At 39.6% G+C, this 143,046-nt stretch overlaps 6 protein-coding genes across 15 annotated transcripts; 3 read left to right on the top strand and 3 right to left on the bottom strand.

Annotated features, from left to right (window-relative positions):
• The first annotated feature begins 10,665 nt into the window (after nt 1-10,665).
• GYG1 (glycogenin 1) lies at nt 10,666-26,244 on the top strand. 4 transcript variants are annotated; one of them, XM_049801805.1, is made up of 8 exons: nt 10,786-10,883; nt 14,432-14,567; nt 16,476-16,650; nt 17,075-17,237; nt 21,020-21,146; nt 24,343-24,562; nt 25,173-25,223; nt 25,443-26,244. In XM_049801805.1, exons 1-8 carry the CDS (start codon nt 10,877-10,879, stop codon nt 25,611-25,613), a joined length of 1,050 nt encoding a protein of 349 aa, XP_049657762.1. In that variant the 5' UTR covers nt 10,786-10,876; the 3' UTR covers nt 25,614-26,244. The 4 variants fall into 4 exon arrangements, with proteins under 4 accessions (XP_049657761.1, XP_049657762.1, XP_049657763.1 ...); XM_049801804.1 differs by lacking the exon at nt 14,432-14,567 and having other exon boundaries at nt 10,666-10,883; XM_049801806.1 differs by lacking the exon at nt 25,173-25,223.
• A 3,516-nt stretch (nt 26,245-29,760) lies between these two features.
• Nucleotides 29,761-56,081, bottom strand: HLTF (helicase like transcription factor). 2 transcript variants are annotated; one of them, XM_049801802.1, is made up of 24 exons: nt 55,967-56,081; nt 54,382-54,592; nt 53,664-53,830; nt 53,076-53,209; nt 51,959-52,059; nt 51,157-51,231; nt 50,756-50,947; nt 50,540-50,635; nt 49,486-49,534; nt 47,726-47,813; nt 46,925-47,004; nt 45,959-46,048; nt 45,645-45,742; nt 43,053-43,196; nt 42,111-42,249; nt 41,276-41,411; nt 40,796-40,975; nt 40,213-40,334; nt 39,059-39,237; nt 35,704-35,832; nt 34,256-34,368; nt 33,780-33,960; nt 30,748-30,828; nt 29,761-30,057 (listed from the first exon to the last, which is right to left on the bottom strand). In XM_049801802.1, the coding sequence occupies exons 1-24, from the start codon at nt 55,984-55,986 to the stop codon at nt 29,905-29,907; spliced, it is 2,958 nt and encodes a 985-aa protein (XP_049657759.1). In that variant the 5' UTR covers nt 55,987-56,081; the 3' UTR covers nt 29,761-29,904. The 2 variants fall into 2 exon arrangements, with proteins under 2 accessions (XP_049657759.1, XP_049657760.1); XM_049801803.1 differs by having other exon boundaries at nt 51,959-52,056.
• Nucleotides 56,082-66,715: 10,634 nt separating this feature from the next.
• On the top strand, nt 66,716-70,213 carry LOC126039651 (tubulin alpha-3 chain). The gene is made up of 4 exons (XM_049803112.1): nt 66,716-67,317; nt 67,832-67,980; nt 68,898-69,578; nt 69,813-70,213. The coding sequence occupies exons 1-4, from the start codon at nt 67,197-67,199 to the stop codon at nt 70,116-70,118; spliced, it is 1,257 nt and encodes a 418-aa protein (XP_049659069.1). The 5' UTR covers nt 66,716-67,196; the 3' UTR covers nt 70,119-70,213.
• A 1,018-nt stretch (nt 70,214-71,231) lies between these two features.
• On the top strand, nt 71,232-91,179 carry HPS3 (HPS3 biogenesis of lysosomal organelles complex 2 subunit 1). 2 transcript variants are annotated; one of them, XM_049803748.1, is made up of 17 exons: nt 71,232-71,518; nt 72,371-72,865; nt 74,195-74,384; nt 76,452-76,537; nt 77,771-77,963; nt 78,224-78,305; nt 80,214-80,368; nt 81,815-81,923; nt 82,134-82,315; nt 82,651-82,828; nt 83,465-83,695; nt 85,473-85,658; nt 86,842-87,030; nt 87,571-87,678; nt 88,035-88,241; nt 89,578-89,668; nt 90,808-91,179. In XM_049803748.1, the coding sequence occupies exons 1-17, from the start codon at nt 71,296-71,298 to the stop codon at nt 90,933-90,935; spliced, it is 3,033 nt and encodes a 1,010-aa protein (XP_049659705.1). In that variant the 5' UTR covers nt 71,232-71,295; the 3' UTR covers nt 90,936-91,179. The 2 variants fall into 2 exon arrangements, with proteins under 2 accessions (XP_049659705.1, XP_049659703.1); XM_049803746.1 differs by having other exon boundaries at nt 89,578-90,879.
• Nucleotides 72,908-112,644, bottom strand: CP (ceruloplasmin). 4 transcript variants are annotated; one of them, XM_049803745.1, is made up of 20 exons: nt 112,434-112,644; nt 109,333-109,577; nt 107,886-108,098; nt 107,192-107,365; nt 106,350-106,604; nt 104,944-105,109; nt 103,834-103,973; nt 103,112-103,252; nt 102,785-102,996; nt 102,068-102,218; nt 99,961-100,173; nt 99,374-99,581; nt 98,000-98,139; nt 97,392-97,520; nt 96,697-96,803; nt 95,736-95,952; nt 94,973-95,112; nt 94,335-94,497; nt 93,674-93,675; nt 93,192-93,260 (listed from the first exon to the last, which is right to left on the bottom strand). In XM_049803745.1, the coding sequence occupies exons 1-20, from the start codon at nt 112,586-112,588 to the stop codon at nt 93,192-93,194; spliced, it is 3,240 nt and encodes a 1,079-aa protein (XP_049659702.1). In that variant the 5' UTR covers nt 112,589-112,644. The 4 variants fall into 4 exon arrangements, with proteins under 4 accessions (XP_049659699.1, XP_049659701.1, XP_049659702.1 ...); XM_049803742.1 differs by lacking the exons at nt 93,192-93,260; nt 93,674-93,675 and adding an exon at nt 72,908-73,636; XM_049803744.1 differs by lacking the exons at nt 93,192-93,260; nt 93,674-93,675 and adding an exon at nt 88,955-89,661.
• Nucleotides 112,645-115,281: 2,637 nt separating this feature from the next.
• On the bottom strand, nt 115,282-133,181 carry LOC126039925 (transmembrane 4 L6 family member 18-like). 2 transcript variants are annotated; one of them, XM_049803749.1, is made up of 8 exons: nt 133,005-133,181; nt 131,154-131,243; nt 130,916-131,064; nt 129,349-129,529; nt 122,238-122,327; nt 121,397-121,539; nt 119,758-119,938; nt 115,282-118,540 (listed from the first exon to the last, which is right to left on the bottom strand). In XM_049803749.1, exons 1-8 carry the CDS (start codon nt 133,179-133,181, stop codon nt 118,526-118,528), a joined length of 1,026 nt encoding a protein of 341 aa, XP_049659706.1. In that variant the 3' UTR covers nt 115,282-118,525. The 2 variants fall into 2 exon arrangements, with proteins under 2 accessions (XP_049659706.1, XP_049659707.1); XM_049803750.1 differs by lacking the exons at nt 129,349-129,529; nt 130,916-131,064; nt 131,154-131,243; nt 133,005-133,181 and adding an exon at nt 123,935-124,111.
• Nucleotides 133,182-143,046: the final 9,865 nt, after the last annotated feature.

Raw genomic sequence — 143,046 nt, 5'->3', positions numbered from 1 at the left:
CCTTGGCCAGCAGCGGGTCTGTCTTGGAGCTGGCTGGCATTGGCTCTGTCAGACATGGGGGAAGTTTCTAGCAGCGTCTGACAGAAGCCACCCCTGTAGCCCCACCGCTACCAAAACCTTGCCATGCAAACCCAATACACATTCAAAGAGTGCAACGTAGCAACATAACAGATGCTGAGAGGGCAGAAAATATTCAAACACTTCTGTTTTGATCTTATAAAGGACACATTTATCATTAAGTGTTTGTCACTGAATGTATTCATAGCAAACTCAGCCATGTGAAACGTATTTTCAAAGAACTAGAAGTCCTGCAGTGGAGTCCCAACAGAAAGTTGTGAAAAGCAAACAGAGGAAAAACAACACTGGATATGTGCATGACTTATGCCCTTTAAAGATTCACCCCAAGCTGATGGGGTGTATCATTCTCTGGTTTGATCTGATACTAAAGGTCTGGCGACAAAGAAGGGCTGGGAACAACCTCAGTGGTGGCCCTCACATGAGCATGCATGTTTGCTTGTCCAGGTTTATTCAAAGTCTACTCAAGAACTGAACTAGGGTCACCTAGTGGTGCCAGGAGGTGGTACTAGATGATCTACACAAATACTGAGAGCCTGCCTGGTTGGATGGGATAACAGTTTGTTGTTTTACAGGAGGTTTACTCCTATAAATGGTGTGACTGAATAAACCGTACTTCACTTTGGAAAAGCTGGGATGGTCAATAACCTTCTTGTTGCAAAGGAGAGAAAGCAAAGCTATAGAAGTTGCATTCCTGCTATATCCCAGCACATTTCAGAAGACTGCATGCTGGAAGGCAACAAATAGAAGTTTCAGCCCCACTATGCTCACCAGCGTACAGCCAAAGGTCTAAGTACCAAAGAATATGCCTAAGGGGACAAGAAAAAGGTGAGAAATGCACTTAAACCAGAAACTGATATCAACATCTGTCACAAATGTTACATGACCCTGGAAATGTTTTTGCCTTCACAATGACACACCTATATTAGGGATTATGAAGATCAGCATTTCTGGACTGCTTCCTTATATGGTAACCAGTACAACTGCAAGGCTTGAAGACAAAGGTAAAATGTAATAGTTCTTAAATGACTAAAACTCCTGTCACTGCTGTTTTCAGTTTGGTGGGTCCAGTATGCGTTCAAAGTTTTCTTCATTCATTTTCTCACCCCTCAAAAATTCATCATTAGGTTTGCTGATGGAGGTATTATGCTGCATTAAACCAGTTGCTATGGATGTAAAAAAACAGACAAGCTTTTGAACACTCAGAGGCCTTCAACAGGTCCAAAATAGGTGTGGCAAACCTAAATAAAATTAGCTGAGCTAAATACAACTAGAAAGCAATTGCTCAGAGTTTAGCTAGGTGCGTATCAGTTAGATTGTCTCTGAAAGACAAGATAGCTGACAGCTTTGAAGTAAAAGAGAAGTTATTAAGGGGGTAAGAGAGGAGACAATGTTAGGGAAGAGAAACAAACAGTTTGTTGCCTATGGAACAGAGAGGTTAATGAGGAGGTATATTATGATATGCCGTAAAACCAGTAAGGCTATTGAGTCCATGGTTTTATTTGAGACTAAAGAAGGGCTCACGTGTCCAAAACCTTGCCTACTTTCTCCTACTAAATCAGCTGATCTAGTAAAAGACCTCTACCTACAAATTCTGTTTCTTCTGTCCTGCTCTATTGTCCATCATGATCATGTTTCACTATCACAGGTGTCATATAAGTTAGTGGAATTCCACAGCCCACTCCCCATTACACTGCAACCAGCACTAAAACTCTCTTCATACCATACATGATTATCTCTGAAGGTATATTTGGACACTGAGGTCTTTGAAAGATGTGATAAGCAGTTACAAGACAAGCATTATACAGATTTCCCTATCAGAGTTGTTTAATATGAGCAGCTTTTAAAAAGCCAAATTAAAAATTTAAAGCAGCCTACTGTAATTTACAGCTTCTGGTCCTGTCCATATCCATTTATCATCTTTATAGTTTAATGACTACATTCTCCAGCATGACTCTGCAGTGCGTAAGAGCTCTCCCACCAATTATCTGACATCTCCCAATCCTTTCTCCTATCACAGGTGCTCCAAATCGCTACTCCTGCTGCTGTCTCACTTCTTGATCTTTTTTCACTTCTTATCTGGACCAATGCACAGCTTTGATCTGTCTTAACTCTCCATTTAAGAAGCAACACAAAACTGAACAGAAAAACAGTGTATGAATAGTAATCATTAGGAAAATGCAGCGCTCTCTCCTTCATTTCTATTACTCCAGAACAAAAATCTGTCCTCTCTAATACAAATAATCACAAAAGGGTCTCATTAAAGATTTCCATATAATATTTGAAGCCTACCAGTGGCTCTAAATATAACTAAAATGCTAGAAGGAAAAAGCACATTAATTTAAGTGAAGCTATGGACATTAAATGTGCCAGCGCTGAAAGAGTCGCTGGAACCAAAATATTTTCTACTATGCTTTTCATAATTGTTATTGGCTTCATAAAGACAGGTTTACTCTTTGCTGTTCCTTTTCCTAAATGAAACACATTTCCTCAACATATATTCACATAAGTGATACTGTGCTTTATCCAAATGGGCCTCCTGAACATAAGCCATATCACTGTTAAGTGCTTAATAACTACAGGCTAAAACCTATGATCTCTTAGCTGGACCATTATACCCATTAAACATTTATATAAAACACTTTTCAACTTAGGTACAAGTGGGGTGTTTTTGTTTTTTTTTTTTTTAAGCAAGAATCATGTCACAAATAATTCTGTGCTATAGCTTTTATAAAAGCTATAAAATATACATTTAGATGAAAAAGAATGGCTGGGAATTCCTACCTACAAATTTTTTATGCCTCTTGTAGCAGAGAACACAGCAATAAAATCCAGAAACTTCGTTGCAGTCATCCCTATGCGATCTAAAATACTCAGAACATCCCTTGTAAATAATAATTATTAGAAGAACATATAGGACCCCTCAAATAACAAAAAAGGTGCTTTAAACCTTTCCTGAAACACTAAAACCATTGCTTTAAGCAGGGCTTCTCCAGAAGATAGTGGGGAGCACAGAATGGGAAAGATCTGTAGCCTATACTTAGCACCAACAAAATGTTAACCAGTGGAGTTCACTTCCTAAAATGTTACAGTCAGAATCATTGCAGGGCTTCTAAATGTTTTACATATTTATGGAAAATAAAAATATGGCCACAAACATAGTACTGAAAAACTCTAAGGTTCAAAACCCACTCAAACCCACCTGCTGCAGATCTCAAGTGCCAGCCACAACAGCTATATCAGTGTAAACTGCTATAGCAAACTGACTATAGGCAATAGGCTGCATCAAAACATAAACAGTCACTAAAAAGCATCAGAAAGAAGCAAATGGAGCTCAGGCCTTCTTATTATGTCAATTGTGGCTTTTAAAACAAACAACCAAGTGTCCGTCCATCCCCAATTAGTACCAGCTATAATTAAATTTGTCTTCCTATGAACAACTAATGTAAAGAATGCAGGGCATGGGTAACGTGATTGCTGTTGCCCAGCCCAGTGAACAGAACTGCTGTATCTGCATTGTGAACAATCTGGAAGCTGTGGGGAAACATTGATGAAAATCCTGATAAAAGACAATGAAAAAATAACCAGACTGTACAGTGAGAAAAGCATGAGATGTTTCAATGTTTGCACAGGATAAATAATGCTATGGTCTGTGCGAACTATGCAGCTAGAAAATCATCATTGAGTCATGCCTGATATACAGGGACCAATTCATATGAGAAGACATTGTCAAACTAATTATGCCCAGCTTCCTAATATAGCCCCAAAAGAAACCCACTTCATACGGCATATACTGCAAGGTAGCTACATTTGGCAGCTACTGTAACTATGATGGAGAGTAAACTTAGGGATCAACCTTCTAAAATGGGGATATTTACATGGAATGATACACCTGATACAGCAAATATACCCAGCACAGTCAACACGGATGCTGTAAATATGACACAGCAATAAGTTTTCTGCAGACTTTCAACAGAAAAACAATCATCCATCTCTTAGGTGGAATATACTGCACTACAGCACACAATCAGTGTAAGGAATTCGTAAGGCTGACGAGTTAGCCCCCCTTTAACTGTTCACCAGATGCATTTCTGCTTATGTCCAGCCTAACTATTTTTCAGCACTGTGACAAGACCTCTGTCCTTCAGCATGTATGACACCAATTTTAGCAAAGATGGGGTTTAACACCTACAGACCATTTTGCACTGCAATGGTTTTGATAACAAGGACTTCTGATCAACATCCTGTAACCTTGAATAATGACCTTTTTCTTGTGCAAACCTGAACATCCTAAGATAAAACTCCACTGAAAGAAGACCTTACTAATTAGCCCTCGAGCACACTGGCACTCTTAGGTCAAGAACCCAGGAATGTGTACCTCTAGGCTCACATCACTCTGCTCTGATGAGTACAAGACCTCCGTCAGTGAGGTCGGGCGTGGAAGCCGGGCGTGGAAGCCGTTACACCACAGATTTGTACTGCTGAAGTTCTGTGCAGTCCTAAGGAAGTTGTGTAAGAAGGACCAGTGTTGCCTGAACTGATGGTGTCATGCTGAAAGAATTCCTTCAAGGTCAATTAAAATAACCTCCCAAGCAACACTGCTGTTGCTTTATGCTAACATAAATTGCAAAGTATCTTCCTGTTTAATCTAAATGAGCCCTTCAGTAAAAATGAATGTGGTGATAGTTAACTGCTCAGAGATGTGGGATTAATGCTTACATAGGTTTTTGACAACTATGCTGACCATTATTGTTAATATACCACTTCTGTAGTAACATTCTAGTCCTAGACGAGGACTCTGGGTTTGTCTGGAGAGAAGGAGGCTGAGGGGGGCGACCTCATGGCTCTCTGCAGCTTCCTGAGGAGGGGACGTGGAGAGGGAGGTGCTGAGCTCTTTTCCTTGGGATCCAGGAACAGGACGCCTGGGAATGGCTCAAAGCTGCACTCGTCAGGACAGGAAACTTTTCTTTACCAAGAGGGTGGTCAAACCCTGGAACAGGCTTCCTAGACAGGTGGTCAATGCCCCATGCCTATCAGTGTTTAAGAGGCATTTGGGCAATGCCCTTCATAATATGCTTTAACATTGGGTCAGCCCTGAAGTGGTCAGACAGTTGGACCAGATGATTGTTGTAGGTCCCTTCCAACTGAACTATTTTCTATTCTTTTCTATTCTAAATATTGCTGCTATTATACTTCAGGTATGAGAGGGCTTGAAGCATCTGAACTTAGTGATACTAAGGTTTTCCAAAAGGAAGTAACTGAATTCACTTAATATTAATCAGAAATGTCATTCCCAGTATAACATCCTAATTTATTTTTTTTTGTTTTCACATGAGACTAAAGTTGATAACATGGCCTAAACTGGAGGAAGCACTAGCTTGAAATTCAGCAAAACTCTAGCATGGAACTAGAGCATTGTTGCAAGTCTGAGTAACTTGGTGGAAGTATGGCCACTGCTTCTTCCCAATCCCTGCTAGAATCTCTGCATCTTGTGAACTTTGCATCTCCAGGAATTTTATCATCTGCTAGTTTGTTTGTTTTAAGTATTAAGAGTTTTAGTGCTTCCTGTAGTATGGAATTAAATGCATTTTAAGATGAGGTATTAAAAGTCTTCTATTTTGGGAGAGTTTAAGATTCTGGTCAGCACACCTGTGCAAGTAAGAAACTTTAAGATTGACTGTTACCTACTGAGGCAGTAGCACCTACAGCTTGGACACACAACTGGGACTCCCCTGTGCAAATACCAAGCAAGAGATGGACTTACTGTTTTTAGTCAAATGGCAAAGAGAGAAAAAAGGGGAAACAAATATGTAGCTGCGTTGTCTGCCCTTATCGTTACGGCAAATGAGGAGTGGAAATGGTGACAAACCCCTGCTTTCGGCTTCCAGACACATGTCCTAATCAGTAGGTCTTGTGGCCTCCCATACCAGAAGAATCACTAGCAAAGGGGAGCAGAGAGAGATGGAGCAGAGGGCAGGTTAGGAGAAAAACACATATACACATGCCTTGTTCAGCCTATTTGCTGAAGAAGAAGAGTGAAATCATTTGTGAAATCATTTGTACGTGGTTCTGTGTTCTCCAATAACATTTAAACCCTTTCACTAAGTTTAAGAAAGCGGAGAGAGGTCTCGGCATGACTACTTTTTAACAGTTTTGTACAGACTGATGAGAGAGGTAACTATTTCTCCAGTGAGAAAAAAGGCTCAGCATCAATTTAGTTCTCAAGGGATGCCAGGTTATTCATGCAACCAGGAGAAAAGCTTCTGTTGCAGCTTGCATTATAGACCACTGAGAATCAAACCAAAAGATTATATAAATCAAAAGAAACTGAGGCCTACTTGCTTCACTGCTTATAAGAGTGTTTATCATGCTAGCTAGAAAAAATTGTAATTCCTTAATCCACTAAACATGTGCTCAAGGCCACGTGTTAAGTAACACGCACCAAGCAAATGCAAGATTACAAGATAGAGCCCAGATTTTCAGAAGACTATCACATTTATGTCATAGGTGAATTTTTTTGAAGGAAATGAGGCCAAAACTATAACTGGCTCTGGGACAGGCAAAGAGAATGCCCATTAGGAAAGGAGAATGTGAAAGGTTGAAATAAGCTGGAGTGACAGCATAATATTTTGATTATTCAAATAGAAACAAAAAAGCCTTTCTAGTCCTATTGGACTAAGCTACACTATATTGAAATCCTAGTACTAGGAAAAATTTGTGTGAAATTTTAAAATTCTATGCAGACTATTATTCTAAGTTCTCAAAAAATAAATGTCCAGTCTAGCTTCACAGTATGGTCAAGGTGAGAAGGGCTTCAAGAAGCAGAGGGGATGACCCAGGACAGCTTTTGTTATCAGGGAAGTTTATGACAGGGCAAGAAAGAGATGGCAGAACAAAAATGGAATCTGACCTCTCAGTACAGTCTTGAATCGGGCTGTATTCTTTTTATATATCCAGCTATGCACTTCACACCGTGGAAGTCTTTTTCCTAACCAGATCATCATTTCAGTTGCAGTGTTGTAAAAACTGAATTCCAGTACTTTAAACTTGGACTGAATGCATGGAGTTGCCCATTTTTCTTTTTTGTTCCAGATTTTGCAGAGGCAGAAATGTTTTATTCTGAAGCTTTCCCTACAAGTTTTATTAATGTAATGGTTGGACTCACTGTGCACATTTGCAAAATTATTATATAGCTTAAGTGTAAGTAGCTAATTAAGTGCTTTAAGTTTACACTTAACACAGTCCAGTTACAGGGGTAGCAGTTTCTGTTACGGCTATCTAAATCCTAACTATATTTCAAAGCTCCTTCTTAGTATTTGGTGTTTTGAAATGTCTTTCTACTTAAGTTATAGACAAGCTCTTACTGAAATAGCACTAATACTCAGTCATTAAAAGTAAGAAATTCTATAATGTGCAATGGTAATTTGACTTCTGTGACATGCATTGTGATGTAGTTTTTTAATTGCGTGATCACAGGCTCATTTTCCATAGGACTCGCACATCACTCAGTGTGCCAGTATTCACCTAGTGAGCTGCTATGCAGCACTTTGTCCATTCTTTCTGAACGCTGTCTCTTTATCCAGAAAAATCTATTCCTTCTTCCTCCTCACCAGATTTTTATCAAGTCCTATGGGGTGCTGACAAGTAACACAGTTTCCCTGGCTAGTTCCCATCCTCATATACTTATCTTTCACCTAGTCTTAAATTTGCCCTCTCCCATCAAAACTGAGGCCAAGCTTTTTCTTTTTTTTTTGCTCAGCTTTTCCTAGGTTTAGATGCTTTACCATCTCAGCCCTCATCTCATGACAGCTTGCCCCAAGCATTCCTCTCTTTTCTTCCAGCTTTTTTCCTTCTATCCTCATGTCACCTGATCTTTTCTTCCATTTGATCTGGAAGACAATGGCACACCTGATTATCTCTCAGGTTCTTCCTGTGACTTTTCCCCTCCAGGCTGTGGGGAAAGGAGTGTAACCAGTCAGTACAGGGGCACGGATGTATGTGCAATCCAGTCACACAAGGGAACCATAGAATTTACAGCCTGTTCAACCATGAACATCTGAAAAATCTCAAGCAAGCATGTGCAAACAGGTGTGTGCATAGGAACGAGCAGAGCATTTCTCTGTCACACTTTCAAGCTTAACGCTGACAAACCTCAGTTTTTTTGTTTTGATTGTTTGTTTGTTTGTTTTTAACACGGAAGCCAGAAGGAATGATTCTCTTTTGCTCCACTCTAACATAATACAAAGGAGCCGGGAGGGGGGAGGGGGGGGGCGGGGGGGGGGGGGAGGCAGGGCAATCACCAGCAGTGGCTATTCTATTGTTTTCTCTCAAAAACTTGGCAAAGCAACAAGCTAGACGCAGCTGAAATGTGCTGGCTAAAAATTTCTCAAAACCTTCATCTGAGACAGACACAAACCATGCCCAACACCATCACAGAGAAAGTTTGTCAAAGCCATGGATACCTGAAAAAGGTCCACATACCAGAAAATATTAGTAATACCTACTCACAACATTACCAGCGTTGTCTGCAATTACGATTCATGCATTTTTATGCATGTGACGTTTTGTAAATTACTGGTATGCTCTAAAAGATTTTTTTTTTTGGTGGTGGTCAAGGAGCACTTTCCTGATTTTGGTATTTTTAAAAGTAAGCAATTTGATTTTAAAACAGGTCTACAAAAGTTGTCTCAGCTCAAACATCATTTCCCATATCGGGGAAATTTGGAGGTCGAACGCTCTTTGTTAATCGGTTTGCATTTGAGGGTTTGTTTATTTTTTAAATCCTTTCATGACAAAACCCATTTGCCATTTCAGGTTAGAAAGGAATTCCTTTCCTAGAATACTTTCCTCAGCTTACTCTGGTGAAAAAGCAGGTATAGGTCATTATCTTGAGGAAGGTAATGGATTGCAGGAAAGGACCTGAGGGGTACTGCTGGACACCAAGTTGAACATCAGCCAGCAACGTGCCCTTACTGCAAATAAGGTGAATGATATCCTGGGCTGCATTTTAGGCAAAGCATTGCCAGCAGGTCGAGGGAGGTTATCCTTCCCCTCTGCTCAGCACTGGTGAGGCCGCACCTGGAGTGCTGTGTCCAGTGCTGGCCTCCCCAGTACAAGCGAGACATGGGCATACTGGAGGGAGTCAACAAAGGGCCACAAGGATGACGAAGGGACAAGCAAGCCTCTCTCCTACGAGGAGAGGCTGAGAGAGCTGGGGCTGTTCAGCCTGGGGAAGAAAAGGCTCAGGGGGATCTCATCAATGGATATAAACACCTGCCAGGAGGGTGCAAAGAACACAGAGCCAGGCTCTTCCCAGTGGTGCCCAGCGACAGGACCAGAGGCGATGGGCACACGCTGGCGCACAGGAGGTTCCCTCTGAACATCAGGAAACACTTTTTCACTGTGACGGGGACTGAGCCCTGGCACAGGCTGCCTGGGGAGGTGGTGGAGTCTCCATCCTTGGAGGTATTCAAAAGCCACCTGGACATGGTCCTGGGCAACCAGCTCTGGGTGACCCTGCTTGAACAGGGGGGGTTGGACCCGATGACCTCCAGAGATCCCTTCCAGCCTCAACCAGTCTGTGATTCTGTGATTCTTTGGACCAACTCATCTCTTCAGTTAGGGTATCTTGTATATCTATACCCTTCACTATTTGTCATCATCTTTAATTGCTTAGTTTTGACTAGTATGTAGAGAGTCATGTGCGTAACAAAGGAACAGTACTAGAGTCTTAATACTCATAATGCTTGCAAGGGTGATAGAGAAGAGCACAAGAAACTTATCAGCACCCTTCCTATATTCCTGAAAAGGTACAGCTTAAATTTTTTCAAGGCCTGAAATCACGCCTTAAAGAAAATATACCTAAATATGGGCATATCTCCTCATCTCACCGGCTAACACACACTCCCCAGAAGTGCCAAGCATGGCCAACAGTACTAGTTACACTATCTTGACAGAGGCACGAACGGCGTAAGCCTTCGAACAACAGCACTTGCCTCACACCTCTTCTAGGGCTCCTCCTGCCACCCCGCAGCCCCCTGTGGTGACCACCACCAAACCACCCGTGACGCTGCATGCGCCAACAGCTGCGTTTCAAAGCCCGACAGCGATCCCAACCGCGTGTGCAGCTGCCTGCATCCGGCCCAAGGCGCGCCTCGTGGGAACGCCGTCCTCAGCTGCCATTTTGCGGCAGCATCGCGGACGGCTCACCGGCGGCCACGCAACCCTAGCGCGGCCGCGGGACCGGGGCTGTCTGGCACGTGCGCGTACTGTAAACGTGCTCCCCGCAGCTGCTTTGGGCCAGGCGCAGTTTTGCTCCTTCTTCCCGCGGAGCTCGGCGGCCACAGGAGGAACGCGCTCTCCTGTGCCACCGGCGCTGCCAGCCGGAGCCACGGCGTCCCGAAGAGGGCTCCTACCCTCGCTCCCCGCGGTGGAGCATCCCCAGGCTCAGCGTGGCCGAGGCGGCGCCGGCGGGGAGTAGGAGGCCCTCACGGCGCGGCCCCGGCCCCGGCCCCGGCCCCCGCCTCCGCGCCCCGGCCCGGCCCGGCGGCCGCCACCACCCGGCCCCGCGCCCCCTGCACGGGCCCACCCATGGCCGAAGGAGGGATGACGTGCCACCGCCGCCGGGGACCATGGCGGAGACCCCGCCCCGCGGCGACGCGGGGATTCCTCAGGGCGGGGCCTCCGCCCCCGGCCAAAGACGTGCGCCGCGTGGCCCCGCCCCTATATAAGGGGCGGCCTTCGCGCAGCCCCCGGAGCGCGGCCGCCGCCTCTGCTTCAGCCGTTCCGCGGAGTTGGCACCATGGCAGGTCAGTGCGCGCGGCCGCACCTCCCCGCGGGGGCCCAGCGCGCGCGCCGCGGCTCGCCAGGGCTGCGGGCGGCGCGGGCCGCGCCGGCGGAGCCGCCGGGCGCGTTCTGGGAGCGGCGCGGGGCGGGCCGCGGCCGCGCCTATTTTTAGGCGGCGGTCCCTGCCAGCCGCGCGCTCCGGGGGGCGGGCCGCCGCCGCGGCCGGTGGGGGCTGGGGCTGCCCGCGGGGGGGGGAGGGGGGAGCGGCTCGGCGAGGCTCGGCGGCGTCCGGCCGGGCGAGAGGACCCCGGCCGTTCAGCCGTGCTGCCCGGCCGCCTGCCCCGTACCTGGCCCGGGGCCGTGCCCCCTAATGGGAGGGATGTGGCCAGCGCGGCGGAGGGCAGGGGGGTCCGCGGAGGCCCCTGTAGGGCCGCAGCGGATCGCGGGAGAAAAGCCAGCCCTCTCCTGGCACGCTACGGAGAGCCTGTAACTCCTGTGCGTTTTGATGCTTTACAACGGGCAGTTCCTTACCACCTCTCCGAGCGTGCCTGGCTCTTTTCGTCCGGATCCCCCCCCCCCCCCGATTCTTGCCTTACCTGAAGCTGTCAGCGGAGTCGGTTTCACTTTCAGATCTGGAAGGTTGCAGGAAGTCTGGTGCTCTGCCTCCAGATGCACGTCTTGATTAGATGCTGCTGCCTCTTTAGGACTCCTGTACCCCCCCCCCCCCCCCCCCCCAAAAAAAATGCACGTCTTGATTAGATGCTGCTGCCTCTTTAGGACTCCTGTACCCCCCCAAAAACGATGCACGTCTTGATTAGTTGCTGCTGCCTCTTTAGGACTCCTGTACCCCCCCCAAAAAAAAATGCACGTCTTGATTAGATGCTGCTGCCTCTTTAGGACTCCCGTACCCCCCCAAAAAACGATGCACGTCTTGATTGGATGCTGCTGCCTCTTTCGGACTCCTGTACTCCCCCCCCCCCCCCCCCCCCCCCCCCCCAAATCGGATGTACCTAACTTGGAGAACAGGGGAACTGGCAGACACCTGTGAACTCTGGCTATGCCTATGAAAATGCTTCCAGAAGATGTTTTAAAATATCTGGGGCGAGCACTCTAGCCCCCTCCTGCATGCTGTCAGGTGAAAGATTGCTCCTAGCTCAGACTTCCAGGATGCTCCTGGCTGGCTGTGTAAGGACTAGTGCAAAGACTTGCATACAGATACTATAGCCTATGAACTGGGCAGCCAAAGATGTCTCTGAAGGAGCTTGGTTTTGCCTGGATAAATCAGTTATGAAGACGTGCAACTGTCTCGCATTCTCTGTGTTTTTGCAGCCACACTATTACTAATAGTTCAGTATGTTTCAGGCATAACAGTGACTGCTGTGTGAACATAACCTACTGTGGAGGAAATGTTTACAGAGAATGGAGAAGGGGGAGAGGATGGGAAAGGAGACCCACACAACTGAAATACTGGTGGTTTAGGTAAAATGGACTGGTCTCTTGAAGATGTAACTTCTATATTAAGCAGCAGCTGGTCTTGCCCAAACTGTAGTATGGACTCATGCATAATGTGTCTGAACGTACTTGTGAATGTACTTTAGAGAAGGTATGAAACAGAACAAAGTTTAAGCAAAACTTTAGAAAGCTGTACTGACTTGGATGCTCTCTCTGCAAGTTGCCCGTATCCTCCACCTGTCAAGCAGGCATAAAGTTTCCTACTGCAGTTGGGATGTAATAGGGGCCTTCTTAGCCTTTGCTCCATCATTAAATTGACTCTATTTCTCCAAGACCTTTGTGTGTGAATAATCAGTTTCATTAAGATGAGGAGACATGGTAGGAGTATACCTGCTAACAAGTCAATGAAAAAGACTAGTCTTTCAATGGCAAGGTCACTTCAAGAATTAAGTCTTATACTGCTGGAACACCCCCCACCCCCCCGCCCCCCAACATTCAGATGAATGTTGGGGACAATCCCACTTTGTCTACACTTGATTTTTAGTGAGCTGTCTGTCAGCGTAAGAGTGGCAGACTCCTATATTGAGTAGTTGAGGAGTAACATGCAAATTAAGTAATGAAAAAAGCTGCCCTATTAGGAGGGTGTTCTTACCACTTAAAATGCTACACACTTGCCATTTGTAAAGCTTCAAAGAAACAGAAAATTGTCCTGTAGATTTGCTGAATTATATGAACTATTACAAATTGGTAGCTAAAGTGAACTGAAAAAAACCCCAACTTTATTCCTGGCATTGTAGAAGCTTTTTTGAACTTTGTAATTGACCACTATAATGTAAATCCCTTGGGACTAGTTGGTTTTGCTGCTAAGCAGAATAGAAGGTTTTGTAGCTGGTCTGTACAGCTTGCAAACCAGGTTTGCAGAGCTTATAGACAATTACGGTACATGACTTTCTGTCATCAACTGTTAAGATGGTATTAAGTTAAAAAGATATTGATGATGACTGTCTCATGGGCTGAGGAGTTAGACCAAACAACAACCTCTCTGAAAGTAGAGCAGTCAGTATTTTAATCTTAGGACTACACTTGGTGGTAAGCCTTTAAGTGTCCAGAACACTCACTCTCAATCCTCATCTAACCTAGTTAACTTGTATAAAGAAAAGAAATCATAGTTGCTAAAATAAATTTGAACGTGAAAATCTACTCCTGAAATTCTTAGGAAGAAACTATTTTGTTGATGATATCAAAAATGGTTTGTATAAAAGAGCACACTTCTTTATAAAGAAAGCACTGTATCTTGGAAAGGAGTACTACGTGATGATAATTAACAGTTGTCTACATGACGATAGTTAACAGTGAACTGAAGAAGTTGAAAGTTACTTGTTTGCTTTTGTCAGTCCTACCCTGGCAGTTTAAAACAACATGACAATTGAAAGAATGCAAAGCTTGTATTATATGGCCTCAATAAGCAAAAACTGTTGCTTCAAGTCTTAAACTGCTTCTCATGTTACTTCTCATGTTATCTTGCATTCTTCTGATAAAGCTGAAACCATGGGTTGCAGAACAACTCATCTGAAAAATCCTGAGCTAGCAAAACTTAATACTGTTGTCCAAGATCTAATTCAATGCTTACTTTAATTTGAAAATGAAATGTAAGTTTTATACTGCCCTAGCTTCAGGGTTGAGAGCTGAACCTAGAGTAACTGCAAAACTACCAACTTTAGACCAAATGTAAGCCCACTGACTCCCAATACTTCTAGCTTTAAAATAGTATATTAATGGCCAAAATAAGGCTCTTTAGACCTTTGGGATTATCTCTAACATTTGGCATGACTTATTTAACCTGTGGGCAAACTGGAACTGGTTTACTCTTGCAACAGTCTTGATTTTGTTGTTTTTCTTTTTACTGCATTTTGCCATGTGTCAAGTTACTAATAGCAAGTATAGCTATGCAAGTATAATCTGCTTCATTCAGCCATGTAGGTAGGCCCAATATGCAGAGTTAAAGGGCACATCTTGGAGTTCTCACAGCATGATTACCTAACGATCCTAGGTTTCTAGTATATCTGTCTCAGAGTAAAGTAGTGGATCATGCTAACTTGACCAAGTTCATTTCTTCCAGACCAGTCTTTTGTGACTCTAGCCACAAATGACTCCTATGTGAAAGGAGCACTGGTACTTGGTTCATCCTTGCAACAGTACAGAACAACAAGGAAGCTGACTGCACTCATAACTCCTCAGGTCTCAGATCTTATGAGGTAAGGTCACTTATGTACTTCAAACTGCCACAGTTCCTGCTGATGTGAAGGTTGAAAAATGGAAGTTAAATTCCTTAATAGTAACCTTCCAAAACTCTGGAAGCTTAACAGCTAAGCTTAGCAGAATTCAACTTATACTGTCTGGAATTCTGTAAGTTCTTCAAACATGGAACTGGTTTGGTTTTTTTTTCCTTTCTTCCATATGACAAGTTAACAAATACTCTGTAGTTAGAGCACTAAACTGTGACTTGATACTGATATTTCAACTGGATCTTTGCTCTTTCATAGTCCTGCTTAGAACTGTCCAACAATACGATAGTGCCTGTGTGTTCATTAGTGCTGTGTGTATGCATGTGGAGGTGGGAGTAGGGGATTGGTATTTATTTGTTTTGCAGAAGCATTCCCAATTGAGATAATGTAATAGAAGCTCTCTTGAAATCTAGCAGACACTTCAAATAAAATTTTGTCATGAGAGAAGAAAATGAGCAGAACTAAAGTAGCACCAAGTATGTCAAATCAGCAGATCAACAGAGGCATCTAATGAGGCCACTGCAGTACAACAAATGAAATTAACAGGCAACTGCTTCCTACAGCCTCTCTAGAATAGTCTCAGTATGGAGTGGACTGGGTACTCTTTCTGCCTGTAAGAGGAGGGTAAAAAAACAAGTAACTTAATAGCCACATGAACTACAGATGATAGGTCAAGGTTCTTTGCATGGGGAAGTTCTTCTGAAAAGATGTCTCAATTTATAGAGGCAGTAGAGAAGTGGCTCAATAATAGAGTGACTTTCCTTGGAGTCTCTTGGCAGCTAAATGGCCTTATCAACATAAAGATATTACATATAGGAACATCCATTCTAGCCTATTAGGTTAGTGTGCTCTTTTAAGATGAATCATAAATGTGCTTATATGCTAGTGTAAGTCAGCTAGTACTATACCCTTAGACCAGTGATACCTGCCTACCTAGTGGTGTAACTGGAGCTTGCATTTCTCACTCTGTATCCACTAACAAGGTATGCCTTAAGTTCAGAAGCAACTGTCCATACCAAACTGTCAATATAAAGACAGCCTTGCAAGGCAGAGTTCTAAAACTCATTTACAAACTCTATGACTCAAATTGTAGTGATAACTGGCGAGCATTCAAGATACACTGTAGAATAGTGAGGCTTCACATATGCTTCATATTTTAAGCAGCATGAACTCCTTAACCTCTCTTGAACTAATGGTAGTGCTTTACTGATGGTAAAGCAAAGGTTGGATATCTGCCACAAAATTTCACTACACTGTCTGAAAGTAAGTCTCTCACCCTTAGGTGAACATGATTCTGGGTCAAAACACTGCTGTACCCACAGCTATGATTAAGTGAGTCTTTAAAAATTCAAGGGATAGAGAAAGTTTTAGCAAGTGGGTCTAGTCAGATGGCTTTAATAGTCACAAATCCAGAACAGTGTTGTCATAACTATTGCATAAACTTCTGTTTCAGCTGTTTAGGATTCAGCTACTGTCCTGCTCAAGCTACTCTAACAGCTTCCCATTTCTTAAGTGCCTGCTCAAAGTAGACTTAACTTGCCAAAAATCAGAGTCTGGCTGGAAAAAAAGCTGTGTGGAAAGGTTGTACTACGTAACCATGACCTACTGGACTTGGTAGCAATGCCAACTAAAGCCCTGTTTGTGGAAGAAAAACCCAAGCAAACTTCTTTGTTCCACAAAATGATGCCCATTACAAACTAGAAACCTTGAGGCAGACAGGTGTGCTTGTGCATTCCAACACATGCAGTCAACTCTTACTGATGGCATAAGAAATACTGCCAGGTTTGCTGTTATTCCATTTCCTTTTATGGAATCTGTCAGTGGTCTGGTGCTGGAATAACAATAGAACTAAATCTTGGTAATTGAATCTTTCTCCAGGAAAGTGCTGGAAAAAGTCTTTGATGAAGTCATATTGGTAGACGTCTTGGATAGTGGGGATTCAGCACACTTGGCATTGATGAAAAGACCTGAGCTGGGTGTCACACTAACAAAGCTTCACTGCTGGGAACTGACGCAGTTCTCAAAATGCGTTTTCATGGATGCAGACACAATGGTAAGTGGTTATGTCCCATGGTACTTAATTACATGGTATGGGAGTTGTTGGATTTTTTTTCTGTGGGTTGTTCTTGGTTTTTTGGGGGGTGGGGGAGAGGGGTTGGTGTTGTGGGTTGTTTGTGTGGTTTTGGTGTTTTGTTTTGATGTTGTTTGTTTGTTTGTTTTTTTAGAGGAGGGGTAATAGAGGCCTTGTTACTGCTTGGACTAGCAACTCTAAAAACGTGTGCTTTTTTTATCTGAATCAATTGTAACGTAGTCTGTGGGGACTATCTCCATAAAGTATTGTCTTCCATAAGACAAGAGCACTGATATGAGAACTTTCTTTCATGTCTTAAGGTGGATGTCAAAATCTGTTATAACATGGTACCCCAATTCCTAACCTAAAAACCAGAAAACAATTTTTTTACCCCCGTTACAACTAGGTTTTGTCAAATATCGATGAGCTTTTTGAGAGAGAAGAGCTGTCTGCAGCACCAGACCCAGGCTGGCCTGACTGTTTTAATTCTGGAGTTTTTGTTTACCGACCTTCCATTGAAACATACAATCAGCTGTTACAGTTTGCCACAGAGAAAGGCAGCTTTGATGGTATGTATTAATTTGTATTTCAATATAAGTTAGATGAAAATAGTAATAGTGGTTGGGATGGTGCAGTAATTACTTATGTGTCACGGGGACTCTGTGTGATAGAATTCTGAACTCACTGTAACTACACAAAAATTAGAACCTTCTCACAACAGAGGCTATCATTACAATATGTAGTAAATCTACTTTTTTCAGACTTCGTGAAATAGAAAACCTAAGAGTTTGGCCTCCAAACTTGCAGCTGTAAGCATTAGCAATGTAAAAATCATGTAACAAGAAATCTTAAGATGCAGCAAGCACAGTGCATGCATTAGCAAATGAAACTGCAGTACTATGCTTCATGCAGTCCTAACACTCAAGGCTTGAATGTTCTATGCCAACTCAAGTTGCTGTGGAAAAAACAGTACTGATCAACTTGAGTGCAGATTCAGAGAAACAAACATTTAAAGATGCAACTGTCTCTTCATATGCTTTGTGATAGCTTCCTGTCATTATAGGGTGGTGACTGTCTTTTCCCAATATCAAGTGCATGTAGCCTTGGCTGCTTCCCACTATAGGTCACTTGGGATTGGCCACTGTGCCAGATTTAAGCTTGAGAAGCCAAGTTCTGCTGTCCTGTAAGTCTTCTACATCTATTACTATTGCAGTAAATGCACATGTTGCTTGAAGACTGCTATAGTTAAAGGCTTCTGAACGACTATTTTCTCCTGTCACTAAATTTTGTTATGTAACTACTGTGGTACAAAACCAAAGTCTAACTGAAAAAGCTACAGAAAACTACATAAATAAGACCATAAAATGGAAGTCTTAATAGAAGGCAATTAGCCAGCCTGTTGACTTACCTTTCAGTACTTTGTAAAAAGTAAAAATTCTAGATGTTACTCCTAGTCTGCAGAATCATCCCTGTTACTGTGTGGACTCCTATGTGTGGCCTCCTAAAGAACATTAGTTGCAGTTGGATGCTTAATGCTACCATATGAATAAACTCTAGTGAAAATGAGTACTGCAATGTAATGAAGGGTCTGTCTGTACCTCGCTACTGACAAGGCAGCAGTTGGTAGCTCTGGGAGTGCTCTCAAATATTGGTTGTAAATTGATCACCAGCTATGGCAAAAGCTGTAGCACTGTACTAAATTGTTGCATTAAAAAAAACCCCCAACAAACACACCAAAACCAAACAAAAACCCCCTAAACAAACCCACATCTTTGTGCAAACTGACTGTTGAGTAGCTCCAGGAACATATGAGACTTGCCAATTGTATCCTCTGAGCTTTGTGCTCAACTGCTAGCAGACCTCATGTTCTAGGTCTAAGGCCCCTGTCCTTTAAAAGAATAGAACTGCTTCCACAATATACTTTCTGACTTCCTCAGGGTCCTAAATATGAAGCAATTGTTGCAGCTCTTAACAGCAAAAATGGTGTGTTAATGGTTTAAAATTTATTCAGTTTTTACTAAATGGTAGCACTGATCTGAGTAATGAGACCATGGAGACTTACACTACCTGCGTAAGCTGCTGCTGAGCTTGTGAACTCAGTGGAGAGAAAGGGGATTTAAACTTAAATTGATCTAGACAGTAATAAAAGTTCATAGGAAATTTTATAAGAGAAACACCTGTGAAGGGTCACTGCCCTTAATAGGACACAGGGATGCAAACTCAACAAGCTACCAAGCTATGCATAATTGAAGTCAAGCTCTAAAGCACCCCATCTGCAGTAGTAGTAACTAGGCAATGCAAGACTTTGCAGAGTATTTCATATTTATAACAACAGACAGATGCCTCCTCCTATGTAATGCTATTGTGCAGAAATGGGAAAGTGATGTCTACTTATGCAGACAACTACTTTGTCTATTTGAACTTCACCTTTCTAGATAATGAGGAATATGTCATGCAATAATTCTAGATAACAACTAAAAGTAGTGGAGGGGGAAAAAAAAAGTTTGGTTTTAAAAAAAACCCAAACCTGGTAGTGCTGATACCTTAAGAATGTTGCTATTGCTTCAACAATCCTCTGGCTCTTTAGCCTGGGTTCTAAAATCTTTGCTTTTACATATAAAGATATAATGCAGCAAGACTGTATCTGTGGATATGTTGCTAATATAACTACTGCCTGATTCTTTCACCTTATGTCTAAGGTCCAGTTTATACAAGGCTACTGTTGAAGTCTGAACTAGGACAGCTAAATGCCACTTTCAGTGGCTGCTTTGGCACAAATGCATGCAATCTGAAAAAAAGCCAAGTATGTGAAAAAATCTGAGTGTCCTATAGAATAAGTTAAATACACTGTTGCTTCCCCTTCAGTGATGAGCTATCTGTTCTGAGGGCATCCCAGACTTCCTTCTCTTTTAGATGATCTTATTGTTAACATACAAATTCTTAATACAACGTTAAGTTAGAGGTTAAAATGAAACATAGCCGAGTAAAGACCAGGAGACTTGGCTGGCTTCTTTGACTCTGTTCTCTTGAACAGTTGATGGGCACAACTTCTTAAAAAGTGCTTTCCTTCCTTTATGGAATGAGAGGCAAGTCAGGGGTTTGAAATTACTGGACTTGAGTCTCTAGGCAATTCCTCACTCTGCAATCTGTATGTATGCTGTAACAGGATACTTAGAATTGGTATTTGTCAGTGTATTGTCTGTACATCTAAGTTTATGCTCAGTGTCTAGATAATGCAGTTGCAAAAAGCATATTCTGCTTAAACAGCAGTGAGGGTGTAAACCTTAGTACTGCCCTAAATCTAATCATAGGCCAATAAAAAGACCTTTCCTGAGTCAGCAGAGACTGAATGCTTTAGAAAATTAAAGACTAAAATAAAACATTGTCTCTCTTCTAAGCTATCCATTTACCTACTCTTTAGCAATGCTACTTGTGAATGCAGTTACAGGTGAAGGGAAGATGGCAAAGTTAAGGGACTCCCTTCAATCTCCTTCATAAGAGGAACTATTAGCACTTAAAGACTAAGTGTATTCACTGCAATAAAGAATGAATACATAAGTAGTTTTTACTTCTCAGTAGCTGCTTATAAACTAGTCTGCTTCGGGCCAGAGGGTTGTTGGTTGTTTTGTTTGGGTTTTTTTTAGTTATTCTACTACTGACATACCAAACAACTTCAGACTCATTTGACCTCCTTACAACCTCTACTTGCAAACTTAAGAGGTGATCCCTCCCAACACAGTAGGTCTGGCCATAGCTTAGATTGTTATCCTCACTTAGGGCTTAGTCAGCAGCTTTTTAGTACACAACTAGGAATGCCTACTGCCTGTTAAGGGATTTGATGGTTGTCACCAAGACTGAATGTGCTTTCCTTATCAGATCACAGTGTAGGTAGGTGCATCCAGGACTGCAGGTCTAAGACAATATTGATACCCTAACTCTGTTGTTCAGATGTTGGTCATGCATCTGTAAACATAAGTAATAAAACTAATAGTTGGCACTTGATCTTCTGAGCTACAGCTTTCCTGAAGCTGAACAGTGCTTAATTGTCAAGTCCTGTTTTTTGCTGCCTTATACAGCTTGAGCTTAAGCTGTAAAAAAAAAAAAGAATGGCAGGGTTTGAGAGCAGCTTGCTATTTTTTTTAGCAAAAGTAACCCCACACATACTATCTCTTTCATTCTGGACACTTTTTGGATTTTCAAAGGGTTGTTCACAAATAGAACTCTAGTGCTCTGTGCCAAACTCCTACTGGACATGACAACTGCATTACCAGCTCTTAATTAGTGAAGTGATTGAAAAAGATCCTAAAACAGCTACCTGATGCTTGTAGCCTATTAATGCTTTCTCTTTCAGGTGCAGATCAGGGGTTATTAAACACCTTCTTCAGCAGCTGGGCAACAACAGACATGAGCAAACATCTACCATTTATTTATAATTTGAGCAGCACTTCTGTATATTCCTACCTTCCAGCATTTAAAGCGTAAGTTCAAAATTCTAAGAAGACTTTCAGAGCTTATGTAAACTAATCTATTGAAACAGAATGAACAGGCAGAATGTGAACTTACAGTTTTTCTAAAGGGAGACCTAAAGAAAAATATAATAGTTTCTTCTCTCAAAAAAAAAAAGTTGAATTAATACTAGTTAAATGAATCATCTCATGATAAATGCAAAAAGCTGTATCTGTAGCTTAAACCACTCATCCCTGGTGCTAACACTGAAGCTGATTTAGAGTAAGCACATTTGACAGGTCACTTGCAAAAGGGAGAACCACTCCTCCAGTATGGGATACTGTCTATTACAGCTCTAACCAAAGGCAGTAGTTCTTGAATCAGCTCTTGAATGGGCTGGCACTGAACACCAGCATGTCACTGGTGGTATTGTTCCCACCTAGATAACTTGCCCTCTCCTCACTCAAATTACTTAGGTTATTTAACAAACAGTAGTTACAGTTCATCTAATCAACCTGTACCATTCAAATAAACATGGTGAACAAAGGCTTGTATAAAACTAGAATTCTCTCCCAACAGTCTTTCTAGATCTCAGACAGTTCCTTAAGTAATACTGAGATGGATCAAAGACTACAGCCAACCACCATACCATTGTGTGTTTCCTGTGTAAGGAAAACAACTGTATCCTCCCTAGCTAGCAGTATTAGATTTGGCATGAGTAAACCATATGTCAGTGGCAGGGTCACTCAAAGTGTTATAATAAACACAGGAGGAAGCGAGGGAAGCTGAAATGTTACACAGAAACTCTTATTCATTAAGAGTGGCAAAAGCTGGTGGTGGGGGAGGGAAAGTACCAATTGCATAAAAAAAAATCTGATCTGTGAATGACATCAGGTTACTAGTGTCTAAAGCAGCAGCTAGCATAAGCAGGACTGTTGCTGGCTCAAGATCAAACTATGTTGTCTTGTGATCAGAATACCATTTGAAATCCTGTCATGCTAAAAGTGGAACACTTATTTAAAGAAATATATGCAAGCCTAAGAATGACTAAGTAGTTAGATAGCATTTGATAAGCTAGCATCTATTGTAAAGTATGTCCTCTTTCCATGGCTGGCTGGTTGTTAGTCACATGACCTTAAATTTACTAATCACCTTGTTGCCACAAAAGACTAATTGCATCTGGGGGCTCCTGACAAAAATTCCATTTAACTGATTGAATCAATTGCCTAACTGAATTCAGCAGACCTTTAAAAGTAGAATGGTGGAAGTGCAGACCTTTTAAGTAGAATACCCAGCTCAATAGGTGGAACAATTTCGCTTGGTTAGATTAGCAGCTATGCTCCTAATAATCAGCAGTTGGAATAAAGTGAAATTTAAACCTACTGACATCAATAGCTAAGTTTTTTGCAGCTTTGTACAGCGAGACTAGATTTCACAGCAGTCTCAGTAATCCTTTTTCCAAAGGAAAATGCCAATTCATGACAAATGCTCTCTAACTTCAAAACATTGATGAAGGACTTTTCTGGGAAATGGGGAAAGACAGATTAGTTGCTGAGGCCAGTGTGGACATAAAGCTTCCTAACAGTTGAGCTTAAATGTCAAAAGAAAGTATTGCAGATCTAGAAAACAGATACTGAAAACATTGTAGAAGCTTGGCATCTGTCAACTGTTGTACAGGTCTTAAGTGGACAGAATACTAAGAATACACTTCTCCACTTGCAGCAAGTGTAACATAACACTTCTTAGGCATTCTCTAGCTTAAATAGCCTTGATTTTTAAACAATGACAAGTTTCCTCAGAACAGCAGCAGCCTGAGATGAAGAAAACTCAGGCTGTTAAGTAGTGCTGTGACAGCTAATTAAACGAAGGTAGTCCTCTTATGCCAAATCTTGACATATGGAGTTTAAAGTTAAAGCCCAGGAACTGACCTCTTAAGGATAGAAATTTTTTTTCTTGCAATTAGTGCAAATGCTTGACCTTGTTTCACACATGCATAGTTTTTTTTTCATTCTGCAGTAAGATTGGTTGTGTCTGAAACACTGAATGTGAATATTGAAATACAGTCAAGGGTCTTACAGTAGTACAACCCCACCACCACCCCCTCCCCCTGCCCCCCAATGCATGCTGCCTTGTTTTGAATATTCTAAAGTTTTTGAAACATACCTGCATTGTCTCCATATGTGAAAATTAAACATCTGAGTCCTGGTCAAAATGGCCAGGGTGTGCTCAACAAATTAGAGAAACTAGTTTGGCATTATTATCCATTTTAATCATATTATGTTGAGAAGAAATCCTAATGTGATACAAACTGAACTAGGTGAGACAGTCCCTGTTACTAGAGAGACTGGTATTGCTTGTTCACAAAATTGACTCAAGCTGAACTCTAGTTCTAGAACCATAAAAGAATAGAATGAATGCTGTCTCTTTTAGTGTTCTTTACATCAAAAGGGGTGCATCTCATCTACACTCTTAATGCAAAAGAACATACTGGTAGCATTTGGGACAAAGCTAGAAACCCATACTGAAAATGGGGTTAAAATAGTTTTTAAAAGAAACAAAAAAACCCCACCACCACCACAAAACCCACCCATGGGTAAACTGAGGTTATTTAGAAAATAATGGTTGGTTGTCTAGCAAGACCCTGCTGCACCAAGATCAAAGTCCTCTGAAATTGCATAGGCTATACAAAGCTGTTATTTTGCAGGGACACAGTCTTCCTGCAGCAGGGCCTTCCAATGATCCTTTTCTATAGGGCTGTAAACTGAAAGGGTAACTCTTAACACTGACCCTTCTCTACATAATGCTTGTAATGCCTAACTATCTGGATCACTGACTTTGGAGTAGAATCTTTTTCACTTTTAAAACCAGTTCCGATTGCAACGGCTGCTTGAGACTGCTCTCTCCTGAGCTATGGACATCACTCTACCTAAAGACTTGAGTTGGCTGTAAGTACTTAAATAGCCCAGACCATTAGGTTTTGGCTGTATTCTGACTAGTGTAATGTAGAATGCAGTTTGCATTTTTTCTGTTGTATAAGTGATGCTTTCAGTCCCAGTAGGCAATGGCAATTTGATCATTTAGTGTTTAGCCTCCTAAATATATTCATATTTCTGTTTTCTGGACACCTACAGAAACTGCAGGTTAAAAAAAAAGTTATGCCTGCCAGTCAAAACTCTTTTTTCTAGACACCTGCACAAACTGTGGGTTCTAACTTTTTCTGTCCAACAGGTTTGGTGCAAATACTAAAGTGGTGCATTTCCTGGGAAGCACAAAGCCATGGAACTATACCTATGACTCCAGAACAAAAAGCATAAAAGGCAACATGGATGACCCTAAAATAGTTCACCCAGAATTCCTCAAGATGTGGTGGGATACCTATACAGCTAATGTTTTACCATTACTAGAACAGCATGGAATTGTTAAAGAAATTACTACAGGTGTAAACATGGTATGTGCTTTAATATTCTTGTACAAATTACCTAAGTATGGATGACAGGTTCTTTACAATTCCACCGATTTCCTTTCCCTCTGTCCAACTCACAGCATGGATGTGGTTTAGTTTGTGGGATGCAAGGTTTTTTGGTTTTGTTCTTTTAAGCTTGGAACAAATAATACTACAGCAGGGAAGCATGCTATAGTGGTCTTGAAGGTAGCTGTCTGCTTGCCTAAACCAAACTATGTAAGTAGCTAATGATGCACCAGAAATTACACTGTAGCAACTTCTTTAATATATACAGGGAAGGGCCCCAACTCTTAATGTGTTGCAGCTAATTCGGTTCTCAGGCAGAAGAACCCCAGTTCAGCATGCAATATGTACATACAGATCTTGCATGGTGAAACAAATCTAGGTAAGCCTAGGATAAGTAGAGAATGCATGCTTATGTAGACTGGCAGTAATAAAATCTCAATACGTATCAAAGCCAAAGTAATACTTCTGACTCTAGTTCTCTTAGTGCATGGGCCAGTTTAAGTTCTCAACCTTTCTAAGACCAAAGTTACTGATCTCTTAAGATATGCTTTCTCTTGTTAATCTTATCTTTCTAACGAACTATTTGCAGCTATCGGGCTTGGTCTATACTCTGGCTTTCTCTTGTGGCTTCTGTAGAGAGGTATGAAGAACTTAAACTTTACCTTTTTTTTTTTTTCTTTTCTCCGTGCTAACTTCTGTAACTCTGCTTTGTTACTTTGCTAGGAAAGCTGCACAACCCCTGCCCACTGGCAATGCTTGCTGCTGTGCATGAGACTATCCCATTATCCCATTCTGTAGCCTGTTGCTCACTTCAGCTATGCAAAGTATTTCTGTATTTTTACTCTGCTTTTCCTTTTAGGCAGAGATTACAGAGGGAATGTCCCACATATCAATATCAGCACCATCACCAGCATTACCAACTGTATCTTCAGAAGAACGCAAGGAACGGTGGGAACAGGGCCAAGCTGACTATATGGGAGTGGATTCCTTTGACAACATCAAGAAGAAACTTGATACCTACCTTCAGTAGAAATGCCTGTCTCAAACAGTGGTGATGCAAGGACTTGTTCCAGAACTAACAGCTAGAAAGGTGTAGATGGTGGTCAGTTACACTTGCTAGTAGCTTGATGAAAAACTTCTTGGCTGAAGGCCGCTGCAGTGCTACAGATGAAGAATGAGCAAAAGCTAGGAAGCAGAATTCCTTGGGCCACCTATAACTGCCCAATTTCCAATTCTCCCTACTAGATAAAACCAGGTATTTTCAGCTTAAATTTTCTTCTGTTGTGATCAATTGGCTCAACATATTCCTTGAAACTGGGTTTGTTACCTCACCTCATTAAGGTGATTAGCATTGATTCCTTTGCTTGCTGTTTTAGATGTAAAATCTAATTCATGGGATTGCTCATACACTAGAGTGGTAGCCATTCTGCTTTACCATAAATGTTTTAATGACACTGGGATACATACAGATGTAACAGTAATAGCACTGCTTTGCTCTTCCAGTCACAATTGCACTGAAGTTTTGACCAGGTTCTTACGCACAGTGCCTACAGCATGGCAGAATGCATTTTTCAGTTCTGTATACTATGGGACTAGTAAACTGAGTTTTATCTGTTACTTGCAATGTTGCACTTGATACAAAAATAAAAAGTTGTCATGCATTTCTGGCTTCCCTAAACTCTTGAGCAATTAAAAAAAAGGGAGCTCTGAAGCAGTCTAACTAAAATATTCAACAGGTATAACCCTTATGCTTTGCTAATGCTACTCTAGTTGTCATTAGCAAATGTCCAGCTTTTAGTTCTGTAATTATTTACAGAGTATATAGTCATTTGCCAGGGAGCTGTTTAGGGCCAATCCCCTTATTAGCTTGCCCTAAGTATAGGACAGGGCAGTGGAGGAAGTACCTGCTGAAGCTACTCACATAAGCAACATGGAGCTTGGGAAGGAGTCTTTCTTTTGGTGACTAAAGAAACATCATCCCTAATGTAAAATAAACAATCAACAAGCTCACCATTTGCTGGTAAAGCAGAAGATGTAATCTGGGTATGAGAGTTTGTTTTAAGTTGTTTTCACTGTTTAATTGCTCTAAGATTCTTTGGTCACTATTTAGCAAAAATGCTAAAGATGAGGTCCAAAACAAAGTAGCTTGTAGCTATTTAAAAGCACCTAACATCTGAACTCTGTTGTAACTAGCCCTTTCCTGTGTGGGTTTTTCTTTTGCTGTGTTGGGTTTTTTTAACAGATAAATTTGAAGTTGTGTGAAAGCAGGAGGGATTACTAGTTACAATGTATAGTGACAAAAGTATACTTTATCCAACAAGTACAAATATTGGAGTTTGCATACTCATAAAATACTCTATGAAAAATGGTAAAATACTCTTGAAGACAGCTAAACAGTCTTAGTTTTGCTCCCCTTGTCTGTATTTGTACTAGAGAATAAGTACATTACTTCTTTTTAAGCTTAGCTGGAAAGAACTGAAAGTGTAAAAGCATAAGACTATACCAGCCTGAAGTTTTGGTTTAGTATGTAAGTTTTGTTACAAGAAGATAAGGAAAGATGCTGAATAAGATGAAAACCTGCATGTTTTGGGTTAACAAATATAGTTAGTAAAGAAAGAACACCTATAAAACCATTCTGTCCTAGCCTCTGTGACTCATACTATGGTCAAGTGTTTACCCACAGCCTCAGGAAAGTGAAAGGTATGATATCTCTACCAAACTCTATGCAGCTTATTTTCAATAAAATGACCTTTATGTCATTATCTGCCACCATTTCCTTCATGAATACTGCAGGCAGCATTTGCAGAAAAAGAGCTCCCTTTATCCCATGTAATATTATCACTCGATACATCAAATAATTTTCTGCTCTAAACTGTAGGTATTCAAACCAGTAACTGAATTAAAGCACTATACTCAAAACATCCTTATTCAAAAGTCATAGCCCTGCTTAGATTGCAGCTCAAGTATTGGAACTAATTTGCCTTTAAAAAGCATGTAATCAAAGGTGTTCCTTAGACAGTGACAACTCAGAGCAAGTCTTAAACTCTTTTTTTTCCATTTATATCATTATGTAGGGGGGTAAAAAAAACCCACAATGGTAGACTACTAGCTCAGTCTTTGGAATTAAACATGTTACATTCTTAACTCAAAAGCTCATTTCTAGAACGTGCTATAGAACATACTGTTAGAACTCCCAAGGAAGAGAATACCAAGAGCCAAACACTACTTACAGATCATGAAAAGCAGAAAGAAACCCCAAGCAACCAGAACACAGTGGCTTTTAACTGAACAGCTCCATCAAATCAGACAGGACTTTTCTGCTCTCAGCTTTAACCTTTAACTGTTCTGTCAGATACATTAATGGTTTTCTTGTGAAAGACCTTAACTAGCCATACAGCTTAGTACTAACTCCAGTAAGTTTTTATTTGGCTTTGGAACATGGAAACCATCATCTAGTAGAGGAAAAATGATACTAGTAATTGTTTTCATAATCATAACTCAGCCACTCTGCAAAATATCAGTGTATTTTAACACAAGTAATGATGTAGCTTGACTAGCCCTTGAAACAGGTCTCTTCCTCATGGAATTTTAACTTGGAAAATGGAAAGAATGATACAAAGCCAAATCTACCATTCATAATCAAAAATTACTTCTCCAGCTTATCTCTAAACATCAGAACTTGAACCACAAAAACCCAAAGAAAGTCTAATTTACATAAAGTCTATAAAAAAAAATTCTATCAGGCATAGCTCTGTTTTCTTGTTCTTTTGTCAACTTACCAATGACAGCCAGTTACTGGGGTTCACACTGTCTTCAGTCATTCATGTCTTTTAAATTCTTTCTCTAACAGACCTAAAGCACTTTTCTCTATAGCTAAGATGCTGGCTTCCCAAAAACTGCATCAGCTTGTTAGGTTACATATTTTGAATTCCTTTCTCACTCTTTCCATTGGCTCACTGTTTCTCCAAATATCAGACATCTTGCCTTTATTTGTCAGTCCTTTTCCATTTCCTATGTTTGCAATTCATCTTATAATCAGCTAGCTGGTGTTCTAAGACAGAAGAAAAGTTGAAAGGCATTAGAAGCAAATCAGATTCCATTTCTCTGCTGCCAAATACACTTCCTGAATCTAAACGCAGAATCTAAACAGGACCTAAACATAGCAATCTCTGCCTCCAATCTGAAGTTTGAGCGTTACAGGGAAGGCAGCATCACTGATGACCAGAATCAAATGGAAAGAGATAGAAGGAACAGAATATTCAACTAATATTCAACTGAGATTCTTCAGTGCTATTTATCACTTTGCAGTACATGAACACGAGTAGTTTACCAAATTCTTCCCCTACAAAACAAGGTGCATGAAGATCAGCATTCCATTAAGACATATGCATGGGACTGGAAAACCACTTAGTGGAAGAAAACTGTTAGAAAGGTGGCAGCTATTAAAATAATATGTTTTGTTTATTTTGCAAGGGCTGGTTCACTGACAAGTGAGTGGGTCATTCTACTTTGCATGTAGCACAGCTGTATTGTTCAAAGTGTGTAGAGAAATTAGAAAGCACATTATCAATACAAGCCTACGATTCTAGCATTTTATCCAAATCACAAAACCTTTACTTCTTAAAAAAAATAAATCAATCAGTGGAATTCTGTTTAAGGGAAGTAAAATATTAAAAGAAAGCGTTTTACAAATTTAAGTACTTCATTTTTACTAGCTCCTGGGAAGTAATCAACAGAGGAACTCCCTGGTACACCTGTGTATTATTCAGAAATAGTAAAAAAATGTTTTAGAATTTTGAATTAAATACCATCTTTGAACATAGTCTGCAAAAGTAAGAATTCCTTATGAAGTGATCACTGATGACCTATTCTGAAACAGCCCAGATCTGTTTGGTTATCAGGAAATGTTGAGATTGAAACATAAAGCTAATTAATTTCTTAGGGGTTTTGTCTGAAGGACAAAACACACATTACTTACCTTTTGTTACCTTTTCATCTCTAAGAGATGAAATTCTTGTTAGTTAGAATGCATGAAAACACATTTCTGTTTTGAGGGATTTTTATGTATTCTTAAGCGTTGTCCATAATAAGCAACATTTCAAAGAAATGAACACTGGCAAGATTTCAGGAGTGCAGAAAAAGTTTTGTGCATTTCTAAATTAACATTTAGGAGCAAATCAGTTTTTATATTTTATTTGAAGCATTTATGCTTTGACAGCAAAGACAGCAAAACCAGAAGTTAGCACGAGACATGTAACTTGAACAGCAGTATTAACTAAAATATTAAATATATTATTTACTCAAAATACCACAGTTTCAAGCTATAAGTCAATTAGAGCCTTAATTTCATTAATTTTGGTTTGTTTTACTTCACTTGCTGAAGGCTTTTTGGTAGCAAAGGCTCCTGCTGCAAGTTCTCTCTTCTTGTTCTGAATTTTTAGCATATTTTCCTCCACTGAATCCTTCACTATGAACTGAAATAGAAAAAAGGCCCAATGAAATGAAGGTTTTGTTGTTTGTTTTTTTTTAATTAAAAGTTTAGGATGAGAAATTTAGATACTTTGGATGAAAAGTTAAAAAGCTGAGTAGCCTAAAGCACAGTTACATTATTTCATTATTACTTTGTAAAGAAAACACAAGAGGGAAGGGTTATAAAGCAGCTGAAGGAGAAAGTTTGGCATTTTAATTTTTTTGCCTTTTTTTAAAAAAAGGCTTATTGACAGAATATCTATCTCTTCTTTGCTACTTATATTAGAAGAGAACCTGTCTTCAGTTTCCCAAGTAATGTTTTTGTCAGTGGGTATTAATGAGGCAGACCAGCTGCTCTTCTGCAGCTAAACAAGCTGCTATGACAAGAGCAAAAGCATTCTACATACCTTCAAGACAATAAACTGTAATAGCCAGGCTAGACAACAGCCCCATCTTAGTCCAAATAGCTCAACAGGGACATCTAATTTTTAAAATTAGTATTTCACAGGGAATAGGTTACATTTTATTGAATCTTACAATCCAAAGCCCACACCTTCAAAATCATACCACAATTTAAGTTTACTGGTGAGACATATGATGTCACAATTCTTTTAAAAATGCAGTAAAGTGTTTTGGAAAATAATTTATTTATTCATAACGAGAAAAATGTTCAAACAGATCACCTCTCAACTCACCTTAGTAATAACAACATTATGCTTCTGACCCAGCCTGTGACACCTGTCAAAACACTGGTCTTCTGCAGCAGGATTCCAAGCCTGTCAGTAGCAGCAATGAACAAGCTAAATAACTTACTTCAAAATACATAGCGAGATGTACATGCAATCACAAAGAAGTTACTGTACCATCACCTTTTGAACAAATATCGCTTGCAGATTAATTACTCCCAATCTTAATACTCACTCCTTAAGTATCCCACTATAAAGAAAGCTTTGAGAACTTCTGGTTATATATTCATCACAAGCAGGAAAATGCTTTAAAAACTAACTCTGTCAGGAGTCTGGGAGACATCAAAACAATCTCGTTATTTTAATTCTGAAATAAATGCTGCATATACTAACTGCCTCAGTACCCTTTTCCTGATAGCAAAATCTAAACCAGCTGAACACAGACGGTTATTTTTCAGTGGACTAAGTCCCCTGACTGTTAAGAAAGCCCATGTATACTTACATTGGTATATGCAATCATCACCAAGTTAGGTAAACAAGAAATTTGCTGAACACAAAATGGTAGCATAGCTGTTCCTACTTAGGCTTAGGATATAACACTAAACACAAGGATTTGTGAAATGCCAAGTCTGTGCTCTGCATTCTTCCAGCATGTTTTTTCTATGTAAAGGTATAGCACTACTGGTTCTCACAGAATAGATATTTAAATCTACCTAAAATATTATAATGTTCTGTCTGTGATAAGCAAGCCTCATCCAATGGGCTCACCTTGCCATGTCACCCACATACTCTAAGTTATTTAGGAACTCTTAATGACTCCTTTCTATAGAAGGGGGGAAAAAACAGCACTAGGCTAGCACAAAAAATTCACTAGATTTTAAGAACCTCTGATGCCTAAAGACACTTGAGACATCAAGCTGCAAGATAAAAGCAAAACAAGTCTTCTTTCTCCAGTCTAAGGTAGCGAGCAGAAGTGCAACAAATGATACATCTGCCACTGCAAGATGAACATTCCTGGCAAGCTACGTATGCATGGCAAATGGTTCTAATACTAATCTGACTGTACAAACAAGAAGTAGTCTTGAGGGAAGACCTAGCCCAAACATGCACAAGCATGTTTCATTCTATCTTTGCTGTAGTTGAGGAGGACCAAAGTGTACTACTCTCACGCTTGTTCTCTCATGAGTCCAGCAGAGGAAAACTGAATTGCAATACCTCTATGCCTTTCTGCAATATCTCATACAAAGGGTACTGTATTTTACATGGGAAAATATGAAGAAACTTCAGCCTCAGAGAAGTGTCTGTATACTTGTGATACTCTCACATTAAAGGTTCGGATTTCTTCCTAAAGGTGAGAATTCAGCAGATATAGTTGTATTTAAAAAAATAAACAATTTAAAAAATAAAAAGAAGAAAGGAAGAAAGTCGTCTATGGTTGGATAAATGTTCCTCCTTTGCACTGTGGTGTAATACCTCTCAGAGAAGAACGCAGACCTCTGAGCTACAGTACTACAACAAATCCACAGAATCTGAGTTGAAAAACTGGTTACTCCATTGGCTCCAGAGGGAATGCTAATGCATGACCGAAACTCATTTGGCACTGAACATTCAAAACTGAGATCATAAAGGATGACATGGTCCCCCTGCCCCTTCATCAAATACAAGTAGTCAACCACTGCCACTTGGGACAGTTACCATCACAGAATGGTCACCAGCAGGATGAGGAGAAGTTGTTCAATGGTGTATGAAGGCTGCAATTGTATTTGGCTCTGGTTTATGAGGTATAACTATATATTGTAAATGACTCAGTGTTAACAATGCTTAGCTTATTTTCTTAAAACTGCTTGCCACAGGACAGTGTATGCATTATACCTCATTATCTTCACAGAAAATGAAAATTCTTTTGGACTTTCCACAAGTTTTCTTATTCAGAGAATTGGTTGGGTTTTTTTTAAAAAAAAAAAAAAAAAAAAAAGGCAGTTGGACTAGATGGTGTTGTAGGTCCTCTTCCAACTGAACTATTCAATGTAACACATACAGAAACAATACTTGTGAAGATGTATCGCAATTAATGAAAAACCTTTTTCCAAGGCAACTTCTCCACACTCTCACTTGTATTTAATTCCTTTAGTTTATTAAGTAAATAGCTTTTGTCTTCATGCTGTTGTTATCACTAACCTGATGCCCAAGCTAGTAGTTTTTCTTTAGTATTGTTGTTACCAGATACCCAAGTCCAAAGCTACTCTATTTTAATTTACTTTGGTTTTGTTTTCAAGGGCACAAACTGCAGAATTTGTCTCAGTTTGCAACTGCCCAAAATCTAGGACATCAGAGCAGAGGAGTAAATAGTGGAGAAGGGAGGAAGTGAACAGAAAAACTTCCATTTTGTACAATGACACAAGACACGAACCAATTCTGTTAATACCACAATTTGCTATCAATAAATGTAATTTACATTTTTATTCCTTCCAAAAAATTTTGCATCCCTGAGTGCTTTAATGAAAGAAAAAACTTCCTAAATTTAGATATCACCATCTTTCTCAGTCTCCTACAACCACAAAAAGTAACCTCAGATTAATGTCTTCATAAATAAATAAATTCACAAGAATAACAGGAAAGACTAGAGCAGAGAAGCACTGCATTATAACACAGAAAAAAAGATACTGTTCCTGAAATTCCACTTCACAGCTTTTGAAGTTATTAACTACAACAAACAAAATAACTTTCAAAAGTATCAGAAAGAAAGAGAAAGAAATAAAGAAGGAACAGATATCAAAAGCTACACTGTAAGGTGGCACACCACTTTGTTAACAGTACTACTAGCATTCTGTCCATTCACAGTAAATAAATGGACAGCACAAAAATATTGTGTTAAAACACAAACATGCCAGGGAAATAAACAAAAACTCCTCTTTGCCCTTTAACATATACTCATCAGTGTCATTCATTCCCAGAGGGGCTTTCCTTCTACCTCTTGGGGAAAACACCAAAGGAGCTTCACCTAGATTAAGTTAGATAATTATGAACGACTCATTACTCACAGGATCCATTAAAAACACTCGGGAAGCTGCTGTCAGATTTAATCCAACTCCACCTGCTTTCAGAGACAAAAGCATTACAGTTGGGGATCCTGCTTGGCTGCTTTGGAAACAATGAATTGCTTCTACTCTTTTCTTCTGTGCCATTGAGCCATCCAAACGAGTGAAGGCAAACCCTGATTCTCTGAAGAGAAAGTAAAAATGTTCAATTTAACAATCCATTTTCTGTGACAACAGGAAATAAATACATTAAAAACCTGACCTCTACTTTGAAAAGCGTATTTAAAATTCTGCATTTAACAGGTGATACATTAAAAATAACAAGAATGAGATTCATGTCTTTATTCCACAAAACTAATTAAGTAATTTGTTCCTCTTCTGAAGTTCTAAAGATCAAAAGGATACTATATCCTTTGAGAGATCTTTCTGAAACACCATAAAAGCACATGTTTATTAAAAATGTCAGTAGTTCTACTTACTTCAAGGGATTTTCTATCAGCGACAGGAGAGTTGTGAACTGAGAAACAACCAGACATTTAGCAGTTGGATTATCCCTCCGTAGTTCTACCAAAGCATGCATGAGAGCATTTATCTGAAATCAAATGAAGACTTATGCAGCTTATTCTGACTTCGTTAGATGCCACTCCTACACATACTTTGATAAAGTTCACATCAATTGAGAAATCACTGTTCAGTAATACCTTATAAATGAACTAATCTTAAATTCTGTGGGTAGGGTTTATTTTCCAAAGGAAGCTAAGGGTTGAGCACTTTTAATGGTCACAAACTACAGGGTGATTGATGGTGCTTTGCGGAAGAGGAGTCAGAAACCAGGTCCCCTACTACCTAGGGCATACAGGGAAAAAGAGAACAGCCACAGGGCAAGTGCTCTACTGTAGCAATACTCAAGAAGCAAGAAAGGCATCCCCTAGGAACATTCAGGCAAATAAGCTATGCAAGACCTTGGGCTAGGTATGACAGAGGATAAGGAGGCACCAGAAACAGTCTTGGGACCAACATGAGAACAAAAGGAGCAAGGAATTGGATCTGAGGCAGAAGAACATTGCCAGTTTTCTCACGTAAAGTTAAGCTACGATGAGGTAAAGAACCACTAACTAGAGAATGCAAGTAACTGCACCAGGTAAAAAATTGAAACAAACAAACTTAATTTGTATTTATCCTGGAGCACAATGTCCTAAATTAGTTCTTAGGTCTCCACAGAAAGATTTTTAGAGAATAAGTTTATAACCAACTTCTGAAAGAACAACAACTTCATTACAAATTAAAATAAAAAAGTTTCAGAAAAGCAATCTCAAAACAAAAAGGTCAAGCTACCAGCAGGAAGATTTAATTTCTGGCAGCAAATGCACAATGAAGGTAAGGCAAAAAATGATGTGACAGACCTTGAGAAACAGGTCTGCAAAGTAAAATAAGAATATCTCACTACTTTATCTGACAAGTGTTATATTGAATATATGATGCCCACTTAGTTTTCCCCTTTAGAGCAGAATATATAGACAGTTCTAAGAAAGAAGGATATACTTAGATTTTTAGTTTCCAAAAGTAAATTAAGACCTGAATAGTTTCAGTGGTTATAGAACTCCTCTATCTTCAGAAACAGAAACAAAAGACAAAGCAACAGCTCTTTTACCGCAAGTTTCATTTAATTAATACACATTTATGTCCTGCAGAATCACCAGCATCAAATTACAACTGGTGCTCCTTTTGTCTTGCTTCCCTGCTACAAACTTTGTGATGAGATTTTATTATGCACTTTATCCTGTGCTGGCTAGACACGCTGTGCAGACTTTTAAATAATAAAGTATGTTATGCATAGGTAAAGTAGGTTCAGCATATTTACATAAAAATTCTAGAGTGCGCTCTACAAAACCATAATGAAAGCAAAGTAAAACACAATGGAATATACCTTTGAACTGGATATCCACTCCCCATCAGACTTCTTTCCATTACTGGAGTCTATTTCCTCTTCTAGGGGACATTCCACCAAGTGCTCTACTCTAAGCTCATTCCTACAGAGAGGGCATTTGGCATTTGGCTACAAAAACAGTCCAAATAACATTAGAAGAAACATATTAAATCAAATTATTTATAGTGAGTACTAAAGATCACCTTTACAAAGCACCTTTTATGAAATTATTATATTGGTGTTCATACAAAAAATCCTCAAGGACTACATTTGTTCTTATAACACACTGCTTTGTCATTTCTGACATAACGATCAAAATATTTGTGAGAACATTAAGGTGACATAAATGCTACATGTTTTAAAACCACTCAGCCTTCCTTAAAAGCGGTCATCTTTCCGAGCATATTTATACTTGAACTAAGCAGCTCAAGATTTGAAAGCAAGCAAATACCTGGACTATGGGGAGAAGACTATTTAAAATACCAGAAAAATAAACTATCTTTCAAAGACAAGATCTTTCTTAGTTACAAACAAAGAATGACCTTTTACCCTTTTTCTTCAAAGCCTGCACAGAAATAATAGCAGTCTGACGAAATATGCTTTGTCAGGGCCAGACACAGGGTATCTTCTCTTTTTCCACAACAGACATGAGAAACGAGACATAATTTAACACCAAAAGCTTTTTTTTCTCTGAAGCATACTCTAGATAAGTCAAAGTTTAGAGTTTATACAATAGCACTTACATAGGACTACTCACAAAATTTAACAAAAGACTGCATTCACTATACAAATACACAACTTTGCACAGCAAAAACAACAGACATGAAAAACTTTTGCCTAACAGAGGAACCCTTTAAAATTGGCTACCTCAGTTTATATAGCAATCTGGCCACAGAACCAAGGCATCTTTAGACTGGCTGCAAAGCAGACCTCAGAAAGCAGATGATTACTGGGGGCTGCTAATCTGGAATGAACCTCTAGCCAATTAGAGGCTCGCAGTCATAGTCCGCATACATGAATTAATTGCAGCAATAAAGATATCCTTTCAAGAGACAGAATCTTAACACAAATGAATCCGAAATAAGTCTCCAAAACATAGTTACAAACAAACCATTCCTGATTTGGCAGCAATCCAAAAATCCTCCAATGATGAGACAAAATAAATGAATTCCAATAAATATGAAAGTTTTCAGGGAAAAAAAAAAATCATGAAGACTTCTCCCCCCCTCCCCCAATAAAAGGCTCCCATCTTTCTCCAATTTAGTACTGTAATTAAGAACAACAGAAAACCCAAAACACAGCTGAACAATGCCAATACAGATACCGAAGACCTGCAGTGAAAGCATATGAAAGTGACAAAAAGTGTCTTGCAATCAACAACTAGAAGAAAAAAGAGCATGTTTTAATGCATATCTGGCAAGCTTTTACAAGAATGCAGTTAATACACAAAGACATTAGATGACTGTAGAGATTTTACAGCTTTATTGGGACTTCGGCATAGGACATTTACTTACTTGCACAACTCTGAAGCTAGCCTCAAGGAAAGACTGAAATGAAGGTGTTAATTCTCAAGCTGTTAAGTACTAAAAAGTTTTTCCAATTTTGGTAAATAGTTTTAGGTTAACATTTAGAAAGATAAAATGGTCTCCAAGTTTGTAATACAATGAAAGGCCAAACTTTTCACTCAGCAGTTTTGCGTTGGCAGCTTCACATCCCATTCCTCACTGATGGCTTAATGCTCTCATTTGTATTAATAATGGAAAGCACAGGCATCTTGCCTGGAAGAATCCTGTTTGAACCCAAACTGTTTTTGAGGGAGGGGGTATGTGTTTGTTGGTTTGCTTTGTTTTTAAGGTGGGAAGTAAAGTACTTTCCTCGGCTATTTACTAGGAGAGAGTTGCATTGTAACCATTCAGGCACAGGAAGTACCCAACTAAGATGCAGCACTAGGACAAATACCTATTACGTGGAAACAGTTAATTCCCCAATTCTGAAATAGTGTTTTGGGTGGAAACAGCAAAAACTTCCTCGGGAATTGATTTAAATCAGGAATCATTTGAACTTAAGAAAGGCTTACTCGCTGCTTTATGAACTCACAGTAGTTCAACTTCAAGAGAGCAGAATCTACACCAACCTCTGTTCAGACTTCACTACTATGAAATCAATCTATGGAACAATGTGGAATTGGACAAAGGCCCTAGCTTCTGCAGATTCCAAGGTCTTTTCTAGGCAAAGCATGGCAAATAACTTGACAGCACAGTCAAGTAATATGGGTTCCATCACATCATAACCCAATTTATTTCTCTGCATGCCTAAATAAGCCTGAAGGTTGAGCAGGGGCACCAACTCTGCTACAGACACATCAAGAACCTCTGCACAGGAAAAAGGCCTCTGCAAGTGCCCTTTCCTTAGAGGGTAATTTCACATCACTAGTTTCCCTCAAAATTGTCAGAACTCTCAACTGGGTTATCTGCATCAGAACAGAACCTTGTGTGTCTGGCAATGAAACAAAGGCAATCTAAGTGCCAGACAGACAACACTTCCTACCTTTGTCTTGTTAGGTTGACTGATTATGCACAAGCAGGGACTAATTTGTCCCCTGCTGCCCCCTATGAAGAACACCACCTAGATTTAGCCTGGCACTTGCAGCTGTACTGTGGCTGAGTAGGAGGCAGAACAATTCCAGAGGGGAAGTGCAGCAGCACTGGATACAGATGGTGAGACTACCACACTATCAGACTGCCCTAGAAAGGAAAGGGCAAACAAGAAGGAAAAGTACAGCTTAGAAGCACACGTGAAAAATAAACACTGTGTTTTTCAAAAAAGCAGAAGACATTCATCCACAAGCTTATTCTGGACAGAGTCCAGAGAAGGACCATGAAGATGACCCTCTAGCAAGGCAGCTATTTCACCATAGAAGTTTATCAGCTTGCAATAAGGAGAGTAGACATGATTTTAGTTCAATAGTCAACTTCCAATACACAGCTTTGGTCTTTTTTAAGCACAGCAATATATACATGCATCACATCACATACAAGCAGTGAAGAGGCATCCAGCTACATGGAGGTATACAATGCTGCACTAGATGCCATCATTTTTACCCTAGGGAAAAAGTAAGGTCAGAACTAGGGAAAAGGTCTTTGAAAATGATAGACCTTAACACTGTTCAGTCTGACAGTTACTCTCTCCATAGCTTGATTTCAGGCCAATAGTTTTTATAACCCAGCTGATAACTAGGTTTACACTGTTCACCATTTACGATTCAAAAGAACGATAGCTAGGTGGCCTTCTGGTGATACCAATTCATTGCTTTTTAATAGCTATTACTTACTAACTGTAACCATAGATCACCAACCTGTTCACTTCTGATGACTTCAAAAATACATGGCTTACAAAAGACATGCGCACAGCGTGTTATCACAGGAAGAGTCAGTGATTCCAAGCAAACTGCACATTCTTCATCTGAACCAGAGCTCAGAACCAACTTCATTTTACTCACTAATGTCTCAGGCAGTTCTTCAGGGGTTTTATTATCTGCAAATACAGAAAGATACTTAAACCCAGAGATTTCCATACAGAAAACACTGAGGTAGCACACATCAACACAGTTCCATTAATCAAAATCAAATTGATCAAACTGATTAAGACAGTTTATACACAATGAGGATATAGCCTTACTCACTAGTTAATTGTTCAATAATTATTTAGAAATTATCCAATCATTTCTCCATCTTGTATTTTTCAGAAGATAAATGACAGCCTTCTACAAAAAGGTTCTTGCCATATCTCATTGGTCTTTTGGTTTTCTGAAAAAAAATCACACCTATACCAATGGCATCTCAAAATAGGATTTTTCAAAACATTAAATTTGAGAACTCTCAAATTTAGAGTATTTCAAACAGACTATACTTTATGCAGCTGTACAGTTCTGGCTTGTCAAAATAAAAATTTCACTCTCCTTTCAGTCCTCTGTGTTCACCCTTCCTTGCAGCCGTAACAAAGTCAACAGTTTCCTATTCTGCTGAAGAGGCAATGGTTCTGCTGACATGGCTACCAATCTACAAGCTATTCCCCAAAGCCCTTCTACATCTTCTCTCCTAAGGCAAAGAAAAAATTTGCTGTAAAAGCACTTCTGTAAATTATTACAACAGATACACTGCTTTTTAACAAGCCTTCTGCATTTGGCTCTGCAGAGGTCCTCTTCAGTCCTTTATGGGTTGTCAAAGCTTATTAACTCCTGTTTCTAGTCTTTGTAACTACTCATACTTCATTACTTTCATTCATATTTGAGTATATGCTCAAGTACCCACTTCTCAAACATAATCAAACATATTATGGTATGAAAAAAATAAAGGTAACAAAGCTACAAGTAGGTAAAAGCTAAAAACCAAGCTGAAAAGAGGAAGGCTGAAGCTAGAAAGCTTGGAAGCACACAAACGTGTTTCTGTTCTTGAATACAAAGTGCAAGTCCTGTGTTTAGAAACACAGGAACCAAAAGCATTCACTCACCAGCTGAAAAACTAGAAGATGCATTTACACAGAGATGAGGATGACAACAAAGCTGCCTCAATCTGAGCAGGACACCAAGGATGTCAGCATAGTGAGCTAGTACAGTCCCTTCACTGAAAAATCTGAACAAGAGTTTTATCATTAGTGTGAAATGCTACAGCCTGAAGTAACAGATGACATCAAGTGATCAAGTTAGCAGTTAAAATATATTCGAACAGGAAAGTGAAAAATCAGAACATAATTCTATCAAATCCTCTTCTGAAACAAGGTACAAAATGCTGCCAGCAGCATGTTGTACTAAAAGAAATGCTAACACGTGGTGGCAAAAATTTTAAGGCCATTCTTTATGTATCTGCTATCCCTTTCTGCTTCTCTCAAGACAGAATTTCTAATATATAGTTCTGCAACAGTCTCTGCTTCACTCTGCAGAACTGAACAGAGGCTATGCTAATTTGCAATTATTCGCTTAAGGCATACACAATGACACACTCGGCTACTAAAGCTCACATAATCAAAACTTCCGAAACACAAGTTTATGATATCAAACTTAAGCCTTCAGGATTAAAGAAAGCCATCTGCTTACCTGCTAATAGCAGCTTTGCCCTCTTTCTTCACAGATTGATAGATTTGTCTCTCTTCCTCTGTCAACGTAACATGCTGAATAAGTACTTTACGTTCTGGTAACTCCAGAATGGGTTTTCCTTTAACTTTACTTGTTTTAGTTCTTCTAAGGGTAATGCTCCTAATCAGAGACTGTAAACGCCTAAAAATAAATATATAGACAATATACTACCCAGCTGGAGTTGGTGTGTTGGGATTTTTTTCCAGTTTATTGCATAAATACACATTCTGTACAAAATCCAAGCCCAGTAGTATGATGTAATTCATTAACCCAAAATATTAAATTATTTGGATTATTTAATATCTATTAATTTGAACTAAAAAATTCGAATAAGAACTGATGACACATGCATTCCAATTTTAAATGTGAAACACTAATTTGTACATTGCCCAGGCACTACTAGTCATACTCATTCACAAACCCTTTGGGAACACTTCATACCCAAGTCCTCCTGGAGTTCCCATTGTGACTGGACGTTGAATTGTTCTGTGCCACCACTCTCGATCAGTAAAAGGTTTCAGTTTTAAGAAGGAAATAAGAGACCACAAATCCTTTACAGAATTCTGAATAGGAGTGCCTGAACACAAAACAAACAAAGATTGTAAAACCCCAAAGAAACTAAAGAATACCTATTATTTTTTAAATTAAAATATTACAAAACACTTAAATAGCTAACAGTGAGAAAACCACAGCTCTCAGTGCTAGGAAGACTTGGACGTTAATATTTCCATTTCAGCTTCACCAGTAGTGGTTACACCATAATCTTCTTTAAATTACATTTATCATATTATTTATCATATGCTTGCACGGTTCCTGGCAGTTTTTAGGATGACCGTTACATTTCAAAAAGCTGAGGTTTGGTTAAGTACATTAAGACTGTGAGCTTCTAACCAGACATAACATGCCAGTTTATAAATAGGTCCCTTTTTACTTGCACTTCCACCAAACCTGTGTAGTGAAAGTTATTTTAAAATTTGTGTCTACAAACTGAGTAAAAACAAAAATTAAAAAAAAACAAAACAAAAAACCAACCAAACAAAAAGACACCCCAAAAAGCCAAACCACAAAACCAAGCAGACAAAATAAAAAACTAAAAGACAACACACATAAATCCCTGCTCAAAGACAAGTTTAAAAACATTCCAAATGAATCTGACACAGACAGACATTAACCATCTCCCAGAAAAAGCAAAAGTAGAAACACCAAGTGGGAAACACAAGACAGTATTACACTAAGATAATCTGCACTGCATTTACTCTGGTGTCAAATATTTTACCTGTAAGTATCCATCTTCTGTGTCCCTCCAGATTTAAAGCAGCTTTAGTTTGCTGAGCATTTGGATTTCGTATAGTGTGCCCCTCATCCAACACAATTCTCAGCCACTTGACTTTATGTAAAGGGCTGTCACCTCTGATCTGAAACACAGTATTTTAATCTTTCACTCAAATTAAAATACTTTTTTGCAATTTGAATTAAGCAATCTATTTAAATAATAATTCCACAATTAAAAATGGATAGTATTTATTCACATCTTGTTTATTTATCAGCATGGAAAAGCAGAACTAATAATGAAGCGTTCCTTCTTTTAGATTTAATGATTCCTGGAAAATGTTACCAGTCTTCTCATACTCCAGTATGAGGAATGCACTACAGCAAAAACAAGCTAAGCCTGAAAAGAAGAAAGGCATCAAAGACACAGAGATATAGAAAATGGATCAGAGAGAAAATCAGAAGTTTATATTATATTTGAAGATGCAATCTTCAGGGTTTTAAAATTGCTGGAATTTCTATGAAATCATCACTTTACAAGTACATCCCATGCAATGAGTTACTTGGTTGTAGCCCATGTGCAACAAGAACTAAGGAATTATGTTTTTATATGCTCCATATTCTTTGAATTTGACATGGGAAGGCAGAAATGGGATGCCACTGATATTTGAGGAGGTTTACATACTTGCCATCCTTTTCTATCCTTAAGAAGTCTCTTCCTTAAGCTGTCACAATTGCAGCTAAATAATTATCTCTACAGGAGCAATCGATAAAAAACTCCCTTCGTTACCACAGCAAACCCATAAGAAAGTACATAAAGCAGAACTACAGCTATAACCTTTTATTGTCTACCAGAATAGCACTCGAATATACTGCCATCATTAGCCCAAACACCAGGAGTCTTGAACAGTAAGGGATCTTCAAAAAACACTTTTTCTCATTTACTTACTCCGTAATCCGTAGCTAAGATGTTGTATGTTGTCAGTACGATGTCTTGTTCTGAAAGAACTGATGGGTCTTTGCTACGGTCAGAACCGTAATAAACATAAATATTTACATGAAAATCTTGGTGGATATGTTGTTCAAACTGGTCCTGAAAGAAAAGTTGTCAAGTCACCCAAAAGATACTGTGTTACTACATGACTGTTAGAATAATATCCTTCTAAGTTGCCTTAACTAAAACCCACTTCCCCTAGCTCTGTGACATGCTACATCCACTTACATAACAAAAGCAATTTGAATTTGGGCTTCTTTTTACCTCTCCACCTAGGTGAGAAGAGGGACCAGAAGTAGTCACCTCAGTCATTAGTAACAGACACAGTATCACATTCTGGTAACTCTAGCTCTACCTCTTGCACAAGTATCAATTCACGTCCTGATGGTATATTGGTGGTGCGTTGACCCTGGCTGGGCGCCAGGTGCCCACCAAAGCAGCTCTATCACTCCCCCTCCTCAGCTGGACAGGGGGGAGATAATATAACAAAAGGCTCATGGGTCAAGATAAGGACAGTTTAATAAAGTGAAAGCAAAGGTCACGTGCGAAAGCAAAGAAAAACAAATGATGTTATTCTCTACTTCCCATCAGCAGGCGATGTCTAGCCACCTCCTGGGAAGCAGGGCTTCATTACATGTAGTGGTTGCTCCAGAAGACAAAAATGCCCCCCTTCCGTCTCTCTTTACTTAGCTTTTATATCTAAGCTGACATCATATGGTATGGAATATCTGTTCAATTCGTTTAGGTCAGCTGTCCTGGTTACGTCCTCTCCCAAGATCTTGCCCAGCCCCAGCCTGCTGTTGGGGGTGGGGGTGGTGCAAAATGTTGGGAGAGACAGCCTTGATGCTGTGCCAGCACTGCTCAGCAGTAGCCAAAACACTGGTAAGTTAACACCTTTCTAGCTACTGATGCAGAGCACATCACTAGGAGGGCTGCTATGGGGAGAATTAACTCCATCTCAGCCAGACCCAATACATATATGCACTTCAAAATCTACTGTTCCTTCCAAACTGTAACAGAAGAACTTTTGTTTTTCACTTTCTACCTTCATCTTCCTTTTGTTTATCCTTTCACTGTTAATTCACAGCTTCTTCCCCTTACTGGGTTAACCCCCCAAGTTTTAACATAAATGACAGCACAACTGTCAAAGTATTAATTTTAAAACCAGTGTTTATATTCCCTACATTTGTTCTGTGAAGAACTCAGCATACAGTAATCCTGACAGCCAATAAAAGTCAACAATTTGATTTCTGAAGCACCAGACTCACAAGTTTTCTTTTTAATACTTAATTCAGTTTTGAATTGAAGGTACTTTTTTTTTTTTTTTTTTTACACTATTCAATGTTACTCAATTATAAGATTTTAATTTTTACCTACAGTCTAAATTTGCTACCTTTTTGTCCTGGTTTCAGCTGGGATAGAGTTAACCGTCTTCCTAGTAGCTGGTGTAGTGCTTGCTACGTTTTGAGTTCAGTATGCGAAGAATGTTGATAACGCTGATGTTTTCAGTTGTTGCTAAGCAGTGTTTAGACTGAAGTCAAGGATTTTTCAGCTTCTCATGCCCAGCCAGTGAGAAAGCTGGAGGGGCACAAGAAGTTGGCACAGAACAGAGCCAGGGCACCTGACACCAAACTGGCCAACAGTGTATTCCATACCATGGGACGTCCCATCTAGTTTAGGAACTGGGAGATGGGGGGCAGGGAATCGCCGCTCGGGGACTATCTGGGTGTCGGTTGGTGAGCAATTGCACTGCGCATCATTTGTACATTCCAATCCTTTTATTACTACTGTTGTCATTTTATTAGTGTTATCATTTATCATTATTAGTTTCTTCTTTTCTGTTCTATTAAACCATTCTTATCACAACCCACGAGTTTTACTTCTTCTTCCCGATTTTTTCCCCCATCCCACTGGATGGGGGGAAGCAAGTGAGTGGCTGCACGGTGCTTAGTTGCTGGCTGGGGTTAAACCACGACACTTTTCTTATTAATGTTCTAATATTTGTATTCAAAATGTCATGGAAACAAAAAAATTAAACTGACACAGAGAGCACTAGAAGGGTCCATCAGCCTGTTCACCCTAGCAGACCTACTCCCACAAATCACCAACAGGATCGCCAAATTACTGAACACCTCTAGTAAATGAAACGTCACATGCATTATCAATAAAGCACAATAATATTTTATTCTGAGCACGCAAGAAGAAGGACCTGTCTCCTCCACCTTCTGCATATGGTTTAAAGGAGTTAAATCACACAAGTTTCAGAAGTGCCAAAGTGAATCTGACTAGTCAAAAGCGGGGAATGGAAAGTGAGCTTGTTCTTTCTGACGGTGGTGAGATCGCTATTATGGAACTGCACTCTCATTACAATACTACTCCAGTCTTTACATTTCTATCAAATAAACCTCCCTTGTGAAAGCAGCTCCGTTTCATAAAAAAGGAAAACCACGACCTTTTACTAGCATGAGAGACTACAGGCAGTACTATTTCTACAGCATCATAATTAACATATATCACATTTACACATTACAACAGCTTAGCACTTACAATCCAATTGCTCAGGACAGAGAGTGGACATACAATCAGTGTTGCTCTGGGGCCATCATCAGAATATTTCTTCTCAACACACTGAACGCCAGCGGTACCTGAGTAAACAGAAATCATATTTAGTGGCATAACAGTTCACTTTAAAGCAAAGTAGTTAAAGAAACTTATGTTTCCCTGAAGTCTTTTCTAAATTTCTTCACCTGAACAGCATCAAAGCAATTTACAAAGATATAACCTTCATTAAGTCAAATATGTATGATATTTCAGCTTCAAAGACTCAGAAATTAATACTAATCTGTTTATTCCTTCATTACCTTTTCTTTTTGTTTGTCTTTTTAAACAAGTAGATGAAGGTAGAAGAACAGATGCAAAGCCTGTATCTTCTTGGACAAGACAGGAAGTTGCTGCAAAAAGCCAAACAAACATAGATTTTTCACACCATGCAGAGCATAGGCATGCATTTATTTTTATGACACATCTCATAAGTCAAACCTGTTAACCAAATTTCTTCTCCTCTCCACTACAATAATGTAGAATATCTCGAGTTGGAAGGGACCCATAAGGATCATCGAGTCCAACTCACTGCTCCTCGCAGGACTACCTAAAACTAAACCATATGGCTAAGAGCATAGTCCAGACGCTCCTTGAACCCTGACAGGCATGTGTGCAGAAATATAGTATCTTATACCTCTATTTCAAGTTATGAATCTTCAGAGGAATGCAGTTTACCAGTCACTTAAAAAAAATAGATAAAAATAGTTTAGCATAAGTTTCGCTCCAAGTACTTCAAATGTAAACTTAACTGCTTACTCCAGAGTACCTGTAGCCCTTAATTTTTTTTTTCCATGCAAGATACTTAGTTCAACAAATGACGCGTTCTTACCTCTTCATGATCATGTTTTGGGTATTTACCACAAAAGATGGACTTAATTTCTAAATTTTTTTTTCCAACCCTAGTGCACTGACAACAGAACTCTCAAAATCTTCGCAATTCTGTATTGCACCATCCATTTGATGCTCATAGCTTGTTACACCACCATTAGTTCAAGCAGGAAACAAACTACAACACTTAGTCCTAAAACATTGCTTTCCCATTCAGCAATTTCTAAAATTTTCTGCTTAAAGCTTTGGTTGAATAAAAACAAAACAAAACAAAAAATCCAAGTAGTTTAGTCAAGTCCTTTTTCAGTTAGTTAGAAAGCCTTTTCAGTTTGGCTTCAGAAAGGAAGACACCACATGTCACAGTAAGCAATTAAAAAAAATAATTCCTTGCAACTTACTTCCTGTTTGTTGCAGTAGCCATTCGTCAGACTCTCCCAAGTCACTGCTTCCTGAATATCTGGGTTTCTTGGCTTTCTCTCTAAGATATTGTCATTAAGAAAGAAAAAACAACAACCACAAACCAAACCAAAAAAAACCCCACAACTCTACTACTGCTTGAATTTACATATTAAATCTCAAGAGCATAAAGCAAATGAACTTGATATTGCAAATAAGATACCACTGTGGTTTGAAAATTTTCTCTTTTGAAGGGTTAGAAAACGGAAAGCACAGAACACAGAGCTGCAAGGTGAATGATGCTCATAAAACTTGGTACAGATTATCACTTTAGTTCACACCAATTATAAGACAACGCTGATGTGGTGGGAAGCTTAAAACACGTTAGTAAGCTTCACAACTTCCATCAGCTCAAAGCTGTCTGTCAGAACCATGCCTGCAAAGTATTTCTTAACCACTTAAAAAACCAAACTGATCCTAAAAGAAAGATTATTTCACACCCAGTTTTTTAGATGCCACACACTGATGTTATCAGACATCTTAACTACTGAAGCAGACATCCAAGCATGCATTCATGCAAGCCACATAGAATGAGATAATGCTTTTTTAATATATTCCAAAGTGCAACACAGATACAGAATGCTTATGATAAATGTAAGCAGATGTATAGCACACTGAAAGGTGAAGGGTGCGCAGGAATGCATTTTAGGCTCAGGTTAATCATAACAAAGTACCACTTTATTTTTACTCAAAATCTATGTAGCAAAGCAACAAAAAAAAAAATTATTATTCCAGCTATCTACCTTTTTGGAAGACAACTTGAGTATTTCAACGGAGTAGTTTCAAACTTTTTTATGTTAGAAACACCAGGCTCCATCACGTTGCTAGAGTCTTCATAAAGAAGAAATTGGTATTTAAGAAAAATATACATAGTCTTCAGCTTGGTTATCAAACCAACTTTAGCGTAACTTGATAAGAACAAGTACGAACGTCCTTTAAAACAACCTTTGTTCTGCATGGGACAAGTACTACTGATACTGAGATCACAAGTGAAAAATAAAAAATACTCTTAAAACAGTCTTAAATATTTACAAAGTCATCAAACATGTACTGAGTTTGCAGGTGGTCAAAAACCGTCAAGAAGACGAAATACCAAATGTAAGCACTGTACTGTCAACAGCAAAGGTAAAGGTCTATAAAGAAGCTTTAAATAATGCTAACCGTGAGGGGTTTTTCTATACGAGTCAAACCTTACTAATTAATGATTTCTATATTGCCTAAAGCTAAATGGGTAAAAGCAACATTAACAGAAAAAACTGTGGTAGCTTCACAGATACACATGTGGGGGTTTTTGGGGGGCAGGAATAATACCAAATCAGAAGCAAATGCAAAAAAGAAAACGCATTAGGACAGAGTTGATATCAAAACTGAAAGCAACAGTGCTTGCAGAAGAGTTTTACTATAACTCAGGTAAGTAAATTCATGCGTGAATTCCTGATTTAAACTTCAGGAAAGACTTCTTTTTTTTAGTATTAAAAAAAATGTTTAATACTATCCTGAAGATGGCAAAACTTGCAAAGACTCAAGAAGTAGGTATCAATTTAATATAGAATAAAATGAGAAATAGGGCTGGGGTGAGGTGTAAGGGTCTGAAAGACATTATCATCACTTTTTCAGATTAAGCAATAGTAGAAACAGGCTCTCCCCTCACTTGTTAAAATGCTTGATGCTCTGGAAAATAAATAAATAAATATCTTGGCTGCTGCTAGGCATTTCAGCTTTGGTAAAGGTTCTGATTTTCTGGTGACAGTCATATTGATCCCCATGAAAGTCTGCATTTTCTCCCTTCCAGAGTACTGATAAAAATAACTTTCACCAGAGGCAGTTCATACTAATGTGTTCTCTACTTATCAGTCCCTTTCATTTATCTTGTGCTATCAGTTAGGCCATCTGTATTAAAATTCCTTGCATGAGAGAACAGTGAGGGAAAGTTACTCAAGAAAACTTCAAGCCCCATACGTTTCTTCAGTCATTTTCAAGAGCACGACGAGTTACAAAACATACTAACAGCAAGTATAATTTTTCATATACATCTGTAAATTCTCCTGATACAACCTAAAAACTACAGGTGTGATAAAATCCTTCTAAATACTTGTCATTTGTTCATTACTTAAAAATATATATTTAAAAAAAAGGCAACTTAATACAGAACCTAATTACAATTTAACTATTAACATTTACTATTTAAACAAACATGATTCTAGCAGATGCATACAGTGCTCCTGTTTTGTCTACAAGGAAGAAAAAAGGAATGCAAAAGAAAACCAGGATCCATTTTCTGGATGTGGTAACTTTCCTGGCAGGGTGCAACTTTCTCACAAGGCACTTCATCTTTTCACGTGTCAACTGAAACATCTGTAAATTTATGTTTTAAATACTTCTCTGAGATAACTTAGTTTGTCAAGAGTTTGCAAAGACGTACTAACCACAGACTAAGAGTACCCTAGGTAGTAACATTAATTATCATGCAAACGGTACTGGACTTTTCATAGTTTGCTGTCACCTTTACATAGTCTGCGTCCAACGCTGTTCATGCTGTTAGTACCAGATTCCTATTGAGGAATGGAAACTTTTATTCTTTAATGTAGCAACAGGAAAAAATGCCAATAACATCATTATGCTAATCTGACCAGTGATTAATTACTGCTCTGAAACATGAAAAAGACTTGCTCAGTGGCAAATCAGACAGTCATTTAAAGATGCTGAAAAAGCTATACTTTTTTTAATAGCCACATACAGAGTTCAAACGAAACTGTAGAGGCAGAGGAGAGAGTCTACACAGCTACCCTAGAAAGAAAACATGCTAATGATTTCCCAGTTAACATTCTGAGGTCAAACGCAAAGCATTATTTTGTTAAATTTAGACAAGTATGGCAAAACAAAACAAAACAAAACCCCCAACCTTAATATTGTCAGGGATAATAAATCACCTAATCCTGGCATTTAGTTGATTTCATCGTCTTGAAAATCACATCATAACAAAAGCTAAAATCACTTAACTGCAACACCTAAGAAGAGTTTGCACATTGGTGTTCGTTCACTAACTGTAGTTTCCCCTCCCCTCTCCATTGTAAGCATCTGGCAAAAATATAAACTAAGATTCATTTATTTACTTTATACCAAGACCCTCTGCTCGCTATTTTGGTTGTATCAGGCACTTCCTCCAAACCACAGAGGAACGACACATGCACACCCCCAGAAAAAACGCCAGTTCTATTTGTGCAGTCACAATTTGCCTACAGGAGAAATTCATAATAAATTTAAGAATTTACAAAACTTAACATTGAAAATGTTTAACCCTTCATAAATTCTTCCTTGGAATACGCTTAAGCATACCATTCTAAGATAACACAGTCTATAGCTCAGTTATACATTCCAAGTAACACAGTCCACCTACCTTCAACTAGGCTACCCTATCCTTCCTCTTATTTGATGTACTTGAATAACTTTTTCTACAAGATTTATACAAAGTTTACCATACAGAAAGTTACTAGGCACAGGTTTTTTATTAAGTGCTACATTAACTGTGTTAAAACAACCTTTTCCTTTCATCTCACCTCATAAAACTTATCACTTGTGATCTTTTCAACAGGAAGAGGCTTGCTATCTTGAAAATTTGTGAGAATCAATGCAATAGTAGTAAGCGTTTTACCCTGCATAACAGAAAAGAATATTATATTTTCCACAGATTAAAACGAACCAAATGACCAACCAATCAAGAAACACACACACGTTTTGTACAAAAAAAATTCAAGCTTGCTAAGTATTATTACCAGTCCCATATCATCAGCCAGTATTCCTCCAAGAACATTTTTAGGTCGCTTCTTTTCTGCAAAGTTTGTAAGTATATTGTAGTAGGAGTTACTTCTCTCTTCCCAAAAGGGTGGCAAATCATTACTGTTCTCACGTGAAACCATCCAAGCTAAAGCCTGCTTCTGATGGGGAAGCAAAGGCGTGCCAACAGCCTGTAAATTGAACAGATACGTTATGCACCATTTGCCTATTAAATATGACATTCCATTTTTGGAAGAAAAATCTTTTTTATAGAGTCCTTTGTATCTACTATTTTTTTTTCTGATTCAAGCATCTCCTATGTCCAGAAAAAGCTAAATATGCTTCTAGATGCTTAAGTATTTATATTTTTATAGAAAACAGTTTCTAGCTTAAGAAATACCTCTGCTCCTTCCATTTCACAAGTTTTATCATCTTCCTTCAGATCCTCAAACAACTTGTCAAATTCACTTTTAAGCTGCATAAATGAACACAAAAATTGCAATTAAAATTATTGCAATTAAAAATAACCTCACTAAATAATCAATAACTATTAAATTACAATTACCTGTCATATGATGATCAGTATAGATAGGTCTACCACTTTAGGACTCATTTGCTGGAATACATTCATTAGCTACTGCTATACAAACTACGTTCAGTTTTCCCAAGACAAACACATGCCAATACAAGCAAGGGCTTGAGAAGGGATGGCTAAATATATTCACATCCTTGTACAACACTCAGTAAAGTAATTACTTCACTCTAAAGAGCAGACAAAAAGCAACATAAAAAAAAACCCACCACCCAACCCTTCAGGTATCACCTTGGGTCAAATCTGAAGATTAAGTCTGGAAGTCAGATTTTATTTGCATTTGAGAACTTAACATACTTGTTATCTGGTAAAGCATTAGGACAGAGAAAAGAAAACACACCACCACAACAACATAAAATTATTGAACAACCAAAACCTCCCAAAGTTACATGGGACTCAAGGCTGTCACAGCTAAAATGTTTCCTTGCATTATAAAAATGAAAAAGTTCAAAAGTTCAAGATGACTTCAAAGCAAATCTGCGGTTCAGAAAAGGAAAAAAAATAAGTGACAGACTTCCACTTCACAAGCAGTGTTTTATTAGTCAAAAAAGTTAAAAGGCCCCCACTGTTAAAATTCCGACTTCCTGGTGTTTAAGTATGAAATGCAAACCTGTTCAGTTGTCAACTGCACAGCAGCATGAACCGGAGCACTGTAACTTGGACCAGCTCTCCCAGAAATCCACTTTGATCCAAAACCACATTCTGAACCTACTCGCCATTAAAAAGATAGTATTTTGAAACTCAACGGTACGATGACTTCCCAATCTCAGCCTTCACTGGCTCACCAGTAACAATACTGATCAGATTATGGGCTATAAGACAGTATCTTTCACTATTTGTATTTTAGCCTCAATTTATCCTTTACTTTCAATGGGCCACAAAGGCTTTCCACAAAGCTTCATGGCACTCACAGGCAATGAGCCTGAGGTTGGGATCCTTTGAGATGGTAACCATGTTTCTTAGAAATTGTTGTCTTACATGAAATTTGCCTTGGTGACAGTATGATGACCGATAACGCAGAAGGCTTTTTTACTCCAAACTCTTTTTCTGTTAACTATGCACAATAGAACCTGTAAGCTAAAAACTGAAATCCTGCTATATGTAAAACAGATCCGTCCCTCACCAGGTGTTAATTTCTGCACGCATCCTTATTCCTGACTACCACTGCTTCAACAACGCCTAGTTTCAGGAGCTCAAGTGCTTTTTGTGCGAGGCTAGCTCTGCAAAGCATCAGGTCTGGTAAGCTTTTATGTTCAGAGAGATACCTCATCTCTATTTGCTCACACCTCACTAGTAGGATACATGTCCTAGCACCCTGCTAAAAAGCAGCACTGTCCCTGAAACCCTCATCCTATAAAATGGTCTAACCTGTTTCTTAATAAAAAAAAAAAAAAAAAAAAAAAAAATCAGTTTAGAGAAATGCAGGGTATCATTACAGATTTTTAAGAAACATACGGAATTGAGCAACAGAACCTCAGAAAGACGTTGCTCAAATGCCTCTGCAATTGCTGGCAGGTAACATAAAAGGCAGGACACTAAAGTATACTTCCTATGAAGTTTAAAATTAATAGCTGTGGGCTCTGCATTATTCCACAACTAAGTGAAAAAATCATTTTGTGATTAACAAGACTATGACAAGGTTAAAGCCCTAAAACATTAATTCCAACCAGTGGCAAATTCAATCTGAATATTTTAAAAAGGGAAAAAACCCAAACTTCACAACTTACCTTTCAGAGGAGGAGCCAATTTAAATCCATGCCTTTTTAGCCGATCTAGCACTGCTTCCTTGTTTTCTTCTCTTCCCCAAAAGCTCATTTGTACGGGCATGGTAAAGGCATTTTTTGCTCCATAAGGGACAACCCTGATAAAAAGCAAGGAAAAAACCCACAGCACTAATCTTTTGTTTATTTTTTTTATATTGTAAACCTTGTTATTTCTTCAGCAAGAGGTACGCCAAAGTGCTTATTTTCATCAAAGTACAGAATGTTCCAGATAAGTGTTAAGTACTCACAGTGTGTAAATCTTTTATAACAAACCACCACAGACAGTTAATTTAAGAGTTCCACAAGAATCTTTAAGGAATTTGCTTTCACTAGTGTCTCTACATTTTATCATATATGGGAAAGACTAAACTGTGTGCAAGTAGTTCAACAGAAGAATAGAGTCTAAAAACATGATGCTTTAATCATATTACCAAGCACTGTCATTTCTGTCAAAAGAGAACACTTACAGTTTTCAGAATTTGCTAGCATAGCAACAAAAAACATTTCCATTATTTATATTCATGGAACCAAAAGCGTAATCTTCACACTTACCCTTCAATTAATGCTAGTTTGCTGTCCATAATGCCTGCCAATGCTGCCGCTAGTTCTTTTTTTATATGGCCTACCTGGTCTCCATTCACATTATTTACTTTCACTGCATTTTTATCATAAGGATTATTGGGCTCCCTCTGAAGTGCAACCATTTCATTGTTATTAACCTAACAAAGCAAAACAAATGCCAGAACACATTCATTTAGTTGCAAATTGTTTGCAGAAATATCTAACATACGCTTACTTAAATATCATGAAGCTTAAAGATTAATTTGGTATAGCATTCTGTTGTCAGTCTAATAACCTACTACTTATTCAAGATACCAAAAGCATTACAGAACAGCTACCTGATACATATCAGCAATTTCTGAGCAAGAACTGCTAACACATTTTGTAAGGGAACAAACATCCCTTTTTGTCCATGCAAACAGTTCAAAGACCTAATTTCTTGTTTTCAGTCACTTTCATTTGCCTTCTGTGGGTGAGCAGAGCTACCAAATAACTAAACCAGATTTGAAAGCTTGCTACCTTAATTAAATTTTGAATTAAAGTTATAGATTAAGTACTTCTTGTGAAGAACGTTGAATACAGCAAGTTAAGAAAAAAAATAATTATACTTGGTCAAAAGTTCTAGGAATTTTTGAAATTGAATTAAACTTATTTTTTCTGAGGCTGACAACAACTTTTTCTTCTGCTTTATAATTTATCATGCACTTACAATTCCCGTGTAGTATCGTAATCCAACAACACTTCCTCGCAAGGTTCCATATAAGATAGCCGAGTCTGTATCCTCCTCTGTTCCATAAGTGTCACCGACAGAGGGGAAGTCTTCCAACCCAAGACTGGAGTAAAAGTCAGGAGAGGAAAAACGGGAGTAGTTTCTCTCTCCTCTGCAGATGTTATACTGACAGTATCCTTTTGCAGAATCTCTACAGAAAGAAAAGTGTGAAATATCTGACAATTACTTTAATAATAGAATTATTATTTCCTTGTAATCTCTTTTACTCTTTATATAAGGCTACCTATAAACCCTGGTTTTACAACTTTATTCAGATAATATTTACCTGGAAACATTCAAAAAAAGTTTTATATTAGGAGAAAACTTTTGTTTACCATTTTTTAATCCCAACTAAATTAGTTTAAGCCACCTGCAATAAAGAGCTGACAATTTAACTGACTAAACTACAGTATTTGTGCATTCTGCCCTACCTTCCCTCTCTGTCAACAACATTAAGAATTCTCCAGATGTAGTTACATCTCTAATTATACCAGGCACAGCAAAATTTCCATGCGTTTTCCTAACACCAATTTTTCTCATCTAAGAAAAAGGTTAAAAAACCCCTCTTTGTAACCGATAACTCTGTATAACTTCATCCCTATATCCGCAAAAGTTGAAATGCTAAAACAACTGTTCCCTACATATTTCTTAAGCTTACCTTCACACCTTGACATCTATTACTAATACTTCATAAAAAAGTTGAGAAGAGAATCAGCTACTCCAACCTAACCTGGGTAATTACACTATGTATCTCCAATACAAACTGCCGTCTGCCAGGTTCCCCTTTTGGTGAAGGGATGCACCTAGTAACTCATGTTATTGCACTCGGGAGAGATGGAAACATCTCTGGCCACGCATTTAATGCATGTTTGAGTGAAGACCGACATACTAACAACTGTTTTTATCAAGTAGTACGTAACAATAAAATCTCAATCCAAATTTCAGCTGATACATAATAATCGTGACCTTTGGTACATCCCCAAACTACCCTCCTATGTTGCTGGATTAATTTAAGAATACTGTGATTTAAAAAAAAAATTAGTTTCCATATACTAGTTATTCGGAGCTTAACATAGTAAGCTTTGGTTCCTTTTGCAAACGGTATCTAAAGCTAGTTAAATACTGTATAACCGGCATTCCGTTTTCTCCGACAGAAAAGAGACACCGTTTAAGAGGCTTCGCTCCGAACTAACTGCAGATGAGCCAGCGAGGGGTTAACCAGAAGCCATTTTGCCACTGCGCTGCGGCGGGCCTCTCGGGAGCCCCGCCGGAACGCAGAAGCCACCCGAGCGGCCTTGGCGCCCAGCGCCGACACCAACAGGCCGGCGGAGACTCCGAGCTTCCACGCGAGCCACCTCCTCTCACCCCGCCGCCGCCCGCCCGCCCGCAACTCGCCGCCCGCGGCGACCCCCGCCCCGGCCGCCGCTCGCGGGACACGGCGCGAAGCGGCCGAGCGCAGGCGGGACCGGCCGCGACGCGGATCAGCACCGGCGCGGCACGGCGCCCGCCGCCACCCCCGTCTCACTTGGGCAGCCCCCAGGACATGGCGGCAGCAGGGCTGCCGCGGCCCGCAAAGCCCCGCGAGCGCAGGCCCCGCCGCCGCTCGCCGGCCGTGCGCCCGCGCTCCGGACGCCAACGGCAACCGCCAATCCCTGCCAGGGACCTCACAGACGCTGGCCAATGAAGGCGCTACGGACAGGAAGGCGACGCTGCTTTCCCGCCCCCCCCCCTCCCCCCCCCCCGCCCGCCAGCGGCGCGGTCAGCGCGCGCGACCCGTGCCGGAGGAGGCAGGCAGCCCTCCCTCCGGGGCTCCCGGCCCTACCGACACACCGCGTAAGCTTCATCGGACACGGGGGAGTGTCAAAACGATCCGTTCGCGGCGGTGGAGAACAAGTGCAATTAACCGTAGGTTACAGACAAGGGAACACTCACGAGTTTGCAAAGATGCCGAGAAACTGGGAGAGGACGCAAAGGGCGAAGCAGGGGTTTATCAGAAGGGGGTTTTCTGAAAGCTTCTCTTGTAATGAGAATAGAAAGTAGCCTGCCTTATACACCGACCAAGATGAAAGCATCTGGTACACTACCTTAGGCAGAAAACAGTACGTTGTTGCGAGTCGTCGATGTATCTGTGTGTGAACGCGTCAATCGTTGCCGCGATCAGTGACCTTTAGAAGCATTTATACCCTTCCAGGATAAAGCCTTTTGAAAAATACTTTCATGTCACTTAGGTGAAACCACTCTGAAGTTTCCTGCAGCTTCTCCCAAAAACTGTAACCAAATGAGCTGTAATTCAAGTCAAACAGATACTTGCTGTAACCAACAACAGATGAGGAAAACAGAATTTTTCTTCTTCATTGCCCTACTGTTAAAAAAAAGAAAAAAAAATGAGAGGAGGAGTTTTAAAAGCTTCCTTTGCCAAAAACTGAATACTTTCACCCACTGCTCCAGCGTGCTGTTCCATCCCATTAAATAACTGAAATACTTCACAAAGTCACTGAGGCAGCCGCTGCTATCCATTGAAAGAAATGTTCTGTCAAAAAAGGGATTTATGCAGCAGTCTTCCTGGATTAACCAGGATGCTAGATGAAAGAAAGTTACATAGTTTTATCTAAAGATGCAGGTTAATGTAAAAAAACCAACCGAATAAAAACCCACAAACAACAACAAAAAGGAAACCAAATCCCAGCTTTTCAATTATGCATCCTTGAAACTTTGCCAACAACTTCTGTATAAAGATTATCATCAGGGAAAACTGCCCCAGAATTAAAATCTAATGTATCCAATGTATAAATTTGCTGGTTTATAATAGATTTGCCAAACTAACTTTGTCAGAGGCTGAAACAGTAAAAGAAAACCCAGATTGTTAGAATGATTTTTGACAGAATTTTCTTCTATGTGAATACATAATTTCTCCTCTTTAGATTCATACCGATACTGCCATGGTCCTAGATAGTTTTAAGACTGACTTACTCCATCTTTAGAAGCCAATTTTAACTTCAATCTACAGAGATCATTCAAACTGAAGTGTAGGTTTCTAGGCAAGACCCTGTTTTTCATTAAATTACTGACACATTCTCACAGATTCAGTGGTTCAAGATGGAGTTTAAAATCTGTCCGCGTACCTGTTTTGGTCAGTGCAAATTTACTGAAATAAAACTTATGTTACAGCTTTTACAATTAAAGCTATAAAGTTACAAGGAAAACTATAATAAGATAGTATTCTAGGTAACTGTTTGAGTATTTTTTTTTTTGAGAAAAAAAGATTACTAGAACACTCTCCCATAAGGACCTGCACATCTGTCAAAACCAAAAGTGACAGAGTTAATTTACAGTAATTTTCCAACAGAAGCTCTTCTGCAAACTGGACTGGTTCCCACTTGCTTCCTAACTCTTAAGCAATGCATGTGGCAGACTGAAGGGAATCCTACTCTCAGGCAAGCCAGGAGACCTGGGAAGCAGAGCCTAAAACTGAGCTTCCAACATCCACAGTTCCATGAAAACCTACAACAGATAATGCCTTGCAGTCAGAAATGCTAAGGCTTGCACAGTTCACTGCTCTCTCCCTTTCACATACAACTTTGATATTTAAGATTGCTACACATTTGAAGAGGAGCAATGTTAAATATCAAAAGCCTTTCAGAAACAAATACTTTTCTTCATTCATTTATACTGTTCATTATCCCCATATTGTTTCCTTATACTTCCCCCACCACCACATAATTTTTCTTCTTGCATACAAAGCTTGCAAGATTTTTGTTATCTTCTCTTGAATATACCAGAAACACAGTCATCTATAAAATAACAGCATATTCCAGTCTGGTTATTTTCCAATGTGATATGATCAATAAGGCTGAGACCACAAAGATCAGCACACACCACATCCTATAAAAGGTTAGGCTTATGTCCTGTCTGTGTTTTCAAAAGGGCTGTATTTTCTGCATCAGGAGCTCAGTATCTACAGACAACATATCTGGCAATGATGGAATATCAAGTCCTTTCAGAATTTTTTAAGGGGCATTTTAAAATCATAATTTCTCTTGAAGAATACATGAAAGGCTGAATACACAGTCCCTCTCAGAGGCTCTATACTACAGCTAATATTTTTGAGACCTTACTTTCTCAGGCTCATTTCCTAAAGTGAAATAGTGGTCTACAGTGATGCCTCCTCTCATTTCTCCCTTTGCTGACGCTAAACATTTTTTCTGTTGTTACCATAGGATGGCAATGCTGCATAGGCCTATTCTTTTCCCTCATCTGTGCCACAGTCATTGCTGTATGTGTAGGATAACTGCCTTTTCATAAAGATTTAAGTCCACAAAGAGTCAAGGTGAAAAATCTTCCTGGGCTCACATGACCTATCAGGTTAGAATGGTTAAGATGTACAAGAAATTCTGTAACTAAGAGCATATAAAGGAGTCTGACATGTATAAAAGGATAATAAGAAGAGCTGAACATAGTCAAGTCAGTCAGTGGTAAATGGATAATTTTATAGTTTAAATGTAAATGCTATCTTGGCATGTATCTGCACAACTCTTTCCAACAGAGTACAATTAATGGCCCCACAGAATTTTTGCCAGTAAAGGAGGGAAAATAGCTTTGTACACAATTCTAAACACCAAAGTTCATGAGAATTGTGTGATCAGCTTTAGTTAGACAGTGATAAGGAATAAAAAATGTGCATTACAAGAGGCCTAAAAGAGCTTGGCTTACTTAATGTACTAAGACAAAGTCTGAGAAACAGGGTATGATTAATTTTTATACACATATCAACAGAGCAAACCACTGAGAAAGGAAGTAGATTATATAACCTAACCAAAATTGTTCACACAAGCACAAATGGTTGTAGCTACTCATACGTACATTTAGACCAGAAATAAATATAAAAAGATACTAACATGAATAGTTCAGTTCTAGATAGCCCTTCCAGAAGGAATGAGACCAAAATAAATGGTTATCTTTGAGACCAATTTATAATAGGAATTCTGTGACATAGCTGCCTGTGTCAGTAGGGAACTTTACTCACTAAGTCAGCATCAATGACATACCAGTAAATAGAAGAAAATTAGTAAATCCCCATAATTTGGTACTCTCAGCAAGCCAATGGTCTGAAGATGCAGAAAGGAAAGTATCAGGAATCTTGAGACAGAGAGTGAAATAGACCTGTGGGTCACCATGAGAGAAAAAAGTAGGCATCTTGGGAGTATGGCGGAGCTCAAAGAGTCTAAGTCATCCTGTGGAAGTGCTTTTCTCTCCTTTGCTTACAGGAGGAGCCTAGAGCTACTGGCTCACAAATAAGTTGCTCCTGTAAGCTGTAGATGTTGTGTTACATGAAATGGGCAAGGGCCTCTGCCCCTGCTGCAATTCAGACCAGCTTCAACTATTATCATATTGGGCAGGAATTTGAGGAGCACAGAGCCCTAGCAATAATTTGACCCTAACATATTCATGCATCCCTAAGGAAAGAAAAAAATCATCTTCTTGTGAGGACTTAAAAGCAAACAAGTTAACAAGCTAATCTATTTTTATGTAATTAATAAAGATGGCAGTGTTCTTCGCGTGTTTTCCACTACACTTACCTTAGAAAAACCCAAAGCACTGCAATTACAAACACATCAGCTCAGGTTAGGCTCATGCTTAGCATGAATTAAGCATCACTCCACTGGCTTCAATGAATTAATAGCCACTTCTTCATCTTAATTTTTTACCAGTTCTTACTGTTAACAGCAGATCTGTCATTTGCTTTTCTTTAAATTTTTGGGGTTTAGGGGTGGGTTTTTTTGGTGGTTGGTTGGTTTAGGGGTTTTTGTTTGGGGTGTTTTTTTTGAGAAAAATAAAGGTAAACTGCTTTATCCCTTTTGGTGAAAAGCAGCTGATTGATGTTAGTTAGCAGATGCTTTGCTTCACAAATGTGTGGTACATTTATTCTAGGTGGAACTTCATTTGAAGTAGTCTCTACAAAGCCTGTTTTATTCTAAATCATGCTATAATTTTATACAGCTTAACAAGAACAATACATGAAAAGCATCAGTTTTAGTCTAATTTCACTACTGTTTTAGCTACTATTTCCCGTAAAAATGTGAAAGAGGTAATCACATTGTTCTCCTTGCTTAACAGTAAAAAAAAAGTATGTTGAAAAATTCATTGATGATCTTCATCATAAATATCCTAAAATCATTAGAGTGGGTTTTTTTGTTTGTTTGGAAGTTTTGGTGGGTTTTTTTTGGTTTTGTTTTGGGGTTTTTTTGGTTTTTTTTTACGGTTTTGTACTTAACACAGGAAATGCCGTTAATTACTGCACAGAGTAGCTTTTTTTTGCCTGCCAATTACAAGAGCATAATATAAGGAAAGGTCCAGGAATTAATAAATTAATGGAAACAACATTAGTAATGTTAACAGTATTTTAATCACTGTAATTTCCACTCTAAGAGGGAATATGTTTTAAAAAAAATGTACTGTATCATCTTGATGCAGCTGAGAAAAAATGGCAATAGCAATTTTCTTATAAAGAATTCTACGCTACAAAGGAATAGATAACAAGTATTAGATCTTAAGGGTCATTAATTATTTGTTAGTATAGCCTATACTGTAAGAAAATTTGATGAATCAACAAGAGGTACTGATTAATGGAACTCCACAGTGCTATCAGATCTACTTGTATTTTATAGCCTAACAAGAAAGGTGTATAACCTCCTCATTGCAAACCAGTGTAACCTTCAAAAATGCTTCCTTTAGTAAATTGCACTTGTGGCTGCTTCTTCACTAGATACACTAGTTTATAATGGTTTTGTTCTGTCTTCCTATTGGTAAATTCTCTAGATTTCTAATATTTACTAGTGAATTATAATAATTCTTGAAATCTCTCTATCAATTAAGGCATATTCTATTTGTGAGTAGTTCTTTGTTTCTCCAAACAAGACACTCAGCATTTGAATCATAGTAAATAGTTTTCATAAGGAAGAAGGGCCCAAGCAGCATCTTGCCTAAAGTTATGTTAAAATGTATTAGACATATTGACAAAAACTTAAGAATGATACAAGTGTTGTCACTAGCTAGGAAGTCACTGGAAAAAAATGACACCCCAGGAATGATGGCATGCTAAAAATAATGTCATGACCACTTTTGCCCTCTCCAATTTTAACCCCTAGCCCATCTTGGCCTGTACCCAAAGTCCCATTTTACTGCAGGAGACTAAACAATAGGCCTTCATTACTGGCTCCAAATGACTGGCTGATTGCTTACGCCAATATAGGAATAATTTACAGACACAACAGTAAGAAAACAAAAATGTATAAATAGAACTTCTAAAAAAATGTGAAAGGACTTGCAAGAGGAAATGGATAGGCGAGGAAAAAAGAAAAAAAAAATCTTAGCTGAAACATCTGAAGACCCTCAGTGCGTTTAGAGACCCAATATAAGAAGGACATAAAACTGCATTCTAATATAAAGTCTGTCAACTTTTACTACTCCTGTGTATTTCAGGATTCAAGCAGACAAACACACACACATACAATTCAGATGCAAATGCACACTGAGCACATCTCTATCAGATGCAAGTTGCACAAGAAAAACAGGAACGCTGAAGTTAAGGGCACTATCACTTTTAGAAACATACATATTGCCTTGGTATATTTAAATTACATTAAGACAATGTTGTCTAAAGAAAACTAAAGGTATTGTCCTTCAAAGCTGGGTTTCTTCCTTGCATGTACAGAGGGGCCAGTCCAAAAAGGACCACCTTTGAAGTATTATCTATCTGTCATTTATACTGAAAACCACCATCATTTAAAGTCACCTCCATAACTTCTTCAGAAAAGCTATTCACAGAAAGATCTGTAAGATGATACTTGATTGTTTTCAAATAATCCAATGCAATTTTATAAAGATTATATACTTTTGATATTAATATATTACAAGTAGAAAGTAAAGAAACCTTAATTTTAGTATGTTATTCATAAAAAGAAAACCCCAAAGATAAAAAGGATAAATTGTTCACAAGCAAATATGTCACCCCCATCTTTTTTTGATTTCCAGACTAAATAGAGGATTGCATTCAGCTCAAGGGTTGTTTCAAGAGTTCCCAGCACTGTAGGCAACACACCATTTTCTCTGTATCCCTTCCAGAAAATGGAAAGGGATGGAGCAGGGACAAAAAGCAGCAGTGATGAGCCTAGGAGACTCAGGCTAGCTGCTCTGAAGAAAATATGATTCAAAGGAAAGATGCAAATGCTGTTGCTGATGAGTGGTACCATCTTTGTCTCACAAAGGGCTTCTGCCCAACATCTGATTCTTCCCAGTCTTGTTTTCCAGGTTTTATGTGACCAAAGCTAGGACTTGTGCAAGAAAGTGTCTACAGTTAGATCTGGCCCTTCTAATGCAGTGTTTATGTAAAATGATTCAAGCACAGATTTTTTTCACTCTCAATAGGAATTTTACCAACTTTTGTACTGCAAAATGGAGTTACAACTCACACAATAAAAAGCAATGATTATGTGGATGTAAATCAGCATGAAGAACTGGGCACAATAAAGTGTCTGGCACCTTTAAAAGTGAGCACAATAAATAAAATTTTTAAAAAAGCCCAAATAGGCCCATTTTCAAGTTACTTTGGTGTTTCTAAAACTGCATCTTAAACAGACTCCTTAGTTACACTGCTAAAGATAAGCTTCAGGATGTTTGAAGCACACTACCACTCAAAAGAATTACATTCTCTTTTATCATGGCAATCTTCATTAAAAGCCTATGACTTTCATAATCAAGCTGTACACCTATCTTTTAAAACTCTCCTGTCCTTTAAATTAACTCAAACTTTAAGGCCAAAGTCATATTTCAAACATAAACTAGGTCATCTTTAGTACATAATTTATTTGTCTTTGCAAGCCTTTTCTATGCAGCAGGCTTGAAAGGAAGTACGTCAGCCTTTGGTATCTCTGACTTTAAATATAACCTCACCACTAACACCAGTCTCAACTTAGGATATGATTATATGGGTGTGAGTGTTATCTTATTTCCTCACTCCTAGTCCTCTATGTATTAAAGAGCTTGTCAATAAACCAGCCTAACCCACAACACTACCAGAGATATAGACATACATATATTTTAATTATGTACAAAATATCGCGTGTAGATGAAAGCAAGTCATGCCATAGACCTCCTTCAGCTCAATATTCCATAGTGGTATTGATCCTATAAAAGTAACAGAAATTTAAAATGGTAAGAAACCTATTGTTACATTCTTGAGTACAAGTGGCAAAAATCTGTTTAGTAAGAATATGGCCATATTTGCATCAGTTCCCAGGTATAAACTGCTTTTATAAAAAGGCTTGTTAAAAAAAAATCAAAACGATAGCAGGAACCAGGCGTTAATCTCAGTTTTAAGCTGCTCCTTCAGATGTAGCTTTAAATGCAAGTGGTTGTAAATTATGTAAAACCTAATAAAAAATTGCATAAAACTTGCACTGGAACAACTGAAGTCCCATAGAAAAATACTCTAGCTTAAATAATTTAAAAAAAACCCAACAAAACCCCAAACAAAACGCTATTGAGTTTTGTAATTTCTTTTGAAAGGTATTATTTTCTTCTAGTACCACAGATACATAGCTTATATTTTGCAGAGAAACAGAACATAACTACCTCCAATAACCTGAAATCACACCTTGTGGGCAGACCCCTGAAACAGAGAATGTCTTTTGCTCAGCACAGCATTTTTTAAATACAGAGCAAGGATACAATTTACCAGAATTGAATGTGAATAGCTTGACATTTATAACAACAGATGGAATTTCTTTTCCCATTTCAACTTTCAGGCAGCTCCCTCAACAAAGTTAAGTTTTTTCTTCAACTTTCATTCACTCTGTCAGAAAGATAATAATCTAGACTGAATATTTCTATTGTACAAGGCTGTTATTAAACTACGTCCAAGCTTAAAAAGAAAGTCTTGACAGAAAAAAAAAAGGATTGATTGTAATGCCTTCCTGTCCAATCTTGATTAGAAGTACATTAAAATAAATGAAGACTCCTAGCTAGATATCTTTCTGTGAGATTTCTGTTGGCCTGTTAGGCAGAACTAACATTACAGAAGAATAATCTTCTCCACTGCTAGTAAAAAAATTCATAGAGCACTTCCTGCATTTCGTGGACCAGTTTGATCTCCTCCAGCCTCGTGTACCCACCAGGAAAAACCTCCATGCAATAACGCTACATGGGGAGCACTACAGGGGATGTGCTGACCACTGGAAAAGAATTAAATTTTGACAGAAAGGAGAGGGAGAAAGAGGAAAGAAGGGGAGAAAGAACAGGCTGCCCAAACAGGTTGTGTCTACCCCATCCCTGGAAGCATCCAAGGCCAGGTCTGATGGGGCTCTGAGCAACCTGGTCTAGTGGAAGGTGTCCCTGCCCAGGGCAGGGGGGTTGGAACTAGGTGATCTTTAAGGTCCCTTCCAACCCAAACCGTTCTGTGATTCTATGAAGAGGAAAGAAAAGGAGAAAGAGGAAAGAAGGGCTGAAAGAGGAACAAAAGGGAGGAAAAAACCAACTGTGGCATGGCTGCTACTCCAGAAAGCAACCGAGCGTACTCACTTCAGCTCCAGACATCTAGCTTCACCTATCCCACCGGGCAGTCTTTTTCTGCTGACAGGGATTTCCAGGCCCTCAGAGGTCTCCTCTCCCCGGCCGGAGCTGCACGCAGGCACTCCTGCCGTTGCCCTGACCGGCAGCAGCCGTCCCGCGGCCTGGAGAACGGCCATTGCAGCTGCGCACCCCAGTCAAGCCAGAGCTTCGCAGCCGTCCGCACCTCCAGCTTCTGGCCCGAACAACCCCCAGAGCCGGTGCGAGCACAGGACCTTCGCCACGGCCCTGAGGGCAGCCCGAGCCCACCGCCGAGGCGCCTCCCACGCCGCAGTTCACCGCCTCGAGCCGACACCCCCACGCCCAGTGCAGCTCGAGCCCCGCCCTGTGGAGACGCGACAGCTCGCGCGCTTTCAGGAGAGCATGTGGCAATCATCGCTCCACGTGGGGAGAAGAGCGCCCTCGGCTAATCAGCGGTCTCCGTTCACCCCTAGACCGCCCAGGTAACAGCCAATGGGGAGCCGACACGCGAGGGCGAGGGGCCGGAGGCGGTTAGCAGTCGGCAGTTGGAGCTGTGCGACAGGTGGCGGTGGGTGTGGTGTGGTGTGGTGCGGCCGGAGTTCCTCAGCTTTGCAAGACATCATGGTGGGGAAGGGAATCTTCGGGGCTGGGGAGGGGAAGGAAGGGTACTTGGGAGTGCTTCTGCTGCGGCAGTCTGGGGAGTTTGGACCGCATGCGCTGCGGCAGGACTTGCAGGCAGTCTCTGCGTGGAGTCCCCGCGGTAGCAGTAAGGCAGATGGACTGGGGAGGAGGGAAATTGGGGTAAGAGTTAATAGTTCCAGGGAGGCGAGGCACGGAAACTGGCCGGTGGCTAGTAAGACGAGACGTGTAGAAAAGCGACGGACGTCTGTCGGTAGCGGGCGCCTTCCACGCGGAGGGGTGAGGGGCGGGCTGAAACCTGACCCAGGCGGCAGAGAAACGGCGGGAAAGCACGGCGGCAACCGACCGCGTCGCTCCGGCGTTGCTGGGCCGTCTCGCCGAGCCAAGCCGCAGAGGCTTGCGGGTAGCCAATCAGAGGAGAGGAGTGTGGCCGGCAGCCAACTGCACCGCGTGCTCTTGAGAGGGCAGTGGTGAAGGGGCGGCCTGGGCCGTTGTTGCGGGGATTGTCTGGCGCCGGCTGCGAGCGCGGCATGGCGGTAACGCGACGGGGGATGGGGAATGGTGAGGCGGCGTGAAAACATAGGGAACTTGGCGCCAACCGAATGGGAGTGGAAGTAAGCACAGAGTTAGTCTCCAAAAGATTTCTGACAGAACCACGGGGTGAGAATCAAAACGTGCAATCAAGGATACAAGTTTTGATGAAGCCATCAAGAAAACGGGAAAGAGCAGCCCTGATGCCCTACTTTTAATTCACTACCTCTGCTTTTTCCTAGATACACTGTAACAGTAAGCTAGAAAAATGGCCTATTTTCGTCTGGGGTGTAAGACAAAATGGAGGTCTTGAGAGATTAAACATACATGGCACAGTTGTTTAGAATCAAAGGAGCTGGATAAAAGTGGGCTGATGACATTTGACGGGGACTCGCAGATGATTTCACAGAGGAACTCAAATATGTGTGAATTGCCAGGGACAATATACTAAGTGGTCCTGTGCAGGAAAGATTCTTGCAGCAGTTATCCAGTATGCAATTTGGCAACAAATCAAGGAAATTTAGGGTTATTATGTAAAGCAGTCTTCCAAAATACAGGAAGGTGAAAAAGAGACTAGGCAGAATATTAAAGATACAATATACGTGCAGCATGGTAGGGGATGATGAATCTGTATTCATCCTCTGTGTTCATAGAGACTATATTGTCTTTAAGATCTTCCAATATTCTCCAAGTCGGCCCAGGTCAACTAAGGCGAGTAGAGTCTTGTCAGCAGCAGACAATTTGATCAGTTAAATTGTCACTCGAGCAACCAGGGAATACTGCAGCAGAGAAAGATCATGGAAAGATACAACCCGCAGATACATAGTTATTATGAGAATAAAATCTAGAAGACAGGTAGCTCCATCTCTCATTGTCGTTGTACTGTTTTTAATTTGCAGCGTGAATGCATATCCATCCATGTTGGTCAGGCTGGTGTTCAGATTGGTAATGCGTGTTGGGAATTGTATTGTCTTGAACATGGGATCCAGCCTGATGGCCAAATGCCTAGCGATAAAACTATTGGAGGTGGAGATGATTCATTTAATACCTTCTTCAGTGAGACAGGAGCTGGTAAACATGTTCCCAGAGCAGTGTTTGTGGACCTAGAGCCAACCGTAGTTGGTATGTACCCAACATTAAAGATCTTCAGTGTAAAAGTGCAGATTCCCTATGGCCTTTTTTGTTTGTTCAGAACACTATATATTTTAAAAGATGTGTGTCTGGATGCTGTTTTGACATTTGAGGTTATTATTAGAAAGAAATGAAATAATGGTCTACAAGTAACAACATTTGGAAAACAATAGAAGTTTTTTAGAGTCTGGATAATCTTTGTAGGCTGCTGCACTGCATCCAGAGTTTTGTTAAATTGCTATCTGCAGTCTTGTCTGTACCTGTAATGTAGTTTTCTGAGTGACCTCTGTGTTCTCAGGTACAAATACTGCTTTGTGAGTGCCTGATGTTTTCCCCTAAACAAAGGGGCTGAAGTTGTGCCAACTTTTTAGGCTACTCAGACAAGCTGTGTATAGTCGGGGATGCTGTCTACACTCTTTTGACATGTGCACTTAGTGTGTAGTCACTAGGCAGCACGCACAGAACTGATCAAATTTATGTTGTGGTATTTTGGGGTTTTTTGTAGATGAAGTACGTACTGGCACATACAGGCAGTTATTCCATCCCGAGCAGCTCATTACTGGGAAAGAAGATGCAGCCAATAATTATGCCAGAGGCCATTATACCATTGGAAAAGAGATTGTTGATCTAGTGCTAGACCGCATTCGCAAACTGGTGAGAATTCATGCTGCAAGCCAGTATTTAAACTAACTGATACAGCTCTATAGCTATCTATAATGATAGCTTGCTATGTTTTTTCCCTAAGAATTTTGTGCATAGTTGATTGCTTAAAAGGGAACAAAACAAAACTTTTATCTCCAACCCCCCCCCCCCCGCCCCCAGTTAAATAAAAATTCAGTCAGTAAAACTTAAAATTTTTTAGGCTCTGAAATATTATTTCAGAGTATTTTAAGGATACCTCAGAAACATATTATGAAAGCCTTAAACAAGTGTAACAACCTTTGTTACACTTTTTTGTTTGTTATTTTCATTTTGAATCATGCCATTATGTGTCATGCAAAATATTGCTAGTACCCTGAACATCAGGTTATGGCTGAATGCTTAGCAATTTTAATTACTTTTCTATTTTTTTTAATCATGACGTTGCATTGTGAGATATTCACGTAGGATGATAGGATTCAAAGTGAAATAGTGATTGTCTACTTAAAATTACAAAAATAACCCTCCCCCCCTTGTTTTCAACATCTGGTTGATACTTGCTGAAAGCTAGTATGGGAACATAAACAGATCCTAAAGCTGTAACCCAGCTGTAGTTTATAGTAACTTGTCACAGTGGTGCACAGCTGCTCTTGCTTACAGTGGTATTAAAATGGCATCAGAGACAATAAAGAAACTTTTAAATATTAAAATACTCTATTCAGAAAAAGTTATGCAGAGGCACTGGTACTTTTGAGTAAAAGACATGCAAGAAAAAAGGAGGACCACCTTTCAAGAATGCTGGTTTTTTATTGTAACAGTCTAAACCTAACAAACTTAAGAAAGAAATGCTTTTGAATGATTATTTTAATACTGCTTTCTCCAAAATCATCAATAACTTTTTTTTCTCCCACTTTTTTTCCACCCCATTATAGGCTGATCTGTGCACAGGGCTGCAAGGTTTCCTTATCTTTCATAGTTTTGGAGGAGGCACTGGTTCAGGGTTTGCATCTCTGCTCATGGAAAGGCTCTCTGTTGACTATGGCAAAAAATCTAAACTGGAGTTTGCGATATATCCAGCACCACAAGTTTCCACTGCTGTAGTGGAACCTTACAACTCAATTCTAACTACCCACACAACATTAGAGCATTCAGACTGTGCCTTCATGGTCGATAATGAAGCCATTTACGATATATGTCGTCGTAACCTTGACATTGAACGTCCTACTTATACCAATTTAAACCGATTAATTGGGCAAATTGTTTCATCCATCACAGCCTCACTGCGTTTTGATGGAGCCCTCAACGTAGATCTGACAGAATTTCAAACTAACCTTGTTCCATACCCACGAATCCATTTCCCCCTGGTAACATACGCCCCTGTCATCTCTGCTGAAAAAGCGTATCATGAGCAGTTGTCTGTGGCTGAAATTACCAATGCTTGTTTTGAACCAGCCAACCAGATGGTAAAATGCGACCCTCGCCATGGCAAATACATGGCCTGCTGTATGTTATATAGAGGTGATGTTGTTCCCAAAGACGTCAATGCAGCGATTGCTACTATCAAGACTAAACGTACCATTCAGTTTGTGGATTGGTGCCCAACTGGATTCAAGGTACTTACATAGCTTTTTAAAGTGGTTGATGTTTGAAATACTAGGAATTGTATAGTATTCAGAGGTAACAGTCATTCTACAATGTTGTAATGTCCCTGTTAAATCTTTTGATGAAGTACAGAATAACTGTAAGCTATTAATTTGTTTGTAACCATGGTGATTTTTGATTGTTATGAGAAATCAGTCTTTAAGCATTAGCACTCATGAGGAAAGTTTTCATTTGTTTTCTTGAAGGTGGGCATTAACTACCAGCCTCCAACTGTGGTGCCAGGTGGTGACCTTGCCAAGGTCCAGCGGGCTGTGTGTATGCTAAGTAATACAACGGCTATTGCTGAAGCATGGGCTCGCCTCGACCACAAATTTGATCTCATGTATGCTAAGCGTGCCTTTGTACATTGGTATGTTGGCGAAGGAATGGAGGAAGGAGAATTTTCTGAAGCCCGGGAAGATCTGGCTGCCCTTGAGAAAGATTATGAAGAAGTTGGTGTAGACTCAGTAGAAGCAGAGGCTGAAGAAGGAGATGAATATTTAGAAAACTGAAGTCTAGAAAAATTTACTGGAGGAAAAAAAAGAATTGCAGAACCGTGTTCACTTGTTTGATTGTTTTCAAATAAAGTTTTAAAGGTTCTACCTTCTATTTTTTTCTTCTTTGCTATTTATTTATGTGTATTTGTGTGCACTTTCCTGTGATCCCAACATGTTCTGAGACATACTCTCTTTGATTTTTGGTTTCTCACAAGCAGGAAACTGCTTCTGCTTCAGGTTGTTACCGTACTAACATTACTGTTACTATTCCAAGCCTGTCTGCACAATACAAAGGAACCTAATCTTTCCTGAAGGTGTTTTCCCAGTAAGGCTGGCTTTGCAGAAGACTTATTAAAATCTCCAGGGTTAGTTAACTGCGTGATACCGTACTTAAGTAATTTACCTGACTAGTTATGGCAGATGCTGTTACCTTTTTGAACGGAACTAGCACTTATTATCAGATTACTGGGGGGGTGACATTATGCAGAGGAAAAGGCAAAATTTTTCAACCAGCACGCACCCCTTTTGATTCAGATAAAAGGAAGATAAAAGAGCCGATCTGTTAGCTGCTTTAAAAGAGCATTGTAATTTTTTACATTCCTACCGTGGCCCATTAAAAAACCAATGTCCTTTAACAGTATGTTCCGATTAATATAGCTTTATAGACACTTGGAAGCAGTTAAATTGTAGGACACTCGGCTCGGGTAAAAACTGGCTGACCTGCTACCTTAAATTGTTTTAGTCCTGAATCCTGGTAAAGGAGAAAAAGCTTTAGTGTTTTGCTTGTTTGTTTTTGGTTTTGGTTTTTTTTTTTTTTTTTTGCAGGTTTGGGTTTGGTTTTTTCCTTCGCCACGAGTTTTACAAAACCTGGAGAGAGAGAAGGGGCTACCTGTGCTAACGAGAGCCAGAAGCGAATTGTTTTCAGAAGTCCTTGTGACCAGTAGCTGCGGAGCGTGCAGTTGACGGAGTTCTGAAGAAAAACTTGCTGCATTTCGAACCCAAAACGCCTTCCTTTTTGCCTCCGGGAGGCTGCAGCCTGCCGCGCCGCCGCCGTTCCTGCCGCTGCTGCCGCTGCTGCTGCTGGCGGCGGCGCCGGCCCCGAGCCGCCCCGCGGAAGTGGCGCTGGGGGAGAGCGGCCTGCGGGGGCCGGCGGGAGCTCTCTGCGCGGCCGTGGCGGAGGTCGTCGGGGACCATGGTGCAGCTTTACAACTTGCACCCCTTCGGGTCGCAGCGGGTGGTGCCCTGCAAGCAAGAGCCGGCGCACTTCTGCTGCGGCCGCGATGTGCTGTTCGTGGCCAGCGCGGCGGCCAGCTGCGGGGTCGAGGTGTTCGCGGTGCGCGACCGGGGCCGCTGCGAGCCCCTGGGCTCCTTCGCCACGCTGGGTCCCGTGCTGCGCATGGCGCACAGCCAGGCAGGTCAGTCTCGTTCGCTGCTGGGCCCGGGAGCGCCGGCTCGCGTGCGGGGAGAGGCCTGCGGGCCCCCACCGCTCTGCGCTGGGGCGGGGTGGGCGGCAGGACGCCGGGCCGAGGCGCTCGGGCCGGGCCGGGGAGGGCGCTGGGCCAGCGGAGGCGGCCGGGCTCCGCCGGGCGGGCCGGGTCGGGGAGCGGCGGCGGGCCGTGAGCCACGGCCTGGTCCGAGGAGAGCCACGGCCTGGTCCGAGGAGAGCCACGGCCTGGTCCGAGGAGAGCCACGGCCTGGTCCGAGGAGAGCCACGGCCTGGTCCGAGGAGAGCCGCGCGGGCGGCTGGACGCGCTGGGGCCGGCGGGAAGTGCGGGGACCGGCGCGTTGCTACTTCTGCCGCCTTCCTCCGCCCCGCTGCAGCCTGGGCTGCTGCCTTTGTTGTTTGGGCTTTTTTGGCTTCGGAGCACGGGGCGGGTGGTCTCCCCAGCCGATGCCACTGCTCTTCCTGAGTCTTTCCCTGGTCTTCAGAGAACAAAACATTTTCTCGTTAATGGATATTCTCGCGGGGGGGGTTGGAGGAAACACCTTGTCTGCAATTGCAGCTCATAAAGCGATTCGCTTAGGCGTTAGCCTGGACCTTGATCTAGAAGTTGTTCGTTTTAATGGTATGGGAAGTGTGTTCCACCCAGCAAAGGAACTTGAGCTTTCGATTTCATTAGAGAAAAATTGCTGAAAACCGTTTGGGGGAATTTTTTGTAGGAGTCGAGAATTTAAGATGATCTTTGGAATTTACTACAGCAGGTAAAGAGCTCAAAAACTGTCATCTATTCTTTAATGATGTATCAGGACCACTGCTTTCTTTTAAGGAGACTATCTGGTGACAATTGAAGAAAAAAGCAAAGCAACTTTCCTAAGAGCCTATATGAACTGGAGATGCATGTCTGCAGGGAGTTCTCGTGTTTGTGTTCGTATGGTTGGTCACAAGATGGAAGAGTCATACAGTGAAACCTTAAAAGAACAGATGTCAATTGTGGAAATGCCACTTTCGGATCCTCCACTGTGCATTTCGTGTTGTCCTGTAAATGGAGATCTTCTTGTGGGCTGCAAAAATAAAGTAGTCATGTTCTGCTTGAAATATCTGGTCATAAACCAGAATTTGACTGTGTTAGACTTTGAACGCTCCTTAATTTTACACATTGATAACCTCATTCCTGCTGAAGTTGCATTTTGTGCCAGACATATAGCCATAACAACAGAGCTGGATGTTCTGATCCTGAAACTGGAAGTGGTCCAGCAAAGTGCAGACAGGACAGAGCAATGTGCACATAGAGTTAGTACACTAGAAAAGCCTGTGGATGGGGGTAAGTACAGAAATTAATTTTTTTTTTTATTTCCAAGAATCTGCTGACTGGTTCCTGTTATTCTTGAATTAGGCTTAAACAAGGTTATTGCCCTTCAGTAAATATTTCCCAATCAAGTTAGGACTGTCAGTGAATATTCGAGTGCATGAAAAGTTGTACCACCTGCAGTTGGAGGTCACACTTAAAACAAATAATGCCATCATTCTGCAGACACTTTCAGGATAGTGCAACCTCTAAAGACATAGAATCAGGTCCTTGTTTTGGGATGCCAGCATGGGCCAAATCGAAGTGGTAGTAGTTCAGTGTGCTGTGTTCAGAAATACTATTCTATCAGTCTCACTGCTCAGATAACTGTGTCTCTTCTAAGGGACAAGTGGGAGGCCAAATGGAAGAAGCATCTCATGAACCTTGAAATGGACCATGCATATTGGCTTACACGTTTAAGAATGCTTCTGTGACAATGTGTATGCTCTTTTGTAACTCTTAGTTGGCTCAGAACCTGCATAAACAAGGTGTCAGCAAGTTCTCCTTTTTCAGTCCTTCAGTCCCCTCTTATTCAGGGGCTTGCCTTAGAATCCTAGAAATCCCAGAAATAGATTGTACTCAGTAGGTTTCGTTCCTGTGTATTGCAAGAAATTGATCCATATGTAATCAATTCCCACCTTTCCAAAAGTGTCAGATGAACACCAACAAACCTTAGGAAAATGCTTCACTTGTGTTTGAAGAAACTTAAAGCAGAAAAGGATGGTCTTTCAGAAATGGAAACTCCACCTAGAAAAAATTGAAAGGTATATAAGACTAGTCAGATAGGAAGAATATAAACTGGAATGTTCGTCACTGAGTGAAGACAGATCTTAGCTCAGATAATAGCATCCTGCCCCCAGTTGTTTTTATTACTAAAAACTAAATAGAAAAGTCAAAATTACTTTCTGAGTGCTGTTAGGATTTGCTTTCCAGAACTTAAGTGAGTTTAAGATAACACAACACTCTAACATAGCTGCCTTTTCCTTCTTAAAACCTTTCCAGCCAAATGACAACATTTTTTGACAGCCAGCCATTTGCAGCACAGGTTGCCTTGGACTGGCCTTATAATGAACAGTTTACCTCTTCTTTCAGAAGTCTTGACTTTTAGGTATTCAGACTGTTGAGGCTTAAATGAAGGATTGTTCTCATCTTCTAGCATAGCTGTTTTCAAAATCTCATGGTTTGAGGAAGCCAATGCTAGCTAAGTAGCTGTAATTGGAGTATTTAATGGATAGTCTGTCATATCATTTTCTTACTGCTAAATGGAATGGTTTGAACAATTAATATGGCATTTTCATTGTTAAGGTGTAAAAAAAGATGAAGGCACTTCAACACATACTTTGCAGCTTGAATTAGATGAGTTCATCGTATGTCAGAAGCCAGTGGAACTGCTTGGGGAAGAAAGTAAGCTATGTGAGATACCCATAACACTGGAATCCACAGAGTTACCTACAGAAGACACAAAGCGCTTCCAAGTGCGGTATCTGCTTTTCAGGTATTACAAATGCATTTTCCCCTTTATGGGTTAATTTACTACACATAATGAGCTGTGGCTCACGTCTCGTTGAAACAAAAATCCACCTTGATATTTTGACTTCTGGGGTTTTTATAAGGGTTTTTTTGGGGTGTTTTTTTTTGCACTGAGGAAACAATGTGATACCAAAGAAAGCCTGTTTTTGAATAGAACAGAATATTTCTATTTTGTTAAAATTGGAAAGGACCTGCAATGATCGTCTTGTCCAGCTGCCTGACCACTTCAGGGCGGACCCAATGTTAAAGCATATTATTAAGGGCATTGTCCAAATGCCTCTTAAACACTGACAGGCTTGGGGCGTTGACCACCTCTCTAGGAAGCCTGTTCCAGGGCTTAACCGCCCTCTTGGTAAAGAAAAGTTTCCTGATGTCAAGTCTGAACCTGTCCTGATGAGCCTCCTATTGAGCCTGCTGCTGACCAGCACCCCCAGGTCCTTTTCTGCAGGGCTGCTCTCCAGCAACTCCTCTCCCAGTTTATACTTGTGCCTGGCATTACTCCGTCCTAGGTGCAGAATCCGGCACTTGGATTTGTTCCATTTCATGCCATTGATGATTGCCCAATGCTCCAGCCTATCTAGATCCCTCTGCAAAGCCTCTTGTCCCTCAAGAGAGTCAACAGCACCTCCCAGTTTGGTATTGTCAGTGAAGTTGCTAATGGTGCATTCAACCCCTGCATCCAGATGATTGATCAAAATATTGACCAGCACTGGCCCCAGGATTGAACCCTGAGGAACACTGCTGGTGACCAGTCACCAGCCAGATGTAGCCCCATTCACTACAACCCTGTGAGCTCTACTGTCCAGCCAGTTCTTAACTCAGCACACCGTGAACCTGCTCATCTCAATTGGACAACTTTTGGCCTTGCAAATCCTAAATTTCATTTTATTTGGGGAACGTGACTTGTCGTTACAATTGAAATAGAATAGAACTTTGGTGGCTTTGCAGATCTAGTGATGTTTAACGTCTGCTTTCATAATACATCCTTGTACGCTGTGAAGACCATGCATGGCAGCTTCTTTTGTGATGCATCAGAAGGAATGGTCCTTTCTTAAGGAATACAGAATTACAAAATCATTTAGGTTGGAAGGGACCTTGTGAGACCATGTAGTCCAATACCCCACCCCCTCTCTTCTCAAGCACGGTCAGCTAGAACAGATTTTCCAGGACCCTGTCTAGTCAGGTTTTGAGTATCTCCACAGATAGAGACTCCACAGCATCTCTGGGCAACCTGTTGCAGTCTCTGACCACCCACAGTTTTTATACTTTTATGCGGAACTGGCAAAACCAAGTTTTACACACCTTATTCCGAAGTGACTTGTGTCAAATCTTGTTACTGTTTAGAGAAGCCTATTTTAAAGGATTACACGTGAGACTGATCAGCAGTCCTGTCTGTGTGACCATAATCAAGGTACTGCCTTCTGTTTATTCTGCAGCTTTCATCAGATCCAGCTGAAGTGATACTGATTTGAGTACCTCTAAAAAACCCCGCATTCTCCTTTTCTCCAGCTAGCAAAGGGGGTTTAGCAAGTATCTCAAGCACTAAGAAACTATACTTTTTATAGTGTTAGTGATCAAAGCCATTAAACTTTTATCCAAAACTGAGGAAGAATTGATGCTACAGTCCAGTAGTAAATTCCAAAGCAAAGCAGGAAAAAGGATGACACAGTAGGACTGGAGATGGCACCCTGTTACATATAGCTCAGCTGAATAAAAAGAGAGGAAAATGAAAGGTTCAATTGAGGTTCAAACCAATTGCAACATGTCTTCCAGTGATCCCAAACTTTGACACGTGTCTTGTAGACAAGCAAAGAAATAGGATTTTGTTTACAAGAATAGTTGTCTCTAGCTGTGCCACATGTTTCTTGGCATTGATTGCCGTGCGAATTACATTAGTAGTGGAAGTGCATGTTGTTGTTGAGTATTAAAATGTCAGTTATGCCTGTTACAGCTAGTGCTGTTTACTTGTCCAAAGTAGCTCATAATAATTTCTTACTAAGGTTCCATGGTGTTTTGGATTTTTTTTCTCTAGGCGTTTTACACCAGACCAGTCGCCTTTTGGGTTTTGTGAGGAGACAAAGTTGCACTCTCTTCAACTGCTTCCTGTATATCAGACAGGTATATGGATATGCTTGGATGCATTATGGCCTGTGTCCCAGGAGACCTGGGAAAGGAAGGAGCTTCTTTGTATATTCTGTTTGGTATACTGTTTCTGTATGATTTGTTTTTAAATTCAGGTCTTTCCTCCCTTTTCAATGATGTAAACTGAGCTTCTTTTGACAAAAAAGTCTTTTAAGTTTCTCTAAGTTCTGCATAAACCTTGAACTAAAATATCAATTCACCACACCAGAAGAGGAAGATTAAATGAGCTTTTATCAGTTCTCTACTGATAAATTTTACATCACAAAACAGTTACTCTTTACACTGCGTTAATAAAATTATCCTCAGTGTTACAAGATACTAGGCTGCCTTTCATTAGTCAACAGTGGAAATCAGAGTAGTAAACCTTAGTAATCATTAAGATACAGGTTACATTTCTGCCAGGCTTTAATTAAAACTGCAAGGGATGAATGCCAATTTTAGGGGTTCACTAACACACACTAGCTCAAGCCCCAACAGACCCATGGAAAATCTTAATGTTGTATGTTATCGATCAGCTTTACTGACTGCTCACCCAGTTTGTGGTTGTCTGTCTGCTAAGGAGCAAAGCCTCATTTAAGTTGCAGCTGACTCGAGAATAAGCTACTTGCCATTGTAAGTCAGGTGTCTTATGTTCTTTTGTGATTTACAGTCTTTGACAAGAGGGTCTGTAGAATCTGAACACAGCCTTTACGGTCTTTGACAAGAGGGTCTGTAGAATCTGAACACAGCCTTGACGTGCCAAAGTGGCTTTATAAATGAATTCTGCCACTCCCAGCCTTTCTTTACCTTAAGTGAGGGCCTGTATTTTGGTGCACTGCAGCTGTAGCTCTGGATGAGAGTTCATCCCAGCTCACAAGTAGTTGTCTAAGATCGGGCTGATCATTCAATTCATGGATGCTTAGTTGCGATGAATCTGCCAGGACTCTCAGATACTGTTATATCTGTAGAATTTCTTCACTCGCTGGTACATCTGCACTTTTGTTAAAAATACCTCCAAATGAGATGACAGGACATATATATTTTTGATCTGTGCACTGATCCAACCTGTACACTTATCTTAATATAATTCTTTTTCTCTTCACAAGCTAACAAAACCAGTCTGCAACCTGGGCAGGTTTGATATTGTCTTTTAGGTATCAGGCTTGCATAGGAATTGCCAGGTTTTGATTTACGAGGTATATAAAATGCCTTTCTTATTGTTACATCTAGGAGGTTCTGTGACAGCTCATGAGGAAACTGAGAACAAGAAAGAACTACTGAGTCTCTTTTGCTTTTTCTCTTTACCTCATGTTGGATATCTCTACTCTGTTGGGAAGTTAGTAGAACTCATTTCTACTTACCAGTATTCAGAGAAGTCAGAGCAGGCAGTTCTCACTCCACAGTTCCTGCACGTCATTACAAGGTACTACGTTTATGATTTTGCTGGTAGTATTACTACATTTCTCTATGCTGCTGCCTTCCCCCTCGCCCCCGATATGTTCTTCATAGCCTCCTGGAACTCTCTGGGTAGGCTCATGTGATAGTGCAGCATGCCCTCCTGCTTAGGCTTCAAGGCCCATTTCTACGAAGGAAAAAGATCTGGTTCTCTGTATTCTTGGCTACTTGATTTTTGCAAGTCTTTGTTTTTTTCCATCATCATTGTGGTTTCTTCTTTCCCTCTAGTGAGAATCTGCAGTGTTTCACAGTGCGGTGCAGTGCAGCAGCAGCTCGTGATGAGGATCCATATATAGATACGACCGTGAAGGTGCACCTCTCATTATCTTGCTAAAAGAATGGGGATGGTAGTGTGGCACTTAGTCTCCTTATGTTTCCTTCTGAAATCCTGTTAGTTTCTATTGGCTGAACCATTAGTATAACATCCAAAATTAGTATTTTACTTCAGTCTATGGCATATTGTATTTTAATGGTCTACAAATGTCTCAATGAAACAATCTATTACTGTGGTTTAAGATTCTAGACCATTAGTAGAATGTTTTCAAAAACATCAGAAGCTATAAAATCACTTACATTTTAAACTAAATTCCGTGCTTTCCTGTATAAATCTAAATGAAGGGTGCAGAGTTTTCCCTTATTGCAACTGATGATGTTTGTGTCTCTGAGGTGTCCTTGAAAAAATTTTGTAAGAGGAATGTAGACACTTGAGAAAGTCTGCTACCAGATACTTCATGCATGTTTTTTTAGGAGGGCTTTTGATCCTTGATGGTCTAGACTTTTCCCCTTCCTTAAATTGCTTACCAGTAAAAATCTATTGAATTGTAAAATTTGGGATATAGGTTAATAAAAATACCAGGAAAAATAGACTGAAAGGTATTTTAAGTTAGCATTTAAGGATTTCTTTTGAGCATGTAGACAGCAGACATAAAGAAACCATAGGACAGTGGAAGTAGTACAAAATTTTCAAGAGCCAAACACGTATTCTCTGCTCTCCGTAGAGGTATTGAGATAAAGAATACAAACATGTGACACAGTCTCTCCTGTCCCCTCTCCATTCTCAGCTTTCTGTGTTTTCATGGTGGGTTACATTCAGTCCATCACAATTCCTCCAGTCAGGCAACAGGCTGCCTCCTGCCTCAGCAGGAGGTTTGGGGAGGTGTGCCCACAATGGTAGTCTGCAGGCTGCAGTCCCTCATGGGTGTCCATACTGCAGCTTGCCCTCCACAGGCAGCAGACCCACTCTGGCATGGGTCCTCCATGGGCTGCAGTCCCTCTGGGGTGTCCCTGCCCTGGTACAGGTCCTCCATGGGCCACGTTCACGCAGGGGTGTCCCTGCCCTGGTACGGGTCCTCCATGGGCTGCAGTCCCTCTGGGGTGTCTCTGCCCCAGTGTGGAGCTTGAAGTGTGATGATGGTGATGGTGATGGTTATTATTATTATTTTTCCTGCTGTTTTTTTTACATCAGTTTCAGAGCTGGCTGGTGCTGGTCCTGGCTCTGACTAGCCCAGGGCAGATTAAAGCCTCCTGGTCACCACTGCAGCCCTCTGCCTCTTTACAAGAAAGTTTGAGGTTTTCTTCAAAAAGTTGAGTGTACATATGATTCTGTGTTGCCTTGCTTCACTCTGTATGCTAATTTGTAAATATGGTATTTTATTTTCTTAAAGCTGTAAATTTAGAATATTTATGGGCAAATTAGGTTGAATTTTTCCATTTTTAGTCTAGTATAGATGATACGGTAAGTTTTACCTGAAAGGTGCATATTGAACAAATCAGGGATGTAATACTGGGTATGTAATGTACCAATAGGCAGGCAAATACTTCTATCTGTAATTGCTTTTTATAAGCAACTGAAATCAAGACTTCTATAACCGTGCCAGGCAATCTTCTACAACTTGGCCAAATTCAAACTATTTGGGATTGAGTTTTCCATGTTAGGCATCTCCCTCAGGCTCAGTTGTTTTGAGACACACATCTAAAACTGTGTAGTTGCTTTGAAGAATGAAATTATTTTTTTCCCCATTGTTATATAATTTATGTCATAGTTTTATGAATATTTTTATTCTTGCTTAAGTGAAGCTCTCAAAGTTAGGAAAGCCAGTGAATATTTTTAGTGTCAGATCATTGGACAAAGGTTACCTTTTTTTCTTTTCTTTTTTTTAATTTAAAGACTCAAAGTACATACTAACTGAAATTACAAAACAATCACTTTCCTTTATAGGCTTGTCCACCTGTTGCACTGGATGTCTGCACATTAAGAATGCAGCTTTTTATAGGACCAAAAGCTATCTGTCATTTCAGAAACCATATAATTCTTTTGACTAAGGCAGACATGGAAGATATTACTGAAAGAAGAAAGCCTACAAGAAGGATGCTGTAAGGATTTGTGTCTTTTGGGGAGATGGTATTTATAGCTCTGTGTACAGTGCTGAATTTGTGGATGTTGGAGTTGAAGAGGGGTTCCTCTGTGGAAAAACTGTTTGGGAATAATTCCCTAGTTGGTGCATAAGAGCAGAAGTCAAGCTTTTTTTTTTTTTTTTTCAATTCTACTGTATTAACTGACATAGAAGAGAAGAGGGTAGGGTCACAAATGCTTGAAGTCAACAAAATTAAGTTACTCAAGATTGTAAAAAACTTAACTTTCTTAAGTAGTGTTAAAATCACGTTACTAAGAACGTATCTGCTGAGAAGAAAAAGTATTTATCTTGAGAAACAAAAATATGTAGGAGTACTGAAGCTAGAGGCTAACAAAATGTGTTGTAGCACAAAATGAAAATGTCTTATATTTGGCTAAGGGTTCTTTCCAAGGAAAGTTGTGAACATCACTATAGTAATCCATGACAAAAGAAGGATTGGACTTTGGCCCAAGATGCTTTGTAGCATATATGTAGCTAGAGGCATTTGTGACTTTTTATCTATTTCCGCGAGAACTGCTATTCCCATTCTTTTCTGAGGTCTTTTCACAAAACCGCTAAAGAGCTATTCTAGAACAGCTATTCAGATACCACATTATTAAAGTCAGTTCAAGTTCATTAACAAAAGTGGGACAGATATAGTTGATTGAAGAGTTATTTGAACCAGTATTTCTTAAAGCCTGGAACAGACATTATTCAGGAGGAGATGAGGATAAGCCCATCAAGGCGAATGGTAATGCAAAATACTATAGTTTTCTATGCATAAAGTACAGTTTCTTCTGCCAATTTTGTTGTTTCAAAGGTTATAGTTGGCATTTGAGGAAGATATGCTTTTTGCCTTCTGTAAAGAATGTAAGTTGAATGAATGCTAGTCTACTTAACACCATCATTTGAAAATGAAGATGTAAATATCCCAGAACAGTTAAAACCAAAACCCCCAAAACCAGAACAAAAAGAGTCTGTGTTTTCCTACAGTGTTTTAACCTTTAGGGCATTACAGACCTAGCCAATGTGTTACAGTAAAAGCATTCAAATGTTTTTTTTACACCATGTCTTGGCAAAAACATTACTAGAGCTGCAGGGGCAAACATGCAGTAAGTCCTTACAGAAAGTAAGTAAACATCTTAGCTAATTTGAATTACTTAACTTTAATGTAAGTATCTGATACTACCTGGTGTTAAGCCAAGGAGAAGATGTAGTAGATTTGATGATGTTCCTGGTGTATGAACATGCCTATCACTGTTTTGTTATTAGCCATTATGACTTAAATTCACAGCTTAAGCCTCAAGCATTTACTAGCTCGCAAACATGCCTATTTATGCATTTGAATTATCAAGTGAGTGGGGTTTTTTTGGCTGCATAGTGTTTATTTGGACACTGACAACTCAACTGTTTTTCTTTTCTCTAGTTCCAGAAAGGCTGACAGCATCAAATCCAGAACAAATTCTGAGTCAGAACCTGGTTGGAATTTATATATTATAAACACTGTTTCAACCATTCAGCTTTACAGAGAAATGGTATTGCCCAACTCCTGCTTTTGTTGTTTGGTGACTAAAAATAAGTGCTGTTATTTAATCTTTGATACATGCCATTGCTGAATATAATGTAATGTATTTCTCATGAATAGCCTACAATCCTATTTCAAGTGGTTGCTACCCTCATTAGAACTGTTGTTGTATATTCTTAATTTTTGCCGGCAGCCTAAGAATATCCTGTATCTGTTCTAGGTAGATTATAGTAGAACTTACGAAAATGTAAAAACTGAGAGTTGCATCCATCTTCTAAGTGAGGCTCACTTACTGGTCAGAGCAGCTATAATGGACCCTTGTTTCCTTACATCAGATGAGAAAGAAGAACTTCTAAGAGTATTCAGAGAAAGTTGTGCCTTCTTAGGAGACTGCTACAGCAGGTATGGTTTTAGATGCCAAAGTGATACAAGTGAGCTTTTGTTTCCAGTAATGTAACCTTAAAATGAAAATCCATCATTCTTTGATGTTTTACATTAGTATTGCATATATAATATAAATGTTTACATTCTATGAAAACAGCTTAATCTAGTCATCTCTTCAGTATTTGGCTGTTTTTATTGTCATTGAACAGAGAATACATTATGTTGAATATGAGCTATGTATTTGCAGATACTGGTGAGTCTGCAACTGTTTGATGTATTATTTTAGTTCTTACAAACAGTGATGGCAAAAGTGTTGCCCTTAGTTCTTTTTTTCCTTCCTCTGTTGCCTTCAGGTTTGACACAAAGGATTACCACCTTGCTTTGCCATACTACAGAATGTCAGGTTTATCCATGACTGAAGTTTTAAAGAGGCTAGTTTCAGAAGGTGATGAAATGCAGACATATGAGAGAGGATTTGTATTTTACTTAACTCACTCTCTTAATGAAGACTTAAATGAAGAATTAAGTAAGGTAGAAACAAGTTTTTTTTCTTAATCTATTGATTTAGTTTTGATTTTAGGAAGTGTGTATCAGATTTTAATTAAATTCCCTTTGAAAATGTTGAGCTGCTGCTTTAGTTTTACAGTTGTTCTTTTTCACATGGTTTTTATTATCCCTTTTTTTGTTGACAAAATAGCAAGCCGCACCTGTGATGCTTTGTGCTGTTTTCACGCAACATATTGTGAGTTTGGCTATCATGATGCATGTTGCTAATGATCTGGTTCTCACTTGCACACAGAGACACTTGCGCTTGAGGAAAGCTGCCTCAAATTTCTTTCATCTCCCATTTCTGTAACAAAACAAACTGTTTCTCTGAACATTACAAAATTGCACAGGTTGGTAAAACCAATTCACTGTGGTGGTAGATGTTCTCTAGCACCCCAGAATACGAGTTGAATCACTGCCGGTTAGAGATACTTTACTTCTACCTGTAGGGAGGAAAGAGGCAGGAAAGGCACTGTGATTTGATAGCTAAGATGTACTTGTCTGTTTTATGAAAAAAAAAAACCACCAAAAACCCAAAACAAAACTGCAATACTTTCATATGCCATAGAAGACTGTATATCTGGAAAAGTCTAAACTGTCAAATGGCTTTTATTTCAATAGGAATCAGCAAATAAAGTTCTCCAGATATTCTATCTTGCTGACCCTGTGCAGCTGCCTCATATCCTCTGCAGCCCCTGCATGAGAAATGTATGTCCTGTGACAGCTGTGAAGTATCTTCAGAAAGTAGAAAAGATGATGCCATCGGTGGTCTTGACACTTACTAAGGCTTTCATGGCTCTGAAAATGGGAGACCTGGCAATGTATGAACTTGAGATGGACTCCTATAAGGAGGTAAAGTATGCTGAAAGCATGAGCTATTCATGCTTTGCAAAGCCCAAGTGAGTAGGTTTGGCCTGTAGTTGTATTTTACAGTAAAAGAAACTTTTACTCCTCTTTCTCCTGATATACTGTGTAGGCTCCACTGAACGTGTGCAATAACAGTAGTATCAAGGGCTGGCATATACTGGGACTGTACTGTTTACCCTGCAGGTTAGGGTAGTCTTATCTTGGCAAAGCCTTACCAGATAAGCAAAAGTTTTGAAGCTGTTAATTTTTGATAAATTAAATGCTGTTTACTGGGGTGTAACAAGCTCTGCAGAGCCAGTGCTCTTCAGCAGTATGGCAGGGTTGTAATAGTAACTTTTTCACACACCTCCACCTGTAATTAATATGTGATATGCCCATGAAAACACCATCTGTATGCAAATAGCCCTTATAAAATTGCTGTTGGAGCAGAATATCCATGGTGCACACAAACTGAAGTTTCTGTATACAATTTCCCATCTTTCTTACATAGAATCAAAGCACTTACTTACTTAACCTTCATTAAGATCAGATCAGAACCTCCTTCAGTGCTATATCAAAGTAAGAATTCTACATCAGTGGGGGAAAAATGTCAGTGAAACAGTCTCTGCCATAGATTTTCACATGTGGTTTTAGATAGAGACCAGTCTGTAAATTACTTCTTGTTAAGGTTAATCAGGACTGTTGAATATTCAAAGGTGACAGAGCTCGAGATACAGACTCTTTCTGAGAGTGAGATTTTGGAGGTCTAAAAACTTTTAAAATAAACTGATAGCTGTTCTGAAGTTGGATATCATGCTTTGGTAGGAGAAGTCCTAGAGAGCTTTCAAAGTTTGCAGGTTTTGAATTGCAAGGTGGGAACTGTGGAGAGCTGTTTCAACAATGATACTCAGCACCACCTGCTTTCTAACCACTTGCAGTGTGATCAAGTGAAGTTGCCATGTTGTGAGCAAACATACATATTCTACAGCATGGATGTTATTTAAAGAATAAGGTGGCTGGGGTTTGGGTGTTGAGTTTTGGGTTGGTTTTTTTTTCCTTTTTAATCTGACCTATTAAAAAAATGTTCTATTGCACCTCACATTTAAAAAGCATTTTGTTGCAACGTAGAAAAAATAACACTTTCAGAAAGATAAAGAAAGGAAAGACAGTTTATATGCATAGTGGGGTGGAATCTGTATTTTCCTCTTAGGTCTGCCTTATATTTCCTGTGTAATTCATTTAATCTGCTTAGGCATCATTTCCCCACTGTCTTTACAGTGGAAATGGTACCTTGTCATGCTTACCTTCAAAAGCACTCAGATATCCGGAAACAACTTACTGTTACACATAGTGCAGCAGATTTTGATCATTGTTTCAGGGGTATTTTCAAAATAAAAATCATACTTTAGCAAAGTGGTCTACTGAAATTTAGCAAAGTAGTCTATTGAAATTTCAGCCAGTGATTTTTCAAAACGCCATGTGTATTGCATGTCTTGGATTTCACAGTGAAATCTACCTTTGTTATCTGCACAGTAACTCCAGATTTCAGAAGCACGTTACTTTCAGTGTTCAGGCAAATGGCCTACTGCTCAGGAGTCACTGCTCCAGCACACCATTTGGAGCTCAGTCTCCGGAGAGCTATTCTATAAATTGTAGAAAGAATTTATTTCTTTCCCTTGACTCTTCGTCATTTCATCAGTCTAAACTTCGCTGCATGAGGAAATACTGAGTTTGCTGAGTTGAATCGTATGTGGGTTGAATTCTTTACCTGATTTATTTGTAGACAATACTGGCCTGTGGCTTCATTGGACAACCAAAACTCTTGAGACAGCGTAAGGAAGGAATGGTTCTGCCAACTGAGTTTGCTGTTCACCTGAAGGAGATGCAGCCTGGTTTACTGGTGGCTGCCACTGTCGCTTTACATGAGAACAGTAAAATTGAACTGGAAGAAGCAGATACGTTTTTCAAGGTTGGCATATGATCATTTTTTGCTTCTGTTTTTCTCATAGTGATGTTGTTATGGGTAAGCAAAGCAGCCTCATTTGCTCCTTCACTCACATTTCAGTATTTCTTCATAAAGAGGAAGATGAGGGTTGGATATATTCCAGTCATGATAGGTGACTACAGAGTCAGAAACTGGACCTTCTGGAAAGCAATACTGGTTAAATCAAGCAAAAAAAAAAAAAAAATTAAAAAAAAATAATCCATTAAGTTCTTTGTTTTAACCCTGTCATTTGAATGGAGAATACCCTGATCTCAGGGATCTTTCAGTGGCTTCCTAAGGCTACTGAAATTTAACAGAATTTAGATAAATCACTTCCATAAGCTCCTTCTGAAGAACTCATTAGGGTTGAAATGTAATTCTAAAGAATCAGACTTAAATATGAAGGTATGTAATGTTCTGATATTCTGTATAAACTCCTGAAAGAAGAGTGGGTCTCTGCAGTTCATGAAAAGAAAGATAAATAGAATAGTTTTTCTGGTGTCACTGAAATTTTCCTTGTTTAGATTGGGAATAGACAAACCTTTTTTCTTTTCTCTACAATGAATAACATTGGATTGAAACCATATATTCTTCAATGTAGGTATGCTGCAGTCTTATGTCTGTTATTGTGAAAGACCTGTACCAGAAATACCAAGTAATGAAACTCAAATTAGAATAAGTGTTGTTGTTTAAAGCCAGTTGGAAACCAAGTAAAAGTCCTTTTTTGCTGACACACCAGACCTTAAAGCATCTTGCTTGTGGTCCTACCATTATACCTAACTGAGCTACACAGCATCTCTTATCATGGCCTTTAGATTCTTTCAAAGATGTCTGCCTGGCTACTGACATATATAAAAATCCTCCGAATTAGCAGTCTGTAAATACTTGCTGTCAGTGTGCTGACATCTCTGGCAGTGGAGTATATCTTGAAGAAGAAATCAAATCTATTGTTTAGAATTGATTACCAGAAGATCATTCCATGAACTTTTTACTTTGCCTAGCATCATGTAGAATCACACCCATTAGAAATACATCAAGACAAAAAAGGAACCAATATTCTGCTTCAAGTAAAAGTGAAAAACTGTTTCTCCTGTCTCTTCTAACTTCTGCCACTAGTAAGTACCATAGTCTGTGCTAACTTGCTGTCTTCTAATGTTTTTGTTATTAGCTCTTGTGTAGTAACAGTGAAAATGCTATTCCTCAGCTCTTGGTGGATTTCTGGGAAGCTCTCCTTGTAGTGTGCTCTCAGGAAGAAATAATTCAGGAGCTTTTATTGAGGGTTACTTCTCAGTATGTTTGGCGAATATTAAAGCAGCAGCCTCCTGAGACTAAGCCACTGAAAACAACAGAGGATCTGGTAAGTATACCACTCAGAGGAATTTTTATGACTGCATTGTCCCTCCAAAATCTATCCAAATACTATCCTTAATATTTTAATTCTGGACAGTTTATCTCTTCAAAGAAACAAGACTGAAAGCAAATAAGGTAGTGTGCAGTTACCAAATAGGTATTGCTGGTTCTGGGCAGTCCTACTTTTTGGGGACATTTGCAAATATACTTCCAACAGGAATCTCAGCTCTGGATAGAAATAAGGGCTAAAATGAAACAATGAGAGTTTGTCAGGTGGAGTGTTTGCAATTTTACAAAGCTGACTAAATGAGAAAAATGTGCGAATGATTAATTTTAAAGGATTCTGAATGGGAAATCTGAAATAGAGAATTAAATAGAAGTTTCCACTTTATTTCTTACTATATTGTATGAACAAGAAGAAGGAGCAGCTGCTATTTTAAATTAGGCTATTTGAGAGTAAAATTTTCTTCACTTGTGGTGGGTTTCACATAGAACTGTCACTAACAGAAATATTCCTTTTATTGCAACTTGATTCTTTCTTGTATAGATAAACTCATGTAATCATTTTGGGTTGATTTTCCCATGGGTAACTTCCATAATGTCAGTGGGATCTCCATCTGATAAAGATTACGGTGATGATATCTCAAAACTACAGGTATGAAACCCTTAAATCTTACTGTTTATACAGCTTGGATCTATTCTTCAAATGTTCTTGTATGCATGAACAACTTTCTCTAGCAGACTACCCTCCTCCTTTCCCCCCAGGTTAACCAAGTTGAACTAAAAGGCCCATTGAAATAATGGAAGAAAAAAGTACTGAAAGAGATCTGTCATAACAATGATATTTACATTTGCAGTCCACTCTAAACTTGCTTTCTCAGTTTTCAGTAACATTTATTAAAGAAAGTATTTCAAAATCATTCCAATAAGTAAGGGCTTCTGTTCTAAGGTTATGGCTAGCATTTTTTTGTGAAGTTTGTCTTAAATCCAAACAATACTTTTTATCTTCAGTCTCTTTTATGTAGTCAGTCAATCAATATAGCTTCAGCTCTGCCTGTCTTGGAGCCTCTGACAGAAGCTGGCAATGTCGGCCTCACCATCCATGTTCTCTGCAATACCCGCCTAGGCAAGTATGAGGAAGCCATTGACCAGCTTCTCAAAAGGTGTCCCGATGCAGCTGTATTATATGCTCAGCATGAGCTGAAAGATGACAATCGGGTGAGCTACTTGTGTTGAAATTGTTTAGTACTTTTTGGTTGTTTTATTTTTTTCTACTAAAATGCTATTGTGCACAGGTGGACTCTGGACGGATCAGGTAGCCCAGCTTTCAGACAACATAAATTGCTTAGCTTGCTTTGAACCTCTTGCTTGGCATTTAAATTCAATAACTCAGCTCCCACTAATTTTAAGGGAATATTTTTTCCCCAATTTCTTCTGTGACTTCCTGTATTAATTCTAGTAAATTTAAAGCATAGTCTTTTCAGATGGCAAAGTGCCTCAGAAAAGGAAGAGTAATATGTTCTTTTTCCACTGTAAATGAAAAACTACCTAGTTTCTCACTAATCAGTGTTCTAAGTTGTTTGACAGTGTTGTGTAATGTGAAGTTTTAGTGATAAGCTAACTGGTAGGAGAACATGATCCTTCAAATAAAATCACACTTAAATATGTTCTTCCTGTGTTCTAGTGACATCTTCTGACCTTACAACATCAGAATGGTACTAGTGCACTAATGGAAGGATTACGTTCTTTATGTCCCATTTTCCCCTTAGGCCTCTATACAGTTTTAATTTTGGAACTGATTTTATTCCAGTGTTCCAGGAGTACAGGAGTTTACTTCCATTGCCCAGCAAAACCACTCAAATAATTTTACACGGTTTTGCTGGCCAGAGTCAGCAAAGGTGATCCTCTACCAGATGGACATACTAGAACTCTGTTCAAAACAAGATTTGTGCTTTTTATTCAGATCTGAAAATAGTTTCATTGATTGTTACCGCATTAGTTATAGAGTTGAATGTGAGGTTGCAGTATTGAATCTGAACACAGGTGGAAGGAAAGTTACCACGTTTAAAAAAGAAGGAAAGAAATCCCTTCCCCTTTCTCTGTTCTTGCCAACAAAATTGTAGACAAAACATAATTCACTACTATAGCTGTTGGAAGTAGACAGATTAGGTCAGGAGACAGAGCAGTGTTCTTACAGTAATGCTATTCACCACTTTGCAGGGAAGCTGTTTGGAGGGAAAAACCTTAATTTTCTGACTGCATTAGTCTTGCTAATTATGTTAATTTTTTCTCTTACAAACTTTTATCTATAGAGGCACTAGGGTGCCCTGTGTAAAAATTTTCAAGTAGAAAAAGGTCTCACTGAAAATTGAAAAATACAACACATGTAAACCCACTGCATTTCAAAGCATTATATGAAATTACTGAGTTCATCATAACTTACCTGTATTCGTACACCTCTGACCTTACTTTGGTGTATTTTTAGCAGGTCTTTCATATTCTTAATTGCAGTACTTGTTAATTTATACTTTTGCTGTGGGTTTCTGTGGATTAGGTGATATGGTGGAACAAGCTGCTTCCTGAACTTTGCAAGAGAACCAGACTTACTGGAAATGACTGCCCTGGTCTTATTTCATCGCTGAAAGGTAAATCAATTGATTGCAACTCAGCTCCAGAAGCCTTTGCACGTCATCTGACATTCTACATACTGTTCAGGCTAAGGACTACTGATATGATAACTTTTTCTACAGTTAAAACTAATACAGCTCGGCAGGCTTTCTAGTCATTAGCACAGGATTCTGCACCATACAGTGTGTTGCCTCATATAAAAATCATGGCATTCATTTTGTACTGAAAATAGTTAAATGGTTGGAATCATACGGTTTGTTTCTATATAGGTCAAGAATAGACACCATTAAAAAAAGCTTACTAAATAGAACTAATAGTAATAGGGGTTTTTTTCTAGGCTAAGTTACTGTATGGTTCTAAGCAATGACAGCTAACAGGCTACTGTTGATAACCCAGCGGGTGTTTAAGTGTGTCTTGATGATTAGGTCATAGACTGAAAAAACACAGTGGGTTAGTACTAGAAGTAGAGAAACCCATCCTAGTAGCTGATGTAGTCCTATTGTTACCTGTTTGCAGAAAGTCAATAATATTGTGTATAGCTGAGGGGCCAGTGTGTTTGTTTTGACAGAATAAGAAGATTTAATAAAAAAAAAAAGTATATTTTTTTAAAAATGCCGATGTAACTAATGCCTGAGGGCAGAACAGCAGCATTGTGCAGTACAGGTTGCCATGCTCTATCATAAAGTTTTAGTTTCTAGCGCTAGCAGTTTTTCTTTTGAAGCATTGTTTTCACGTAGTAACTGTGCTGTAATCACTTAAGAACATAATGTTTAACAGCTTGGTCTGGGAAGCTGCTTGCATAACATCCCATTTTACAGATAGTGCTGAGTTAGGGTACTGGTATAGATTTTTAGGGCTTCCTTTGCATTCGATACAAAATGTGTGAAGTAATAGATCAGAATTCCATAAGCATTAGTGCCACAGGTAGACCTGATGAGTCAAGATAGAGGTATGGTTTTAATCTAAGACATAATTTCAGTTTACTTTCGAGATTTCCTATAGTTGTATTTGCTTCCAAATGGGTGTGTCTTAAATTTCATTCCTCTTGCAATATAATTTGATGACTTCAATTAGTAATTACATTGTTAATGTTTTTTTATTTCTTTGTTCTAAAACCAAAATACCTAAACAAGATTTTCTCCCCTGCTCTGAGCAGAAGCTTTATCAGTTGTTGCAATGGAACTGGAACTAAGGGATTTCCTCAGTCTTCTACCGGAGGATGGAACTGCAGCATTTTTCCTGCCACATCTTCTTCACTGCAGCCAGAGGAAGCTGCTGGCCTAAACCAATGAAAGTCTACTATGCGCTCAAATACAAAGAATGTGCTGGAATAAAAAAGTAAATGAAACAAACCATAGAACTACATTTAAGGTACTGTGGGACTCCCCTCACGTAAATCACCTTATTTCTCAGTTGAAACCTTATGACAGCTATTGTCTGAGGCAAAGCATCTGTTTGAAGCTAACACTATTACACTCTGACAAAGGTCAGCAAACCAGAATTCCTGCCAGGTAGAACTGAATGGTGGTTGGACAGGTAAAAACATAGCTATTCAACTGTTAGGCAGAATCACTCATCTTCTCAGTGAGGGTGAACTTAGGGCCAAAACAGCTAGAAAATACAGACTACAGTACAATTGGACATACAATGTTTACTGAAAGTAAAGCAGGGAGCGGGTCTTAATTCTGTGTGTGTTAGTTGGATCACTGACCTAGGGGGAGGAGCTTAAGTTCAGGCACGTGTCTAACTGTATGCGTAAAAGTAAGTGCCTTACTCTTCCAAGTGGAATTGGGCCCCACTTACTTCATTTTGCAACATAGACATTCCCTTGAATTCCAGCTAGCAAAACCAGTCAGCTGCTCTGTCATCTTAATCAAATACCCATGCAAGTGTAACACTGAAAGTGTTTTCATTTAGCAATTCACCAAAAAAAAAACACCCACCATAATCATAGAGAAATGGAAATGTTCCTAAGGGGAGTGGAAGATATGGACTGCCACTTGCTTGCTGGTTTTTTTGTATTTTTCTTCTCTTGTTGTACTTGGTTAGTAGACAAGTATTTGAAATATTGCTAGGCCAAAAATCCAGCTGAAAATTCTTTTTTCTTCTAGGATTTTGGTAAGCATCTCAGGTACTTGTGCATGTACGTACTGATGCTTGTCTTTCTTCTGGGCAGAAAACATCCTGTTTCTTCAGTCGTAATAAACTGTCACAATGTTTATGACTGACTTTCTTATGAATGCAGTTTGGTTTGTTGAGAATCTAGGACAAATAAAACAATGACTCCATGATCCCATAACCATCTAAAGGCCTAATTAGCTGACATTGACTTTATCAAATCCATTTTCACTGAAGCTGTAATATTACTTAAACCTGTAGAAGTCAGTCAGAAGAGATCATCTACATTGCAAATAAAATATATTAAAAATTAAAAAATAGTTTAACTTATCTATGTAGCATTCCTGCTACAGCCAAAATCAATGATTTAATTTACTAGCAGGGATTATGCTGGTTCCAATAGAAGCTTTCTACCTTAAAAAAGGCCAAAGCGATTTAGGCTTGTTACAGAGAAGCAACTTCCTTTGTTCTGGTAGCTGTAAAGCCCCAATGTTTTGCTCTGCCTGCATGTCCCATATATCCTTCCCTCTTGTTTGACACAGGTCTAACATATGTGGAGTTGGGCTATTAAAACAATCGGATGGCACGACGATACCTGCTCTTATTTTGACCAGCACCAGTCATGCACCAATACTGCTGCTTCCATATGTCAAGAAATGCCTAATTTGCCTAGGTCTGCCCTACGTAACTAACAGCAAAATAATTCCACTGCAGGAGTTGTTTAAGATTCATCAGAGCAAAGCTCTTAGGTATAGCAGTCACCAAATTTTGCCCTTCATTGTCTGAATTTCAGCATAATTTTTTCTGTTTTGCAATTACTTTCGTAACAGAAAAACAAAAACATCTTGTGCAACCATGATCCCTCAGTCATTGCATCTTTTAAATTCACTATCTTGAAAGATGTTACTGGATAAAATTATAATTCAACAGAAATAATAGAACTTTTTTGTGAGATGTTCAATTATAACATAGTATATAAGTTTTAAGTGTGAACCTATGGATAAAGTGATAACCAAATTCCTATTTTGCAAGCAATAACTACTAACATACCTGACTAGTAAAATGTGACAGCAGATGCCTAAAACAAATTTTGCTGTTACACAGGGTTACTTACAACTTAAAAAAAAGGAAAGTACATTTCATTTGGCTCTTCCATGTTCCTCAGCAGTTAAATAGCATGCATTAGGCATTGCCTAGAATACATTTAGCTTGAAAGATACTATTTTTATTTAAAGAGAAAAATATTTATAAGCTGTAAGATCCATTCAGCTGTCTTAGTTTATGGCCCTTTTGTTAGCTGTGGGCTGCCAAATGAAATCTTCCAAAACACACATGGAGATGAATTGTCCAGGAAATAGTATTTCTCAAGAAATGCTTCACTGAAGGTAGACCTTGGAGAATCGCTGTGGTAAAATGTTTTCATCATTCTGGGGTGCCTGCCATACCTTTACATTTGAACTGATTGAATAATCTTGGGAACAGACTCTTTGTCTGTAAGGGGGAAAATAGCTTTTGTTACATATATTTAATCAAAAGAATAGTCTACGGATATGAACAGAGTCAAAATGAGAGCAATGGATCCCAGTACCTTCTAGACATTGCAAATTACACTTATAAACAGCTTTAAAATGCACTGAAGGGTGCAATTTAATGCATTTTAGATGGCTGATTATGAAAAAAACCCAACATCCTGCTTCTACAAGGTAAAGTCTGTTTCTGCATTTCTGTGTCCTCTTAAGTCAATCTTTTTATTATCTGTGCAAGTTTGGCATAATATATTCTGTAAATCAGAATGGTTTATAAAATAGAACTAGATTGTGTTTAATATTCCAGTCTGTTTTTAGTATAGATACACATCTACATTATATAGTTGCATATCTATATATACACATCTACATACACACATCTTGAAATGTTCCTACTGTTCTTTTTCTGTCAATTAACTATAACGCATACCTATTACGCTCTGTCTTTTGCATACAGGAAAGTGTTGCTTTTAAAATTGTATTAACTTTGTACAAACAAGAAATTCAAAATTTCAAAATTCTTCAAGATTCAAGTTTTTTTCACAGGTAATATTGCTAAAGCAAGGTAATAGTGTCTGTATAGCTAAAACATGTCTTTTAGAAAGAAAAAACACTATTTAATTTTTCAGTACTTTAACTGTTAGGGATGACGACTTCAGCTTTATTTACCAACTGTTATTTTTGTTTTAAATAAAGATTGGGTGCGAGTCTGACACTACTGGCACTTCTTGGGTACAGAATTACTCTGTCTCCTGATGAATTCTTTTAAAAAAAAAATCTGACATTTTAATTTCATTGATGGGAAGCTGAAACAATAGTCAGTTAACATTCAGTCCTTTAGCTAGTTCTGTTTTCTGAGCACCAGCGGCTGAGGCAAGTATGATTGGGTGGTTTGCAACGTTCTGGCCTCCAGACATCAATATTAAGCCATGAAATATTGCTGGATGCCTGAACTGGTTCTGAATACGCAGGCCTGTCTGTGAGCTCCATTCTGCATCTTTAAACATAATGAACATTATTGAGATAGATAAACTCCTACCTTCCTTTGGGAGCACTGTGTAGGTTGCTTCCATGCCCGCATGGATGTGGTCAGTAACATGACAGTGTAATAGCCAGGTTCCAGGGTTCTGCGGGGTCATTTCCACAGTTTGAAATGTCCCAGGGAAGAGATCAAAGACATCTGCCCGGTAAACCCCTGTTTGCTTCAGGACAGAAAACCCCAATGGTTAAACAGTGTGGCATTACCAGATAGCCATAATTTAAGCTACCTTTAATGCATATTCCCACCAAACTTTTTAATCACAGTTGAGTGAAAAGGCACCTGCTGTATGTCATTTCTACAGAAGCATCACTTTGTACATCTGCTTCATGCTTAAAAGATCAATAAACTAGCAACTACATGGAAGTGAAGGAAAACTACAGCTGTTGTTTTACCACAGCCATGAAAATTCACAGCTACCTTGTGAAAACAACAACTTGTGAGGTTACCAGTCAGCAAATACCGCTTCTCTTGTATGTTGATAAAATACAGGTTTGAGGCATAAAAACTTTACCATCAAATTACAAGTCCTGCTTAATATTGTAACATTTGACTTTTCACCAGAGACTACAGTCCTTGGTATTTGATCTACCTTTCATTCTTAACACAGCAAGAAATGAGTGGAAGGGACCTGTTACCTTATAATCAAAGCTGTGACCATGGAAGTGTGCTGTGTGAATGTCTACTTCATTGCCCATTCCCATCAAATACCAGCTTACTTCATCACCAACATGCATAGTCAGACCATGTAAATTTCCAAACACCTTTCCATTAATGGCTAAAAAGAGGGAAAGAGCAAGACAGCGAAAACAAGATTTTGTGTATTGTTACTCTCTAAACTTCAATAGAATACAAGATTTGAAAGCTAATGCCAGGCAAAAGTAACGGCTTTGAATGGTATATAAAACCAAAACGATTGGACAGTATATTATGAATGGGTCTGATTATATTCCATACTTAACTAGAAAGTAGAATGTAGTTAAAAGTAAAGTTCTTTGCTGTACATCATTGCTAATATTGCAGTTCTTAAAGATTTGCATTTCCTGCAGCTCTTTGTAAAGGGTAAGCTTTACCAGGACATGCTTTCAGGATGCACATTGCCTTTCCAACTTATCCAGAACAGTTGTTTTCTGACATCAAATGAAAATTTCAAATTTCATTTTTACTCTTTCTCTCCTCAAAATTTTAACATGAGACCATTTTTCAGAGTTTAAAAAAAAAAAAAAAGTAATTCAGTGGCATTAAGGGTGTTTTCAAACAGTTTGAGTGAAATTTTTCAGACAATCTGCCCTGGAACTGGAAATTCAGAAGGGATGAGAAAGTCAAATTTATATGCAGTACTTTCAAACACATAATTTTATAGAGTTTCCAGAGTTACATTGACTAAATTGGGAAACATACCATGCATTTTATTACTTTCAAGGAATTCCTCATCCTCTTTATCAACAAGGTGTGGGTTGCTGGAATAGGTTTGAATGTTTTCATCCAAGTACCATGACTCATTTTCATCAAAAACCATAAAAAGAAGAGCAAACTGAACTTTCTTTTTAGTGTGAAATGATGGCAAATAATGTTTATGACACACAACAAGTGTGCCTATTAATCCACTGTAAGTGTCCTGAAATCATAAATGAAAAATCATATAATTACAAGATGTGACTAAGGAGAAGCACTTTTAATGGCAGACATGAATCCTCTTACTATTTTTACGGCTGTCAGTATCTGGGAATAAAGGTAGCCAGTGTCAGACAAACAAGGTGATTTCTTTACTGTTATATACTACCCATGGATCAAGTTCAATGGATTATGAAGAGTAACTGCCTCTTTTTCATCTCTTGCTAGAAGTAAACATTCCTTTTTAATTTCTTGCTCATCTTTTTTTTTCCAAATTCTTTTTAGGTTTTAGGATTTTGAGCTTGGTTTCCATTCAAAATATACTTCTTGACACTTTTTTATTTGCGTTTGCTGAGACATGAAGGAAAGAATACATTAATTTCCATTAAAATTATTAGTCAAGTTAATGGGTGCTTGTACAAAATTGGCAGATTTATGTTCCACAGTTGCTGTTAGTTTTCCCACACATGACTGATTAGACATTGAGCAAGCTATAAAGTGTTAGCTTTAAGAATGAAATCTGAGTGAGGTGATCTATCTATACCAACAGCAGAAAACCCAGGGACCAAGAACATGAAGGGCTGTGACTCTCAAATTCTGCCCTGACTTTCTTGCATTATTCAAGAGACAAATTCAAACATATGGTAGTGAGGGGAATGGCTTGACAGAGAAAGCAGAAAGTTTCAAACTCCTCTCCCTTTTGCTGTAAGAAAGAACAAAACCCTTTAGATTGATGTTAATAATGTACCTTAATGATGTCCACTGTTGAATGGTATGCCCATGCAATACAATGTGGATCTCCTCTGTCAGAACTAGATCTCTCTGGGATTTTCCAGACATACATTTTTGTTTCACCTGAATTGAATAAATATTGATTAATTTTAGAAGTTTTCTGTGTGCTGACCTATAAGAGGTCATCCTGAAACAGATATTATCTCCATTTACAGTTTATATTTTTCTTGAACTTCCTCTTCCCAATTACTGCACTAGCTAGCTTATTGTTATTTCCCTTCTGCAGATCCCGGACTCTTCTTGCCAACATTTTTTTTGTGCTTGTGGCTGCACTGTCCAGTTTATCATTCTTAATAAAAACAATTGTATCTTTTGTAAAGATCACAGAGGAACTTCCGAAATAATAGGTACCATAAGCTGTGCTCTCCCTATGTAGCCAAATCTGTTTGCTTTCATGAAAGGTGCAGCCTTTTTGATGCTATGTCAAAAAATTACTGATCTGTCAAGGGCTAGGATACACAGCAATAGTTAGCAGGGCCATTTTATTTGTAGAACTATTTGTCGTAATTGGCATAAAAAAATTTAAGAACCTAACGTAAAAACAAACAAACAAAAATTAAATCTTTCCTGCTATCCTAAAATGAAAGCTTGCTAAACCTTGCTAGAAGGCTTGACGTTACCTGCTAGAAATAAACAAGGATGCTCTGATACCTGGGTTAGTTACAGCAACAACAGAACTGTCTGTTTTCACTCCATGGGCATGTATAGAATAAGGTCTTGATGCCAAGTTCTTAAAAACTATTATAATTTTATCTCCAATATTTGACATAAGCAGTGGCCCTGTTGGATTGAAAAGAAAGATTAACTCAGTTTTACAGAAGATCAGAACAGAGAGAGAGAGGTTATGTTCAAATATACATCATTGGCTTATAATTCAACTAAAAACTATACAGAGATAATGTCATTCACTGCGATACGCTAACTTGAGTAGCTGAAGGTAGGCATCTAAGTAGAGGCCTAAATCTTAAAAGCTCCAACACCTGCTGTGTATTTGAAGTCAGTTTGGATGTTGCTGCCCAATTTTATGCTGACTTTGAAAATACTGACCTGTGATCAGGCAGCCAAGCAGGTTTTTTTTCTTGTAAAGCAAGCAATGTAATCTTGCAAGGAAAGCACCATGACAAAAGTAGCAATTCGATGTAGGTTTAGGTGCTTTGTGTGTGGGTAGAACTATACTCGGTATTATTCAAATAGTATCTTCTTGTTTTGTTTCACTACATTTTTCCCAGTTTCAAAACTGAACTTCATGATGACTGTACCTTGAATTTCCAGGTGCTGCTGCTCCTCTCCTCTGGGTTTGGGAGTACTGAATGTCTGATCAGTGTATTCGCGATATACTACCTTTCTGTATTTTGAGCCAATGAATTTGTTGTCTTTATTTAAAAATGGGTTGCCAGGGCTGCAAACAAAAAAAAAAAAGAAAATAGAGATAAGAATATGTTGTACATTTCTTCATGTATTTTAAAACATCTTTTGCAAGTATGTCAATTGACCATCAAACAAAAATCCAGCTCAGTGAAACTGTAATCTCATAGACCACTGGTATCTTCAACATGAAAACATTCTTGTTAAGCTAGGAGGTTTCTCTTAACCTAGAAGGTTAAAAAAAAACACTATAAATTGACCAAGTCTGTATAATATTTGAGAGAATACTGAGTGCTCAGCCTGACCGGTATTTCAGATTGCAAGAAGTCATCCAACAACTTGCATACCATAAAATAGAGCCCTCGGTGACTTTTGTAGATCTGAAATGAAGCCTAAAACTTCTAAAGCTTAAGTGCCTTGCTGAAATGAAGTGTGAGGGACTGATTCTCTGCTGAGATTATGGGAGCTGGAGACAGTGGGGGAAAAAAAGTCTGGTAACAGCATAGTCTATATTACTTGTGCTTAGAACTATGACGGAGTCCACTGTGGTGTGCAGGGCAAGGAGATATGCTATCAAGCTGAGGAAAAAGAAAATATAATTAAGTAAAAAAAATACAGGCAGTTACAATCTACTACTTTAACCTCAAATGAAGTTATACAGGTAGAACATGTAGAAATTCATCAGTTCATTGTTTAGCCTCTTCTGCTAATGGGCATAAATTATTTGATCCAATCAGTTCCCTCTCACTGAGATTCAAATACTGGGAATAAAACATCAAGGTGACAAGCTTCATAGTGAACGGATTCGGTCATGGACTTCTCTTGTGTAAACGAATGAAATGGAGAGGAGTAAAAGAGAACCTTAGAGTACAGATAAACATGAGACAAAGACGCACTACAAATTGTAGGTAATCAAATATCAGGACAAAGTAGTCATCGTATCTACAAATCAAATTAATGAACATTTTAAGCATCAAGGACTGTACCAACATCAGTAAATACTACATGTGCATGCACTATCTAGGATTCATGAATATTTGCAGGTGCCCCACAGAAGATTTATGCTGGACCATTTCATGAACATCATGCTGTCTGGCTCACAGTTACATGGCAACATTAGTGGAGAAGGACCACAAATTCAAGTGAGCCCTGAAAATATATATGCAAAGAAAGGATGTCTAGAAATGCCTGGAGGAGGAAAAGGTTCAGAGAAGTGAGTTGCTCCTTTGCTTTTTTGCATTTTTTCCCTTGCCTGTATTCCAAAGTACCTTTCCTCATGGTATTGATGCCTCTCAAATTCCCATGTCCTGTTAGGAGAATAGTCCCATTCAACTTCCACTGCAGCAATATAGTAAGTCTTTTCATGCAAATACATAGATAGATCCACATTCCACCAATGGCATTGTTTCACTTTGTAGTTCTGTTTCATGCCCCCTGTGTAGTGATCTGTTGTCAGGCATGACACTTCAAAAACTCCTAGAGGTCGTACAAGAAACAAAGACTTGTGGATAAATATCTGTTACTAGTAGATCTTGAGATTGTATTACCTATGTTGATTTAGTGTTTAGAGACTGAGACACAGGTTATTGCTCCTATAAGATCCAAATTCTTTGTGCAGCATGGCTACTTGTAGTAATGAAATTCAGCATACATAGAAGCCAGAAGAATCAAGACTTTAGTATTAAGAGCTTATATCCTATGAACACAAGTTTGCTGCCCTTCAAACACAGCTGTACACAGTTTTAGCTCACAAAGGATCAAAATATCAGCTGTTTAAAGCTTGTCTCTAAGCATAAAATATTCATAGGTAAACAGTTTCTAAACTAGTAACAGGATTTTTAAACAAAACATTTACCTTCAGAATCAGGCTTCATAACAGCTGTAAGGAATGTATGTGGAAAAAGATTTGCTGTATCTCTTCGTGTTCCTTTAGTTACGAATGTGTTTTCTGAAAAGTATATCCCGTGGATGTCGACTTCTGACCCCAAGCCCATCAAATGCCAGGAAACCACACTTCCTTTACACATCTCAAGACCAGGTTGATTTCCATACATATAACCATTAATGGCTGCAGAAGATTTGAGGAAACAAAACCCACCTTGATTAACACATTACTTAATTCTGCAATACAGATTAAATAATACATACTTCAGCTGTAATGTGATGCCTTAGACTGACAGAAATATCAATAAAATACTTTATCACATCAGCAAAATAAGAGAATCAAGCAAAACAACTTTTAAAACCCGCTGTTTTAAAACAATTTCTAACTGTTCCTTTTCAATGTCTAAAGCACAGGTAGCTGACTTGACCAACTGGAACTTCCACTGCTTTATGCCTGTCAAGTGTACAGGATACATAAAGCATCCTGCTTTATACCCTACAAGACCCTCCAGCCATACAGTGGAGACAGTCTGAAGTGTTTTTTAGTTTGAGTTACTAATCCTTTCTAGCTACTCTGCAAAATTTTCAAAGCCTGAGCCTCACAGGTACCACTTAATGCTCAGTATCAAGGCTTTGTAAATAGTAGGAATGCCCCTGAAGGCAAATTTAAGAAAGAGCACAAGCAAATATGTTTAAAGATTAGGACTTATTTGCAGGACTAGGTACTGAAGATAAAAATGTTCTTCCACATGAAACTTAAAGATGTTTCTACAGTACCAAAACACAATCAGTGTGAAACTCGGCTCCACCCTAGTAAAGAAACAAAGATTTTCATTCTAAGGGGCCATAGTGCTGGTAAAGGAATCCAGACTCAGCCACAAACACAAAATGAGCCAGCAATGTTCCCTTGCTACAAAGAAGGCTAATGGTATCTTGGGCTGCATTAAGAAGAGCATTGCCAGCAGGTCAGATTATGAAGGTGCGATTGCAGGTGTTAGTGTAGAAAGGCTTCAGACAAATTGAGCTGGAAAGCAGCTTGGCAGAAAAGGACCTGAGGGGTACTGCTGGACACCAAGTTGAACACGAGCCAGCAATGTGCCCTTACTGCAAAGAAGGTGAATGATATCCTGGGCTGCATTTTAGGCAAAGCATTGCCAGCAGGTCGAGGGAGGTTATCCTTCCCCTCTGCTCAGCACTGGTGAGGCCGCACCTGGAGTGCTGTGTCCAGTGCTGGCCTCCCCAGTACAAGCGAGACATGGGCATACTGGAGGGAGTCAACAAAGGGCCACAAGGATGACAAAGGGACAAGCAAGCCTCTCTCCTACGAGGAGAGGCTGAGAGAGCTGGGGCTGTTCAGCCTGGGGAAGAAAAGGCTCGGGGGATCTCATCAATGGATATAAACACCTGCCAGGAGGATGCAAAGAACACAGAGCCAGGCTCTTCCCAGTGGTGCCCAGCGACAGGACCAGAGGCGATGGGCACACGCTGGCGCACAGGAGGTTCCCTCTGAACATCAGGAAACACTTTTTCACTGTGACGGGGACTGAGCCCTGGCACAGGCTGCCTGGGGAGGTGGTGGAGTCTCCATCCTTGGAGGTATTCAAAAGCCACCTGGACATGGTCCTGGGCAACCAGCTCTGGGTGACCCTGCTTGAACTGGGGGGAGGGGGTGGACCAGATGACCTCCAGAGATCCCTTCCAGCCTCAACCAGTCTGTGATTCTGTGAAAATCCTCCTTTCAGCTACAGCATCTGTAGGGCAGAAGTCGGTTTTCTCTTGCTGCCTGGTTGCATTCGTAGGGGTTGCACGTGGGCTACAGACCTTATTCCTCCTTCTGTCTGCTCAAAGTAGTACTTAACAGTGCTAAATGCTCAACGGCCATGCAAGACACTGAGCAGCTGGCATTTTGAACTACCACATTTAGCTGAAATTTAATTGCATTCAAACATGATTTTGTTTCCAATGGAAAGGAATGAAATGTCTCTGCCACTATACAGTTTCCAGTCTCCAACATGAGATCACAAAAGTAAAAACCTTATTGTAGAAATTAGTATTTGGCTAACTAATAATTTTCTTACAGTGCATTTTGTTAGACTCTTGGAAGTCCTCATCATCTTTGTCAATTTTATTAGGATTCAGTGTAAACATCAAAATATTGTCATCCAAGTACCAGCTCAGATTCTCATCAAATACTGTGGCAAGTAGAAAAAACTCCATGTTCACATTTTTCTGTTGAGAAGAAATAGCACAAAGGAAAATAGAAATGAGTGAACAGAAAACGTCAGGGCAAAAATTCTGTATGCATAATAATTTATAAGTATAATTCACAAAGTAGGATAGATGCATACTTTGATACTTCATTCTAATAATCTCAGAGCTCTCTAATTGCTGTTATCTGGTGGACTAGATATCTGCTGCTATTGCTCTTTCTACCAGCAGGAACCACTTTGGGAAATGAATGTGTGTTTTGGTCTTTAAAGTCTATATTTTTCTAGCCATTCTCATCCTAGCTGAGACTTGAATGCCAGTGGTTGCTCACAGTGATGGTGGTTTCACAGTTCAGTGCCTGCCTATCTGAAGCCAGACATATTTTGCTTTTTTAAAAAAAAAACAAAAAGCAAACTCAGTTCCTTCATTTTATGTATTCCCCTCAGCACATGGGTGTGACTGTGATGTGGAGAGGTGGTGTTGCTGAGTGGTCCTCAATGTGGCAGGCCCTGAGGGCACAATTCAGGAGGAGACAGCAGATTCAGCTACCATGATGCAAATACTTCCTTTTTTCTTCTTTGACTGACCTGTTTCCCAGAAGGAAGAAGAGCTCCTTTCCTGCACACCAGGAGAGGACCCACAAGGCCAGAACTGGTGTCTCTGACTGCATCCACAGCTGAGTAATAAAGCCAGGTTAAACAGTCTGGATCTTGGTCTGTGGGGCCCACGTATTCTGGCACATTCCACTCATACGTAAACGTAGCACCGGGACTCACGTGAGAGGCTGGAGATTCAGTACCTATTATAGAAATCAACAGTAGGAATGAACATTGTTTATTTTATCATCTTTAATACATCAACATGTGTGACAGCTTGTTCTCTGGTGCTTGCAGGATCCCCATCTATAGGCGTACCTCTAGAGGCAGCACCGTACAACGCTCCCTCATCACTCTTGCGATAACTCACACCATGGGGCTGAATGCTAAACGGGCGGCTGCCGTTGTTTCGGAAGGTCACCCTGATGCTGTCACCCACTTCAGCCTTGATAACAGGTCCTAGGAAAGAACACACGGTCTAATTACAAGATGTTCTGTCAAGTGAGGTAGAGAATGGCTGGCTGCTTTTCCTATTGCACGGGGAACTGCCCCCGGGCCTGTGTGGCCGCAGACTAGGTCCCTGGCACGTGGCCTCAATCACAAGGCAGCCCAGCAGCCACTGGACTGCTCCATTCCCAATTCTTCGTGGAGGCCCAGTGATGTGCAGGACAGTTCCTCCCTTTGGAAAGGGACCTACAGACATTAGCACCAACCTCAGACTCAGTCCAGAGAGATGCCAGAAGCAGCCAGGTTGTAAATAGGGCTAGACCTGCCTAGCCTGGCCTTGTAATTCAGAGCCTGGCCTTTGGAGATCATGGCCTATTCCCACAGGCAAGGCGGGGACCACCACAGCATTGCTTTCAAGAGCTTTCTTACACCCTGAGGTGTCTGTTGGAGGAAGCCACAGGCACCAGCGTCTGCAGGAGGCAGGGAGAGCTGAGGGCCCCTCCCTTGGAGGCGGAGGGGCACTATGGCTAGCCTGTGGAAGTGATAGTTTACTCTCATAAGTCTTTGACATGAAATAATTTTAGATATCTTACCTAAGAGTCCAAGATGTGCTTCCTCTGCGAGTCTTTTTTTATGTTCAGTGAAAGAACCATCTGTGTATTCTTTGTAAATGGCTTTTTTGTAAGAGCCACCAATTCTTGTCTCACTTTGTTCAAAAAATATGTGAGATTCACTGTGTAAAAGAAATTGCAATAGATGCAAACAGTTTAAGTCATAACACTCAGTTTTACAAAGGCTGTCAGGACCTCAACCCTATTCTGCGGTATGACGTGCTGAGTTTGTCTTTTGGGTCTCCTTTCAGTGATGTGGCCACACACTTACAGGCAGTTCCATATAAGGATGTGCAGGAATCCATTATCCTTGACTAACTTCTCTTTAAGAAAAAGACACTGCTCTTTTGCCCTTTATAAAGCTAGCATGCTTAGAGACTCATCAATAATGATTTCTAGTCAACATTTTGTAACCTGAAGTTTACTCTTCTTTTTATTAAAAGTTCCAAATAATTCAACAACAGTAGATATAAACACCAAGAATATGTAACATCTAAAAAAGAAAGTGAGAAGATTTAGTCTACACTTTCAGTCTTCAAAAAAGGATCTTTCAATGTTTTACAAGCACTATTCAAATAATGAACTGTGCCTCATCCCTTGTGGAGCAGGTAAGTGTTCTTTAACTTACAGATGAAAAATCTGAGGAATCAATGTATTCAGTGAACTGATCCATGTCTTAAATATGTAAACACAGAGCAAAGGGCAAAGCTACCTCGTGCAAGTTGTTTGCTAGCTGAGATGCTGTTAGCATGATTTTCATCAGCTAAGGAGATAATAATGAATTCCTAGCTTTGTTCTCTAACTCAGAATAATCAATCATCTTGAATCATCAGAGGTCACTGCCTACATGTGACATTACAACTCATCTTCATCCCAGTGAAATTACTAACATTACAGTGAAATTTATAGTAATATTACAAGGAAAAAAATAGACCTAATTTGGTCTGATGTTTATCCTAGCATTGATATTTAAGCAGAAGCAAGGACAATGAGAAATTCTGCTTAAAAGTTCTACCATATGGCTTACCTTATTTAGCATGTTCATATCAATTTTGCTCAGAAAGTAAAACTTCTTTAATCAGAAGCACTTACCTGTCGGCGATTAGTTCTTGTCCTGTAAAATGGTTCACTGCAGATGGGCCATAATTCCAGATGACCTCTTCAGCAGCAATGAAGTACTCTCTTATCTTTGTACTCTCATTGTGATCCGTTGTGGATTTTCTGCAATCTTTTACTTTAAAGAGGGCCTGCATACCACCTGGAAAAAAACGAGGAGGTAGAGAAAATTAGGGAGAAGGAACTGCACTTTGTTTTCTCTTTCCCTGCTTCCAATAGCTCTTCTCTTCCCTGGAGAATTCCCATACCATTGATTGATATGCAAATCATAAATGAAAAGGAAGTTGAATGATATAAAAGAATGCACGCCAGCTGGGCTAGGATGTAGAAGCACAGCCATGGTATTTACAGTAGGCAGACAAGTGTGCTAAAGTGCATTCTGCTTGTAAAGCTGCAACTGGCATGGTAGTTAAAGAGAAGAGCAGGGTGGAGTGGGAATAGCACTGTCAGTTAGCACTTCAGTTAAGGCCAGGTGCTACCAGACTGACCATCTTCCCCCTAAATCTAATCAGCTTACTTGTGAAACTCCTGGGTCTCTGCACCCTAGGAGAAAGGTCTGTTAGGAAATCTGCTTGTTGGAGATACAAATAATATAATAGAGTCCTTTTACAGCTATGGATTAGGCCCATTTGTAAGATTTAAGTCTTGACCAGGATGCTGCAACCACATCAGGATGCTGCTTGACATGATAGCTGTTTCAAAACTTATAACCTCTGTGTAGTTGAATCTGCAGGTTAAACATACTCTTTTTTTATATCAGAATTTTCAAATCTTGGAGAATGAATTTGAATTCTGTGTTCCTTCCCCCTTTTGTGACAAATTACTTCTCTAATTCACTTACAGGGATATAGATCATGGAAAAGCATCGAATTAGCTTCTAAGTATTTCATATGTCTATCAAACACTGGAAATACAGGAAGATACAGGGAAGAGAAATGCAGATCATCTCCACTTATTAGCCAATGCTTTTTCCAGAACATGCCTTTGTCAGCAGGCAAGTGAGCCTGCCTGTCCTGTGCCGAAACACAGAATGAGCCCCAACTTTTTTGTTGGCAAACAGAAAATTGTGATTAATTACCTTCAGTAAGGGGCAAACATCATGCTATTGTTTGTCTCAAGTTGAGGCTTGCAAAAGTGCAGCTGCGCCAATTGCTGCCAACTGATAACAATTTCCATTACAGACAAGAATTTCCTTGATTTCCATGGCTACATGCTCAAGCTCATCTAATGCACTTCTAGGCATTTCAATTACTATGAGAGTTTTGTTACCTATAGGAGAATATTGTCTGGCATATACCCAGGTCAGGAGTACTGCTAAAGTGACTCACTAAACTGTTAGCTTAAGCTAAAACAAATTCTGATCACTGGAACTTACACTGTACCTTCGATATGGTCATTCACTTGGCAGCTGAGCAGCCATTCCCCAGGACTCCTTGGTATCATGACAGCATCAATGAATGTGGCTGGGAAGAGGTTGATGGTGTCAACTCGATGATGCCTTTCTATTAAGGTCTGTCCATGAAAGTAGGCTGAATGGATATCAGCTTCATTACCCATGCCAAAAAGATGCCATTTTACCTTATCTTCCACACACATTGTGAGGTTTGGGAGGTATCCATACACGTACCCATTGATTGCTAAAAGAAATGTTATTTATTACAGTTACCTTCACAGACCTTAGGATCTTTTCTTCAAAAGCAGGTGTCATATAACTATTGCTCTATTCTTCAAAATAGAGAGAGGCTCAAAACAAAACTGCACCTTTGAAAGTGAGCCACTATCAGACACACATTTCATCTCCACAACTATCTGAATGAACAGCAGTTCCTGCTATGATTCTGGAATCCATGTTAGAGCCAAAGGTATGTTCTTTGTTGACACTAACAGTAAAAACTGTTTTTCTAAACTGCAATATTATAGTGCAGAGTTCAGGACTAAGAAACAGAACAAAGTAACAACTCTGTTTAGAGCGCCTGGGAAATTATACTGGCAAAATGTTCTTGGCCCCTAAGAATTTTATATCACAACTACAAAGATTTGATTGTACAATACTTGCCATCACTTTTACATTTTTTTATTTAAAAGAACCTTTCTTAATCCTCCAAGAAAAAGCCCTGCTTAAAAAAAAAGAAATTATCTACAGCTCACCTTTAAAAGAGACAACACATAAAAATATTACTTTACCACATCAGTGACAATCAACATTAATATAATGTTCTCTCACAGTGCATTTTATTGCTTTCCTGGAAGTCCTCGTCATCTTTGTCAACTTTGGAAGGCTCAGAACAGTATGTCCTGATATTATCCTCTAGATACCAACTGAGATTTTCATCCATCACAGAAAACATAAGGATAAATTCAGCATCAAAGTGTTTATCACTGTCCTTATTCATTGTATCTGAAAAAGAGAGTGGTATATTCAAAGTCTTTGGCAACCGACATTATCTTTTCATCAGTTTTAAGGGTAGTATCAGTAGGGCTGGTCACTTTGTATTTTGCTGCTTTTCCTGAGTGTAAGTGTACACAAAAACTTACAGACATGCTCAGAAAACAAAGATTGGTTTTGATAGATACTATAAAAGAGCTTTACTAAGAATAAATATCGCATGTGATAAGATTACAGTAAATCTGTTTCTCATATCAGTATTTACACATCCTTTTGCATTACTAGCATGAACACATCTCACTCACATGGATTTGTGGACAAAGTATTCTGCACATTATATTCACTGTCACACACAAAATCAAACCACATCCTACACTATTGAAAGGCAGCTAATTGAGAAGACAAAAAATTGTGATTTCAAAATCAACTGTAATCTTCTCCTCTTCCAGTACATTATTTCACTGATATTTATGAATAACCATTATCAATCACCTTGCATATGTATTTATTTACTTATTTATTTATGGTTTACCTTTCCTACAAATTATTAAGGGCCCAACAAGCCCTGAGGCAACATCTCTTGGAGCATCTATGTGGGAGTGGTAAACCCTGGTTATGCAGTCTGCATCTCCCTTAGCTGGACCCTGATCTTCTGTCACATTCCATGTATAAGTGTACTGGCCTCCAGGCTCCACAGCATCATCTCTCTTCTGCAAATCTTTGGTGTTGTCAGGATAAAAAGCACCTGAAGAATGCCACACAGCCACCATTAACACAACACATTCACAATATGGTGTTAGCATAGCACCTGCCATGCTTCAAAGTTTACTACATGTTGCAGTAACACGGACTGAACTTCTGAATACAGGTAAAAAACCCCAAACTTTAAAATCAGGTGAGTAGATCTTTTCCATCTCTTTAGGTGTCTCTTCATTTGCCTTTGTATTCCATGGGAGTGCTTCGATTAATGGTACATTAAATTTAGTCCTTAATTTATTAGGAGGGCACTATGTACTGCTGCTAAAAAGATAACAGTTCAAATATTTGTAAAACATTTGTTAAATATTAATCTTGGAAACTGTTCTAAAATACTGCATATGTCCTCAAGGAATATAGGTGTCACTGGAATGAGAGCAACAGAAAAACAATTTAAACTTTGTTCCAAAAAGTGCATGTACTGCTACATAACACACTGTTCTGCTCCCAGAGAATGTGTCTATATCAAGTCATATATTAGCTATAACAAAAAACTTCATGAAATATTAGAAGTTAGGCTGATACTTCATAAATTCTTCTAATGAATATTTTTAAAGACTGCTTTTGAGACATCATATTCTCAACAATTCACACACTGTTTTAAAGGCCCACTAATAAAACTTTCAAGAGCCGTATTCTGATGCTGTCTGGTGCTGAAAATCCCTCATCGCCTGAGCGTGGCAAGACCAGCTATTGCAAAGGCAATTCGTCACTAATCACAATAGCAACCCTACAATACATCTTAAAGTGTGTCAGACTTATATCTCATTTATTTATTACAAAGCAATAGCTGTTTCTCCATTTTAAAAAATTCTTGTGTACCTTGTATAAAATATACACAAATTTAGTGTTAAGAATCTGGAACTGTAAGTTATCACTGTTAACAATGTCTTCTTCACAACAGCATTTATTTTTCCTTTACATATCCTCAATACCTGCATCTCTTATATGCTTTTATACCCTTATTTCAGGTGAAACATAAATACTCTTATTTCAGGTGAAATGTTGATCTAAAATCGCCTTCTTTATGAATTCCACTTTTGGCTTTGTGTTTCACTCTTAAAAAATTATCAAACTTCTTAGCTCCTATTTTAAATTGATTATGTCCTGTTTTAAATCTTTATTTACTTGACCAGTCTTCCCTTTGATGAGAAGGTATCACTTATGCTCAGAGGAATGATTAACTTTTGATAAATTCTGGCACAGAATGGACTCAAGCTTACCTTCATTTTCCTTTGTGTATCTTACACCATGTGGATGCAGTGTGTAGCTTCTGGAAGCAAAGTTTTTCAAGTGAATAATAATGGAATCTCCAACTTCTCCCTTAATGATAGGGCCTAAAAAACCCAGCCAGGAAGGTTTGTCAACTCTCACATCATATAATTGATTGGTGTACTGAGTGTAGACAGCCTTCTTGTAAGTGCTTCCTATCCTATGTGATCCTCTTTCGAGAAAGACGCCAGCCTGCCTGTAAAGAAAATACAGTAACACATCTGTAGTGTCAGATGCTAATTTTATATTTGAATGGTGTTAATTAGTAGGGTCTCAAATAAAGACCACACCTCCATAGTGCTGTGCACAATTATATCTGTGTATGTCTCTTATTGTAAAGAGTTACGCACCCATATAGAGAATAAATATTATGCACCAACCAGAATTTTTTTCTACCTATTTTGTAGACTGGTGATAAGGGTATTTGATACAATTCTGGGCAAATTTGAGACCACGTGGACAAGGCAAATAACAGTTCTTATTCCTTGAAACTTTTGTAGTTGCATGCTTAAATTGCGGTATAATTTTCCATGGACTGTTAAAAATAGTAATTTCCATCATCACGCTATTATGTTGACTGCATGGTCCTTGCTCCATTGCAACGAGGAGCAGACTTTTCTGCTGTAAAATACATTTAAGATGTCTGGACATGAGCAAAACTACAAGGTGCTGCTAAGGTCCAGTGTGTGCATGGCGGAGGGAGGGGCATGCAGAGTGCTGAAACGAGCGAGACCAAGCCCTCAGCTGGCTTACTAGTCATAGACGAAGAATAACTTGATATGGATTTACTCTAATAAAGTCTCATTTTTACAGATTCAGCCCAGGAATATACAAACAGGTTACATGAGAGGCAGGGAATTAGCAATGACCTCCTCAATCACTGACTGCCTTAACTACTGGACCATTGCTCCTCTCAATTAATGAAACACTTACATGAAAAATGAGAGCTTGGTTAGTGAGGAAACAGCCTAACCCATGAGCCAAAATGAGACTGATGGAGATGGTATTTCCTACACATGGTATCAATACCTCTGAACTGTGTAGCCATCATGGATACGCTGCCTAAGCACCACCAGCTGCAGGTGAACGGTCACCACGTGTCTCTGACAACTATCAACTGGGAATGGCTTTGGAGCCAACCTTTGCCTGTGCTGAGGGTCAGGTACCTTTCAGTAAATATTTTAGTCTCCGAGAAGAATTATCTTTGTGGAAAAAGTTCTTATATTCACTGACTACAATGGTGATAGAAACTGCCAGCACTGGCTGTTCAAACTAGTAGTGCTACTACTGGCTGATGCTGTTAGCTCAAACTCCAGTCTCTTTAACAACAAATCCCCCTGCACATCCCCCTGCCCGTTTCAGGACGACTAGCTGTGGAAGTACCTAATCCAGGAGGAGGCAATCCTGGGAGATAAGGCAAAACTGCCTGAAGTTCAGCAGCCTCCTGATTTCTCATCTTACAGGATGAGAAGCCAAGCCAACTGGGTTTCATATTCCCATCAGGCCATATTGTAAAGCAAGTTAATACTGCCCCAAAATGCAAAGTATTTCCCACAAGGCTGAGCACTGTTTGAGCATGTGGGGAAGGAATTGTTTGTTCCTTGGCAAGCACAGATCTGAAGTGTAATTAAAATGCCAGTTCAGAGCTCCATGAAACTTGGAGAACATAATCTACTGGAAGTCATAGTGCATGAAGTTTTTTAGCCACAAATTAAATTGATCAAATATGTTATGGCTCTTCTAGGACTGTTTGAACAGCTAACATTCAATTGCAGAGTATTCCTTCTAGCAGGTACACCACAGTTTTCCCTTCTCCTGCTCTTCCCTGCCTCTATAAATATCAATCTCTGTATAAGCACAGCCTCCTAGTTTAAGGGTTCAAGAGGAGAAAAAGAATCAGAGAAGCTAAAAATGAATAGTATGATAAAAGGGACCAGCTCTATTGCAGGCATACAACCACTGAAAAACTGGAATTAATTTAGCATGCTGCAGATTGTCACAGAACAGAGAAAAGCAGTGAAAGTGCAGTGAACGGTGGTGGCTTGTTCTGTTACAACACTGCTCTGCAATTTTCAGACAAGTTGCCCTGCTTTCACCATTTATCAGAATTACTAGCCTGCTGAATCACTGGCAGGGTCTTACACATCACTTAATTTATGAGTAAAAATTTTAAAAGTTGACTGCTTCATCTCATGAATGATGAAGTGGCAGATTATGGCTGAGATATTGTTGGATCTCACTAGAGAAAACAAACCACTGGAAATCTTCTAGTCCCTCATCTACAGACTAAATGAGAACTGTATTTTCAAGTTTTTTCTAATTTCTGATTTCTCTCTTAATTGTTTTTATTTTACCATAGTCCTCTTTCATTTTAAAGACACTGAAAAAAATAGCAGGAAGGAACTTTTTTTTCTCTCAGATATTTCTCAGATGCTTTTTATATCTGAGTTTTCTTTATTGATTATTCTTCAGGGTGTTCCCCTCCTCCTCACCATACTTAGCCTCATCCTACTTACTGCTCTCACTCTGCACAGGACTCTCCTTGCCTTGTAACAAGCAACCCAGCTCCTCCGCTGTGGATGGAAGGACCCAGCTGTGCTGCTGCACTAGTGAAAATGACTGCTGCCAACAATGAATATCTAAAAAGGAAACCTGTGCTCAATAGGAAAGTTTTAAATTTGCCAAACTTACTTCCACATTTAAAAATGTAACAGCAAAAGTCTTCTCTTCAGCACTGGCACCTTAGCCATTCAAAATCAAACATCATTAGACATTCAGGGTCTTTTTCTAGTCTCTACTTAGTAAACGTGTCATTGCAACAAACTCACAAAACCCCTACATATCCCAATGCCTTTAATTAGCAGAGCATTGGAATGTAATTCTGAAGCAAGTCAGGAAAAAATCAAAATTCCCTTATATTTGTGACAGAAAATCCAGTGACACTAACACGATTCATTTCACTGCCTTCACCAGGTTTTCAGTCTAGCTACTAGTGTTTAAAGCAGACAATGCTGTAAAATCAAACTCAACCAGTGTAAACTCTTTTACTTACTCTTCTTCTGCAAAAAGCTGTCCAGATATGATATTGGTATTGCCAGGTGCATAGTTCCAGACTGTCTCTATAATGCCGATGTAGAACTCCCTGTTCACTGCCCCAGCTAAGCAACAGCAAGAAACCAGCAAGCAGCTTAGGAAGAATAGCTTCATTTTGCATTCATGAACCTTGTGGAAAATGTGAAATAAAAACACTGGACAGGCACATGCAATTTCCCTTTATATGTTCTTGTCTCTTCCACCCCCACCCTCCTTACCTCCCCCCTCCCCGCTCCTGTTTGTTTTGGTGAACACAATAAAATGTTGCACAATGTCTCTGTGTGTCAAGAGTAAACAAAAGATTCTGGTAACCTCGTCAGTTCAGATAATCTTCAAAGAAACTTTTTCAATTTCTGCCAACCTACTATCACGCAAATTACCATTTAGACTGTTATCAGATTGTAAATCTTGTAGCTGAATTGAAAGCACTGCAGATTTAAAGGGATTTACAGACTTAAGCTTAATTACATTCTTCACTCTCTCTATAACTTGTATACTACCGAGAAAATAATTTCTGTGACGTGTGGCACAAGAACATACCTTTGTAAGTGCACCGAGAAAAGCTCCAAATGACACCCATTTTCCTCCTGCGCTGACATAACTGAACACAAGGCAGACGCAGTAGGTGCAGACTTTCTGCTGCCTATTTCCCTTGCTCATTCTGAACCTACAGACCACTGCTTCTTCCCCTCTGCACAGCAATCACTAAACTGGTGCAACACAGACAGATAAGAGAGGACTGAGGTCACTGGTATCAGAGCAGAGTTTACACACTGATGTATGCATGGATAAGCTCTACTAACCCACCACAGTCCCCTTGGAAATGTAATTTTAGCACAAAGTGTGGCATATATAGCTAGACATGAAAAGGACCAGCTGGCCACAGATGGAGGCAGGGGACATTTGCATCTCATTCCTAAGCAGTTTCAGTATTGCCCGAAGGAAATGAGTCTCAGAAATTCCACAAAATGAACTATTTAGGTTATCTTCCTCCTAGTCTATCACCAGACAGGATAAGCCACATTCTTCAATGATTAAAAGCACAATAGATGTATAAAGCTCCAGGTAATCTTAACTGTTGCCATTATCTAAATGTACTACCCAGTGCAGAAGGCTATACTTTTGCTTTATTCAAGTTCTGTAAACATTTTGTATCCATTAGTCTCATTGAAAAATAAGAACAAAATTGGACCTTAAACATGGGATGTTTAAAAAACACCTAACTAAAGTTTGCAATTGCATTTCTTTTCAAGCATACCTCCATTACATCATGATTGTGTATAAAGCTTCAGATATACAAAGCCACCTGTAAACCTGGAAATTGTAAAGACTTCTATTAAAAAATACGTATCTTCAGTATGTATGTAATATAGTCACTTGGGAATTCTTGAAAAATCTCTTCTGCACTCTGAGCACTGACATAGTCACACTCATTATAAATTACATTTTTCATTATATGGCAACTTAAAAATATCTGTAATAACCACAATCATCTTTGAAGCCATTTTCTTAATGGTCAGAAAAATTATGATTGTTTTGCATAGAAGACTAAGATTCAGAACATAAGTAAAGTACACCAGGTTTCCTTTAATGACATACGAATCTAAACCTTTATTTACCAGGACTGTGGTATAAATTACCAATTTGAATCACTATTCATACAAAAAAAATTTCAGGCACTATCAGAATATTTTGGAAGCTTCTACACATCTGCATTAAATGGAGGATTCTGCTTCTGTCTAAATGACTGTGGCCAAAGCCAAGTTTTCGAAATCTGACTTAATCTATGATGAAATTCTGGAATTTCCCAGGTTGGTGTCACATGGTCAAAATGATTTCTGCAGGGATTTTTTTTCTTTATCATGGATGAAGGTTGGTGGTTCAGTGGAAAGATCAGCTTGTACAGGTTGCGTATGTCCCATCTGTAAATTAACTGAGGTAAAAATAAGAAACCATTTATCTTCTCTTACACTACTTAAATTCAAAGTCATTCCTTAATACTCAGCCTGCAGAGTTGTTCATGTATATGTGGGCTCTTTGGCTTATTTTTGTTCAAACTTCCATCAGACTGAGGAAGAGAAAAAACCACACATGCAGTATCCTTGAAATCTTCACATTTATTTGGGGGTAAAAACATGAGCATTTCTTTGCCTTAGTCCCTTGACTCCTCTAAATTACTCTTTCTTGATTTGCAAAAGTACTGCATGTTGTTTTTACTTAAAGATAAAACAAAAACTTTTGACAGGCAAGATATTCCATTATCACTTTTAATCGCACCTCACCCAAACTTTAAGATATTTGTGTGCTTGAGCACATTCCTATTGTCTTTCTCTTAAGGAACTAAAAAAACTGACAGAGGTGACTGAGCTTCCCAAACCTGTATTATTATCTTCAGAGGGTATTTAAAGAGTGCGAACCTCTCTCCTCTCATAGGGCTTAAAAAGACTGAGCACCTTATTTAATTGGTTAAATTATGAGTCTGCAGTTTGGTGTCATGAATATCCCCTTATTGTTTTAAACCACAATACCTCATTTCTCATACTGAGGATGCTGAAATGCTATGACTGTTCTGAAAGCCCTCAAAACTGCATTGAAAATACAAAGCTGATCTTTTACTTCAAAAATTTTCCTTGAGGAAAAAAAACAACCCAAAAGTCTCAACAAGAGGTCCCAGTGAAATTGAATTGAAACCCCACAATTTCATAAGTCCCTAATCTGAATGATGTGTTTATAGTCTGCTGCCCATGCTGCTCTTCTGACCTGCTGCAAACCTCTGCAGGTAAACACCCTTTAAAGTTCTGAGGAGCTTCATTTGTTCTCTGCCAACTTATACTTTTTCAATGTGGAAAAAACCTCCATCCAACATGTGAAGAATTAGCAATCAGGAAATTGCACTTCAGTGAGACTCACTTTTACCTACACGAGGAATAATATGCCCCAAAATGCAGAGGTGGATGGGCTCCACAGTATTTTACTATAAATCTCTGCCCACAACTATTAGTGGTCAAAACTGAGTCTCTACAGTTATTTCCAGTCGAAGCGTTTTAAATGAATGACATTCCTGTTCCAGACACAGCATCATATTACTCTGGCAAAATGCACTGGCTGTGAGGAACAAATAATGCTGGAACTCTTAATTCTAGCTTTCAGCATTAACTCCTCACTTACAGAAGTTTATGAACAGAAATCTGCATCTTTCTTCCAGGTGTGTCTGGGGTATTTTATGTGTGGATTTCACCAGGCAGCATATGTGCCTCAGGTTCAGGAACATTTCTTCAAGAAAGGGTTTCTCATATGCCAGCATGGTCCTGGATCTGTGGCCCACTTCTCTCTGCTGGTGTCAGGGTGAGGTCTGCATTCTGCAGCTGGAGGGCCAGATGGTCACATTGCCCCAAACAGCACCATCAGAGTTATGTCTAGATTTCAAGGCAGTTAATATTCCTTACAGGAATCTTGGGTTTGCTACTAGGCATAGTTCATAGCACCTTGTTAGAGACACCATCTTTCAGAATGAATCGGGACATAAATTGACTAGATCGAATTTAACTTGCCTTACATCCAAAAGCCCCATGTGAAACAAGTTGTTAAATTTGTAAATGCAACCCACTGTTAGCCTTTAGTATTCTCACTGCCAATTTCAAATTAATAAACTGCCCGTTTAGAAGCTGAGCTATCAAGTGACAGTTGAGTCTGGCTATGGCAATGGAGATGCCAATATCTGGATTATGGATAAAGAGGGTTGCAGAATCAATATGTCCAACAAGAATGGCTTACACATCTCTTTCTTTGATTTAAGCCACTAAAATAGGAGATACCAGCCTGTGGTAGAGCAGAAATGTAAATTAACAAGATGCAATCACAAAAAAAAAGAGGACGAATTAAAGACAGCCAAGCCTTGCCAGTTGTTAGGTAGAGCCACTAATAATACTACTTTGGAAAAAAAGCTGTCAAAATTGATACTGTTCTTTGTGTCTCCTGTCTGCTAAGCTCAAGACTTGCCATGATCAGAGACAGAAGTTATTGAAAAGTAGAAAGGACACATATAGGACCAAGATAAAGGGTTAAGAGTTTACAGGTGTAATTTTAAGGTATTTCATTGTTCTCATCCAGCATAGGAAAATCTATCTCAATAGACCCTGTTTGCCTAAAGATAAGCCCGTATTTTCCCCATGGCTGAGCTGGAGTCTAAATAGAATACCCTATTTGTTTGCTTTCCTCAGTGAAATGGCACCATTCACTTTAGGAATGTTTAGCAGTTCTAGGGGTTTTCTGCTTTGAATGTCTACCCCACACATACTATTTTTCATCCAGATAATAAAACCTTTTTTTCAAATGTTTCTAACATTTTCAAAATAAACAGCTCCATGGTTTGCATGCGTGAAATCAGCAAGTTGCTCTAAGATGTTTGGTAGGAGTACAGGTGGATTGGTCAGTTTTCTTTCTTCTGTCTGCAAACAATATCCACAAATCCATAAGAATGTAGGATTATCATTTATGTAGATATACAATATGATTTATATTTAAGCCTAGGGAAAAACAAGTATGCAGTTGCAAACAGTCCCCATTTCATAATCATGCCTTTTTTCATGCATCTCTGAACATCCATGCCAGCTTGAACCATCTGCCAAAAGACTAGCCCCATTCTTAAACATCATTAATTTCTTTATTACTTCTTGCAACTTAATAGAAACTAAGCAATTAAAACTTTAGATGCATTCTTCAAATCCTACAGGAAGAAACCACCTTTTCAAAACAATCTGATAAAGGAATATTAAGGCAAAATCTCAATATTGTCTTGAAACAGAATTAAATGACTAATATACTCTATTTTTTTCTAAATATTGCACCCACAGCTGCCACTTATTGTACAGTTGGCAGTTGTAACAGTGTTTAATATTAGATGTTGATATAGCTGAATCCCACTAGTTCTGATGTAATAGAGATACGTGCATTACCTCAAGTCTGAAGTACATATTTAGCTTTCCTCTGGGTGCTCATTCTCTCAAAACCAGTGCTGAATACAGCCAAATGTTGCCCAAGCAGCTGCAAACGAGCTGTATGTCCACTTTATTGTGAATCCCTGAATTTCCACTGGGAATGAAATAATAATTCCTTGAGAAATTACAAAGACTTTTTAGCTGCTAATTTAAAACAGGTTATTCTTTTTTGTCTGATTATTACTGTCAAGAACATTAATCTTCCAGTCAGGATATTCAGAAGAGTATTAATAAGCTAGCACTGGGTGCTCACAAGGTTGCCTCATATATTCCCTCAAGTCATATAATACTTGATCAAAACAAAAAACAAACAGTTTGCCTCTGAGTATAAAATAAGAAGAAACTCAGTGTAGCTAGTAACATGTACTAATTAGCATGGCTGACTTCAGAGTTGTGTAACTAATCTTTCAATCAGGCTTGGATGCCTTTCTAAAAGCCTTACTGCAAGAAGACTTGATAACCTTTTTACAGTAATTGCTTTGTGCAGTTAAAAACTTCCAAGACAGAATGAGCAGGACAGGCTGCTGATTTTCGTGACCATCATGGTCTGTCTGTAACTAAAATTTATTCATTTAGAAATTGTGGCTTCATCCAGTGCACTAATTCTCAAGGGAACAACCCCTCCTGACACACTGGGCTTTGAATCAGGCCCTTTCGGAACAACAAATATTTCTATGCTCTAAACAAAGAGAGGGGAGTATAAAAGCAGTTCTACAGCAGTTTTACAGCAGTTCATTCAAAAACGGTGATTTCAATACAAAAGCAGTTCCATGGTATTCAAACCTCCCTATTGTCAGAACAAGCTGGAGGGTAAAAAAATGAAGAGTCACTGCCAGGGACAACCGGACAGGTTAGAAAACAACTAGAAAAATGTAGATGTTAAACAATTCAGATAACTTCATCTAAAATAGAGAGTCTTGAGAGAAAAAGATTTAAGACAAGCGTTTCGTTTGTCTTTGCAGCACCCAAATCTACCATCGTAAATGTTGGAGGAAGCCATTTCTCTCTTTTTCTGGGGGGTGGGGGAGAAGCAGTGAAGATTTCCATGCCATTTTTAGAGAATCCCAGCCTGCAAATAAAAAGGAAGGAAACAGTTACCCTCTTTTTTTGAACTCAAGTTAATATAGAAGTTGCTTGACTCTTCAATGTCCACATCCAACCTAAACCCGACACACACCCTGCACTCCTGAGGTGACCCTACTCTGTGCCCAGGGACAACTCTGTGCCCAGGGACAAGCCAACAGAATTGCTTTTGACTTCGCTGGAAGCTGGGCTGGCTCCCAGGCTGAGGTGGCTTGCTCACTGGCAAGCAGAATGTTTTGAGAGAAATCGCCTCAGGCCTTGACCTTTTTTTAGGTTGCTGTTACAGTAAATTCCTCCAAGAAGCACTTCCTTGCCTGCTTGCCCAAGGCCCTCCGTGGCACCTGCAGTTCCCCTACGCTGGCCCACCAGCACTAGGCAGGAGCCCTCAAGCTGCAGCGGCACTGCCGTCCTACCTGCTCTGCCCTTGTCTCCCACTTACACAACAGAACTAACCCTGTGTCTGGGAGTGTGCATGCCTGCTTTTGGGGGCTGCTGCTCTTCCTAATTAGAAATCTTTCCTGAACATGCTGTCATCACTGAGGTTGTTGGCTACATAAAAACCCTGAGGGCTCTTTGATCCCAGTGCAGATGGACAGGGAGGGGTAAGCATGTCTAATTTCACCCTACCTCCAAAGCTGGGGAAACTGAATGCCACATTAAACCACACCACGCCAGTGTGCAGCTTAGCAGCATCAGTCACTTGAGCTCTGGGTTTCCAACTAATTCTTCTGCCCAAAGCAGAGCCCTCTCAGTTATTGTTTCAATAACCTACTGAAAACATAGTAAAAACTGATGCCTAGATCACAACTGCTACATATTACCTGTTGCATCTTTTGTTTGCTGTGAAACCCACACATTGATAAGAACGACTTTAAATTGAATGCTAGAAGAAAGGTGCTCAGAAACCTCTGCTGACATAGGAGTAATGGATTCAGCATTGGTGCTGAATTCCCAGCCACATTTTTTTCTTTTCAATCCTAGCCTTCAAGGTCAGAGTAAGCAGTCACTAATCCCTATATTTCACAAGCAATCAGTGGATGAATCAAACACAATAGATTTAATATCAGTACATATCCTCTGGTAATAAAAATGCAGTAGCATAGAGAATGCATAAACCAAAAGGGTACGTCCTCAACTGAGGCAAATCGCTGAAGCTAAACTGACTTGGAGATGCTGGTGAAATTATCTCAGATATTTTGTTACCTGGACAAAAACAGAATAGGTCCCACAGAGTGTCCGTTTCAACTCAGCAGCCACTTTGAGAAAACAGATGATCAGCTGCAGTCCACTAAGAGCTATCAGAATAGAAAGTAAAATGATGTTCCACTCTACTATGTTAACAGGTTCCGTGCACCGAGACCAAGCAGGGTAATCTGTGAGGTACCTATTAAAGAAAAAGCCATTTGAAGTAAATTAAATATGGTGGGTGCAACTCCATTTAAATACACATTATTTTACCTATAATATATATAGAAAAACCATACTGGCCTTTATATGCTTCAAATTTAGGAACCAGATTCTAGTCTTCCATTACACCAGCATAAGTCCTGCATAGGTTTCTCAAACTCAGCTGAGTGAAAAAGCTTAGGCTTCTCAAATACCTCTGCTTCATCAGTTTCCCTGTTAGACACCTAAGTTTTAGAAAGACATGACCATTTTTTCAAGTGGCAGAAGCCAAGTTTAAAATGGGAATTTTCCTTTTATTGATTTAATTTCAGCTTTCGGTTAAGTCCAGCTGACATCAGTACCGTGCAGAGAGCAGGAACACCCCATCGCCATCATTCTAACCACTGCATGCAGCCGAAATGGCAGAGCTGAGGTTAAGTGTCACCACATGCAGTTTCCAATCGTTCAAGAGCCACGCTTTCCCTCCTTAAGGATCATAGTGTGCACAACTGACGTGCCCTTTTAACTGTGAGACATGCTACAGCCTGGAGGTTAATTGCAAGAACCTTTGTCAGACTCACTTGCTCAGTGTCAGTTGCTTTTTTCCTAAACATTCAGAACTGAAATGCTTTGAGCCAAATCTGGAGTGCATTATTCAGCATCTGGCCCTTTACGTTGAACTCAAACTCTCATGGTTGCATTTCCAAATGGGATAGTAATGCTCATGATACGTAGCAGAGATTGCAGGATGCACTTCAGTGTTTTAAAATAAAGCTGACAAATTTAATCCTCAGTGCATTCAAATGCAGCTGGAAGAGCGTGGCATTATATGACTTGCAATATTCAAGTCTTATAAAACTTTGATCTTTTAAAGGGAGAATGTAAAATCTTGCAAAAGCAGCCTCAGGTTACAGATCTGAATCAAACCTTTCATGTCTCTAGGAGGCTGGGACATGGACAACACTTTGTCTACCTCACTTAGGTGTGTTATGAGATACAGCAGCGGTATGCAAAAACTACCAGTGATCAAACCAGACTTCACTGAGCTTTAGGGATTAAAGAGAAACCTACTGAGTTATTAAATGGAAAAAAGCCATCTATAATCTTTGCACCAAAAACTTGAATTCGAGAGAATATTCTGAGAAAGTATCCATCTACGCTCACTCTAACCTTATATTCTCTACTACATGTGATTGTGACCACCACCAGATAAAGAAGGGACACTTAGCTAGATGGACCTCCAGGTCTGGTCAGTACAAACATTCTTACATTTACTCTTTCCTTACAAAGTGGCAAATACCTGTCTTTGAGGATTCTGGTGCCCATTCAAGAAGCTGAAAAACCTCACTCGCCAATATAGGTCTTGTGTTCAAGAGACTGTGCCATTTTGTGTAAAACTCTGACTATTGTTTTGATGAACAGGTTCTTCCAGAAGAATTACACTGATGTTTCTTACCCTCCAGCAGTGTCTTTGAAGATATAATCCCATCCACCTGATGAATTGCAGAAGGGGCCTTGGATCAGCCCCAAGGTAAAAATGATGCAACTGTATCCAGAGAAAGCAACTCCAAGCAGGGCTAACACAATTGAAATAAAACTCTGAAGTAAAGAAAGAAAAATATTACTGTGTGAGGACAGTGTCCACACCAAATACAGTCATTCAGCCTGCCTAGCTACTTCCTTGAGAATGACTTTCACATTTGATTGTCCCAGTCTTCAAAATTCAGAAAGAAAAATACCAGGTAAAGGATAGTAAGCATACACATACAAAATAAAGATTAAGACAGAGTTTAAGACAGTTTCACAACTCTCAGTTAAATATTGTTTGGGGATTATTTTTTTTTTAAACTTGCATTTTTTCAAAATTGTTTCCCAAAATGCTAGAGGAACACAACCATGCATTAAACATATTTGCATCCCAGATAGTGTATATTGAGTCGTTACTGGAAAAAATAACTTCCAAATAATACAAGCAAAGGGATGAAGCTATTTAGTTGGGGCACTTCATTGAAATTCTCAGGTCTTCTACATTCTTATTTTATTTTACAAGGATTTTTTTGTGGCTTTTTTTTGGTTTGGGGTTTTTTTTTCCTGTTTAATTTTCTTTCATCCTGCTTATGCATCAGAAGGAAGGAGCTACACTTTCTGTGACCTCTCAACCCGACTTAGAATCCTACTCTGTGAAAGGAAGCAGAAACAGAGCAGTGGAGAGGGCAAAAGGATGTGCTGGAAACACAAGAGCAGGAAGGCACTCCAAACAAATGCTAAAGATGCACAAAAATAAAACACAGACTCACCCGGTAGGTTTTGTTACAGCTCTCACTCTGACAGCACCGATAGAACATGCTACACTCCAGTGTTATTAGAATCACTGCCAACAGAAGGATCTATAAGGGAACATCATAAGGTCAGTGAAATGCCTGCAGATACTAAGCCAAAGTCTCCTTTGCCTATGGGAGGTAGGGACTGCATCTGTTATGGTCTGTTGAGATTTTAAAGCTGCTCAGTAGGAAAGCACAATTACTGAAGGCGCACCGTGGAATTGGACTGTTTTTTATTAGGCTGTCACTTTACTTGTTTCTTATACTTGAAAGACAAGAGTACAATGTGTCCCACTACAGCAAAGCATTATAGCATGGACACAGCTATGCCAGTGAAGCTGAAAGAATAAAACCAAGCTCACAAGTAAAAGAACCAGTATCAATGAAGGGAAGGATATTTTATTGACACAGCCATATCAGTTCAATAGCTTCTTGCTGGCACAGGCACACTTCCTAACCAACACGCTTATACTAGAAAAAGTCAGTAGTACAAGCTTTTGTTAAATTCACCTGGACTTTCATTTGTTTTCTCTGTCAAGTACCCATACGGTTCTTCTCAGCCTCTTGGATTATTCAAACCTGGTACTAGAATAATTTCAATAAATAAGTTTTGGACTCCAGAATCACAAACTGCTGCTCAGAGAGGTACTGGTTTGAAAGGGGAAATATGAAAAGGGAATGTTTCTGAATCACAGCACTACCCTCTCGTATGCTGCTGCCCTACTTGTAACAGAATAATATATACATTTTTAATAAATTGGTAATAACCCTAAGGCAAAAAAATGCTTCAAAATATGAGTGTCACTGTTGCAGTTAACTTTTTCCAAAATTTTCAAGTAACCTTTTCTATTCAAATTCACTGCCTGATAGCTTTTGCCTCTGCTAGAAAAGAGAAGGTTTTTCTTCTGCTTTAGGAAGAATACACAATTTCAAAATAATGTTTCACGTTTTAATAAGTCTCCCAGTTCAGCACCTTCATAAAAACACCTTACCTGTGCAGATGAGACCTTTTTACGTCCTGATTGTGTGCATACATTTCATTATACAACTGCTTTCTGTCCCTGAGGCTACAGTTCTTTATGAACATAGCAAACAGTATGAGCAGTGGGCAACTCCATGTTAGTTTATTACTGCAGATGAGCTTATTACAAGTGTAATGGAGAAAGTCCTACTATGCCAATCACAGTGAGACAGTCTTCTGTATTTAGTCTAACAACAGTGGCACTTGCTGCATTGTGAAGTGTATCCAGTCCTCAAAATACTGGACTGCATACAGCTTTTAAAAACATCTGAACAGTTATGAGAAGCTTTTTTGGGTTTTGTTTCTTTTTTTTTTTTTGGTAAAAGAGCTCTAATTCAACCTTCAGAGAGGATTAAATCAACATGGAGCCTGCCACCATAATACAAATGTAAATTACACATGAACAAAAAGCCAGCAGAAAAAAAATAATCAACTCTACAAAATCACTTACGTGAAGTTAAATAGTATATACATAGTATGTCATTCAGTATTATTCACATTTTTTTCAGTTTGATCACGTTTTTCTGCCTGCAGTATTTTTGCCAAAGTAATCCATATTCTCTTTAAAAACACAATTACATTGCTGCACAGTAAACCAATGTTATTTGCAGTAGAATGCAATTCATTAAAAATCCATAGAATCAACACTTACCATCACACCTGAGAAACAGATCCCTTCAAAATACCACACGTAGTTTGGAAGCTGGTAGCTGGCAGCATGTGAAGCTTTCCCATTAGGGAAGTATAATAGGATGTTAACAACAATACTCCAAAGTGCAAGAGGTATCAGCAGACAGCTCAAACAGCTTCCACATGTCTCTAAAGCCATCTCTCAAGAACTATATAAGTTTTGCTCTTCTAAGCTAACAAAAAATTACAAGGTTTTAAATATGAAAAGCGTTTTGACCTCCTCAGCTTGATTCAGTCAATTCATATTCACAGAAACCTGGTGACTGGGGTACGATTCCAGAGATAGAAATGTGCTTAATGGTTACCAGAACAATAGATTGATATTGCTGTCTAAACTCACTGTCCTTTCTAAGCACAATGTCTTTAAGTAGCAGTTTCCCTTCTAAAAGATCCTCCTTTGTGATCTTCCAAATGAAATATGTCTAGAATCAGACTCAGGAAGGAACTTCAAAAATCTCATTTCCTAGTGACTGCTTAGAAATGCACTCCTCCCGAGAACACGGATTATGATGCAGATATTCTGTAACATGAGGCAGGTTGCTCAGCCTCAGTGTAGCACAATTTTTTCTACCTTACATGGGGAAGGAGGCTGTCAAATGATAAATATATCCAGTCTCTGTACAGAAAGCCACACATTTCCTCACACTACAGAGAATTAATACCAGAGCTTAGCAGATACTGCCCTAAGCGCAAAACAACACTTGCTGCTAACTTGGGGCAGCCTCACAAAAACACTAAGCTGAGTCTTGACCACCTTGCAGGGAGTAGAGAAGCCCAAATAACACTGCTTAGAAACTGCCAGGCACACTTATTATCACACTTTACTTAATTCTCTTTTCCGCAGCATTATGCAGCTCAGCTGTTTGACAAATTCAATCCTGCTATTTCTCCAGTTGTTTTATTCTGTGCTTACAGCTGAGTATGCACAGCTACAGATCTGACCTAAGTCCACGTGACTTCTTGTACAGGACAAAAGGTCTGGCTGTTTTTTGAAATGCCTGCCGTTTTGCACTGTGCAACGCCAAAGCCAGACTGTTTCCCTATTTTCATGTGTCATCATTCCCTAAGCAACTAAACATCCATCTCAGTAACACAGAGCCCGAGCTGTTTGAATGCTCACAGCACGACACAAGCCTTCTTTCTATGCCGCTGTGAGTCATCAGAAAAGTAAGAATGAGCTTAGGGTTTACTCCCCAGTAAAGTTGTAGTCAGAGAACAAAAAAAATTGGGGCTCCATCAAAAGCAAGATGACCGATTTTAGAAGCAATGATGTCATGGCATATTTTCCTTCTGTTTCCTCATGAGCTGTTTTAGGCCCTGCACACATGAGGCTTCTCTCATGATCTCATAAAAGCTGTTTGGGTTGCATGTTGCAACTAATTGCCTCCTATTCCTTTGAATGAGATCACCCAAGGAAATGGGCATGGCGGTACTCATGCAATTACACCATTTCTCTACCCGTTCGCTACAGTGACTCTCCCGTTTCCCTCTCCCCGCCTTTTTCTAGGAGGTTTCATTTTGAAGTCCTCAGACTTTACTCTGAGGATCTTCCCATATTTCCTGGTTTACTCCCTAAACAATATGGACACTTGTTTCAAGCCTCCCTCTAATCGAAATTAGTGGCAAACCTCCCTTTGCAGGCTCACAGGCATGGACAGTACTTATATCAACACTGTGCCTTACAGACCAGAGAAAACAGCTGAGTTAAAAGCAGGCACATCACATCCTCAGGACTGATTTTTTTATTACAAAACTCAGAGATCATGTAATAAGCTGAAATCTTTTTTTCTAAAGGCAAAGGCCAAAATTACTAGTGAGCAGCTTAGTTTATAATCAAATTTGCTGCTACTTCTCATAGTGATCTGTTCTGATTAGAAGAAACTTACTTGGAAAATGACAACTGAAACAGCATTCATTCTGAAGTACAGCAGTCTGCATCATGACTTATTTTGTATTTAAACTGAGCTCTGCAAATACCAAATCAAGGTGGTTTTTTTTTGCTGGCACACTGTAGTGCTAGAACAGGAAGTAACAATTTTATACTAAGTATTAAGCAAACCTGGCAACCAGTTTCCCAAATATTTTACCAAGTGTTGCAAGAACTGCTTTACTGTTGGTGTCAATATCCATAAGTTGATGCTGAGCCCATTACCGAAAAGCCATGTTTATTCTGGATGAGTGACATCTCTGCTAACTGAAATGAATATAACCTAAACCAACTGCTTCTCCACGATGTAACTGATAAAACTCCCAAAACGTTGTCTTATGCATCAGACAACAAAGAAATTCAACTAGCCTTTTTTTAAATGACAACACAAACACTGAGTAGTAATGCTGTGCATTAGTGCTACATGGATCTGAGCTAAAGTTTTAATTCTAAACTCTAGCCTAATCATTGTGTCCACTGGAATTTCTAAAATTGTTTCAATTCTTTAATTAGCTGTGTGTACCAGAAAGACAAGTAACAATTATGCAAGCATAAAGGCAAAAAACTGTAAGTTGCATGGGAATTTTACCCTATTTCACAAGACTATCTTTTCCTTCTCTTGCTCCACACTTAATTTAAAATTGCAGATCCTTTTTCAAACAGTGCTTCTTCACATACAAAGACACCATACTGCACAGCTGCAAGGAATTTTGTGTGTGTGTATACACACATGCACATACTTATTCTCCTCCCTTCCACAGCAGGGCAAGACATAGGTAAATACAAGTAGGAAGATTGCCTTCAATTACTACTGTTTATTTATGTATGAATAAATGCTATTGCAAGAAGCAGAGAGCCTGAGATTCTAAACACAAACTCTTCCCATCTGTGGGTTCTTTTGCTGCTGTGGATGTGTGTGTGCAATTTTGTTTTCACAGTTAATTTCTTTCAGATATGTTTTCATACTGGGCAGACTTGGCTGTGAGGAGAGCCTGCAATACACCTCAAGTTTCTGGCTACCTCTGAAGACCACACTCCTAGTACCAAGTACACACTGACACCCATGGGAAATTCTTTTTCTCCATAAACAGAAACTAACTCGCCTGTTTTCAAAGACAACTTTAACTGCTGGCTTCCAAAACTAAGCAATAATGGTAATCAGCCTCATTTCTTTGAAATAAATTGCATATTTTGTTTTTCACTTGAAAGATGCCATTGCCAGTAGCATATTGACCTTGCTAGAAAGGCTGTTGGCAGCATATCATTCAGATTTACTTTACCTTGTGATAAAACATTCACTGTAATATGCTCCAAGCTATGCTTCGGAGGTAGGTTCTTGCACAGGATCTTAGAATACTGCCTCCAGGCTGCTTACTGCTGAAGTCAAATATTTCAGATTAATCTATAATTGCTGACCTGAATTTGCACTGTATTTTCTGAACACTGCTATGCCTGGGGATCTGCTGAGTGAGGTAAAAACCAGGACCCAGATCCGCATTTTGGTTTTGTCTCAAGACTCTTGAATAAGCAGTCAGGAGGAAAGACCCCCTTGGGAGAGCAGCAGAATTGACCCAGAGCTGTGGGTCAATGGCACAGGAACCTCCCTCTGGTCCTTGGAATGGCCAGCAGCAGTGAACTGCTAGCCCAGACCCAGGACTAAGACTCCACATACGCAGTTGTACCTGCGTACATTGAATGCGTACAATGACAGCTGTCATTGAACTATCATACCCTTGTTGATGCACAATTGCCTGGCTCAGCTAAATGATCTACACCAAACAGTGAAGCGGTTCCCACCCTGACAGAGTCTGCTGGAGAGCAAAAGTAGGTTATAACATAACTGCTTTATATTCATGTTCTTATGCCACCACTGTCCTTTACTCTGAGACCAGGAAAGCAGTGTTTCAGCATGGGCAGGGAAAGAATCACTGACACCTGCCAGGTATTTATAATACAAATCTTTATTTGTGAAATACAGGAGAAGTTCAGAAAAATCCTGAAAAGGTGAAGTTCATGTATCTGTCCTCGATCATCCACATTTTACTGCTGCTTTGTTTTTGCTCCAGCTGAGTATTCATTTATACCCAGGCCAAACTAGATTGAGTTTGTGTTCATTCCAACATCAGAATGAAAGTGCAACTTTATTGGGAAAGCAGCAAAAATTACAGTGCTGTTGTGTCAGCAGAAAAGAAAAAAAAAGCATCTTTAGTGACATGTGCTCAGGCAGTTGACCGTACTAAGATGAAATGAACCAAAGAAATTCAGGATACATTTTCCTTTTAGATACAAGCAGGTTAGTGGAAAAATCTGCATATGACTCCAAGAACAAAGGCTGGCCCCAAGTCAATTAAATTGATGGCAACAGCACACTTTGACAACAAACAATGTGCATTTTACTATGCATAGAATATTAAAAAACAAAACCAAAGAACCACAGAATACTCAACGCACCACACATGCACCAATGTCAATGCATTGCCAGGTTTCTAGCAAACGTATGTCTGTGGGGGAAACAAAAAGAAACACACATGTATTAAGGGGAAGAATGCTAATATTGTATCCAACTATAAGAGCTAAAATTAACCTGACCACATTTAGACAACCATAGCACGGCTCTTTTATACTGCAGTTATAGCATGGAAGACAGGAATGAGAAGACAGTAATAGCTCTGAAAGAGCCCCAAAATTAAACTATGTCAATTAAAAATATGAAACACATTCTTAGCCACAATGTGTGTGATAAATCATATCTGGATCGTATCTTAAGCCATTGGAATACCAACACTACCACTATGATACTGATTTTAACAACACGCATAAACTGTTTAACAAGACTCTGGAGAAATTTGGAGGAAATTCCCCTTCCTCACTCAAAAAAAACCCACCTTCAGAAAACCCTTCATATCTGTCAGTAGGTTTTGTTAGCTATGTGCAATTTAATTTCTTCTCTTATCTTACTTTTACTAAGCAAGGCTAGGATGCTGTAGTTTTCATTACATATGGCATATTCTCAGTAGTCTATCAGCTGCTGTGAGCAAAATACAAGGCTAAAGCAATATAGTTAGAACAAGCAGCCTACCACAAAACTGCACCACACTATGCAACAATGGTTTAGGCCCTCGCAAAGACCACCACCACCAGGCTATCTGTTTTTCAGTTATATCACCTATATAGTGCTGATGACCACATGTGCCATATGGAGGAAGAAAAGCCTTCCAGCTCCTATGCAGACTAACTTCACTGTGACAGCTGAGGAATCAGCTGAAAGCATGTGGTCAAATACTACATGAAAAAGCTAAACACAACAGTGCTATAAAAAAAGTTAAGCAACAATTCAGTGTAGAAGAATACTTAAAAAATAGCTTCTGAGCAAGACCCCACAGTAGCATCAGTAACAATAGTGTTTCATGTTCATCTGAGAAGCACGGTTAGAACTACAAATGGCTTACCTCCTCATGACTGCAGCACAACCCACATAGTCCTCCAAGAATGCCATTGATTATCTGTATGAAGCACAGAATGAACTCTATTCCTCCCAAGACAAGGAGGATAGAAAAGAGGGTGATGTTCCACTGCACGATGTTTTGAGGTTCTTGACATTTAGACCACTTGTTATACTCAAACAAGTACCTGTACACAGCAATTAAAAACATACTAACATTGTGACAGAGTGGGATGCTTCCATACACTAGAACTAAATTGCATCTAGTCTGTAGCTGCATCAAAGATAATCACCCTAAGTGGGAATAGAAAATGCAATGGTTAATTCCATGCAAAGTTTGCTCTGTTTAAGAACGTGTTGAACTATCAGCCATACATTTCTGTTAAGCCTTAATTTCTTTAAAAAAAAAATCTAAGCTATAAAGGCAGCTATTACTGACTAAAGTGAGACACAAATGCAAGAAAGCTGAAAGAGCAAAGCTATTTCTCAAAACAACCACAGAGCTTTTCAGGTCTGGGCCTTTATTCCAAAGACAGCAATTACTGATCTGAAGCAAGTGGGTCACTTCCTCTCCTGCGCTGCTGTCTTGGGGCCCTCACATGCCTACCCTGGAAGAGGCAAACATGGAATAAATTCAGAGGGGTACTGCAGTATTCCAGCTATTAATCCTCACCCACATCTTCAGAACATCAGCACTGATGAGCCTTCAGCCAGGACTTAATTCTATATTCAGTCATAGTTGAGGGAATGGGGGAGGAGGAATGCCCCCTCTTGGGAGAGGTGCAACTGAAATATAAAATTCAAACTCTGCTGCAAAGGAGCTTTATGTGGCTGCTTAGTACTCAAACTGTCTCTAGTCTGGCATCAGCCATAAACTGTTACTAGAAACAGACTCGAGGTTGCCAACCATACAGACACTGTAAAAGCATGTCATGACCCACACCAAATCCCCGTCCAAACTACAGGATTTGTGGGGATTAATGGGGAATAGCATACAACTCAGCTACCTAGGCTTGGTTTGCTGGAGAACCCTAATTAGGGATAATTAAGACCTTCTGGCCCTCCCCACCCTGCAGCATACAAAAAGATTCTTACAAACCTTTTCTAGTTTCATTTACAAAGGTTCTATGCCATTGTCACTAATGAAGGTATTATGCCAGTTTACACTGACACAAAGCAACTTCAGAAGCAAGCATCACAAAAGAGGTTCTTATACAAATGATAAAACAAATTTCATAACAACTGCTATTCATGGTTTGTAAATCCCTCAAAGGCCTAAAACTTTATGTTAGACATGTTCATGGACATGAACAGTATATGTTATATAGATATTATTACCTATATATATACACATATATGTTCAGATCCCTTTTTGTAGGACGGAGGATTTATATTGCTTTGGTTTTAAACTATACCAGGGTGGGTAACTGATGACTTCTGTTCTTAGTGAGTGAGAAGCATAAACTTAAGAATGGATCTTGGTATATGGTTACTGGATATTGCTGAAACGTACTGGAATAAAGCCCATGTGTACATGGGGGAAGATATAACACCTTCATGAACAGACAACTTACCCTCCAGAGGATTCACTGAAAGGATAGATCCAGTTTCTCTCTAGGTGAGTAAAGCAATATGGTCCGTGAGACAAGCCCAATGCTGAAATGATTATACAGTATCCAGAACCAAGGATCCCAACAAAGGCTGCAAGAACTGAGGACAGCATCTGCACAGCAAACACAGACATGAACTTTCAACATACCCATCACCCTGTCTTTGGGATTATCTGGGACTCAAGTGTAAAGGCTCACTTACCGCACAGCTTTTCCCACAGTCCTCATGGCCAAAGCACCCACAACAGTCATCATTGTGAAGTCCTATGAATACTGCAGCTGGAATGAGCACCTAGGTATGGAACAAAAAAACCACTATTCTATTTTGTTGTGCAGACAGGGCTGATAAAACACAGTCCTCACATTGCATTCCTTTATATTGCTTCTTGGCAGAGGAGTCGGGGGCAGCCTGTATAGATTATTCAGTTTTACTTCTGTTTAACACAGTAGGCATCTTACTACTGATATCAGTAGCACCAACACCAGGATGGGTATATTTCTATTTCCACTTTGTGTATACACAGCACTTAAGTGCATAAAGAGCCCATCAATAAAGAGCCTGCTGTGGTATTGCTGCAATTTGAAGTACTTCAACTTTAAAAGTTTTTGGTCACATTAAAGGCTGTATCCTGCAAATAAAATGCTTTGTGGGGGGAAAAAAAAAAAAAGAAAACAAAAGAAAGCATTAACTTTCTCCCAAATCAGAAGAAGATAAATCTCTCATAATTATTTGTTAAAAAAACCACCCAACTACTACCAACATACTAGTTACTGAAGAGGAGTCATTACTGCCTGTGTGACAAACCAGTCTGACTAGGAAGTCTAGGAATATTTTGCCCAATTCAGGCAAACATCTTATTATAGACATCTAGCTTTTTCTAGGTTTTCACAACCAGTTTCCAGTGACAGAAATGCAAAGCAACAAAGCAGAAGCTATCTCTAAGAAACGCAACTCATCCATACTCCAGAGCTTCTAGCATAAAATCAAGAAGGAGCAGAGTTGATTAAACAGAGTATCCTCCCTAACAGGACTTAATAATAGTTTGTACTTATAAAGACTCTACACCCAGGGTTACCCTAGAAAACCATAAAGAAAGAGCAAAGCGTTGTCTGCAAACTGCACAGATTTAACAAGACACTAAAACACTATCTAGTTGAACAGTCACATACTTGTCAGCCCTTACTCAAACCTATCGCTGAACCACAATGCTGCAGGTCCAGAAGAGGTTGTACAGGTGTGTTCCAGGAACAGTTCCATTGATTTCACCTGTATTATTCTGTGTGTAAAGCCCAGTCTTTGCAAATCCCAGTCTAGGTTCCAATGGGGCTGTAACACAGCTGTAAGAACCTCTCACAAGGCGGAGGGCCTTATCATGCAATCTTTTTCAACCTGTGATTTGCAGACACCTTGAGATCTGTAGCCTATTTCTAAGAGGACTTTAAAAGCAAATGAAAAAGGAAGCCTGGAGTCAGGGAACTTAAGTATGGCACAATGCGGTCCACAACATTGAAAAGGTAGAAAATAATAGCTTCAGATTAACTATGTCCTATAATGAATATACTCGATTCTTCATCCTTTGCTGTTACTTGAATCAAAGCTTTGATAACTACCAATTGATTCCTCTGAATAAAGAGCTAAGGCAGAGAAATAACTGTCAACATCTCAGATAATAGAAATTAAGGAATTGCAACTAAATGCTGGTTATCTAGGGACATTTAAAAGGAGAATAGTTCAATAATAAACAAAAAAGTAAGATTTAACCCTTAATGCAAACTGTGACCCAATGAGAGGCTTGGTTCCAGTTTTGCATTTGGATTCTGCGACCTAGACCCTATGATTTTCTCAGCTTTAAAGTGACATAATGTTGCATATAAGATAAACAATAGTAACTCATAATACCTATGGGGTAATATAGCTAATTTATTTTGATACAACTCCAGAGATTCCTGCTGACAAGGTATTTGATCAATAAATTAATGTAACTGGTAAAGAAACAGTAATACCAAGTAGCTCCAAAATAAACTTGAGAGAAACTACTAGCTCATTACTTACCAAAAAGCCTCCACCTAGAATGCCATGAAGGCACTCCACATATTTGCCGAGGTGATGCTCTGAAGCAAATCTTGTTTCACCATTGGGAAAATAAAGTAAAATGTTGGCCACAATGCTGAGCAAGGCCAGGATGAGCAACTTATAACCAATACATCTAGCACAGCTTCCAAAACACATGTCCTCAGCTTTACAAATCCTTCTTTCACTAGTGCAGTCCAACCTGTCTCATACCTGTCCACACCTAAAAGAAGATCAGCCTTTATTCTGACCTCCTTAAATACTCAGGGTTACCCAGCTACCTGGATGACGTTTACACCTCTTCATAGCTACCATAACAAATTGTAGACTGAGGGAACAGGGATGGCAGAATGCCACCACCCTTTTAAATGCAATAATTGTTGTGGCAAACCAAATGCAATCAAGGAAATATTGAATACTGGTAATTTCACCCTAATATATGATGCTTGGAATGATCACCAGTGAACATGATTAGACATGAACAACACAGCTTAAACCACAACACAAGTTCTGTTAGGAACTGAAGGAAAAAGGTTCTGTTTTCTTTGTTAGAAGCAGCTTTGACTTTTAGGTTTATAGACTGATTCAGAACAACCTGAAGCCAGGGAAAGACTCAGGTGACTTCAGCAGTACTGAGTCAGAGTTTTGGGTGTAAATAGAATAAAGTCTACAGCAATGAGGATTATGTAGAGCACCCTCTCACTTTGCTATCCTGTTGATGGAATAAGAACAAACCTCATCAGGAGGTTGGAAAACAAATAAAATTGACGGGTAGGCTTCTAAGCAGTGTCCTCATTCTTGCCATTATAAAACAAGCTGAATTTAGATTAACAGCCATTTGTTAAAGCTAAACCAAGCAAACACTGGTGAAAAATACTGCTTCAAAAAGGATTATAAAATAGCTGTTGCACTGAAATTTCATGTATAGAAACACGAAAAAGACAATACATTTTTCTCAGTTTGGGGTTTTTATCGGGGTGTTACGTGTACCAGTAACACTAATTTGCATAGTAAATGGAGATACAAAGTGACCTGGAATTATTGAGAACAAGCCTTCCCTCTTTTCCCTCATGCAAATTTTGCTAGAACAGCCAAAAGCTTTCTTCACATACATACAGCTCAACACAGAGGCATGAGCTGCCATGCCCACTATTATCACATGACAGGAGATAACTAAGAAATGCACAAGCTCAGACTAGATCTGGGAAGTGCTGCTGCTGCCATCATCATAATACAGTATAATTCTCATTGCAAAAACAGTAGCTAGACAAACTGAGTTTGGGAATGTACAGGATATTAGAAGACTATAGTGAGACTTTTTCAATTACGTTAGAGTTTTTCTGGATTGGGGAGTGGGGGTGGGGTTTTTTGTTTGTTTTTGTTTGTGGTGGTTTTTTTTTTTAACAACTAAATAACACTGTAAACGGAAGCCCAAATCAAATCCATGGTTTTCTTGCAAGTGATGTGAGCAACACTTAAGCTGAGAGGGGGGGGGCGGGGAGTGTGTGCACAAAAAGACAAGGGTGGTGGGGGCAGGGAAGAGAGCAGTCTTGTGCAGATGTGGGTTTGCGATGTAACTTCTCCGGGTATTGTAGCTGTTGACCTTGGAGACTTCCTTCTTTATGAGAAATATCCTCCAATTGTAGAAACACAGGCTTACCATTATTGTGCACTTCACCTCTGATGACTAAAACAAGTGTAAACATCATCCTGCAAGCTTCCTGTGCCGAAGGAGACGGCTGCTCAACTGAAAACTCCCTTTATTGTGTTACGCTAAAAAAACCAAACTACTCTCCCCCCGCCCCCCCCCCCAAACCACCACCCAACACCCTGCAACAAATGCACCACACATACGGCCACTGGGAAGTAGATTTAAAATCTGTTATATTTATAACCTGTATAATTGTTTTCTAAACACATGATCTGAAATAAAATGTCACATAGTCAAGAACTTCCTATATTTAAAATCTATTCTGTACTTTATCAAGCATGCAGGACATTGCATGGACATTGCAGTCTGCAGTTACTACCAACCCCAGCACCCCAAACAATACAATAGTAGTTCAGATCACTCTCCTATATAATAATTTAGGTTACAAAAATATTGAGCTTGTTTACTTCTCATGCCTGTTTGCTTCATAAATTCTAATTTTACTGCTTGGCAAAGTGAGCAGTAGTGGATTTTTCGAACACATCACGGGCCTGTTGAATTTTAAATGATGAAACTGACCCCACACGAGCAGCAGCCAAACACAAGCTTCTCATCAACCTGAGAAACAGCAGGGCTGAAACTGCAGCTTGTGACATACTCCAGCACCAGGAGACAGCAGAGTTTACACTAGTGTAAACAAGGCCAGAATCAGGTTTTGAGTCTTTTATACAAGAACCACAGGGTTTGCACGTAAAGAGGCAAGATAACTGCTTACTCGCTCACAGGTGCTTGCCCATGGGAAACTCCATTAATTCTCTCTCACAGAACTATTCCTGTAGCTCTGATGCCTGTCCTGGACAAAGAACACATGTGAAAAGGCAATCGATCGCCCAGTGTTATTAGAGACAATAAAAGTCTAATTCTAGGCTAAAACCTGACTTTAGACTGTAGGTCTAGTCCTCAGCTCTGGCTGAGAAGCACCTACTGCAGTGTGGTATAGGAAAGACAAGACAAAGGGGCAGTGAAGCAATTTTGATAGCACACTCTACGGTCCAGCAGGTAGGACCATTGTGAAAAGCTTCCATATCCTCTCCTGGCACAAGGGGGCTAATTTACAAACAATTACAGCAACTGGCTTGTATCCCCAAATCATCAATTCTGCAGGATAAAGTTTGTCAGCAGAACAGTGCTACATGGGCCAGGATACTGACCCTTCATGCCAGAGAAGTGGCTAAAATTAGGTACCTTGTCCAATTACTGAGGCATCTAACACCAAGCCTAATTTCACATGGGGTCCAAGGATCCAGCAGCCCCTCTAAAAAAACACACACACACACACCTCAATAGTCACTGTTGCTTTGGCCCTTCTATTGCAGCAGGAGGACAGAAGCCTGCTTCTTTCACAAAATAAAGATGTTAGAAAGAGACTAGTGTTTCCTGATGCCAAAAAGAGGGAGATCTCATAAACAGTAGACTAGCTCTCTACATTCAAGCACTGAAAAGCTAAGCATTCTCCAGTTTTGTGTACCTGCTCCTCAATGAGCATGACAGGAGTAACAGAAGTTACTTTCTCCAGCTCAGCAGTGTATTGGAAACCCTTGCTATATTTTTGGACAAGTCCTAAATTTACCTGTTGTAGAGGAGGAGTTTATCAAAGACTGATAAAGTTACCACAACTTGCAAAGTTACCAAATACTTGCAGAAAAGAAAAAAACCAAAAACAACCCCACGCCCACAAACCCACAGAATTTTATCAAGAAAACCATGAAGTATCACATTTCTCCTACAAAAGAAAATTACTTCAACTACAACCACATCTAGCACCTGCACCCTAAGCCAGCTTCCCAAAGGGATTCTTCATAATGAACAGAAGAAACTGAGTTGAAAGAAAAGTGCCATACAAAAAAGGAGATCTCTGTACTCTACTAATATATTTTAACGCCCACAGTAATCCTGGAAACACCCAAAACCCTCTACTAAGGAGGAAATCAAGGGGGGGCAGGGGGAAGGATATCTGCAAAATAAATACAGAAGTGATCAGACAGACCCAGACCCATCACGTCAGAGTCAGCATGCTGTCAAGAACAGGGTCACACAGACTAGGCTCAGTTTCCCTGACCAGACACTGGGCATGCGACCATATTTGAACTCATTGCACATGTACGCTGTTAAGGCTCCTGTGCTCCAAGGATGCCACAGAACCCTCTTCCCTTAGCTCTCTGGCACACAGTCAGAACAGGCTGGCTGCTATTCCCTTCACAGAAATGGAGATTTTTATAGCTCAGCTATCCCAAATTCCCAGCACTAATCTTGCTAATCCTCCCTAAATTGAATGTTTCTTTATTTTTTTTTCAGTATTTTAGCACCTAAAGAGGTTCTCATTCCTTATAACCAGACAAAAGATAAAACATTTGCAATTAATGTTTCTGCCATGAGTGTTTTCTGAGCAAGTGTAAGCAATCTCCTGATTTAAATTAAAGAAGCCAGAAAGATGGAAAGAAAGATGTCACTTTACTGAAAAACGTTAACGTGTTTCTTCCCAATAGTTTCTTCTAATGCTCAAAATTACCGGTCCTACTGCTTTATGCTGCCTTATAGCCACCCCTAGACATGGTTTGCTAAAAGACACAATAGTGATCAAGAGACACAGCTGAAATGACAACATGACAAATGTCTTCCAATTACCTTGAAAACAATCTAAAGAAAAACACAAAAAGCCTTAAAGCAAATAACATTTTTTTACAATATAAAAACAGGTCAGATGTGAATCAAGGGGGCTTTACTAATATCAGCGCCATTTGGAAACCCTATGCTACAACTTCTACCAGAGAGTTTCTCATTACAACTTTTCTTGCAAAGCTTCTGGTCCCACCCACCATTGGCAAAAGGTTAATGGCAGGGAAGTACCTCTTGTGGAAGCACTGGCAGGGTGTGGTAACTGCATGACATCTATTATTTCCCAGGCCGTGTCTCATCTACAGCATAGGCTGCACAGATGCATTTGGAAACACTGGGCAACACAATGTATGTGTATCAACACAGGTTATGAATTCACACTTGTATTATAAGCTATTCTCATTTGTTCTTCTCTGTTTAGTAGGTTACTGCTCACAGAGGCAAATACTAGCTCAGACAACCGCTGGGAATGTATGATGAATATGCAGTCACCTGTCAGGTAAACTAAGGGAAGCCTCTCAGCCAGCTGTTCAGACAGAGCTCCCAGTGATCTTATGAACACCCACGATTTCCCTTCAATCACATGGAGAAACACCCATCCGTGCTACCACCCATTTCTCCATGTCCAAGTGATGCATTGCTCATGTTTTCCAGCCATCGTCCACAAAAACACTATGCCATAGCTATAATTGTCCTCAGGCACACCACCTCACAAGTGCATGTCAACCAGTAAACTCCACCCGGACAGTCACAAAAGGAAACTGCTCCCATGAAGTCCTTGATGTCTGCAGTGTCCTGGCCACAGCCAGAAGAAAGTTTCCAGATTAGCTTTATTAATGACATGACAGCTCCTCAGATGAACTGAGCTACTTCTGAGGAGGAGCAGCCACCTGTTGCCATGAGAGGTATCACAAAACATAACAGCAATCACTCCTTACACAGCTATAACACACACACATCTGCTCACTTGCCATCTCTGCCACCACTCTGAGACAGAAAAGTGATCTGAACCGTAGAAGTCAGCTTGAAGTGAGCACTCACACTTTTATGCAACAACACACATTGACACATATAGCGAAGATTTAATTTATTAGTAATAATGCTGACCTAAGAACGAGTCAGCAATGATGCAACAAAAGTAGTCTTGACACTTAACCAACCAGCTTGGAGATTCAAAAGCTTAAATTCAGGGCAAAGCTACCACTAAATGAGCATATAGAAATTCCTCTCTCTAAAGAAGAGCCCATAAACCTTACTTAAGAACAACTATTACTGACCCTAGACTTGCAATGCTACTGTAACATCATTCCACAATCAAATAAACCACTTCAAAAAACTGTTTTCTGGTGACATATAAAAACCATGATGTGGTCTGCATTCATTACATCTTGCAACAATGTTATTATGATAAAAGTAGGACATAAGACAAATTCTATTTTTGCCACAGCCTCTAGGTGAAACCTTGGCCATGCAAAACGGCCAACAAAAGTTTGTTTCCCTTGGACTGTATTATTTACACACAGGTTTGCATTCTATATTTCTAGTCTATCCCTAAAATTGTGACATTCTTGCAGAAGTTAAACAAGCATGAAGCATTATCATCACTGTGCTATAAGCATACTCTGTTCTATACTGTGTGTATGTAATGGCTGTATGAATCAGAAAATTGGGATTGGCTTAGCATACATATCTCTGCACAGCACAGCGAACAGACTGTCTTCAGCCTTGGAGTGTGCCACTTTTGTGACTCCGCTCCCCTGTAGCAATACGCATAAAACAGGCATCCAGTAAAAGACATCCAATTCTGACACTTCAGAGAACACAGAACAAAAAATATCACCATTATGTCGTTGGCTGTTGTGGTGCAAAAGTCAATCATTACGCATCTTTGTGTTTCTCAGTGATCCTATGAGCAGTTTTCTACTTACCTGTAATCTAGCAAAAAAAAATTACCTGTGTCATACCATATATTTTAGATCTGCAGGCTCAAAAAAGGAAGGAAAAAAAGCAACAAATTTCATTGCCCATTTTGTTTCATTAGCATATGCTTCATGCATTTTTCATGCAGTCCTGTCTCTGGAATTAGCCATTAGTAAGTTCATGCTCATTAAAAACTTTGAAAATTATTCTTGCTGCATGATTCTACAACTACTGCTTGGCTAGGAACAGTCTACGTATTGATTCTAGAGCAGTAAAATGTGAAATTTAGCATTTAAAATTAACATGTCTTTCATGTTATCATGACTGATATTGCAGTATGCTGTATTTGCTTGCAAATCTTTCAGCATCAGTAGTAATTGGATCACACACATCACAATCCAAAGAGCAAGTCAGATATGACCACAAGATTCTTGAAAGATGATTTCCTAAACTGCACTCCCACCTTCCCATCAACCTTTGCTATCACCATTTAAATTGGAACTCTGAAGCTCATTTAACAATATACACTCAGTGCACTGAATTTTTGCTACCAGCTGGTCCTTAAAATGGCTGTCAACCATATAGCCAACTATTTCATGGTCATGTTCTTCCACCAGTCACATCAAGACCTCAAAAATGCTATACAAATGTAGCACACATTTTTAATAGCAGAATGTTAATTAAAAAAAAAAAGAATTAAAAACTACAGTTAAAGAATAAATCTGACTACAGATGACCCCTTTTAATCTAAGCAACATTTAATGGAGAAAAGCAGAAGAAAACAACATTTAACACTGATTACATTTTTATTAATTCTTAGTCTTTTTTTAAGGAAACCTACTGGAACAATACAACTGAGAGTGTATTCTGTGTAGATATACAAAATACCTGTCTGCCATATGGTGCCTGTCTATATACAATGCTTTACTGTGGCTGCTTCTTTCACAAGGTCCTTCTAACTCATATACGTGGTGCCATTCTAATGAGCTGCAATTTGGTTTGGAGGGTGAGGAAAGACTAAGTTCCTGAATTAGGAGTTTTATATTCCTTTGAACTATAATTACAGCTAAAAGTATTCATGTCACCAGTGCACCTAAACATGGAAGTTAGTGCTGCAGAATTACACACACGTTCATTCCAGAGTAGTATTCCATTGCACAGCCATCTCCTTAGGGGTCAGATCCTGCCCACAGGACTTTCTGCAAGTGCTTGGAAGACAAAGAGCCCCAAGATTTCCACCAGCTCCCTCTACTGGTAATCATACTATGACCAAACAGGCTCCTTTGTGCCCACTCATGGGCCACCAGCTCTCAAGTGTTCTACAACAGCTCATGAAATACCATCTGCAAGTGACAGACACCACCTGCCTTCTGCATAAGACGACAACACTCAGTAACAGCTACTGATGGCACAGGAGTCAGGCACAACACACTCTGCAATAATAGGAACTGAACTAAGGCATCGTACCCACTTAGTCAAATCCTGAAGGCTTCAGCAGGACTGGATTTGGTTCAGGTGCTAGTTCCAAAAGACAGCTCTTCCAGGAAGAGCACTACTATACGGCAAGTTAAAAAAAGGACGTAAACCAACTTTCTTCTTTTACAGATCTTCACAGCAGAAAAGTAGTCCTGCTCTTTGCTCTTCACAAGCACAAAGACAAAGGAAACAAAACAAAAATACTGGAAGTTTCTTCTAAGGGTGAGGACACAAAAAAACCAAAACACAACAAAAAAATACACCAAAAAGACAAAAACCCAGTCCTTCCCTAGTATCTGAGCTGAGTCAGGTGACACTTTCCTCCAAAAAGGCAGGCACTGTCTTTGAGGAAACTGCAACCACACCAACAATAGCGCTTGCCTGTCAGGCAAAACACCTTGGGGGGTTCTTTTGGTGTTAATCCTCATCAACTCCCAAGATTTTGATCAATTACACTCTGCCCTAAGTTGAAGACACAGGGCTTACTAATTGAGTGCTACTCAGGGGCGTACAAAAGGCTGAAGGAAAATTAAAATGTGTCCTGTAGAACCATTACAATTATAAAGCCATTAGATGGTTCTTCATATGCAGACCTTGTAAGACGGTTGCTGATTAATCCAGCCTATGATTAATGCACAATGAATATAAAAAGACTATCACAACAGGAATGAGTTTCCAATGCCATCTCAGAGCAAATTTATTTTATTTCAGATTGTGCGCTAAGCAAGCAAAATAACTCCTTTACCAACAGGCCTGAGAACAGGAGGCAAGCACAACAGACCATACTGCACCACCACTTCTCTGCTGTGTACAGATAATGCTGAGAGCAGCTGGTTACATGGTCCTCACAGTCACTTCCATCATATCTGTGCTATGATGGGAAACTCCTGGCCTAACCATTTACTTTTCAAGCATTAAAGTAAGATCATACCTCTCTCGTAAGAGTTCAAACAAAGCCAGGCTGCAGCTAAGGCTTGCTGAGAATCCATCCCAAACTCCAATACATTTAGTAGCACCTTTAAAAAGATTAAGCAAATTCTACAGGGGGGTAAAGTGTATATAATGCAACAAATATCACAAAACCTTTTCTGACACTTCATTGGAAGACTGCTGTTTTACATGTAAGCTGCCTTGGTGGAAATTATTTTAAATTCAACTTCAGAGGCCTGATTTTTTTCCCCTTCATAGAATCACAGAACAGTTTGGGTTAGAAGGGACCTTAAAGACCATCTAGTTCCAAGCCCCCTGGAATGGGCAGGGACACCTTCCACTAGACCAGGTTGCTCAAAGCCCTGTCCAACCTGGCCTTGAACACTGCCAGGGATGGGGCAGCCACAGCCTCTCTGGGCAACCTGTTCCAGTGCCTCACCACCCTCACAGGGAAGAACTTCTTCCTTACACCTAATCTAAATCTACCCTCTTTCAGTTTAAAGCCATTACTCCTTGTCCTATCACTACCTGCCCTTGTAAAAAGTCCCTCCCCTCCCCATCTCTCCTGTAGGTCCCCTTTAGGTACTGGAAGGCCGCTATAAGGTCTCCCCAGAGCCTTCTCTTCTCCAGGCTGAACAGCCCCAAGGCTCTCAGCCTGTCTTCATAGGAGAGGTGCTCCAGCCCTCTGATCATCTTTGTGGCCCTCCTCTGGACTCACTCCAACAGGTCCATGTCCTTCTCATGTTGGGGGCCCCAGAGCTGAATGCAGTACTGCAAGTGGGGTCTCACAGGAGCAGAGCAGAGGGGGATAATCCCCTCCCTCCACCTGCTAGTCACACTTCTTTTGATGCAGCCCAGGATGCGGTTAGCTTTCTAGGCTGCAGACACACATTGCCAGGTCATGGTGAGCTTCTCATCAACCAACACCCCGAAGTCCTTCTCCTCAGGGCTGCTCTCAGTCCACTCATTGCCCGGCCTGTATTTGTGCTTGGGATTGCCCTGACCCATGTGCAGGACCTTGCACTCAGCCTTGTTGAACTTCATGAAGTTCACATGGGCCCACCTCTCAAGCCTATCTACTTCCTTGTAGAAGTTTAATGCAGATACCTTGATGCTAGCCAAGTCAAGGGCTTGTCAATAGCTGGAAACAGAGGCTGAAGAAGCAGGAATTTGCTTGTGTGTCCTATATTGGTGAAAGCAATTTCAGCTATTTATAAAACCCCAAACATTTAGTACTATTTATACTATTTAACTCTACAAGTAGAGTTAAAAAAATTGCAGACCTGCTTCAGTGTTAAGTGTCCCAAATACAGATGTGCATATTTGTGATTAGTAAATATCAAATTTCCTATATTCCATATACATATTCAT

This window comes from Accipiter gentilis, chromosome 6 (genome assembly GCF_929443795.1).
Source record: "Accipiter gentilis chromosome 6, bAccGen1.1, whole genome shotgun sequence".
Taxonomy (NCBI): Eukaryota; Metazoa; Chordata; class Aves; order Accipitriformes; family Accipitridae; genus Astur; species Astur gentilis.
Note: the sequence above shows the minus strand (reverse complement) of the source record. Positions and strands in the feature narration are given on the sequence as shown.

What these genes read in the sequence shown, in the direction of transcription:
- GYG1 (XM_049801804.1), top strand. Translation starts at nt 10,666, where the DNA reads ATGGCCGAAGGAGGGATGACGTGCCACCGCCGCCGGGGACCATGGCGG. An exon ending in TCATGGATGCAGACACAATG is followed by an intron (nt 16,651 to 17,074) that starts GTAAGTGGTTAT and finishes CGTTACAACTAG; the next exon opens with GTTTTGTCAAATATCGATGA. An exon ending in TTACTACAGGTGTAAACATG is followed by an intron (nt 24,563 to 25,172) that starts GTATGTGCTTTA and finishes AACTATTTGCAG; the next exon opens with CTATCGGGCTTGGTCTATAC.
- HLTF (XM_049801802.1), bottom strand. Translation starts at nt 55,986, where the DNA reads ATGTCCTGGGGGCTGCCCAA. An exon ending in TCAAGTTGTCTTCCAAAAAG is followed by an intron (nt 47,005 to 47,725) that starts GTAGATAGCTGG and finishes ACAATATCTTAG; the next exon opens with AGAGAAAGCCAAGAAACCCA. An exon ending in GGCAAAGCTGCTATTAGCAG is followed by an intron (nt 40,335 to 40,795) that starts GTAAGCAGATGG and finishes ACTCTTGTTCAG; the next exon opens with ATTTTTCAGTGAAGGGACTG.
- LOC126039651 (XM_049803112.1), top strand. Translation starts at nt 67,197, where the DNA reads ATGCCTAGCGATAAAACTATTGGAGGTGGAGATGATTCATTTAATACC. An exon ending in CCTAGAGCCAACCGTAGTTG is followed by an intron (nt 67,318 to 67,831) that starts GTATGTACCCAA and finishes GGTTTTTTGTAG; the next exon opens with ATGAAGTACGTACTGGCACA. An exon ending in TAGACCGCATTCGCAAACTG is followed by an intron (nt 67,981 to 68,897) that starts GTGAGAATTCAT and finishes ACCCCATTATAG; the next exon opens with GCTGATCTGTGCACAGGGCT.
- HPS3 (XM_049803746.1), top strand. Translation starts at nt 71,296, where the DNA reads ATGGTGCAGCTTTACAACTTGCACCCCTTCGGGTCGCAGCGGGTGGTG. An exon ending in TAAATGAAGAATTAAGTAAG is followed by an intron (nt 82,829 to 83,464) that starts GTAGAAACAAGT and finishes TTATTTCAATAG; the next exon opens with GAATCAGCAAATAAAGTTCT. An exon ending in AGATGGACTCCTATAAGGAG is followed by an intron (nt 83,696 to 85,472) that starts GTAAAGTATGCT and finishes ATTTATTTGTAG; the next exon opens with ACAATACTGGCCTGTGGCTT.
- CP (XM_049803745.1), bottom strand. Translation starts at nt 112,588, where the DNA reads ATGAAGCTATTCTTCCTAAGCTGCTTGCTGGTTTCTTGCTGTTGCTTA. An exon ending in ATACACAAAGGAAAATGAAG is followed by an intron (nt 108,099 to 109,332) that starts GTAAGCTTGAGT and finishes GGCATTCTTCAG; the next exon opens with GTGCTTTTTATCCTGACAAC. An exon ending in GGAAAGCAATAAAATGCACT is followed by an intron (nt 106,605 to 107,191) that starts GTGAGAGAACAT and finishes CATTTCTTTTAG; the next exon opens with CAATCAATGGGTACGTGTAT.
- LOC126039925 (XM_049803749.1), bottom strand. Translation starts at nt 133,181, where the DNA reads ATGTGTTTTGGAAGCTGTGCTAGATGTATTGGTTATAAGTTGCTCATC. An exon ending in TTCTAGGTGGAGGCTTTTTG is followed by an intron (nt 131,244 to 133,004) that starts GTAAGTAATGAG and finishes TTCCATACCTAG; the next exon opens with GTGCTCATTCCAGCTGCAGT. An exon ending in TGTGCTGCAGTCATGAGGAG is followed by an intron (nt 122,328 to 129,348) that starts GTAAGCCATTTG and finishes GTTCCCTTATAG; the next exon opens with ATCCTTCTGTTGGCAGTGAT.